Source organism: Orcinus orca, chromosome 1 (genome assembly GCF_937001465.1).
Source record: "Orcinus orca chromosome 1, mOrcOrc1.1, whole genome shotgun sequence".
In the NCBI taxonomy this organism is placed as follows: domain Eukaryota; kingdom Metazoa; phylum Chordata; class Mammalia; order Artiodactyla; family Delphinidae; genus Orcinus; species Orcinus orca.
This window is the reverse complement of record NC_064559.1, coordinates 36,622,656-36,741,324: the sequence shown is the minus strand read 5'-3', so window position 1 is coordinate 36,741,324 and position 118,669 is coordinate 36,622,656. Positions and strand designations below refer to the sequence as shown.

Below are 118,669 nucleotides of genomic sequence, written 5' to 3'. Positions count from 1 at the left end.
AGAACATGGTTTACTTGGAGAACTGTCTGTGATGGACAGTGCCAAGGGATGAGGCTGGAAAGACAGACTGCGGGAGATTGTGGAGGGTCTGCATGCCATGCAAAGGAGTCTGAACTGTATCCTGTTTAGTGGAGAGCCAGTGGAGGATTTAATTAGGGAAGTAGTGTGATCAAATTTGCATTTTATAAAGGTGACTCTGGCCAAGGTTGTGAAGAATGGAAAACTGCAGTGAGATTCAAACAAGGAAACCAGGTAGGAGACTATCAGTCAAGGATGCTTTTGTCTGCAAGTAACAGAATCCCCTCTGGCTTAAATAAAGGTTTATTTTTTTTCCACACTGAGAAATCTGGGGGTAGGTGGCTGTTGGCACTTGTCAGGGCTGAAGGCTCTAAGATTCTCTTTGCCTTTCCCTCAGTGATTGCAAGGTGGTGGCAGTCATGATGTCAGCAGTTAAAGGAGGAAGAAGGGAAAGAAAGAGTGGCAGCAGCTGTACCTGTCCCTTTTAATCAGGAAAGCAAAATCTTTCCCAGAAACTCTTCAACAGGCTTCATTTTAGGTCCATGAGACAAGCCTTCCCTAGATGAATGTGTCCCTTCCCTCAACCTCTCTATTAGAGGTTAGCCTGGGAGAAGCAGGTGGGTATGAGTATTCTGTTGGCCAATCCACAATGTCCCCAACAGTTCAAGTGAGAGTTTAAATAAGTCAGTGAAAATGGAGAGGAGAGAATCAATTCCACGTATGTTCCCAAATCTAACTAGCCGTTTAGTGACTGACTAGATATAAAGAATAAGAAAGAAGGATTCATAATGACTCCCACATTGCTGGCCTGGGTAAGTGGGTGGGTTTCAAGGAGTTGCTATAGGAATAGAACCAGGAGGAACTGGAGGTTCAGTTTTGGACATACTGAGTTTGAAATTGCTGTGGGAATTCTAAGTTGACATGATCTCTAGGTAGGTGGACTGTGGATCTGCTGCCCAGGAAGGAGACAAAATAATGGGGCCAATTGATGGGTGATCATGAGCATGGATGAGGTTGTCAAGGGAGAATGGGTAGAACAGGAAGAGCAGTGGTCATGGATGGATCTCTAGGGCACACTAACAGCTGAAGGGAGATAAAGAGAAGTTCAGGAAGAAAGATGTACCTCCAATCTCTATGTGATCACTGCTGTGTCTAGTATCCACATTAAAAAATTAACTACAGGGACTTCCCTGGTGGCACAGTGGTTAAGACTCTGTGCTCCCAATGCAGGGGACCAGGGTTTGATCCCTGGTCAGGGAACTAGATCCCACAAGCAGGCTGCAACTAAGAGTCCTCATGCCACAGCTAAGACCAGGCACAACCAAATAAATAAATTAAATTAATATTTTTTAAAAAATTAACTACAACCCAACCAACGAATAACAACAACAAAATTAAAAAACCTTCCTTAATCCCACATCCTCTACTGCAAGCTTGTCCAATAGAACTTCCTGCAATGCTAAAAACATATCTGCTCTGGTCAATAGAGTAACCACTAGCTGCATCAAGCTATCAAGCACTTCAAATGTGGTTCGTGTGACTGAGGAACTGAATCTTTTATCTCATTTTAATGAAAATGTTTAAATAGCCACATGTGAGTAGTGGCTACCATATAGTACAGCGCATTTCTAGAGCTCTGACCATCTCTCTGTTCTTCTTCTGGAAATGCTCCGTGAAACAGCCACAGTCCCTCCTTTCTCACCTCACACCCACTCCTCCACCCCCTGAAAACAAACATCTGTCTCCTCCATGTCCCTGAGACTGCACTTGTCAAGATCACCATTATACCCATTTGGCAAATCCAATGGTCCTCTCTACTCTCATTTTATTTTATCTCTTGGCAATAGTTGACAACTTCCTTCTTTTTGAAACACTTTCATTTCTGGTCTTCTGGGTTCTGTCTGCTCCTTCTCAGTTGCCTTTGCCAGTTCATTCTCTTGGGCCCCAGGACACTACCTTGCTCAGATATATCTACATGTTCAAAGAGGAAACCCTTTAAACAAATCAATTTTGTCCCAACTCTGGGATTCTGCCTTGGCTGTTTCTTCTGCTAGAATTCTCTTCCCCTCATTTTTACATAGCTAGTTCCTTCTCAGCCTTAAAATCTTGGATAAAATTTCACGTCTTCAGAGAGGGCTTTGCTGAATGCTCAGTCTAAAGATGACGCCCAACCTTTTCTTTAATAGTATCACACTTTAATTCTCTGCATAGTACTCAATGCTATCTAACATTTTCTTGTTTATTTGTTTGCTTATTTTATTTGTTTTCTCTTTCCCTCAACGAAAGTATAAACTCTGTGAAAGCAAGGACTTTGCCAATCTTGTAGAAGAATTCTTAGCACATAGTAAGCACTCAACAAATATTTGCTTAGTGAATATATGAGAGGATTTCTCTGAAACACAGTAGAGAAACAGAGAGAGAGGGGCTGAAAGGGAGAGAGAGATTGTGAAAGCTAAAAGAAAAAAGAGCTTCTAGATGGAGACATGGTCAACAGTATCAAATACCCCAGATGCATCAAATATGACAATGACAAAAACACCTCCACTGGATTTGGAAATTGAGGCACCAACAGTCTCAGCAAAGGCATTTTCAGTGGAGAGTTGAGTGTGGAAGCCCAACTTTAGAAGGTTGTCAGGTGAATGGAAATTAAAACAGTATAGATTTAAGCTTAGCTATAAAAGGAAAATGAAACTAGGGCAATTGACAGAGAGTCATCAAGGGCCAAAGAGGGTTTATTTTTAATTGTTTGCTTTAAGATGAAATAGGTTTGAGCATGATCATATGCTAGGAGGAAAGAGTCAGCAGAAGAAAAAATTAAATATACAGGAAATGTCGTCATTATAGAGCAAGGTTCTTAAAAGAAAGAGGGGACAGTATCTAGTGAATGAATTCTTGGGAAAGAGGGTCAGTACCTTCTTCAGGTAAGAGAGAAGAAGGAAAAGATGGAGAGATATAAAACAAAAAACAAAAATCTTTGTGGGTAGAGGGTGGAAAATGAAGGGAGTCCCCTCTTAATAAATTGCATTTTCCCTTTTAATTTGGAAGCAATGTCAACTGCTGAAAGCAAAGGAAGTAGGGGAAGGGTAAGGAGCTTGATAAGAGAGAAAGTATAAAATAACCATAGTGGTAGGGATGAGAAACAAAGTTCATTGGGAACAATGACAGAAAAGAACATGTGGTGATACCACAGGTCCAAACCAGGTCAGAAACTACCCAGAAAAGCATAAATATGTACAAAAAGGAAGGTGGCATTGGGTCAATCAGGTTGGAGGGGGTGCAGGCTTATCTCCATCCCTGGTCCTTTGACTGAGGCCCTTCACTCACCATTATACAGCTACTATATAAAAACATACCCATAAAGAAGATGTGGCACACATACACAATGGAATATTACTCAGCCATAAAAAGGAATGAAATTGGGTCACTTGTAGAGACGTGGATGGACCTAGAGACTGTCATACAGAGTGAAATAAGCCAGAAAGAGAAAAACAAATATCGTCTATTAACGCATATATGTGGAACCTAAGAAAATGGTACAGGTGAACCGGTTTGCAGGGCAGAAATAGAGACACAGATGGAGAGAACAAACATATGGACACCAAGGGGGGAAAGTGGCGGGGGCATGGGGGGGGTGGTGGGGGTGTGTGTGGGATGAATTGGGAGATTGGGTTGGACATATATACACTAATATGTATAAAATGGATAACTAATAAGAACCTGCTGTATAAAAAATAAAATAAAATTCAAAAAAAAATCTCCATCAGAAAACAATTGTTCTGAAAAAACAATTACCCCAAATTTCCACCCAATTAAGCTAAATTCACAGCTCTTGCAGCCATACTTACTCATCCCCAGAACCTGTGAGAACCACTCCAGCATCCTGACAGTACCTGAAGAAGCTATCAGCACCTGAAGGCTGCTTAAAAGGGACTTTAAGACTTACTCTGGAAGCACTGAGGATTGGTACTATGCAGAGGAGGGCGGAAAAGGCATGTTCTAGAAATGGTCTGCGGTAAGCAGAATGCTGACACTGCCTCCCAGTGTCATCACAGCCCCTTGACATAAGGGGGCCAGGAGAGGGCGCTGGGGAGGCATCTTTCAATTAGCACAGGAGATAGAATGGGCGGCCTGTGAAATTCTGAGGATATGTCAGAATTTTGTGTCCAATAAAGAATGTAGGGCTATTGCTGATTAGAATGCTGGTGTAGGGGCCTCCATTTGGACTGGGCTGAGATCTTTCCTTGGTGTCATTAGGGTTAAGCTCGTCTGGGGTCTACTACAGCAGAACATAGGCTGAGAGTAAATTCCTCCCTCTGAAGTTTTCATTTCTCAGTTATGGGAGTTGGGAGTGTCAGGGTGGAGAGGAGGTGATTAAATAACCCTCACCCCTTTCTGAAACAGGACTTCAAGTCTTGGAGGAATATAACTAAACTCATTTTGTACCATTTACTATAGTCAAGGTGAAACAGGAGGGAAGGGGGCAGGGCACAACCTTTAAAAGAATGACATAGCCTGAGGACATGATGTAACCTGATTAGAATGAAATAGGTGCAAGATGGCAGATGAGAAAACTCCCACTAGACCTTGAGCCTCAGTATACGCTCATTGTAACACATCAGCAAGCTAAATGACACACCCACAGGTACCATGACAGTTCTGAGACCAACCATAATGGTCAAAAAGAGGACAGTGGCCCAATTCCTAGAAATCCCCACCCCTTCCCCAAAATAGCTGGAATACTCCATTCACTCATTAGCCTATGAAATTACCCACCCCTATAAAAACTGGCAACCCCGTATCCTGGTGCCGATCTCGCCTTCTGAGATGGCCCACACTCTGTCTGTGGAGTGTGTTTCTCTCTAAATAAATCGACTTCTTACCTATCACTTTGTCTCTCACTGAATTCTTTCTGAATTCAAGCACCTGAGTTTCATTAAGTCCTGAGACCAGGTGTGTGATCTCAATTAAAAGATCATGGGTTCAAGTCCCAATCTGGGTTTTGGCTGCATTCAGGTCCCAGCGTGTGGGTTCAAGTCCAGATCAGAGTTACACAGTTTCAGGGACAGTAACTTGGTGAAGGATGGTTGGTTGATCTACATGAAATAACATACAGCTTAAGTCCAAACTGAGAGAAAGAGAGACAGACAGAGAAAGAGAGACAGTCTGCACACAGACCTTTCTAACACTGCCCTTGGAAGAGTTGTGGCTAGAATTGGTATTCAACAAACATTTAAAGAACATGATGTGTTATATTCAGGCTTCAAGCTGGAAAGAAGGAAGCCATGGATTCTGCCCTAAGAAAGCCTTCCAATGTGGGATAGGTTAGGGGGTTCCCTGGAGAAAGAGAACCAGGAGCGCCTTTCGTAACATTTTGGCCGCAGCCATTTTGTGACCTAAGCATGACAGATGCTTGCCCTTGAACAGGCCTCAGTGATTAATGATCTTAAGGGAGGGAATGCAAAAACAAGGGAGGAGCAGTCAAGAAACAGTAGTGTAGCCTTGGGTCAGGGTCCTGGTTCCTCAAGGGATATACATAATATATATCTTTGAATTCTGCAGGAACTAAGGCCCTCACCCAGGTGGAGGATGGAATGAAAACGTTGACCCTCCTGACTTCAATCAGCTAAAGCTTGGACTCTGTCAACCTTGGCCCCAATTCTTTGCTGAATTCTTCTCTGCTCAAGCTCCCTCATGAATATGCATATACACTTAACTGAAAACTTCTCCACTTTTGCTGTTTGGGGAGACACTGCTTTGGGAAATATCCCCGAAGTTCTCTTTACTTGCTGCAAGTAATAAATCCTTCCTTCCCCCAATCTTTGGCTTGGATCTCTCTATTGGCTCAACACCCACCAAGAAGTGAATCCAGGGCTTCCCTGGTGGCGCAGTGGTTGAGCGTCCGCCTGCCGATGCAGGGGACGTGGGTTCGTGCCCCGGTCCGGGAAGATCCCACATAACACGGAGCGGCTGCGCCCGTGAGCCATGGCCGCTGAGCCTGCGCGTCCGGAGCCTATGCTCCGCAACGGGAGAGGCCACAACAGTGAGAGGCCCGCATACCACAAAAAAAAAAAAAAAAAAAAAAAAAAAAAGAAGTGAATCCAGTTTTCAGGTAACAGAGACAGAGCACACGGATGAACAGTGCCACAGAAAGAAGAGGGCAGAGGAGCACAGTACAGATGAGGCGTGTCACCACTGAGGAATATGGCAGAGCTGATCAGAGGAAGCTGACTGAAAGCAAGGGACACTGAGCTCCATTTTTGAAGGATGAAGAGCTTAACCTGAAAAGCAAGGGGAAAAGGAGTCTTTAACAGGTTTGAGTTTGGAAGGGAGGAAGGAAAAGGTGTAAGAACTCCTCATCCTGAAGAAAGGCAACTGTGTGTCCACTCGGCCAGTGGAACCCTGGTCATGCCTGGACAGGAAGCCCTGAGCAAGTGCATCACATCAGCCTGACCCAGGTTTTCCTCTTGCTTGGAGCTGGGCCACTCTCTTCCTCCTGCTCCATTGCATTCAGACCCATGAACTGAAACCAGAGGCTCTGGGTGTCCTCCCACCTCTGGAAGGGTCCAGGGAGAAAGGTAACAATGAGTCAACGTTTAGCTCAGGAGACAAAAGGCCTTTTGATAGGACCCTGGCCTTGGCAGCCTCTTCCTCTGTGTGAATAAGCTTGGATTCCGTTCAGGGAACACAGGAGCAGGAAGCAACGGTTAGTGAGGGATCCCTTGTTCTTGCAGACGTGTGTGGCTGTAGCATGGGGTACAGTTTGGACTCTGGCCTGGTTATCAAGTTTCCATTGATGCCCTTGATCAGGTCCTACTAACACCCGGGAATTTTGTACCTGCTCTGACAGAGATGGGTCTGGGGCCAGGAACCATGTGGAGAGCGAACAGGACTTGCATCCACCCTGGGGGGGGTCCCAAAGCACAATGCCTGGTTCAGGACCTGCCCTCAGGTTAGAGACCATGAGCTTGTATTTCTAGAGGCACATCTCCCTCTGTGAAGTGCTAATTCCTTGGTCAACCTCAGTTATAGCAGCTAATCACCTTTCCAAGACAAAACATAGAAGAGAAAACTAAGCAGTTGTGTGGGTCTACAGGGAAATGGAGTACTGAGCCAGGGAAGGTGCATTGAGAAGTGGGGCCCAATGTTCCAGGGCGAGGTGAGGAGGCAACCACTCAGGGGCCTGGTGAGGGAGGGGCTATGGTGATGAGGGGAGCTGAAGAAGGGCTCCCGGGCCAGCCCGCCGACTATTCTAGAATCACCCTCCCTGAAACACACTTTCTAATCCTTCCACAAGCTTCAGAATGATCTTCCCTTCCTCTCTCCTCAAGTTCCCCATCCCTCCAGGAAGTTTTTCTTGGGATAAATAGAAGACCCTTTCCTGGATTGTGTCAATTTATCACAAGGAGTGCATTGTGGAAGAAGACCATTTATGCCCTTCTAACTTGGGGAGGGAAATAGAACGGTTTATAGGGCTTCAGCAGGAGGGGTCAGCTGAAGTTCAGCTAGTCTCAGGAATAGTTGACTAAGAATGGTTCTCACGGGGCTTCCCTGGTGGCGCAGTGGTTGAGAGTCCGCCTGCCGATGCAGGGGACACGGGTTCGTGCCCCGGTCCAGGAAGATCCCACATGCCGCGGAGCGGCTGGGCCCGTGAGCCATGGCCGCTGAGCCTGCGCGTCTGGAGCCTGTGCTCCGCAACGGGAGAGGCCACAACAGTGAGAGGCCCGCGTACCGCAAAAAAAAAAAAAAAAAAAAAAAAATGGTTCTCAGAAGAAGGAGGAACTGTGCTTGCAGATTAGCACCCACTGTTTGAGCCATTTGTATTTTATCAAGAGAAGTGGAGAGGAACAGTTAGAGGTTTGTAACACTGTGATTCCTAAAAAGAAATATATATTTGGTCTTTGACACCAACCTCTGTTCTTGGCTTGGAACTCCTTCCTAAAACCCTTGGATTTTCTGAGGAGAATTGTGAAGGTGTCTTTCGTTATGTCAATTACGTGACTTTTGGAATGCTCCTAGGTCACATAAAGACTCAAGCTGTCGCCTGGGGACACAATCTTGTGATCAGAGGGTTGGAACTTTCAGTCCACCCCCGAACCTCTGGGGAGGGAAGAGGGGCTGGAGGCTGAGTTTAAACACCAATGGCCAATGAATTCATCAATCAGGACTATGCAATGAAGTCTCCATAAAAACCCCAAAAAGGATGGGGTTTGGAGAGCTTCCATATTGGTGAACTCATGGAAATTAGTGGAGAGTGGTGGCCCAGAGAGAACACGGAAGCTCCGTGCTCTTTCCTCACTCCTTGCCCCATGCATCTCTTTCATCTGACTGTTCCTGAGTTGTATCCTTTCATAATAAACCAATAATCTAGTAAGTAAAATGTTTCTCTTGAGTTCTGTGAGCCATTCTAGTAAGTTAATCAGAACCCAAGAAAGGGGTTGCTGGAATTGGTACCGAGTGCAACTCGCTCTGCTCGCCGCACGACAGGCCAATAAATCGGGAGACGAGGTGTTGAGGCAAGGAGTAACGACTTTATTCGAAAAGCCGGCAGACCGACAAGATGGCGGACAAGGGTCCCCAAAAAACCATCTTATTTTGGTCTGAATGCCAGTTTCTTTTATAGAACAGAGAAGGGGAGGAGGTGAGGAAGTAATGTAAAAAGGCCATAAGTCTTGCAAATATCTCCTAGAATGGCCAGCCTCCGGGAGGGGAGGTGTTAATTTCTTCTTTTCTGCAGCAATTCACAGGTAGACTGGGTCAGGATGTTTCCCTGAACAAAGGCACTTTGGTTTAACATTCAGACAGAGGGTCAGGGTTCCGAGGCAGGCCATTATGTATGATTATAATAATAAAAGCAACAAAAAGCAAAGGTTAAACTCAAAGATAACAGATCTAACAAGGAGTCCGATTTAGCTCTTCCCTGGTACAGAAACTCAAGGAAGCGGTCATTGGAAGCTCCGATTTTACAGCTGGTGGGTCAGAAAGACCTGGACTTGTGACTGGTGTCTGAAGTGGCAACTGGGGGAAGGGGGCAGTCTTATAGGACTGAGCCTTTAACTTGTAGAATCTGATGCTATCTCCAGGTAGATAGTTTCAGAATTGAGTTGATTGTAGGAAACTCAGGTGGTGTCCGAGAATTGCTTGGTGGTGTGTAGACTCCTGCCCCCGTGTTACTGAACTCGGGTTTGGCTGCTCGCTGCTCAAAAGCTAATGCTTCTGAGAGACAAGTGCTGGTAGGAATGGCAAGGTTGCTTTATGCAAGAGATTGGCAACTTGTGTCCAAAAACCAACTCCAAAGATTCTGCTCATCCATGAAAGTTTTTAAAGGGAGACTCATTAGTGGAGGGGATCAGGGTCTTTATCATCTTCCACTGTGTGCAGACTTTCTTCCGATTGGTTGGTGGTGAGGTAACAGGGTGGCATTCCAGGAATCTTGTGCTCAGCCTGAAGTACCATCTTCCACCTGGGTGGGAGCCTTAGGTCCACAGAAGAACTCAAAGGTATTGTTGTGTATATTTCTTGAGGAGGAACCAGGACCTCGCCCCATCGCTGCACTATTGCCTCTTGATTGCTCCTTTATTTCTGCATTCCCTCCCTTCCCTTATAAGCAAGTGTTTGAATCTGCCCTTTGGAACTCAGGGTAGGTCAAAGAGGCTGAATGAAGCGTATTTCTTACAAACAATGAAATGGTGGGTGTAAGGTCGGATCTTAACAAACGGCACCGCGAAACAGAGGAAAGCTTCAAGTGAGCTTTATTAGGGAGCGCTCCCGGGCAAGGTTCACTGGGCCGAGAGAAAGGGGCCAGAGAAGTTGCACCTGGGCGAGGGTTGGGCAAGATTTTATAGGGGAAGAAGGGAAAGGGGTGTGGTGAATCTGGGAGGGCGCAGGGTATTCCTTATTTGGTGGTCTTTTCGGGTATCCTGGGGGACCGTTAGTCCCGCCCCTCGAAAGGCGGGAAGGCTGGGCCGGGTTCAAAGTCCCCAGGTCAGGTCCTGGAACTGGGTGGTCCGGAGAGTTTTGGTCTGATGCAACCTGTGAATCTGATTGTGTTCCCCTGCCTCGGGCCAGTTGGCCTTACATCGGACACAGGATTTGTACCTGGGAGGTCCCCACAGGGTCCTGCTCCGTTTCACCCATACCCCCCCATACACACACACATTGGAATTGGGTGCAGAAAAACAGGGTTAAAATCATGTGTGTTTGCTGAAGAGATCTAATCCACTCCCCCACTATTAATTAATATCTACCTGCTGATGAATTTCAAACCTTATAGCTCTTGATCCTGAGTTTCAAGCCTTCAGGAAGTCTCCATCTCACTGTCCCATAGGTGATGCAAATGCAATTGTTTCAAAGCTAATCTCATCATCCTCCATCTCCCACCCCTACCTAGGTCTCAAGAACTACCTCCTTTGATGACATTTCAGTGAATCACACCATCATACACTAAATGACTCTTAGCATCATCCTGTACTTATTCCCCTATTCATACTTTCTGCCTCCCAACACATGTGTTTTTTAAATTTTATTGAAGTACAGTTGATTTACAATTTTGTGTTTAATTTCTGCTGTACAGCAAAGTGACTCAGTTATGTGTGTATATATATATATATATATATATATATATATATATATTCTTTTTCGTATTCTTCTCCATTATGGTTTATCACAGGATATTGAATATAGTTCCCTGTGCTATACAGTAGGACCTTGTTGTTTATCTATCCTATGTATAATAGTTTGCATCTGTTAATTCCAAACAACTGTGTCTAAAATATGATACAAATGAACATAACTGTAAACGAAAACAGACTTACAGATATAGAGAACAGACTTGCGGTTGCCAGGGGGGAGCGGGGTGGGGGAGAGAAGGACTGGGAGTTTAGGATTAACAGACTCAACACATATTTAATCATTGCCAAGGCTAACATTTCTGTCTCCCAAAGAAATCACTAAATTTTCCTTTCCATTTTCTTTCTTTTTTAAATTAATTTATTTTATTTATTTTATTTTTGGCTGTGTTGGGTCTTCGTTGCTGGGTGCAGGCTTTCTCTAGTTGTGGCGAGCAGGGGCTACTCTCCGTTGCCATGTGAGGTCTTCTCATTGTGGTGGCTTCTCTTGCTGTGGAGCACAGGCTCTAGGCACACAGGCTTCAGTAGTTGTGGCACGAGGGCTCAGTAGTTGTGGCGCATGTGCTTAGATGCTCCGGGGCATGTGGGATCTTCCCGGACCAGGGCTCGAACCCATGTCCCCTGCATTGACAGGTGGATTCTTAACCACTGCGCCACCAGGGAAGCCCCTCCATTTTCTAATATCGGCAAACATTTGGATCAGGACTCTCCTATGGCATATAACTGTAACCACTTCCTAAGTTAGCTCCTTAGTGCTTTGGTCTTGCCCCTTCTAATCTATTCTTTATATTGATATCCTCAAAATTCAAATTGGATCACACTAATCATGTCCTCATTAAAATTCTTCAATGACTTCCTGTCCTGTTTAGAATAAAATACAAAAGCCTAAACATAAAAAAAAAAAAAAAATCATGTGTGTTTGGAGAAAATCACGTTTCCTGCCATTTCAGTAAACAAAGAATGTTGCCTACCGTCAAGGCATCAGCCACTGTAGCCACTCCAGTGTGTGCCCAGAGGGGAAATCAGGATGGAGATAAAACTCGATACTGACCCTGGAGAGTTAAGATGCACATCAAAGGAATAATTTCATTGAGCCCAGACTTTTGCATCTTAGAAAAGCACTAAAAACATTAACTTGAGATGTATGTTTTTTGTGATTACTAGTAATCTTTTGATGTTCAACTACATGTTTTTTGTTTGTTTTTATTGTTTTCTTTTTTTAGCAAAAACTCCTTTGTATCCTGGCTCCTCCCTTACCTCTTTGGAACCGTTCCTTAGAGCTATCTGAGAGGTTGATTCACAGGCTATAGTCCTCAGTAAGGTCCCTGAAGAAAACAAAACTCTCAACTTTTAGGTTGTGCAGTTTGTTTTCAGTCGACATGTGTGCAAGAGGGGTTGGGAGGAATAACTGCTGGGGACAAGGACATGAGAGGGCCACTGTAGAAGACTCTCAGCCTTCTAAAAGTGAAGTAGTATATGAACAAATACATGTGACAGCCCCCCGACCCGCCCACCCCCATCCCTTTATTATCAGCACCTGCCGCCTTCTTTTGCTCCAGCCATGCCTGTGCCCCACCTCCCTGGAAACAGAAGAATCAGGACTCTGCTGGGCCTGGCACTTGGGGCTGGGCTTTGGAAGAGGGGCAATAAGACCTGTGTTCTGGGGAGGGGGGAAGAAAGTAGAAGAACCGGCTGAACTAGGAGGAAGCATTCTTGTCATTCTCTTCCCAGACTGAAAAGGAAAGGGAGTAAGAGAGCAAGTGCAGTGAACTGTGGAAGGGGTAAGGAAGGACTGCAAAAGGTTGGGTACTCTCCCCTCCTGAGCCAGAAGTGGGTGCTGCTTTTTTCTCCTTGCTTCCAGCAGGATCTGAAGAAGGCAGACTGCAGACTGGCCCCATCTTGAAGGGCTCTATGTGAGGAGGGGCAAAGTAAGTTGCCCAGAGGAGGATGGAATTTGATGGGCAGTAGACAGATTGAGCTGTGGGTCGTGCATAGCCATGCCATCCCAGATGCAAGATGGGAGAGGCTGGCACTGCCTGTACTAATGCATTTTCTGTGAAAAGTAAATTTGTGAGGCATTGTGTTGGCCAACGCCTAGGTTCCCTCATCCACACATATAAAATGCATCATGTTTTAAAGTTAACCGGCAATGAAAATTGGTAAGTATTTTTTTCCTTTTTTCAGCAATGGAATCAGATAGGCTATGCCTGTCATTTATAACACAAATATGTCACAGATGGTGAATTCATTGGAGAAGGGAGATGGACTGGGGAAAATGTGAAAGGAAACTCTTAATCTGTCTCAAGATTCGGATATGAGTAATTCACTATTTCCCAACAGCAAAATGGATTTATTTGACTTCCTCTTTTGATACACAGTGAAGAGGAAAAGTAAAAGAAGGGTTGTAAGAGGATCGGAACAAGACTTGTCCAGACAGTGGTTTAAATAAAGTGGTGCTTAATAAATAGGCAATGAATTGATTGGAAGTGATGGTCAAGGAGAAATGGTTGGTGACAAACACCCAGTTCAGGGCAACAGCTCAATGAAAGTGTCCACTGGATCCTGGGTGAGGAAATGCTCCCCTTCAGGCCTTGGAGTTAACCTGCCCATCACCCCCTGACCTCTGATAACAACAACCATTTCTCCCACCAGCCTAGCATTTCTCAGTAATCCAAACACACCCACAGTGACAATTTCATTTGGATCTCATAACATGGAAGATGAGGAAGTTGAGATTTTTAATTTTATTTTACAGATGAGGAAGCTGAGGCTCAAAGAGATTAAGTGACTGATCCAAAGTCCCAAAGGGATGCTTTCATGGCCAGAACCCAGTTATCCCGACTCCCAGGCCAGGCTGACTCCCTGGCTCTAACTACATATCCTGAGACTTTGCTCTGGATTCAGCTGTTCATGTGGCTCCACATGGGACACTTCTCCCAGGACTGACCTTGTGCTGCTCCTGAACTCTTTGCTAGAATTGTTCGAGCATGCCTGCCATGGTGCTTTTAGAGCTGGGTCCCAGAGATAAACACAACCATTTTCGCTCAGAAAAGTCCCCAAAGCCACCACCCTATTGAAACCAATCAGGACCCTGTGGGGCTCCTGGGCACAGAAGCCTTTCTGTGTCCCCCATTTCTTATTTGTAGGGAATAGGCTCCAGCCTCCATGACCTTCCCTGAGTTCCAAAGGGCAGATTCAAACATTTGCTAATCAGGGAAGGGAGGGGATGCAGAGACAAGGGAGGAGCAGTCAAGAAACACTAGTGCAGCCTTGGGGCAGGGTCCTGGTTCCACCTCAAGGGATACACATAACAATATCTTTGAGCTCTTCTGCAGAACTAAAACTCCCAACAAACAGAAGATGAACTACTTGGTGAAGCATTCTTCATTCCAGAGAGGTCATAGTTTTATAACCTCAAGAACCACAAAAGCTCATCAGGAGACCACCTGGGGCCAAATTAAAGGAATGCAGGCCCTGTACACACCCCGATCCTTATCAGCAACCCTGCCTTGAACCATTGCTATAAAACTCCTCACCAAATCTCCCTGGGTTGGGACGCACAGTTTTTGAGGACACGAGCCCACTGCGTCCCCTTTTGCCTGGCAAAGCAATAAAGCTATTCTTTTCTACTTCACCCAAAACTCTGTCTCTGAGATTTTATTCAGCACCGGTGCACAGAGGCCAAGTTTTCAGCATCACTGTGACCTCCTAACTGGGCTCTCTATCAGATGCATTTTGTGATGCAGTGGAAAGGTTGCTGGACTTGGAGACAAAATACCCAAGCACTAGGTCTGGTTCCTATCTGGCTAAGTAATCCTGGGCAAGTTATTTCACCTCTTTCAACTCCAGCTTGTTTATCTGTAAAACATGGATGGTAATACACTCCATTTAGTGTTGTTGACAAGAATAACAGAGGTAGCTCTTTTGAAGGGCCTACTAGGTTCTCAGCAAGGGCTACCTCTCCCTTCTTCCTCCATCTGTCCATCCTGCCTCCTCCCCTCTGCCTTTTCTTCTTTCTTCTTTGCTACAGTTCATTTTGCACATAACTCCCAGACTGATCTTCCTGGAACTCCACTCGCATCAGGCTGCTCCCTAGATCACAAATCTCAACTGACTTCCCATTGCCAGGTCCAGTCACCTCTCCATCTGCCATGCAGGACCCTCAGCCACTGGCACCCCCTCTCCTCTTCTCCCCATGCCTCATCTCCCACTGCTCGGGAACACGCTTGGTCTGGTTGCACAATTCCCACTCATGCTGAGTTGTTCCTCTTTGCCTTTGCTTCCGCTGGCTCACCCCTCCTGGATGCCCTTCCATGCCTCTCCAGCCCTGGAGGCATCCCTCACTACTATGTGGAGCTCTTCCTTCTCTGGTTTCCAACTTCATTTCCTGTTCGTATCCGTTGCTTTGGCACCAAGAGGCACCTAGGTCTTCAGATTGTTTCCTGTGCCTGTATCATTTTCTTATCAATTTTACTGTCCCTCCAGGGCAGACCAAGGTCTTTACCACTTTGAGTTCCCACTGGACCAGCAGAGATAAGTGGGCACACGGGGTGAGATCTGGACTCACCTCTCCAGGCCTGGGTCCAAATCCCAGGCCCAGGAATTCCTAGCTGTCTGATTTAGGAAATCTGTTTTTCTCAGCTGTAAAATGAATAATTTAACTTCTACAGCAGAGGGTTGCTTTTTTCAAATGTGTTTTTCCATCAAATAAATATTCATTGAGCACCTGCTATGTGTCAGGCCTGTAGTTTTCAACATATTGAGCTCATCTAATACTCATAATCTCAATGCAGTAACCTCAGCTCCTGGAACCTCAAATCCTAGCATAAAGTTCATGGAGATGGGGGCTTCCCTGGTGGCGCAGTGGTTGAGAGTCTGCCTGCTGATGGGTTCATGCCCCGGTCCGGGAAGATCCCACATGCCGCGGAGCGGCTGGGCCCGTGAGCCATGGCTGCTGAGCCTGCACATCCGGAGCCTGTGCTCCGCAATGGGAGAGGCCACAACAGTGAGAGGCCTGCATAACCCAAAAAAAAAAAAAAAAAAAAAAGTTCATGGAGATGAAATTAAATAAGATTGTATCTGAAGTTGCATCATGCCTAACAAGTAGTAAATGCTCAGTACGTCTTTGCTGAACCTGAGTATTAGGTCCTCAATGAATTGGACACAGTTGACTCCCTCATGCAGTAGAACAGACAGGTTCCCTGTCCTCATGGAGAATTCTGTCCAGCAAAGGATGAGATAGGCATTAAATAAATAATGACAATTATCATAGGGAGTATGATAAGAGCATGTAAGGGGACCTAACCCGGGGTACCCTATTGGGTTAGACATCTCTGAAGAAGATAGCTCACATTTTAGCTTTCTTCTCCAGTGAGACGTGAGATGTCTTTTGTCAGTCTTCCTCTTGGTTTATTTTTATTTTTCTTATGATTTGTGGGTGTTTTTCCTATACTCTGGATAAAAATTCTTTTGTTACCTATGTGTGTTGCAAATATATTCCCTCAGTTTGTGGCTTTCCTTGTCTCTCATTATGGCATACTTTGATAATCTGTATCAAAGTATTCAATGTATAAAAATATATACAATGTATTAATGTATTCATATGTATCCACCTTTTCCTTTAGTTTGTGATTTGTGTCCTGTTACAAAAAAAGAAAAAACCTTCTTTTCCTTGAAGTCATGAAATTCTTCTATAATCTACTAAATTTAAGTTTTTTATATTTAAGTTCTTAATCCATCTGGAATTTATTTTCCTGTACGATGTAATTAGGGAATTAATTTCTTTTTTCATCATAGGTAAATAATCAGCAATACCCCCCTTCTCATATATCAAGCTTTCATCTATGTGTTCGACTCTTCCCGGGTCTTCTTATTTATTCGGTTCCATTGATTTATATGTCTATCCTCTGCTAATATGACACTGTTTTAATTACTCTAGTTTTATTTTTAAAAATTGTGACAGCAGAGAACATGCTGTCCCACCCCAATCACCAATCTTGGGCTTCCTCAGGAGGGCTTTGGATATTCTTGGCCCTTTGTTCTTCCAAATAGACTTTAGGGTAAGATCATCATATTCCAGGGAAAACCATGTTAAGCCTTTAATTGGAATTTCTTTAATTCTATAGGTCAAGATAGAGAAAATGTAAATATTTACAAAGTTGATTTTCCTTCCCCACAAATATATTGTCTTTCTATTTATTTAAGTCTTTAGTAATATCTTTCAAAAAGTCATATTACTTTCTATATGAAGGATTTACACATTTTTAGAGTCATTTCTAGATATTTTTGTTTTCTGCTGTTTTTATCATTGGAAATTTGGAATTATATTTTTCTGTTTATTGCTGGTATAAAATGAAGTTAGTTTTTGTATATCGGTTTTATACTTAGCAACTTTGCTGAACAGTCATTAATTTTAATAATAAAGATTATTCGTAGATTATCTGGAGTATCTCATGTGGATATTCATATCATTGGCCAAAATGAGACTTTTATTTCATCCTTTTTCATTCTTATATCTTTTCTCTTCTTTCTCTTGCCTTGAGCTAGCTAAAATAGTCACTTCAATCTTTATTTTGTTTCTGAATTTAAAAGCAATACTTTTAATTTTTCACCAATGACTTATGATGTTAATGCTGTAGTTTTAAAAAATAGTTTTCCTTGACCAGGTAAAGAAAATTACCTTCTATTTCAAATTTATTAAGAGGTTGGTTTTAATTTTTTTAGCAAGGAATGAATGTTGAATATCATCTAACATGCTTTCTAGACCTATTGAGATGATTGTCTCTTTAAATCTCTAATGGGATAAATTATATGAAGATATTTTCCTATATAACTTTGTGGAATAGACTCATTTTTTTAATGTCTGGATTATGTTTGGAGCATTTAACTTGGGTTTTTGTTTGTTTTTTCATCTGTATGAGTGAATGAATCTGATCTGTTATTTTTCTTTTTCAGACTGTCTTTGTGCAGTTTGGGGATCAGGTTCCATTTAGCCTCATAAAGTGAAGTTGGGAGTATTGCCTCTCCTTCTGTAAGAGTCTGAGTAAGTTTGGATTATCTCCCTTTGTCTCTTGGACACATGCTAGAACTCAACTTTATAATTGTTTGGGCTCCATGTTTTCTTTATGATTCAATTTTGTTAACAGTTATAAAACCATTCTAGCTTTCTATTTTATGTAAAGGCAATTGTTACCAGTTATATTTTTCTAGGAGTTTGTCCATTTCACCTAAGAATACAAGTTTATTGGCATAATTTACAACACTACCTTTAATCTTGTAGTAACCTCCTTTTTCATTCAAGATACAGTCTGTGAGTGCCTTTGCTTCCCTTATTTGAAGAATCATTCCAGAGTTTTGTTAGTTACTTTGGTTCTGTCACTATTTTAGGTTTCTATTTCATGTGTTGCTCTTGTCTTGCATTTCAGTCCCCACTTTCACTTGTTTTTCTTTGTGGTTCTTTTCCTAACATCTTTAGTTGGATACTTAATCCAGTATAATTACTTGATCTTCAGCCTCTCTCCTCTTCTAAAATAAGCAATTTAAGATTATAAATTTCCCTCACATTTCTACTTTAGTTTTGAAAGTTGGTATTTTTATTGTTTAGATTTAAGTATTTTTCTAATTCATATTATCATTTCTATTTTAACCCATCAGATATTTAAAGATCTATTTTAAATTTTCCAAACATATGGCTTTTAAAAGATAGGTATGTTTTTGTTATTGAATTTCAGCACAATTGTTTTGTGATCAGAATTAAGATCTATCTGCTGGATACTAACTCTGAAATTTGTTGAAATTTGATTTATAATTTACAATGGCAGTCAATTCATAAATTTTAAATATGTTTTTCAAAGATTGTTTTCTTTAGTTATTAAGTATAGTAGTTAATGTATGTCCATCAGACCAACCTTGTTAATTGTTTTATTCATAATAATATTTTTAGAAATGCTGAAGAAATTTACCTATCAAACCTCCTGTGTTAGTAAATGATTAACAACACACTTCAGCAAATACGGGAGTCAGCTAAGACAGGGAAAACATGGGACCCCAGAAACAGCGGCTCTTGCTTGTGAAAGCTATGACAACCTGGGACAGCTATGCCGCACGTAGGTCTTGTGAGCAAACGATACCCCCTGTGGAGCAGGACATCCAAGGGCTCCAGGAGGAAGGTGTTCAGCAAAAGGCATGATTCAAGAGGTATAACACCATCCTCGAGACTGGGGAAATTTGACCCAGGACAAACACTTGTCCACTGATATAGCAAAGCCAGAGTCCTTTAGAGTTGGGAACTGGGAATTGATCAGGGTATCCAGAGCACAATGTCAAGTAACAACAGCTTTCAGTTGCTGTTACTAGTTATGGGTTGAATTGTGCCCCTGCCCCGAGCCAATTCATATGTTGGAGTCCTAACCCCCAGTGCCTCAGAATGTAACCTTATTTGGAAATAGGGTCATTGTAGATGAGGTTGAAGCCATGCCTCACAGGGTTAACAGAAACTGGTGACTAATAGAAATCCTTGAGTTTGTCTTGCAGCTTGCTAAAACCCCTTCTCTTGTAGCTTGCCTCCAATGAGCAAGCTTGCCTTAATTATTTTGTTGCAAATTGCATACCCTCCAAGCTTCAGGTAGCCTAAACAATAAGATGTACCCCACTTGTTTACCAGGAACTTGGAGTCAGCAGTGTCTAGTTCCAGCCTGAGCCTGCTAAGACTGGCTGGGACCACCAACCCTAAAATTGGGCCATGCATAGGTGTCTGATGAATGAACTTTTGACATCAGAAGGCCAAAAACTCCACCCTTAGATTGTGCTAAGCACCTCCATTTTTAAACATACATCCCATGAAGAAGCATGTAACTCAGATATGCCTGCACAGAACACTGATTACCTCACCTTTTCCCTACCTCTCCCCACGCCTAAGACCACCCTGCTTCTTTATCCCATAAATATCTCAAGCCCCTCACCTTTGAGAAGGCAGATTTGAGATTTGTTCTCCAGTCTCCTCACTTGGCTGCTTTGCGAATAAACCCTCTCTTTGCTGCAAATCTCGGTGTCTCAGCATTTTGGCTTGTTGTGCATCGGGCAAAATGAACCTGGTTTGGTAACAAGGTCCAGTTAAGAAGAGGTCATACTGGAATAGGGTGGATTCCTAATCTAATATGACTAGTGTCCTTATAAAAACAAAAACAAAACTTTACCTGAAGAGACAGATATGCCAGGGGGTGAACATCATGTCAAGATTGGAGTTATGCTACCACAAACCAAGAAACTACTAGAAGCTAGAGAAAGGCCTGCAACAGATGCTTCCCTGGTCTACAAAACCATAGTAATCAAAACAGCATGGTATGGGCAGAAAAACAGATACATGGATCAACGGAACAGAACTGAGAGCCCAAAAATAAACCCACACATATAGGGACAATTAATTTACAACAAAAGAGCAAAGGACATACAATGGAGAAAGTATAGTCTGTTCATTAAATGGTGTTGGGAAAAATGGACAGCCACGTGCACAAAAATGAAACTAGACCACTATCTCATACTACACACAAAAGTCAACTTCAGGGCTTCCCTGGTGGTGCAGTGGTTGAGAGTCCGCATGCCAATGTGGGGAACACGGGTTCGTGCCCCGGCCTGGGAAGATCCCACATGCCGCTCTGCGTCTGGGCCCGTGAGCCATGGCCGCTGAGCCTGAGCTTCCGGAACCTGTGCTCTGCAGGGGGAGAGGCCACAGCAGTGAGAGGCCCGCGTACCGCAAAAAAAAAAAAAAAAAAGTCAACTTCAAATGGATCAAAGACTTGAATGTAAGCCCCGAAACCATAAAACTCCTAGAAGAAAACGTAGGCAGTACGTTCTTTAACATGAGTCTTGGCAGAATCTTTCTAGATATGTATCCTCAGGCAAGGGAAACAAAAGCAAAAATAAAGAAATGGGATTACATCAAACTAAAAAGCTTCTGTAGCACAAGGGAAACCATCAACAAAACAAAAAGACAACCTACCAAATGCGAGAAGATGTTCGTAAATTATATACCCAGTAAGAGGCTAATATACATAATATTAAAGAACTCATACGACTCAACAGCAATAACAAAACAAACACACAAGCAAACAAAATTATAACCAGATTAAAAAATGGGCAGAGGACTTGAATAGGCATTTTTTCAAAGAAGACATACAGCCATACAGGCACTGGAAAAGACTTCACTATCACTCATTATCAGGGAAATGCAAATCAAAACTACAATGAGATATCACCTAACCTGTTAGAATGTCTACTATCAAAAAGGTAAGAAATGACAAGTATTGGCTAGGATGTGAGGAAAAGGGAGCGTTTATACACTGTTGATGGGAATGTAAATTGGTGCAGCTACTATGGAAAACTGTATGGAGATTGCTCAAAAAAATTAAGACTAGAACTAGCCTTCTTGACCATATTTCCACATGCCATTCTCTCCTGAAACGTAATGAAAACGTTCTGTTTTTAAAACAGTTGTGACAGACTATGAAAAGTGGATACTGTACAAAAATGTGGAATGGAAGAGATCGTGGGGCAAGCGAAATGAACCACCGCCAACCACACCAAAGACCAGCCTTCATCCAAAGAAGGTGATATTGTGCATATGGTGGGATTGGAAGGGAGTCCTCTATTATGAGCTCCTTCCGGAAAACTAAATGATTAATTCCAACAAGTACTGCTCCCAGTTAGACCAGCGGAAAGCAGCACTCGATGAAAAGTATCCGGAATTAGTCAACAGAAAATGCATAATCTTCCATCAACGCAAGACCACATGTTTCTTTGATGACCAGGCAAAAACTGTTACAGCTTGGCTGGGAAGTTCTGATTCATTCGCTGTATTCACCAGACATTGCATGTTTGGATTTCCATTTATTTCGGCCTTTACAAAATTCTTTTCTTGGAAAAAATTTCAATTCCCTGGAAGACTGTAAAAGGCACCTGGAACCGTTCTTTACTCAAAAAGATAAAAAGATTTGGGAAGATGGAATTATGAAGTTGCCTGAAAAATGGCAGAAGGTAGTGGAACAAAAGGGTGAATATGTTGTTCAATAAAGTTCTTGATGAAAATGAAAAATAAAAAAAAAGAAGAGAACTAGCATATGATCCCCCTTTCCCATTTCTGGTTATTTATCCAAAGAACACAAAAACACTAATTCAAAAAGATATATGTTCATTGCAGCATTTTTTACAATAGCCAAGATATGGAAACAAACTAAATGCCCATCAGCAGATGAAAGGATAAACAGATGTGGTATATAATACCATGGAATATTACTCAGCCATAAAAAGATGAAATTTTGCCATTTGTGCAAACATAGGTGGACCTTGAGGGTATTTTACTAAGTGAAATAAGTCAGATAGAGAAAGACAAATACCATACGATTTTACTCAAATGTGGGATCTAAAAAACAAACAAACAAACAAGCAAAATAAATGAACAAATCTCACCAAACAAAAGCAAACAAGCAGATACAGAGAACAGAGTAGTGGCTACCAGAGGGGAAGGAGGAAGGGTGGTTGAAATGGGCAAAGGGGATCAACTGTATAGTGGCAGATGGAAACTGAATTTTTGGTGGTGAACATGCTGTAGGGTGTAGAGAAATAGAAATACGAGGTTGTATACATGAAGCATATAATGTTATAAACTGATGTTACCTCAATAAAAAATAAATTAAAAAAATGTATTCTGCAACATTTATTTGCCACCTACAATATGCTGGACTCTGGACTAAGCATCAGGAATTTTGGGGTGAAAAGAACACAGTCTCCCATTGTCTGATGGGAGAGTCCAGTGTGTAAAATGGTCATCACAGTGTAATATGAAAGGGATTATAAAAAGCGTGTATAACTTGAGTCTTCTTTTAAATTATTTCCATAGGATAAATTCCAACTAGTGAGATTCCTGGGTTACATTGACAAATTGCTTTCTGAGAGGTGTCACGCAGGACAAGAATATCTCAGCGGAGAATGGGGGGGACCAGGTGATATCTGAGCAATGTCACTGTACCCAGACACCATCCTGAGAAGGGGTAGAGGGACCCCTTAAAGCTGTTAGGAGTTTGGGCTTTGAATTGACTGCTTTACCTAAAAGAGGTCTGAAAATGAAAGAGGTTAAGTTACCGTTAAATCATCAGGTTTAAGTATCTTGCCAATGCCACTTCATCTTTGCTATCAACAGAAGTTAATATCCAGAATAAAATGCAATTATAAAAAAATTTTTTACTTTTATGTTTCTGAGTAATATATAAATTTCGAAACTACCACCACCAAACACACACACACACACACACACACACACACACACACACACACACACACTCACTTGAGGTCTTTTCTGGGGTTTTTGTTCCTTTATTGATTTAAAACATATCTTTTTAGGTGGGGGGCCACGCCCTGCCGTATGCAGGATCCTAGTTGCCCAGCCAGGGATCGAACCTGTACCCCCTGCAGAGGAAGAGTGGAGTCTTAACCACTGGACCACCAGGGAAGCCACCCCTAAAATGTACGTTTAAAGTCAGAACTAAACTTTAAATGTGCTTGGGGCACTTTGAATCCACAGGCAATGTAGAAAGACATAATTCTTTTTTTTTCTCCTCTATTAATAGGTGTGGTTGGCATTTCCTTATACTTTGTGTCAGAGGAACTCAAAACTTTCTTGTGTTGTTAACATTGAATGAGATGGGTGATGGCCAGCGTGGAAGGAAGCTTCTTGCTGAGAGTAAACGGAGGAGAGTGGGACAATTTGGAAAACGCTGCCAGAATTGTCTCTAGAGAATCCCAGCACGTCCTTTTGTTCCCTCACATTCCCTGTCCCCGTTTGCACCTGCTGGCCCGGCACCATGATTAAAAAAGCCCCCTTTCACTTTGAAAAGTGTCCCAATCTGAGTAACGAAGGACATGGTCACCGTAGCTATGAAGCCCTTTTGCCACAAGGTGGCAGCATCTGCCCATGGTTGAAAAAGCACCGTAGCTTGCGGGTGGTTCCAGCATCTGTGGCAAGAAACTACCCCCTTTCTTAACCGAGGAGAGGGCTGGAAATACAGCACGAGACCAACGAAATGAGCGTAGCTTAGAAAGCAAGGAGGTCATCTTGTCCACCCCCCAGACCTGACAACTATGAGAGAAGCTCATAGGATTCTCTTAGCGTGTGAAGTCAGACCTTGGTTCAAGCATTCCTGTGTGATACCCAGGGAAGGGTCCTCTCCACCAGCAGTTTCTGAGATCCTGACCTACAAAGACACTAGTCCTTGCACTGAAGGTGCACACTACTGAGATATGTTCAACTGGCCCATGAAGAAGTTTTTCCTAATGATCCTTTAATTGTTAGCTCTCTTCTTTTTTCTTCCTGTTTCTGGGCTGAATTCTTTCCTCCAAAAGGATAGGCTGAAGTCCTAACCCCCGGGACCTCTTGAAAATAAGGTCGTTGAAGATTTAATTTGTTGAAATGAGGCCGTACAGAGTAGAGTGGACCCATAATCCAATATGGCTTGTGTCCGTATAAGAAGAGAAAGAGGTATGGATTGGAGTGATGCTACCACGGGTCAGGGAATGCCTGGGGTGAAAGAGGTAATCATTTCCTAGAGCCTTCAGAGGGATCGTGGCCCTGACAGAAGACTTTGAAACTGAGCAGACATTTTTTCAGAGGAAATGTAGATGGCCAACAGGCATATGAAAAAATGCTCAACATCACTAATCAACAGGGAAACGCAAGTGAAAACCACAATGAGTTATCACCTCATACCTGTCAGAACGGCTATCATCAAAAAGAACACAAATAACAAATGTTTGGCAAGGATGTGGAAAAAAGGGAACACTTGTACACTTTGGTGGGGTTGTAAATTTGTGCAGCCACTATGGAAAACAGTACGGAGGTTTCTCAAAAAACTTAAACTAGAAGTACAATGTGACCCAGCAATTCCACCCCTGGGTATATATCTGAAAAAAACAAAAACACTAATTCAAAAAGATACATGCACCCCAATGTTCATAGCAGCACTATTTACTATTGCCAAGATATGGAAACAACCTGTGTCCATCAACCGATGAATGGATAAAGAAGATGTGGTACATATATACACAATGGAATACTACTCATCCATTAAAAAAAATGAAATAATGTCATTTGCAGCAACATGGATGGACCTAGAGCTTAGCATACTAAGTGAAGTAAGTCAGAAACAAAAAGACAAATCCCATATATCATTTATATGTGGAATCTGAAAAATACAACAAACTAGTGAATATAACAAAAAAGAAGCAGACTCACAGATATAGAGAACAAACCAGTGGTTACCAGTGCGGGGGGTAGGAGGGGTGGAGGAGTGGGAGGTACAAACTATTGGGTATAAGACAGGCTACAAGGATGTATTGCACAATGCGGGGAATATAACCAATATTTTATAATAACTATAAATGGAAAGTAACCTGTAAAAATTGTGTAATTTTTTTTAAAAGAATATAAAGATCAAAAATAAATAAATAGGGACTTCCCTGGTGGCGCAGTGGTTAAGAACCTGCCTGCCAATGCAGGGGACACAGGTTCGAGCCCTGGTCCTGGAAGATCTCACATGCCTCGGAGCAACTAAGCCCGTGCGCCACAACTACTGAGCCTGCGCTCTAGAGCCCGTGAGCCACAACTACCGAAGCCCGTGCACTTAAAGCCCATGCTCTGCAACAAGAGAGGCCACGTCAATGAGAAGCCCGTGCATCGCAATGAAGAGTAGCCCCCGCTCGCCGCAACTAGAGAAAGCCCGCGTGCAGCAATGAAAACCCAACGCAGCCAAAAATAAATTTAAAAAAAAAGAAGTCTTTGAAAGTATTTTGCATTAAGTAGAAGTGTGATTAGGTCACTTCTAAGGTCCCTCACATTTTATGATTCTATGATAATTTATGGTTCTAAGAGAATCCTTTCCTAACTTCTTAGGCTCATTGAATTCTCTCACTCTTTTGAGGTCTTATTTTTTTGAATATGTAAGTTTGTATTGATATTTGAGTTTTGATGTTTCTTCCACAATTAGGTCGTACATTTTTTGAGGACCATACCTTATATTTATGCTTTACTACCCCCTCCCTGAGGCACCCAGCAACACTGCAGATAGTCACTGGGTTCTCAATAAAAAGTGGTCAGGGAGAGTTGGACAGGGAGTTTGGGGTTAGCAGATGCAAACTATTATATATAGAATGGATAAAAAACAAGGTCCTATTTTATAGCACAGGGAACTATATTCAATATTCAATATCCTGTAATGGGAAAAAAAAAAAAAAGAGTGGTCAGGGAGGAAGGGTGGACCCAGCTCAGTCTTGCTTTTAGAGAGCAAAGCTCCCAGGCCCAAGTAGGTGCAGCTGCAGGATTCCAGCCCCTTCTCTCCTTCAAGATAAACCTCAGCTTCAAAAATTCAACAGTTAGGAAGGAAATAACCCCAGGAACTTTGAGGATCCTAGGCATTGGCTTTTGAAATGTAGAATGAGGCATCATTGCAGAAGCCATAAAAAATTAAAAGATTTTAAAAAGGGGAATGGAAGATTAAGGGTAATGATCTCTGAAGATAATCTGCCTTCTCAAATTAAGATGTTTTGTTACTGTAGAGCTTAGAAGGTGATAATGTGAACAAATAGGCTTTATTTAGAACTTACAACTCAATGAAATGTCCTATCATTGTGGAGACTGTCCCATTGTAGCAAATCCGGAAACTAAATGCATCCATCTGCTTGTTTCAATATTTGGTGAGGAAATGGCCTTGGGAGCCTCCTCTTATCAGCTTCTGCGGGATTTAGGGCAAGCTGGGCAAGTAACACAACATTCTTTCTGTAAAGGAACGCGGAACCTGCCCTTTCTGTTTCCTACACGTATACAAGCTTAAGTCCAAAGAGCATGGAGACATTTGTGGGGGAGATGGGACCCGGGAGCTTGAGAGGGGACATCTGGTGGATGACCCCTCCAAAATTTTAAGTCTCAGCTTCTTCTAAACTCTCAGAGTCTGCAGAATTGATCCACCTCTCCCTATTAAGAACTAACACCACTTTCTCTACCTCCCAAACCCCACCACCCCCTCCTTGTTTGAAGACACTACAGAGACCTCTCCCCACCATCTACTTTTCTAGTAAGTAGGCTTCTAATGAGAGGTAAGTCCCAGCATCACCCAGCTGGGATATACTGGGCCTGATAATGGAAGAAAGGGAATAGACCTCAGATGAGCTGCAAGTCCCAGCCAGCATGAACGAGCAAAAGTCAGAGGATTTCACATGGGACTGGATTCTGAAGCTGCTGAACCAAGGGGGCTGAAACATAAGAAAAGATATGGAAGAGTTTCTTGTTTGGGGAGCGCTCTCCGAGGATACAAGAGTTAACACCCTGGCAAGGACTTCAGGAAGTCCTCACTGTTCCAACGGCTCCTAGAAGCATGGAAAAATTGATGGCCCAAGCCAGATGCAGCTGAAATGCCAGAGCTGCCCCAGCAGGCAGTGGAAGAAGTGATGAAAGGGTTCAGGAAGGGATCATGCTAGAGAGGATGTTTTATAAGGCTGGAAGACTTACCAGATGACTCTGTTCCATGAGAAGGCCCGGCGAATACACCATTCACAAAAGCTAAAAGAAATGAGCTAGTGAGAAAGACACCAGCATCACCAAAAAGATCGAGAGGGGCTCTCCTCTGTAAGCCAGGCTGCTGGTAGGAGAGGTAGGTGGAGAAATTGGCTCAGTGATACCAGTGGCGTTGAGAGGCCCAGACCAAAGAGGCCAGGTGGATGCAGTTATTACGATGAGCAGTAAGTTTAGAGTGGCAGCCAAGGGGCCTGACCCCAGAGAGTTATGGACATGATTAAAAGAATATGGTGTCTTGGGCTTCCCTGGTGGCTCAGTGGTTGAGTGTCCACCTGCCAATGCAGGGGACACGGGTTCGTGCCCCGGTCCGGGAAGATCCCAGCATGCTACGGAGTGGCTGGGCCTGTAAGCCGTGGCTGCTGAGCCTGTGCGTCCGGAGCCTGTGCCCTGCAACGGGAGAGGCCACAACAGTGAGAGACCCGCGTACTGCAAAAATAATAATAATAATAATAATAATATGGTGTCTTTAGAGGCAAAATAAACACTCAACCAACAAGGGTGTTTCTTGGCTTATATCATTAGAAGAAGTCAAGGATGGATGACAAGGAGTGTAAGGGCAGCAACCCCAATAAAATGTCAGACTCAGATTCAGCCAGGTCCCGAAGAGAAAAAAAAAGGGAAAAACCTACAACACCAAACATACAGAGTCATGATTCCATAAGTCCTTCCCAAAGGGACCCACAGTTGTTTGATTGGGTAACTGGGGGAAGGGGACCCCCAAATGTTCTAAGAACTATTGGACACTGACTCTGAGCTCACATGATACCCAGAGAACCAAAGCATGATCACAGCCCCCTGTTCTAACTAGTGGGGTATATGGGTAATGACTAAAGTCCCTGCCAAGGTCTGGTTTACAGTGTGCCCACTGGGTCTGCAGGTATACCTCCAGTCCCTGAATGTGTAACTGGGGTTGACATGCTTTTTAGCTGAATCATTGGGTCTTAGGCTTGTGGGTAAGAGCTATCCTAGTAGGGAAAGCCACATGGAAGCTTGTGAAACTGGTGCCTCCGCAGCCAAGATAATAAATACAAAATATTATTGCACGGTAGGGAGGAACTGTTGACATTTGTACCACCCTTAAGGATCTAAAGGATGCAGAGTGGCAGTTCCCATAATGTCACTATTCAGTTCAATAGTTGGCCCCTTCAGAAACCTAGTGGAGCCTGGAGGATGACAATAAACTACTGCAAACTCAACCAAATATTAGCCCCAATTCCAGCCACTGTATCTGTTTATCTACCACAGCAGATTTGACCTGGCCTCTGGCACATAGTACGAAGCCTTGGTCTGGTGAATGCATTCTTTGCTATTCCCTTCAGAGGAAAGGCTTAGAGACCATTTGCACTCATACGGGTGAATAACAATATAGGTTTACAATTTTGTCCCCAAGGCTACGTTAACTCCTCTGCCCTATGTCATAATATAGTCCAAAGGGATCTGGACCATCTGGACATCCTAAAGGATGTCACATCGATCCATTATTTATTGATGGTATTATGCTAATCAGGCCAGGTGAGCAAAATGCACCTAGAATGCTGGAGGCCCCAGTAAGACACACATGCCTCAGAGGATGGGAGGAAGACCTCATGGAAGTTCCAGGGGACCACCCCATCAGCGATGTTTTTAGGGGTCCAGTGATCAGGGGCCAGCCAGGAACTCCCATCCCAAGTGAAAGACAAGATATTATATCTTGTACCTTCCACCACAGTGAAGGAAGCAGCGTATTTGACAAGCTTCTTTGGTTCTGGAGGCAGCGTACCCTCCACATAAAAATACTGCTCTAGCCCATACACCAGGCAGCATGAAATGCTTCCACCTTTGACTGGGGCCCAGATCAGGGTCCACATCCAGGACCTCGGCAGCAGGTCCAGGCTGAGATGGAAGCAGTCCTGCCACTTAATATTAGAGGTAGAGGTGTTGGGAAAAGATGTTATGTGGAGCTTATGACAAGCCCCAGTGGGAGAATCACAGCCTGGGCACATAGTCCCCTGTGGTTGTTTGGCAAGGCCATGCCACCTGCAAGGGAGAGTCATGTGTCTTTTGAAAAACAACTGCTATCGTGATACTGGGCCCTGGGAGAGACGTAACACCTGAACACAGGACCCCAGATGAATGTGCATGTGGAACTGCCCATCATGAACTGAGAGCTATTACACCTACTAAGTCATAAGGTCAAGTATGCCAGCAGCAACTCAGAATAAATGGGAAGTGGTACAGCTGGGACCAAGCACAATAAGGGCTTGAGGGCACAAGCAGGCTGCATGATCAAGTAGCCTGTCCCTCATCTCCACGACCACTGCTGCACCAGTGCCCCTCCATAAGGGGCCACACGAGAGCACACATTAAACCACATGGAAGAGGAACAAAACCCAGGCTTTGTTTATAGATGAGTTGGTTTGATATGCGGGTTCAAGTTGAAAGTAACCAGTAGTTGTGTTACAAGGAGTGGCCTTGCAAAGCAGAGAGAGCAAGAGAAAGTCCTTCCAGGAAGTAGAACTTTAGGCAGTGCACCTAGTCTGTGTTAAAGGAAAAACGGCCTGATGTTAGAATAGAGATGGAGGCCTGGATAGAGAAAGATTGAAAGATTGGTTAAAGACACACGGTTGGACAAGGGAGCTGTATGAAGTGTGAAGCTCTTTGTATCATAGGCTAATGCCCACCAGAAAGTATCCACCATGGAAGAGGCACTAAATTACCAAGCAGACAGAATGATTTGGCCATCCGGCATCAGCCAATTCCAGGCATTGGCCACCGTGGTGCTGGTACAATGGACACAAGAGAGAAGTGGGCTCCCAAGAACAGCCTGGGCTCCCACTAACCAAGGCTGAGTTTAGCACTGTTGCTAACGAGCGTCCAACCTGCCAGCAACAGAGCTGAACACCAAGTCCCCCGTGCAGCACGATTCCTCGGGGAGACCAATTGCTCCTCCATGGCAAGTTAATTATTAGGAGCCCCTTCCATCCTGCAAGGGCCAGTGATTCGTCATCACAGGATAACGTCTATTACAAATAGCATCATAAGCAAATAATCCCAACCAGTAAGAAATATATTTGTTTTAATCCCCAGACTCAAGTCACTCCAGAAAGGTTATGCTAAGAGCTGTGGAGCATGTTTTCCCACACTGATCTATACCAACGTCCTGAGATGAGTTTCAGCTAAGATCTTAGCTGTATGTATACTCCTATGATCTATGAAATAATATCCTGGGATTCTTTACTCTGTGCTTTTACCAGCAGGAACTTAACCATCTCAGTGCTCTCCTGGCTGCCTCCAGAACAAACGTCTTCTGTGTTTGGAAGGTGTGAATGTTGCTGGACCGTAATCTTTGCTGTCAGCCAAATGATGGTTGGAGCTGTAAAAGCCTGCTAATGGCATCATAAAACAATTATTTGTTCTATACAATTACTTTCGTCTGTTATCATTTGGAGGAGTGACATGTTGCATAGTTCACCTTCCTCTATGAGTTTCTTTTTTAAAAAAATTATTGATTTTTGGCTACGTTGGTTCTTCGTTGCTGTGCGCAGGCTTTCTCCAGTTGTGGCGAGCAGGGGCTACTCTTCGTTGCAGTGCGCAGGCTTCTCATTGAGGTGGCTTCTCTCGTGGAGCGTGGGCTCTAGGTGTGCGGGCTTCAGTAGTTGTGGCACGTGGGCTCAGTAGTTGTAGCTCACAGGCTTAGTTGCTCCACGGCATGTGGGATCTTCCTGGGCCAGGACTAGAACCCGTGTCCTCTTCATTGGCAGGCAGATTCTTAACCACTGCACCACCAGGGAAGTCCCTCTATGAGTTTCTGAGGAAGTGATAAAGAACTTGTAGTAATCCAAGTGTTTTAAAACAATGTTTTCTTCAGCCTTCAGTATTCTGACCAGAGCTTGGCTGAGGGAGGGGGAGGAAGGATGTGTCTCTCCCGTAAATAACAAGGATAGAAAAAAGCTTACGTGTGTGGGTAGAGGAAGCAGAAAAATTTGCAGTGATGTGTAAGGAGGAATGTAAGTCTTGACCACCAGCGACATGGAAGCATAAAACATCTCTATACATTGCTCTTATTCATTAGAAAACATGTTTTGGAGAGGAAAGAGATCAATACAGATTGTTTCAGCACAAATGACTTTTCTTGCATTGGTTAGCATTCTGTTTGCTGATTTTCCCTCTGCTGTGTCTACTGAACAAATAAAATCCTTTGCTACAACTGGGATTAGAGGTTGGAGGTGGGGGGTCAGGGAGTGGACAAAGCTCTTCCCAGATGTGACATTTGGTCTAAGTATTATTTTGCCTTTTTCTGGAGTCTGGGCCCTGTAATCAGAAGGTCACAGTGTCATAAACCTGTGTAAAGAGGCCACCGGTGGCTTTGTGCTGGGCAAGAGAATTCAGTTATGTTCCCAAGAGAAGTAGCCAGTACCGTTTTTACCCCCATAAATCTTCAGAGAGGGGACCAGCTTGGCTCTGGACCAGTGCTCTGAAAACTGGCCCATGCTTTCCAAACTAACTGGACTTTATAACTTAACGTCTTTACTAATCAAATAGTCTTTAAGACACTTGCTCCCTGTTGCTGTAAGCTAAGCTATTAATCCTATCAGATAATATTTATTGAGAATTTACTGAAGGTTGTGCCCTTTGAGTTACATGGATTATCTCACTTAATTCGCGTACGAACTTTATAAGGTAGGTGCTATTATTCTCCTGTGTTACAGATTAGGAAAATGAGGTTTAAAGAAGATAAGTAATCTGACCCACATCACTTTCCCAGCAAAAAGTACAACTGGGATATTAATTTGGAGGGAGCCTGACTCCAAGTCTGTGTGATCAACCATGAGGCTATACTGCTCTCTGGGGAGCTGGGAGGGGAGAATCTAGCCAGCCATCAACCCTCTCTACCACCTGCACAGAGATCGTTCAAACCTGGGGATAAGCCTCTGAAGGCAGGACCACCATGTACAGTTCTTCAGGTTGTACACTGCTCCAGCGTGCCACGCCTAAGGGGATGCCATCCACACTGTAGTGTGTTCAAACTTACATGGGAGGCCCTAGGTGTTTGTGAAGATCTGGAGCTCACGACCAAGTCCTGGGACAGCAGTACACATGGCTGTGCACAAGGACACTGGCATGCACAGATGCGTGAGACAGTCTCGTCCCAGCCATATTCCAGGCATCCCATGGTGGTGTTTCTTTTCCTCTCCTATTGCTTTCAGTGGCTCAATTCCTACCCTTACCCTGCCTGCAAACCTGGAACGGGGAAAGCATAGGTAATACATACTGCCCCAATGGCTATCCAAGTTATGCAACAATACACCAACTAAATTTATTTTTCTGAAGGAAGAAGTGCCACTTCTAATTGGCTCAAGGATGCTACATACTCTATCGGGGTCCTGGTGAGGGTCTTTAACTGTAGCCCGCAGCACATGTATCCTCTGGAACCCCTTCCTTGTTGAGTGCTTGGGGTATGTCTGCCATTTTTTTTGTTTGTTTTTATATAAATTTATTTATTTTATTCTATTTTTGGCTGTGTTGGGTCTTTGTTGCTGCACGCGGGCTTTCTCTAGTTGCAGCAAGTGGGGGCTACCCTTCATTGCGGCGTGTAGACTTATTGCAGTAACTTCTCTTGTTGCGGAGCACTGGGCTCTAGGCACGTGGGCTTCAGTAGCCGTGGCACACGGGCTCAGTCGTTGTGGCGCATGGGCTCAGTTGCCCCGTGGCATGTGTGCTCTTCCCGGACCAGGGCTTGAACCCATGTCCCCTGCATTGGCAGGCGGACTCTTAACCACTGCACCACCAGGGAAGCCCCTATGCCTTCCGTTTTGATGTCAGTTTAAAACCAACAGAGGCAGGCAAATTATATCTTCTACAAGGAAAAAATCCCATCCATGAAATATCTTCCAAAGGGAAATATTGGGATTTTTTTTCTTTAAATAATGGATTTTTAATGAATTATTTTTAAATAAAATTCTATCATTTTTTTCTCGTATAATTGCTTTACAATGGTGTGTTAGTTTCTGTTTTACAACAAAATGAATCAGCTATGCATATACATATGTTCCCATATCTCTTCCCTCTTGCATCTCCCTCCCTCCCACCCTCCCTATCCCACCCCTCCAGGCGGTCACAAAGCACCGAGCTGATCTCTCTGTGCTATGCGGCTGCTTTATTGGGATATTTTTGAAGTGTGCCATCCATCTGGATAAGTCACACTTGTCAGTGTTCTTTCTCCATGGAGATCATCTCATTTACTCTATTGTGCTTTGTCCAGGGCATGAGCTGGTAACTACCAGGCATGCAGTTGAACTGGAGTCAGGGACCCAAACTGCCTCCCCATGGAAATTGAAGGGGCCCAGCCAGCTAGGAGGAACCAGATGCCAGCCAGAAAGCAGGGGAATTCCTCTCCTGAATTTTCTCTTCTGCCATATATTGTTGCATCACTTACCCGGGAGAGGTCTGAATGGGCTGGCTGATCTGGGGCATCCTAAAAAGTCTGGGACCCTGGACTGGAGGCGAAATGAGAGGTAGAAGGATGTGGGTCAGTGTGTTTCCCTTGAAGCCACTGTCATCACCCCTGGAAAAGTTCTGCAGGGATAAGTGACAGTAAGAACAACAAGGGACCTGGACTGGCTCCCTCTTTATACGAAATAAAAGCCAAGATCCAGCGTGAAGTGACTTGATGGGAGTGTGGAGAGGTGAGTGGCAGGGCTATACCTCATCCCTCCATCTTCCAGTGCTAACTCCAGCTGCCTTCCGTCACATCAGACAGCCAACTCAGCCTCAAGGTTTAAAGAAAAGAAACTAGAAGGCGTCCAATCACCAGCATATCAAAAACAGAAGAAGTCCAAGTAGATTTTATTTCTGGACAGAGATGGATGGAGAATCCCCAGCTAAGCCCGGAGAACAAAAGGTGTGGTGAGGCTTTCCCCCGAGAGGTTGGGGGCTTGTCTCCGGATGTGGGTGGTGAGTTGCAGCAGTGGCCATCTCAGAGCAGCCTGGCCTCGCTCCCAGGGGCCAGGGAAGGATTCTGGAGTTCAGGCCAGCATCTCCCTCCTACCTCCCTGCTCTTCTGCTAACCCCCATTCTCCCTCCCACCAGAGTGCATGACTCCTTACAGCCCCCTGAGGGATTTAGAACCAACTAATATTAAGAAGGAGAAGGAAGCATATGGAGCTCTTGCAGTCAAAGCTCTTGTGTTGCAGTGGAGACGAAAGAGGCATTGCTCAAGGTCATTGCCATGGGCAATGTGGAACCTCCTGAATCCTTGTTCTGTGCTCTTCCCTCTACATCTGCCTCCTTCCTTTCTTGTCTGCTGCCACGGGGATGCGGGCATAGGAGAGAAGTGGGGCTCAGGGGGCCAGTAGGGATTTGGGGAGTTATACACCAGCCTGTGCTGAAGATGGGATAGATCCCTTCTCAGCAGGACTGAGGGACAAGAGAATTCCCCAATGTTCCCTTGTCCCCTAAAATGCTGTGCACTATCACAGAGGCCTGTGGCCCCAAGCTACTGAGCTGGGGCTCCCTGTCTCCTGGAGAGAGGTTTTCTGAAGGTTATCGGCAGGTGGATAACTTGGAGACTTTCCGTTGAATGTTATCCTTGCAGCCTCTAGTCAAGGCCAGTAACTCCTTGGAGGCATTTTATCTCACACCTTGTGCTTCCTCATTGCCCCTCAGAGGCGGCTTTTGCTCCTGAAGCCGAGAGATAGCTGCACCCACTGGAGTACACTTCAGAGAACCCCAGCAGGACAGTGCAGACTTTGGCCCCAGCGTGTGCTATGTCAGCACTTAGCACTTTTGAAAAACTCACCTGGGGGAACCTGGGCACCAGCCTCAGAATTAGCCTGGACCTGGTGAATATTAATCAAACAAAAGATTAGCTGCAGGCACACCTGGGAAAGCCTCCAGGTGCAGGCAGGAAACCAGCAGCTCTGGAGGGCAGGGAGGGCCTGAGGCTGCCATGATGGTGCCCAAGACCCGGGAGATTCTAAGGGGAGGGCACAGGAAGCAGAAGGAACCTGTGGACTTTTCCAGATCTGGCCACGGGGGCCCTACCTGGATAGAGCAGGCAGAGGCTTTAGTGGAGATGGCTAGGCTGAGCCACACTGAGTCGACAGCTTGCATTACAGGGCCAACAATGGACTCTATCTCCTTCTCTCCTCTCTCCTCTCTCCTCTCTCCTTTCTTTCAACTCTCACCTTACCTTTCCTTTCCCCTTCTCCTACTTCCTCTGCTTTCCCCCTCTCCTCCTCACCTTGTTCCCTTTTCTCCCCCTTTAGCCCACAGCCCAGACTGGCCAGTGGCCTTGTGTGGCTTTGTCTAGTTATACAGGGGGGGAGGGGACCAGACCATTGACTGTCAAGAGCCTGTTCTTAACATTCGCGAGACATGTATGAGCATTGGAAGGAGAAAACTATGGCTAACTTAATTTTGCTTTCTTTAGAAAAAAAAGTCCACAGGTCCCAGGAACTGCAGACAGTAGATAGATTCAAAGAAGAGATTTTTAGTCACTCAAAAAGCGTCCATGAAAACCCTGTGGGAACTACAAGTGAAGTATAATGTACCGTCCCTGCCTTTTTAATCAGCAAGCAACAGAAGGCCGTTGAGTAGTGGTCAGCATGGTGTCTGGCAAAAGTGTGGAAGGTTCTTGTTCACAGTAGCTGTGCCTTGGGCACCTACACCGGGCTAGATCCTGTTTCAGAGCCTGGAGGCTCAAAGTCCTCCCCTCAAGGAGCTCCCCAGGCCAGTGAGAGAGACCAGAGCAGAGGAAAATCAGTGTGGACTGGGGGCCAGGGAGGGCTTTCTAGAAATTGTGGAGAAGAAACAGAATAGGACCCTTGGGCAGAAAACTACTTGGCCTGAGAGTTAATTTACTCCTATTATTGACTGGGGGCACACTACCAGTGAGATAGAAAGCTTCCCTTGAAGGAAGCAATTCTCCTTCTGCAAAAGAGAAGGGGAAGCGAGCGACTGAGTACCAGGCCTGCTGGTGACTCTTCTAACACAGTCTCATGTAACTGGTACAACAGCCCCATACAGATTCTCATTCCCCCTGGAGAGGAAGCTGATCCCCAAGACTGAGTAACCTTTCCAGGATCCCACAATTCCAGCTAAGTTTTAAACTTCTAGCTTGGGGTCTTTCCACTACGCAATGCTGCCCCAAATCCAGAGCTCCGTGCTGGCAGGTGGGTGCCGGGGCTGGAATCCCCCAGAGGGAGTTTTTTAGGCTTGGTGGCAGTGACCCAGGCCAAATGTGCGTGTTTAGGGCCGTAAGGATGGAGCTGTGCTTCTCTCAGAGGGCAGGTACATCCTGCTCTTAGGTGGAGCTGATCCAGCCCCAGCACTGAGCAAACCAAGATCCCAGAGTGAGAAGGTGCTTGCCCAGGTCCCAGGGCTGCTCGCCCAGCTTCTCACTCGCCTCCTCTCAGGCCTCTTCATCTACAGTGTTGTTTTTTGCAGGTCAGCAACCAGAGGGCAAGATGGAAAATGCCCGTCCTCCTCATACTGTGCCTGCTGCAGGGTGAGTCCCAGACAGCCCAGCTTCAGAGCTTGTACACCCAGACCCAAGCCTTCCAGGCTGCAGACATGCCTGACAGGCACCTCAGCAGCATTCAGCACCCGCACCGTAGTTTGGACATCCGCATGGCTTTGGATCGAGGGCGTGGTCAGATCCGGGTCAGAGTGAATGAGGGAGGTGAGAGCTCACATGAGGGGGCATATGTCTGACTTGACGATTGCTGGAATATCCACAGTTTTGATCTGTCTCTACTCTCTTCCATTCAAGTTGATGACTGAAAGTTGGCTGCATTTGCAAGATATGGGTTCCAGGGTGTGCAAAAGCCAGAGGTAGCACCGTTCTATTTCCACTCATTCTAAAAACGCTCGAGTGGCAGACCCAGTACTAGGGACATAAAAACCCCGACCTACTCCAAAGAGTGCAGAGTCTACAAAGAAACCAGATGGGTAAATATTACATCTACGCATTTACTTATTTAGTCAACACATACTTATGGAGGGCCTACCAGGTGCCAGGCACTAGGGACACATGGATGAAAGACAGAATTCTTGCTCTGTATGTCCTGACAGGCTGGTGTGCTGATCAGGCTCAGAGGACCGATCATCCTGTCTCCATGCTGTGGTATCTGGTTTTATTTTGATGGTAATGGAGAGCCATTGAGGAATGTAGTGAGTATGTGCTTAGAGTGTCTGGTACCCAAGTAGATGCTTAACAAATAATTGTCGAAAGAATAAATGAATAAATAAACGCTATGATAATACAAAAAAGGGATTAACAATTGTGTTTGTCTTACAAACAAATCAGAATTTTAATGAATCAAAGGTAGCTTATCTCTGGGCGAGAGCCCTCTGTGATATAATCACACCACCTCTTTAATTTCATCTGCCAATGCCCCCTTTAAAATTTTTCAGTAGGAGCAAGCTTCCCCGGCCCCCAGATGAAAACTCAGGCAGGCCCATGATTTTTCTCCGAACAGTGCAGGCCTCCCTCGCCCATCCCTGCCTGAAGCTGTACAGTGGACAGCTGCTGGGAGATGACGGGTGAATGAGAGCAGGGGCACCACCTCCACCGAAGGGACCCCTGGCAGGCGCCACGTTGATCCTAAAATGCCAGCCCTTTCTTTAATTCTCACAGGCAACCGGTACTAAATTCCAAAAACCTTTATTATATAGAACCAAGAGCTACTAGTCATCCACCGATTAAGTTCTTAAGGGTAAGTGAAACTTGGTATTTATAAAAGAAAAAAATGTTTATTGCAAAAGTTGATTAAGGATTCCTAATCAGCTCTCAACTGCAAAGTCAGAACAGCCCATCCCACTGATTAATGGGGCTCCTTAATCCTTTTGCCTGCACCGCATGTAGATCACATGCAGATTCCTGAAATATGAGGTGTGAACACTTTATCAGAGCACCATCACTGTCATCCTGAGGTGGTCCTTGTTTGTAATTACGAAGATTCTTACTTTTTTGTTGTTTGTTTTTTGTGGGGGGCAGTACGTGGGCCTGTCACTGTTGTGGCCTCTCCCGTTGCGGAGCACAGGCTCTGGACGCGCAGGCTCAGCAGCCATGGCTCATGGGCCTAGCCACTCCACTGCATGCGCGATCTTCCCGGACTGGGGCACAAACCCGTGTCCCCTGAATCGGCAGGCGGACTCTCAACCACTATGCCACCAGGGAAGCCCAGATTCTTGCTTTTTAATGATGAGTTGCCATTTAACTTTATCAATACTGGCATAGTTGTGGTGTGTCGCTTAATTAAACCTACAATGAGTATTGATTTATCCCTAACATTTATGGCCTTGACTCTTCTTATAATGAGACCTCAAGACATATGCAACAGGCAAGGTCAGTTTTATGGGCATGTGCCCTGTGTAGTCACACAGGACCCCATTCAGAAGGTGCTTGGTTTAATGCTCTACTGTTGCCATAGTGAAATCCTTAGTAACTTTTGAATAAGGGATCCTCCATTTTTATTTTGCACTGGACCCTGCAAATTATGTAGCCAGTCCTGGCAACAGGATGAAACTTTCTTGGATTCAGAGGTGCTGAAGACATAGAACAAATTGATAGATGCCAGGCACCCACATCCTAAAGCAACATGTAGAACCACCTGGGCAGGACTATGGAGAGAGATGGCAAGGCTAGTTGTTCCAGAAATAGCCCACCGTGTAGTCTCCTGGAGAATCATCAGAGGTAGAAGAGAAGAGCTTTTTGGAGAGAGACAGCGTGCTATGCTCTCCACCACCTGCCCCTGGGGGACAAGGCAGATCACCTCCTCCTCACTTGAAGCCAAGTAAGAGAAGGAACTTCTAGGACGCCACTCAGCAAGCTTGCTGTATGTCCCAGATTTCCCCTGACAGCAAGACAAAGTGTGTTTCCTGGGGCCCAATGTGATGTAGGTCCCACAGAAAGGAGCTGCCCCAGTGCCTCTACCAAGAGGTCTACCCAGAAGGGATTGTAACCACGAGAGGGGCACATGGCCAGAAGTCCTAGGCTTGGTCGTGGAGGAGTCATAAAAGCCCAGCAGGAGGAGAGGCAGTTCTTACCAAGAGGGAACTGCAGCCAGAGGCCACAGACAAGCGATCTGGGAGGCAAAAGGGAAGGACCCAGCTCTGGACGTCTGCCATGCCCGGAGGGCGCCACCAGCAGATCACGACTTTCCATTCACCTCTCATCTCTCCCCTCCACACCCAATCCCAGAGGGGCCCCAGAGCAGTTCTGAGTAGGGGAAGGGGTCGAGCAAAGCAAGAGACCCCGACCTGTCCCCCTCCCCCACATCAGGCCTCCAAGTGTAGCTGGGAAATTGGAAAAGGCTTCAGTTGGATAAGAGGCTGGAGTTGCAGCAGTCACTGGGCTGGACATCTTCTTATCCAAGCGAGACTATGAAAGCTACTATACTTGAAATTATGTCTGAGATTTCATCAAGGAGGAGGGACATCCCAGAGCTCGTATGAAGAGGCAGTGAGAGAAAGAGTAAACTTTGTTTCTGCTTGCATTGGATCAAATTTAAATCAGTAAAAGGACCATAGACTGTGCTTCAACTGTGATTCACGCCTACCGCCAAAGCAGACGTATTCAAAATTCTGCTGTGCTTTGACAGTGACACTTGGTTATTTCCATTCCTAGAGAAGGGAGCAGTATGTACGTTTTTGAAAACGATGGTCTGGGGAGTTATCCACCCAGCAGAGCAGGATTCCTGTGCTTCCAGCACCCTCTCCTTTCAGCAGAAGTCACACTCATCTTTTTTTACTATTTAACATCCCTCTTTTAAAAAAAAATTTATTGAAGTATAGTTGATTTTCAATGTTGTGTTAATTTCTGCTGTACAGCAAAGTGATTCAGTTATGCATATATATATATAGATTCTTTTTCATATTCTTTTCCATTACGGTTTATCACAGGATATTGAATATAGTTCCCTGTGCTATACAGTAGGACCTTGTTGTTTTAACATCTCTCTTTTACATTCTCTGCAAATCAACCACAGCCCTTCTGTCAGCTCTTGCCTTGGCCTTCTTACAGGTGCTTAGATGGTAGCTTCTTAAACATTTGCATTTTTTTAAAAACATCTGCACTAGAGCACAGTGGCATGAATCCAGGCTTTGGACGGACATGTGCAAGAACACCTGCACGTGATAAGCTCAACAGTGGTTAGCTAAATAGTGGTAAGATTATTGTTGCCTTTTCATCTCTCCATGGGGCCTTGGACACAACTCCATTTCATACCTTGGAGCTACTCCTGACCTAGTGGCTAAGCTCTGACATTTCTATATTGATTCTTTCTAGCTTCACTTTCACGGAAGCATTTTCTGACCTGTTCCCTAATTCTGGCAGAGTTTGGAGCTCATAGCTCCCCAAACAGTGACAAATTCAGCACTCTTGCTCCGGACTTTTTTTTTCTCTGCCTGCAGCTGCAAATGCGTTGAGGGGCCCGAGGCTGGTGTCTGGGGAGCCTGGGGGAGCTGTCACCATCCGGTGCCATTACCCACCCTTGCCCATCAACAGCCACCAGAGGAAGTACTGGTGCCGCCTAAGACCCCTGACGTGGGTCTGCCACACCATCGTGTCCACCAACCACTACACTCACCTTCGCTACCGTGGCCGTGTGGCCCTAACAGACTTCCCACAAAGAGGCTTGTTTGTGGTGAGGCTGTCCCAGCTGTCCCCGGAGGATGTGGGGCACTACCGCTGTGGCATTGGAAACGCAAACAACATGCTATTCTTCAGCATGAACCTGACCATCTCTGCAGGTAAGGGCTGATGGCTGGCAGGTCAAGTTTGGTGACATGAATGTTAGGAAGGGCAAGGGGCAACAGAAGACCCAGAGGTCCAAGAGGGCTTTAAACACAAGGGGAGTGATGATGAAAAGCTGGGGTCAGGCAAGGACTTTAAGACATAGACTTCTATTTCAGATGGAGACCACCTTCAGAGGGAAGGTAGATACTAGTGAAAACGTCCCAACTGAATCCCCGTAATCTATCTCACCCAATTCCCCCTGAGAGTTGTGGCACATATATTTGAAGAGAGCTCGGTGAAGCTGGTGAATTGGAGGACACGGCTTCTTAGGGTCATGATGTCTTTTTGTTCAGACATGCAGAGCACATAAGACAGGCAAAGCAGAAGAATGGAGACTGAGCTCTTCCTAAGGCTGAGCCTCTCAGCAGACATCCAACAGCTACCAGGCCAGCGCCGTGCGTGGCTCGTTCTGGAGAGTTGATCTAGAGTCAGGTACCCAGAGTCCAAGGAAGGGCATCCAGGCTATGAAAGGCAGGTCTACCAGAGAGATGGCACAGGCAGGCAGGAGTCCAGAGAGTGGACTTGTTTGAATAGATGTTGCTATCTAACCATCTGCTGACATTGGCTGCTCTGCTGTGACTGGAGTTTTCTTTTTTTCTTATTTGAAAAGCAGTACGTGAAGGGATGTGGGCCCTGGGAAACGGGATAGCATGGTGTCCTGGGGCAGCTGGATAGAGAATTTGTGGGCGTAAAAGGAGATAGGGACATAAAATGTCAATATTGGCAACAGTCTAGAGAACACATCTGGTTTTCCCAATTTTTTATTTTATCCAACATATTGGCCAAAGACTGCATTGCTTAGTGAGGTTGCATTCCATGGAGCAAACATGTCAAGCCTGGTGTCCTTTGCAGCCTGGTGTCCTGTAGGGAGCCCGGATAGCCTTCTCATTTGGTCTCCTTCTGCTGTTCACACAGGTCTTTCCAGAGCTGTCCCCACAGCCACTGTGGCTGCTGGCGAGCTCATCACGGGATCCTTTGTGACAGTATCGCCAGCGGCCAACAGACGGACACCAGGAACTATGCAGACTATAGAGAGACAAGGGACGGGATGGGACAGAGTTGCTCTGACTCTAGGAACCAGCAAAACCACAGCTTCAGCTAAGGGAAGAGAAACCCCAGGAGCAACTGGGGTAGTAGCTCCAGGGACAGGCAGCCAGCTAGAGGGTTCCATTTGGGCAACCATCCCCACTCCGCAGAGTCCAGCTTCAGCCATCAGTGGTGTGTCCAATACAACAGAAGGTGATCGAGTGTGGAGCACCAGAAGTTTGGAAGCAAACAGGACTAGGGCCAGCGAAAGAGAGAGGGAAACAACTACTGGGACTGATAGGCAAAGAGAGGAAACAGAGAGGGTCAGAACAGTCCCAGACACAGCTGAGAAGGTCATGGCGACCATTAGGCCATCAACCCTGGTCTCAGATAAGTGGATGTGGGAAACCCACCAAGAAGAAATGTCGGTTTCTAAGCCACAAGCCCTGGGCTCTGTTGAAGGAACACCCCCAGTTGCAGTTGTGTGGACCTTGGAGCCAACCAGCATAGAGATGGCATCTGCGGAAGGAAGCAGTGAAGGAGACCTAGACACCCCTGCTGGAGACAGTGGTCCCCAAGTGACATCGAGCCAGGCCCTGGCAGCAAGGCCCTTCAGGCCCCTGGGCAAGGACTCCCAAGTGAAGAGGTAAACCCCCAGGCTGCCCTCTCCGTTGGGACTCCACATCTGCTCCATCCCTTTGCACGCTCCTCAGTGAGCTAACTTCTGTGACCCCCTCTGTCTGCTCACTCCTCTCCCTTTGTAACCTCAGGACAGTAAAGCATAAGGGACATGAAAGTCAGAATCCTCCCTCATTCAAGGGTCCTTGCTGGGAGACATTATCTGAGCATCTTCATGTGATTTTCAAGCAAAAATATAAGCACTAAAATAATGGAATATTTAGGTGGGACTGTTGGGACTTTTTTTTTTTTAAAGATGAGGAAACAAGCTCCGACGAGGTCGGGGTATGACTCACTGAAGCTACAAAGACAGATTGTGGCAAAGCCAAATGCCAAGCGTAGATGCCCTGACCCTCACTCACTTCTCTTGCCCACTGTTGCACATTGGTGGAGGAGGGAAAGGATCAGGGCTTGGGATCTGGAAGGCAGGGGACCTAGTCTTAGGTCGGCAACTAACCCTCCATGGGAATTCGGGCAGCCAGCTTGCCTTGGCCTCAGCTTCTCATCTGTAAAATGAGAGGCAAGGGCCAAAGGGTCTTCAGTCTCCTACCCAGCTCCAACTTCCATCCCCTCCCCTGCTGCTTCCACTCCAGTGTTTCTCTGGAAGAGAAAAACATCTCTCGGATGCTGACTCCAGTCTCTTCGTTGCTGTGTCCGCTTATGCTGACGGTTCTTGTTCTGCTGCAAAGGAAGCTCCGGAGAAAGAGGAGGTGTAAGTGGAGTTTAAGTCACCCCAAGGCCGGGGAGGGGAGCGCCTGTTCCCATCTGACACCCTCAGGACTGGGTCGGGGTCAGAGTTGGTACCAGGACCTCTGGATGTAGAAGTGCTAAATTCTAGTCTGAGCCACTTAACCAAGCTTGGCCTTGGTTCCTTTATCAATCAAATGGGAAAGTAGTCTATGTATTTATGTCTCAGTGGCATCCCAGAGCTTAAGGAGAAGCTCTTCAGAAGATGGCAAGACAGCTGGTAGTCATATGAACCACGTGAACAATCCTGACAGCAGGTCGGAGTACAGGGCCCAAATGTGGAACCAGACTGCATTTGCACCCTCTGCACGGCCCAGCTGGAAGTCTCTTAAAACACCAGGCCCAGGTTTAAACATTCCTAAAGGGACTGCTCCACGGCGTTTAGATCTGGCGAAGAAAGGGTGAGATGCTCTGGGAGCAAGTCAAAGGGGCTAAGATTCTCAGACCCAGCTCCCCAGAGGCCTGGCCCAATCCCTGCCGATCTAAGGGCTCAGTTGCAAATCCTCTGTGTCAGGAAGTCCTTGAGGATTGCGATGGGTGAGGGTGGTTCTCAAGGAATCAAATTCAGTGCCCAGGTGCTCACAGTGTGCTCTGTGTCTGTGCAGCTCAGGAGACAGAAAGGTCATCAGGGGTCACCTTGATTCAGATGACACAGTTCCCGGAGCTGAGCCTCCAGCCAGACCAGCTTCCCCAGGTGGAAAGGAAGGTGCTCCAAGATGACTCTCCTCCTCTCCGTGCCAGCCTGAGCATCCCGGAGAGGGACCCTGGACCCCAAGGAATGGAGGGATAAGCCGCTCAGACACCATGGAAAAAAGAACCAGGACCGAATACCGGCCTCTTCTCTTCCTTCCTCCGCCTGTATGAAGGGAAGCTTGGGGAGCTGGGACTCCATCTGGGGAAGCAAAGGCTGACCATCACTGGACCAAGGAAGGTCCAGCATTTTTCATGGCCAAAGGTGACACTATGACTCAAAGAAGGCTGCAAGAAAGGATCTATTAGTTACTGGAGGAGGTCAGTGGACCTGGAAAAAGTGGAATTTCCATTCCTGGAGGTTTGAAAATATGAGAGGCTTCCAATCAGAGTGGAGAATTAACAAAATTTCAACCATCACTCCTAGCCCTTGGGAGGTGCCCCCTTTTTCTGACATCTCTTAACACTCAGCCTGCTGCACACATTAAACTATAACCTTTTCAAGTACATTCTAAGCTCTTAGGGCAGTAATTGTGTTTTCTCCATCTCACTATGTCCCCAAAGAACTTCAGCTCAGTAGGGCCCACAATAAATATTTGTGACTGAATGGCTGACTGGAGGGGCATGGGCTCCATGACCTCTGGGGACACTGCCAACACAGATGTTCTGAATCCCCCTTCATCTGGGAGTCCCCTAGATGATCCCATAGGTCCTTACACAGGGACCAACAGGAAGAACCCTCATTCCTAATTCATCCCTGCCCATTTGGCCCCATACTTATTATGCTGTAGACCTTTTGACCCAGTCGAGATTTTCTGGGATTTTCCTAAGTTCATGAAGGAAGAGGGTATTTTTCAGTAGATTCTCATCTTCTTCATAAAGCTTCTCTTATTCAACTGCTTGTAAATCCTTGATATCAAGGACTGATGATGAAGCTGGAAAGTGGTTATGGTCAGAGGGACAGAGAGGAGAGAAGGTGGCCGAGAGGAATTTTATGTGGATTCTGCTTTACAATCACTTTATTTCATGCCTGTTGGGGGACTTTTGCTCCACTCTTGGGCCCACTGTCTTTTCAGGAATTACATCTGCTCTTTTATTTTGCCAGATCTGTCAGCAAGCTGTCTGAACTTCATGTTTGGACAGAGCAGCCCTTGAGCAGTGGAAGAGAAGGGAAAGAAAGGCGCCAGTGTCAAGTCAAGAATTGTCAGGTAGACATTCCCAGAAGGCTCGGCCCTCTCTCCTAAGCTGTCAGCAGCACCAGAAGTCCTTCCTTCCTTACTACCTCCTCATAGCTGGAGCTGAACCCAGACACTGTCCAGAGAAAATCAATACGATGCCATTTGCATGGTTTGGGAGAGAAAGACTCACTGCTTTGGATAAGCAGGGAAGTTGCCTGCACCTAACCAAATGGAATCACCGAATTTCAGAGCTAATAGATCCTCAGAGATTAACCAGTCTAAAATCCATTGCCCAGGGTGAGACAACTGAGACCCCATGGGGGGAAGTAACTTGTTGAAAGTCACTCAGTTAACCCAGTTAGGAATAACAGAGTGAGGACTAGAAAAGGGAACTCACGACCTTGACCTGGTGGCTTCCCCACTTCACCTTTGCTAAACAATGTATCAGAGCAAAGCTCATCCTCAAAAATCCATGACACCACAGCCCTAGCTCCAGACCATTTTCGTGCACATGATCTCAGGGACCTGCCTGAAACACCTGTAAAAGAGATAGGAGAGCCACTGTTATCCCATCCAACCAATGAGGAAGCAGGCCCTGAAGGGTATGTAATTCAACCATGGTCCCTCAGCTCATTAGAGGCAGGGACAGGAGAGAACCCAGGCTGTATAGGATCATTCCACCTGATAGAGTCTTCCAGAGGCGTCCACAGAGTGCTAGCTTCTGAGGACTGTTAAGAGGCATGCTGAGAAAAAGGTTTGGTAGACCAAAGAAGTTTGGGAAATGTGGGTTAACCAAAAAACAGGTTTTGTGCAGGATTTTTAGAAGACTTTAGCTCACTAAGGTGCATTGTGAATAGCTCTGGGGGGTGGGGACATTATGTGTGTTTCCCCGGGTTTTGGACTATTGTGTTTTGGTGAAGCAACCTCACAGGACTGGGTTCCTCAAATCACTTCTTGTTTGGGGAAGCTTGATGCACTAAACCAGGGGTCAGCAAACCTTTTTGGGAAAGGGCCGGGTAGTAAATACTTAGACTTTGCAGGCCGTACAGCCTCTGTCACAACTACCCAGTTCTGCCCTGGCAGCACAGAAGCAGCCAGAGACAATCTCTAAGTGAATGACTTTGGCTGTGTTTCAACAAAACTCTTTACAGAAGCAGGCTGGATCTGGGTCTGGCTCGAGAGCCATAATTTGCCAATCCCTGCATGAGGCCATAAAACCAACTGAGACTCTCCTCTTCCCACTCTGATATGAAGAATCACTCCTTCTCAACAGCTGCCCTGGACCACCCCTTTCCTCACCCCCTCCTCCTTCTGAGCTCTTGTAATCCTTCTGTCTGGGATTCAGCCTTGGGACATTCTGCCTGACCCCCTGCCTGGGGGAAGGAGGGGACCAGTCAGCAAGGGTGTTGGCCAAGGGGCTGGAGTCAGGGTCAGCTTCCAGAAGTAGGAAAGACTGCCAAATCAGAGTTCCAGGGAAAGCTGAGGTCCGCAAGCAGGAGGAGCCAGTAAAATTTCAAATGGATGGAGCAGAGCCAAGATCAAAGTCTTTGGAGCTGAGCAGAGATAAGATCTGAGGGAAATCTTGGCCAGGAAGGAAGTGGGGCAGCCCCGAGGGCTTACAGCTCTCCTTTATGGGCTAAAGGATGCCTGCAGTGGGGCAGGAGCCCTTAAGGGGCCAGAGGCAAAGCAGGCTAAGCAGGCCACATCCACTGCTGGGTATTGTCAGTGCTTTGGTTTTTTAATCTCATATCCCCAGCTAGCATGATACCCACACCTCTGGGATGAGGGGCAGGGAGACACTCCATCTCTGAAGCTGGAATCAGGGAAGTGTCCATGGAGATTTCTAATCCAAGATACAGGGCAGGGAAGCACTGACTTTCCTAGGATCAAGCATGTTCTCCGGGTTAGGGCTCAACCCTCCCGTTCTCACCTCGCTACCTATTAATGCTGCTACTGTTCGTTAAGTATCTCTACGCAGCTGGCACGCCTCTAGGTGACTTCACATTCCATATTCACTTGATGCAACATTTCTGTAAGGTAGGCAGGATAATCCCCATTTTACAGATGAGAAGACTGAAACCGGAGACAGGAAGTAGCTACACACCTGGGCGCTGAACGCACAGCAGCTACAGCCTAGATCCTTGATCATGGCGCTGCACCTCCATACTTGGACTTATGGCCTGCATATCTGGTCAGGCCTTCCCTGTTTAAGGTTCTAGAGAATTCCTTGTTTTCCTCTTTTAGGCCTGGGTGTAAAAATTTCATAACCATTTCCAATAATTTGTTCTCTTCAATCACTGAGCTGACTTACTCCTGTCCTGGCTAAGTGAAGTGGAAAAGTTCAGGGAGCTGGAACTAAGAGCTAAAAATTCACTCACCAGCCCCGAGGTCCTTATTGGCATTTGTACAAATTGAGCTCAGATCTTAATCGCCTGCAGCAGTGTTCATCTGTCACAGGTAACTCAGGGCAAACGCTTAACTCCACAGACGACTTCTCATACTCTCCACTAAGACTTTGGGGACTTCTTCCTCTTCTCCAGGAGCCAGTGGGGTCTGGGAAATACAGAATCAGTTAAATAACAGCTCCAGTCAGATATAAAGAGGAAAGTACTTCCACAGAAAGACTTATACTTCACTTCAGTCAAGTAGACATGGATTATGTGATTATTTTCCATTGGTGTAGATAATCCAGGGCTAACAGCTTGACAAACGTTCAATGGAGAATGGAGATTCTACACGAAAGGAAACACACTCTCTGTGGGTGGCCTTGCATGCAGGGTCCAGGGCCACCAAGCCCTCCATTTTTCTTGAAATGACACAGCTTGGCTTGCAGGCACTGGCCCTCCCAGGCCAACCTGCTCCCTTCACTATCAGCAAGGGGATGAGCTGTCACCCCATGGCCTGCTCTCCAGGGGGTCAGCTGAAACCCAGACAAGCAGCAGAGAGGTGCCAACTGCAGGAAAGGACCCTATGCCATACTCCTAGAGGCTCGTAGAAATCACGAGCACTGAGGCACTGGGTCAGGAGGCCACCATTTGCCTCCTGGTCCCGTTTTGTCGAAGATATATGTTCCCTGATTAGCATTTGGCATCTTCTGTGTTCTGCCTCTTCCAACCTCTGGCCGAGTTCCTAACCTTAGCCTGTTTGCTGCCTTGATCTAGATCTACCAGTGTTGCTCTGAGTGTAGAGGGTCAATCAACAAGGACCACTTCTTCTCCTAATGTTACAGAGTCCTGCCTCCCCAGCCCTGAGTATCTTAGACAAGAGGAAGAGAGCCAGGATGACCATGACCAAAGGCGTTTTCCAAGTTGTCCCATAATTTGAAGATGTTGCACCTCACTTCAGACACGAATTCAGAAAAAGGGCATCAGGGAGTTCACTTCTTTAGAGCCTGGCATGGGAAGGACAGACTGGTTAGGAAATGCAACTTGTCTAAATTTTTCATTTTGCCAGCACTCTCCTCCACCCGTGTAACAAAGAAAACTGAAAATTAATGACAGTATACGTCACCGGAAAGAAGCAGATTGTACACCACTATACGGGTGGGACTGTTGAGGCTTGGATGGCACAGGCTGCAGGGGATCACAGGCGATGTTTTTCCGATGGCTGCCTGCTAGGCAAACCTTGGGCTAAAGGCCAGGCTCAGACCAGGAACAAGGAAACAACAAGGCTTCAGGAGGACACCAGTAGCTTATGAGAGGGGCTGGGCCCTGTCACCTGACACTCTGTTGACTTTGGATGTCTACTCTGAAAATCTTCCTTCTTCCGCCCCTTCCTGGCCAAGGGATGGTGGTAGTAGAGGGCAAGAGAGTGGTTTGGTAACCTCAGAAGTGGTTTGTTAATTTGTTCCTGCCTTTCAGAACCAGAGAATAAAAGCTCTTTGGGGTCCCGGGACTGGCTTAGGAGAAATAGAGGGAGCCTTGGGACCAAGGCCAACTTTCCATTTCCAGACTCTTTCATGTTCTGCTTCATCACTCCTAGCCTCCTCGGGACAAGACATAGGCTCAGGGGGCACCCACCACAGTCTCTGCCTTCACTCCCCCACCAGCCACAATGATAGAGTACAGACAATCCTCCTCACCACCACCCCGGAAGGCCTAGAAGAAATGTTGTTTTCACTCCCTGATTGGGAGTCAACAGAGCTAGGAAAACAGATGAGGGATTGGACATCTGGACAGTGACATAGGGAGGCAGGTAGTCAGGGAGAAGGAGGTGACTCAGTGAGTTCATGTAGAAAAAAGAAAAGATTTGAGGCTCAGGTGCACACACTTGGCCAGTAAGTCACCCTCTCCAACACATCCGGTAACCTGAACCTCTAATCTGGTCGCAGCCCTCTCCCCTTCTTTCACACTCCCCACGTGTCCACCACCCAGCTTGCCATTCTGACTTTTCCCTCATTGAGCTTGCTCTTGTCATGGACACAATGCTGCCAGGTCATAGATGCTATGCTCCAAGCTCCTTAAGAAGGGCCCTGGGGAGCCCCTATGAAATCACCCAGTAGCCAGGCAAACATAGAGCATTTATAATGAAGTTTCCTTCTACCTACTTCCTAATGGGGAGATTCACCAGGGAGCCTCTGAACATAAGTCTGTGCTTAGAAACTCCCCCAAAAGCTTGCCCGAGCAAGCCCAGCCAACTGGACGGTTCTAGTCTGGGATTCCAGGCAGTGACCACACTAGGGACCACGTTGCCAGACGGCAGCGCTCAGCTGACCAAAAGGGCAGTCGTCCCCATCCCATGCCCTCTCCCAAGCCTCAAAGGTGAAATTAGAACAGGAAGAACCAATGCTGTGCTCTTGCCAGTAGATGACAGCTGGGGCCAGGAAATGCTAGATCATTATTTGCTGATGGCGAGGGCAGCATACTTGGCATAAACAACCCCAAACAGTCAACATCCTTAAAACAAAAAAAAGGGGGGGATGGGGCTTGCTATTTAGCTTTGGTAGATCCACTGTCACAATTCTATTTTCCAGTGATTGATACTAAAATACTATATATTATTGGCTTACCAAGGAACGCTAAATTTCAGGGCTGGCTGACCTGGGATTAAACATTGACTCCAGACAAGGGTTAAACATTGACTTGCTAAAAATCCGCACATGGGAGCAGAGAGCAGGCAGTAAACGGCAGTTATAGGCATTTCATCCGTCCCATCTTATCCCACTTGTCCAGCTACATTCATGGAGACCATCCACAGTGAGCAATGCCAGAAGGGCAGTGGAGTTCTGGGGGAGGACTGGATGGTGTTGACCTCCCCTTCTCTGTTGGTGGCTGGGTCAGCCCCGGGTCTGGGAGCAACACGCTAGTGGTGCCAATCTGAAGGGCTGGACCTGCGGAGGCGTGTGGACCTGGCCCCCTCCCGTCTTCCCTGGATCAGTTCAGGATGCAAATGGGAGCCCTTTGCTGACTGGGGAAACACAATTCAGAAGATTCATCTGGGGGAGTAAAGGCTTTGGGAAGTGGAGGAAAGTGCCCAATGCTGGGAGACCTTGGTTCTCAACCCATCCACGCCATCAACTCACCATGCAAACCTGGGCAAGTCATTCCACTTCCCCACCCTTGGTTCCTCATGGGTCAGTGGGGCTCTGTTCCAAAAGCCTATGCTGTCCCTTTCATTTGAAGCTGGACAATAAACACCTTTTAGATGCCAGCCACTGTCCATATTACAGTTAATCTTCATACCATAATTATGGGGTAAGTGTAATTAGCCCCATTTTATAAATGAGAATACCAAGGTCCAGAGACATTAAAAAACTTGTCAAGGGTCCCCCCGCTAGTAGGTGGCAGGGCTCCTACATAAACCCAGGGCGTTCTGGGTCTGGAGCTTGGGAGCTTTCCACAAGGCTACACTGCCTGGCTGGTGTCGCTCTTTGGCAGTGGTGTGTTGGGGTGATGACTCCTCAGTTAAACCATAAGCCCTTGGGGAACAGGGATGCATACCCCTGCATGTCTCAAATCTCCCTGGACCTCGAACTTTTTGTGGGTGTAATTTTGTGGCAAACTGATCTAACTGGTCAGGGGCATAGTAGATGCTTGTGGTAGGCTGAAACACGACCTCCCAAAGACATGTGCACCTCCTGATCTCTAGAATCTGTAAATGTTATCTTATTTGAGAAAAGGGTCTTTGCAGATGTAATTCAATTCAGGATCTTGAGATGAGGAGATCATCCTGGATTATCCGGGTGGACCCCAAATGCCATTACAAGTGTCCTTATAAGAGAGGCAGAGAAACATTTGAGATACACTTTCAAAAGACAACGTGAGCACAAGGACAGAGATCGGAGTGATGCGGCTACAAGCCAAAGAACGCCAAGGAATGCCAGCAGCCACCAGGAGCCAGAAGAAGCAAGGATCAGGTTCTTCCCCAGAGCTTCCGGAGGAAGCACATCACCCATGCCTTGATTTCAGACTTTTGGCCTCTAGAACCAAGAGATAATACATTTCAGCTGTTCTAAGCCACACAGGTTGTAGTAATTTGTTACAGCAGCCACAGGACTCTAATGGGGTGCTCGATCAAAACACAGAATCCTAGAACCGGAAAAGCCTTGGAGACCATTTGGTCCAGCGCCCCCATTCAACAGATGAAACGACTGCAGCCCTAAAGGAGGAAGTGATTTGGCAAAGGTCGCTCAGCAAGTTAGAGGCAGAGCCAGAGCCACGATATAGGCGTTCTGTCCCCAGACCAGGGCTCTGGACTTCCCCACACTGACTCATGCTGAGTCCCAGAGTCGTGAAAGCCAAATGAGAAGCCGTTCTCATTATTATATTCTTCTCATATGATTATTTTAAGAGGGAGGGGGAGCTTTTAAGCAGATGAAGTGATGGCAGTTTTGGAGGTATACTTCCTGTTGCTATCATCACTGTTGAGTTGGGTAGTTGGACCCTCTTGGCCAGTATCTCCTCTCTCAGGACTGGGATGCAGGGGCTATGTCTTAGGGCCAGTGGGTTCCAGGTGGCGAAACCACAGAGAAAGAGGGGAAGCTGGGGGACTCTAATCACACCACTAGCATGTGGCTGAGCCCAAAATAGGACGCAGGGTCTTGACTTTGTGGCTCTTCCCTGGGTTCTACTTCTCATTTTCTTCTTTCCCTAAGCTGGATCACTAATCCAGGCGGGTCTTGGATATGTAGGGCGGGGCGGGGGTGAGTGGGGGAACGGTGTGCTAAGATAGTCTTGGGGACTCCTGGGAATACAGCAGGACATGATCGAGGAACCCTCCCACCATCACAGACTACAGGAATAGGAGTGGAGATCTGAGGCCCCCAAGGCAGCATGAGAAGCAACTGTTTCATGGATGTGCTTCCCTCCCTCCCCACAGGCTTACACTCATCAAGGTTCTGTCTTCGTGCTCGGTGGACCTCTCTTAACACCAACTCCAGCCCAGACAACACAAGGTATCCCTGCTTTGGAGGAGATCGGTTAATGAGACTAAGAAAACAAAACCTACAAATATCTTGACAATTGAGCTCCAAAGGAGAGAGAGAGAAGGAAAACCTTTGAAAGGAGCAGAACCAGGATGTTCCCCTAACTGTCCCCAAACCATCTCCATCTCCCCTCACATCCTCCCACTTCACATTGACCCTGGAACTGGGAGGAAGAACAATTGCTGAAGGGGAAGAAAGATGGCTTAGCTATCGATATGTCTTTGTGCTTTCCCGCCCACCACCATCGGGCTTAGATCAGGGCTGCAGTCGGGAGAGGAGATTGGCAATGGCGGAGAGGTCCAGAAGGGTTTGGAGATACCAGAGCCAAGGGGGCCTGTGCCTTGCTTGTCCTGTATGCAACTTTGGTGGTTAGCACCTTGCCAATGTCCTTTGCAGCCTCAGTTACATGGGGACAATTGAGCACGGAAGGCTACAAGGAGTGTTGGGGAGAACGTGCCTCTGGGGCACACGATCTCCCGGAGGCATCAGAAAGATGCAGGTGAGCCACATTTCCCTGTATACACAAGAAGGGCGAGGAAGGGCCGAGTGGGCCCGGAGGTCCTACCCGAAGGAGCCCAGACGAAGGGACAAGTAGAACACAGAGTGGACAACAGACCTCTCAGGATGGGCCAGTGTAAAGGCCACCCACCAGCAGGGCACACTACACCTCAGTGGATGGGACTATTTCCTTCCGGTGCATGAGGCCAACATAGAACCATGACAAAGCAAGGCCAGTGTGATGGGGCCCTCCTTCCCACTGCCTCGACAGTTACACTGGCACAAGCCATCCCCTCACCCAGGCCCACTTCCCCAGGGTTCACATCATCACCAGAGGAGAGAGGGGAGACAAAAAGGAAAGAAAATCCAGAATGAGACTGAGTTTTCAATCGGGAGTCAAGTGACTGAGATATCGTTGAATTGGACCAACTTTGCCCAGAAATGACTAGGTAACTTTTTTCTTACATCAGTCAGATTGTGGGTTTAGGGTCTAAAATTAAGCTCCATAGTAGAGAACCTGGTTTCTTTTCTCGCCATCCAAACCTGTGATCGCGAGTTGATAGCCTGCTGTGACTGAATGGTTAGCTAAAATAAGACCTGGGCTCTGACTGCCTTGTGTTTTTCCGGGACTCTATTTCCCCTTTCCTCCTTCCCCTTTTTGGGATTCAGTCCGTAGGATGCTGTAGGGAGAGCCTGGGCCAGACCTGCGCAGGTATGATGGGGCAGGATTCTGTTGGGGGAGCATGGTGAGGGGTGGAGGACGCACATGTGTGTTGGGGAGTGGGGTTCACTTGTGTGACTCAGGTCGTTTGGGGAACTCCTGGGAGTCCTAACTGGGTCAGGTCAGAGAGAGCACCAAGGACTAACTGAGTCAGGGAAGGAGGTTTCTACCCCAGCTCTGCCTGTCAGCGCCCTCTTTGCCGAGGCGCCAAGCCCAGGTTCCAACAAGACTCCAAGGTCTGCCATTCCCGGGGGAGCTCAGAGGCAGGCAGAATCTCCAATTCCTCTAGTGAGTGAGGAGGGAAGAGCACGGTCCCCGGGGTCCTGGGAGCTCTGGAGCTGGCAAAAGGGGCTCTGCAGGAGATGCGTAACAAGTGGACTTAATCCAGGCTGAATAGCCCAGGGAGTGGGGGACATGTTGCCAGGTGAGTGGAGATATGAGTCCAAGGATGTGAGGCTATTCCTGCCACCTATACCCCTTCCGATGCATATCGATTCCACGCCGTGCCCTGGGCTAGGTGTTTCACATCTAATATCTGGTTATATCCTCAACCTGTAGGTTTGGTATTACTCTCCCTATTTTCCAGCTGAAAAGAAATATGAAGGTGACTTGCCTAGAATCTTGCAGCTAGAAAGCAACAGAACGGGCTCTTCATGCTTGATACCCTATCTCACATCCTGCAGCTGTAAAGATGTAGGATATTCCCAAGGAACAGAGTCTCCCAAGGTCAAGGAGAAGCAAGTGGTGCCAGCCAGGAACGCCAAAAGGAAAGGAAAGCAAGGGATCTGGGGGAGTCACGTGCCACTGGCCAGCCGCCATGCCCATGGGAGAGTGTCCCTTTAAGAGCCCAGGTGTGGGTCAAGCACCACACACGGTTTCAGTTTTGGCAGCAGCATCCAGTGTCCTGCCAGAGGCTTCTAGAAAGGCAAGGGTTGCGGACTGGTCAGCAGGCTGTGCCCAAGAAGCTGACAGGATAGAAGGAAGTGGTTAACAGTAAGTGTGGCTGCCCTGGGATCCCCGAAGGGATGCCATCTGGGAAGGGCCCGGGATGGTGTCTCAGGCAGTGCTCTCTGCGTGCATGACTCCCAGCTTACAGAGAGTGGGGTGAGGAGAGCGTGGTCGCTGCTTGTGTGCTCGAGCCTGTTGCGGGGGAGTAGGCAGGCGCATCTCGGAGAGCTGAGTAAGGACGCATGGGTGGAAGCTCAGCAGGTGGGAAGAAGGGATGTCTTGGGTCAGCACATGTGGTTCTGCTCTAAGTTTGGTCTCCGAGTTCCCTACTAACTCCTTTATAACTTAACTGTGACCTTAGGTAAGTCACCTAATCGCTCTCTCAGTCTCGGTTTCCTAATGTGTAAAATGGGGATACAAATAAGGCCAATCACTTAGGGTGGATGTGAGATTCAAATGAGAAAACGTGTGGAATTGCTTTGAAAACTCTAGAGCGAAATAACAGTTGTTTGGTGTTTTTCAGTTCGGTTCAGTTATTCCAGGACTATTGAGCAGCAGAAAGACCTGGATAGAATAAGGCATATGCAGTGCTTGGCGCGAGGCAGGTACTCTACTAGTCCTTGAAGCTTTCCACCTCCACCTTTCTGGTGAGGGCACAGGCAGCCCCTTATTCCCGGCTTCGAAGAGCCTCTGAGATCCTTTCCAATTTCAACCCAGCTTTGCTCTCGCAGATTCCTGCCACTTTGAGGTGTAGTGTGTATCACTGTAACATCCTGCACCTGCTAAAGTGGGAAAAATGAGGTCCTTCCTAGGAAAGTGAGTGAGGCGGGCAGAGACCCCTCCCAGGCATAGGCAGCATTCCCCAGTCCTGATGACCTGGCTCTGCAGCCCGGAGGCCTCAGACATAGGCTTTCCCCTGGCCCAGCCCGACAGCATCCCCAGGCCAGCCAGGGGACCCTCTGGCACAAGCACAGATGCTGCGCAAGCTCCGTCTCTCACCACCCCCACTTCCCTTTTTGCAACTGCCCCAGGCCACCTAAGCTGCTGGCGCTGTTTTGCACCACAGCCTTCGCCATCACTCTCCCCCTTCACTAGGGGAATTACAGGTCCCTGAACACCTGGAGACGAGATATGCCAATTCATGGGTTAGGGAAGAAGGCAAGTCTCTGGTCTGCCCAGAGCCAGCTCTGAAACTCTCCATCCATCTCTCTCCCTGGCCTTGGGTGTGGTGATGTAGCGGAAAGAGCAATGAACCAGGAGCCAGGAGAGCAGCTAGCTGTCTCTTAGCCTGTCTCTTAGCACCTCTAGACGCTGTGGCTTTATTTTACAAATAGTGTGATAGCAGCAGCTTCCAAGTAGTAAACACACTTACCCTTGGCTTTCACAGCTTCATTCCCTTCCCACCTGAAACAAACCTGGGAGGTAGGCAGGGTAGGTATCACAATCCCATTTTACAGTTGAAGAAACTAAGACTGTGAGTTAATGTGAGTGGTGTAAGTTCACCCGGCAAGTACAAATGACAACATTTTGGGGCAGTCATTTTGATATGGTCATGGGGACATTCTGACATCACCTAAAAAACACAATACCCAGCTTTATAAACAATAACATTATTCAGGCATGTGCTCAGCAGAGATCCCCTCATCTACGTCTTGCCCCTCTTTGGGTGGGCTGAAGCTGGGAGACCAAAGTCCCTGGCATTGACACAGTGTGATGGAGTAGAAAGAAGCTTTGAAGGCAACGTGTCTGGTTTTAGGAAACGAATGTAGCATGCTGTACACGTGGTAAGTGCTAAATAAATAGCAGTCAGTATTATTTTTTCAGGAAGAAATTTCTCTGTTGGCACCTACCTCCGGGTTCAAATAGAGTCTCTTCACAGGAACTACCTTTCCTGTGAAAAGCAGAGAGGCGAGAACTGGACTAACTTCTCCTCTGAGATTGGATTTCCTGCTCCCTCCCCTCCTGACTGCTTCCTCTCAACTCTAAGACCCTCTGCAGTACAGCACAGTGACTAAAATCTTGTACTCTTGACCCAGAATGCCTGTATTTGAATCCCATCCCAGCACTTACCTACTGTATAACTTTGGACAAATGTCTTACTTCTCTGGGCCACAACTGTCTCATCTGTGAAATGCATTTGCCCATTTTATCCTACCTTCTAGGGTGGTTGTGAAGATTAAGTGAGTTAACACATGTAAAGCACTTGAAAATGACTCAGTACGTGCTAGCTATAATTATGATCCCTCACTTCTAACCTAGTTCTCTTTCAGGCCATGCTGGTCTAATCTGAGCAGCTCCCCCCAGTCTTCAAAGGACGCTCAGCAAATAGACTTCTGTTCTCTCACTCTAAGACAGGAAAAAGAGAAGACTGTGTTGATTTTAGAGAGGATATGGGCAAGGAACTATTTTTTTTTTAAGCCCAGCGCCCTGCTTAGAACTTTACATATGTTGCTTCATTTAATCCTTACAGCGACTCACTCTACTAGGTACAGTTGTCTCCAGTTTACAGATGAGGACTTGGGGCTCAATGAGTTTAAATAGCCTGCCCCCAATCACACAAGCCCCAAATAAGAGAGACGAGAGCCAGGCTGAGGAGTCCGTGTTCTGTGCTATTCTCCAAGTGCACAGCAACCGTAAAAGTTAAGTGCACAGACCCTCACCCTCCTGTGCTAAGGAGTAATTGCAACCTCTTACGGTGGAAGAGCACTTTACACTCTTCAGAGTGCTTCCATATATATTAACCTGTTATTCCACTCCATAGTCCCCCATCCCACAGTAGCCCTTCAACTAGAAGAGTCAGGGACCATGATGCCCATTTTACAGATGGGCAAGTTGAGCCAGCATATTTTGCCCAAGTGGTAGAGCTCTTCTGGTAGCCTGTGACAGAGCAGGACTCTGGACCTCTGGGTTCTCTTCCATCCTCCATGCTCCTCTTCATGCTACTTTCCCTTGAGTGCCCAGAACCAAGAAGCTATTGGGCAAAGTGAGAGAAATCAGCCCTAACTTTGCCCTTCTCAGAGAGGGAATGAGATTGTAACCATTCCCAATCTAATCAGTCTTTGCTGAGCAGCTGGTCTTCGCCAGGCACTCTCTGGAGAGCAAGGCCTTCTGGAGGTGGAGAGATTGATTTCAGTTGACTCTTAACTTCCAGGAGCTTGCCATCTGGTAGAGTAGTGAGGTAAACACTTACACATCAGGGTAGAATGGGATGGAGTCAATAACAGGGGTTCTCAGTCTTTGTGGAAAGGCCATCTGAAAATCCACAAGTCTTATTCCCAGAGCTTCATGGAGCTTGTATCCCAAATGCTTAATTTCTGCTGAAGTCTTGCATTCCGACTTTTGACAGGAATGGAACCAGAAAGTCTTGGGTCTTTCTAGCTCATATATCTTTTGGACCCTGTGGCTGCTCTCTCTCCATCTCCCTGCCCACTGGAGTTCCGATTCCTTTTCCCCAACACTGCCTTTCCTTGGAGACTCTCCTACAATCCAGGGCTTACATAAACTTCATAACCTCTCCTATGCTCCTGCCTGCCACTACAAGTCTGAGGCCCTTCCAGACTACACAGACTGCCCTCCCTCCCCTAGCGATGCTGTGGTTTCCAGGCTCACTCTAGTCTGTGCTCGGCCTCTGCACCCATGGGAGAGGAGAGTGATAGTCCCACACGGACCCAGTCAGTGCCTCTCCTGGCCATTCAGTCCAGGCCAAGGAAAGCTCCTTCCCCAGCCAGACCAGCCACTCGCTGCTCCTCTGAGCCCCAAGCTTCCTGTTCCCCCAAGTTCACACTCACAGGAAGTCAGAAACTGCCCACTTGGCTTCAAGTCCCCATAGTGCCTGCTTCTGTTCCCTGTAAAGCCCCGGAGGCTGTGAGAGCTTCAGCTGACCCTCTGCTGTGTGCCAAACAGGTGAAGAACCCAGAGTTGCTGAGGGCCTGTGCTCGCCAGCAGCCAAGCCAGGACCTGGTCCAGGAGAGCCTCCTCCCTCTGAAAAAGGAGAAAACCCTAAGATTAGATGGACAGAGATTTGACTCCAAGCCATGAGAGCTGAAGACCAACCACTCTAACTTCAGGGGAGCTATAGCTAGATTAATTCTACGAGGAGATAGACTCTATTATTCAGCAGGGCTAACACCCTGCCCCAACCCACAATGGTGTAGACATACGTTATGAATATATCAGGGTCGGTAACTTGGTAAAATGAGAATGATTTAGAATATCCCAGCCTGACTAGTGAAAATACGGCTCCTTTTTTTTTTTTTCTTGGCGGTACGCGGGCCTCTCACTGTTGTGGCCTCTCCCGTTGTGGAGCACAGGCTCCGGACACGCAGGCACAGCGGCCATGGCTCACGGGCCCAGCCGCTCCGCGGCATGTGGGATCTTCCCGGACCGGGGCACGAACCCGTGTCCCCTGCATCGGCAGGCGGACTCTCAACCACTGCGCCACCAGGGAAGCCCATGGCTCCTTTTTAAGAGCCAGAAAATGTGCCTTCACACATGCTATACTAGCCCATGTAGATCCCAAAAGAACGGGTCCCTCTGAGCATCCAAGTAGTGATAATAGGGTAGCGATTCGACCCCACTCTGCTGTGGAGTCTTGGGGCCAAGAATCTCTTAACCCTTAGATTTCCCATCTGCACATGAAGATATTATTTATCCCTTGGCTGGCTGAGATGATGGATGAAGTCATATAAGAAAAGAAGATAGCAAAGCATCTGGTGCATACTAGATGTTATGCTCTTTCTTTCCTTCCTAAAGCAAATCCTTTGACTCCAGCCCCAGCTACCATGGAACTGGGGCCTCCCTGAGACCTGAATCTCCCAGGTTTGGGAGAAAGTCTGGTTTTGAGAGGAAGGGATTTCAAATGATTCGCAAAGCCCAGGGTCCTTTCAGCTGCGAACAGAGAAATTGTGTTTCAAGTTTAGCTTTGAGCAAAGATTTCCTGCTCTTGAGAGCATGGGGACGCGGGAAGAGTCCAGTATCCCTGGGGATTGGACTGTGTGTTTCCTCACCAAGGTCAACTTCTACCAGATTTGCCCTCCCCCTGCGCATGCCTGGTGATCTCATCCCTGGTGTGAGGTTATGCAAAGGGTAATGGGTACGTGTGCGCATCCTCCCCCGATGTGGACCTTCACAGCCATCCAAGCATGTCACAGATGAGAGAAGCCTGGGCTGGCAGTCGGGACCCCCACTTTGGAAAATCTGGCATCTGACTCTATGTAACCCAAGGCAAATTGCTTTTACCAATCCAGAGGAGGGGTTGCATCCCCCAGCTCAGCCTATGGGAAGACCGACCCCAGTCTCACAGAAATATTAGGAAGCTTGCTGATGTCAGGTGAGAACAGCGACCAGAACCAGAGAGCTGCTACTGGCTTGGGCTCCTCAAAGCACATGGCTTTGTGTCCGCCCACTGGCCACTGCATCCAAGGCCAGCGCAAATGGCGGGTGGTAGAGTCCTTGGGACTCTGCAGCGAGTCCATCCCAAGTGCTCCAGAGGAGAGAGACTTCCCAGGCCTCTGACCCCTGCCCCCACCTGGGAGTCAATCCCATGGCCACCACGGTGCCCACTCAGGTGGTCCTGCAGCCAGCGTTGCCTGACCACATCCAGGCTGGGAGGGACGTTGGCATTTGGCTAAGGCCCCACCCCAGAAGTTAATCATTGGCCTGGTATGAAAAGTCCAGGGCAGTTAACCAGAATCAAGAGAGCCTCAAGCTGCCACCCGACACCCATATCTGCCCCCACCCGCTCCTCCTACTCTTCTGAAGAACCCGAGAAACAGAATACCTTTATCTCCACAAGGAAATGAAAAGGTGCCTTGCTGGGAAATTCCCTCATGGAAAAGAAATAACCGAGATAAACAGCTCTATTTCCTTTGGCTCAAGCTAGCGAAGGGCGTCTCTGAGAGTAGGAACAGGGCCAAGGCAGTAAAGGAGCCTGGGAGATGCGTCTCCACGCTCCCCGCTGCTTAGAGCTTCCTTCTCTTTACGGGTGCTGGTTACTGCCCAGCACTTGTGAACACAGTTTTCTCCTTTCACACTCTCTTCGTCAAGTCCATTCCAAAGTTGAAATCCTGTCACAGTCCGTGGGAAAGTGGGGACTCCCCTCTTCGCCTCTCTCCTCCTTTAGGCTGCAGTCTGGGTCCAGAGGACAGCTGTGGTCAGGCTGGGCCCTGGGGCCCTCAACCCTCCCCAGCCCTGGGCTATGTCCACAGATGTTACAAGGTCCACACGTGCTGCACCCTCTGAGTGGCCTTACTTTGGATTCTCCATCTTCGTCGGACCCACCTCAGCAACCAGGATAACAGAGGCCATCACACCTACATTATGAACCCCAACCCCATAACTGAGCGTCTGGGAAATCGTGGGCAGATCACTCAGCATCTCAAGATCTTGATTTTCTTATCTATGAAATGGTTGTAATTATATCTGTTCTGTCTTATTTAAAGGGAACTTATAGAGCTCCAGTGAAATAGTGTAAATGGCAATGCTTTGATAAGCAGAGGGGGCTCTATGAATAACAGGAATAAGCATGAGGGATAAGCATCCCACTCTCTTTGAGGTGCAATACAGTGCAGTAAGAGAGGCTCAGGGCTTAGATCCTGGGGGTCAGACAAAGCAGGATTCAGGTCTTGCCCACCTCCTCCACTCCCACCCTACCTATCCCCACACTTAATCCTCGTGTGAACGCGAGGAAAGCACTTAACCTTTAAGCTTTCATTTCCTCCTGTGTAAAGTGTGGATAAGAATACCCGTCTCCTCAGCAACAACAACAACAACAAAAATAGAATACCCACCTCCTTGGGGCGATATCAAGTTTAAATGAGATAATACAGGTACATTATTTAACACAGTGCCTGGAACATGGTACAAAGACCATTCATGGTGGTTACGACCATCATCATCACTTTCATCCTTGCTAGGCTGCCTCTATGCATCTCTACTTACTCATATGACACGCCATAAAATATGCCAGCCCCCCTCCACCTTCCAGGGGTGTAGGGAGGGCGGCTGGAACAGAGGGATGGAGCCATTTCTTGGTAGTAACCAATTATCCGGTGAGCTGTTCCTGAGCTGTAACGGATCTTGCCCAGGACCGTGACCCCCGGACAGGGATAGAGAGGAAATGACCCATGTGCGTGTCCCTACCCCAAAGGAACTTTGCAGCTTAGTTGAGAAGATGAAAATCTACTTATACCTATTAAGGAACAAAGAAGCATTGTGGATAATGGGACTTTGAACTGTAATGGGAAAGGCGGAGCCATTCATTCTTCCACAGGTTTTATGTCGGTTACTGGAGATACAAAATCGAACAGGTGTTGCAGGAACTCGGTCAGCTAGTCTTGGAAGACAAAGGCACTCCATCACCTCATGCTATTGTCTTTCAGCAACCACTCAAGAAGGCGGCCTGGGTGGCACAGCCCCACGGGATCCTCCAGCGATGTCGCGCCTCTTCTTCGCCTGCCTGCTGGCTGTCTTCCCAGGTGCGTCGGCCAGGTCCCAGCCCACCCCCATCCCAGACCCAGTTCCCTGGGGGCTCTGAAATCAGGCCTGTCCCCAAGGATGTCCTTTGCAAAGCCTGGACTCCCTTGAGGAGTAACCGCACAGACGATGCAGAGAGGCCACATCTGAAAATGGATTGGTGAGCCAGCGCTGGGGATGGGGAACAGAAATGGCGCTCCCACATTTGAAGGTCAGGGGTCTGGTGAAGGATCTTCACTGGGAATAAAGAAAATAAGACCTTGACCTTGAACGAAGCATCACTATGAGTTGCTTTGTTTGGGGGTTTTGGGGAAATGACTTATCCTTGTGGCTCTTAATATTTTAATCTGGAAAAAAAAAAAAAGAAAGTAATCTGTAAAGCGTTTTCAGAAATATAAGGAAATAACAGATAACAAAGGAAATAACGTAGCACCCCACGAGGGTGGTTTAAAAAATATATATATATATACACACACACAAGGGATATCACTAAATAAGTTTGTGATTCCGTTTTCCTTAGAATGGTTATCATTAATGAATTACGATTAAAATTTAAGAATTGTTCAATAGTTTGGCAATTTAGCAATTGCCTAGCTGTAGCACATGGTAATTAATCCACAGAAGGCACATGTCTTGGGAGGAAACGTTCATGTCCTCGGCGTGGGCTGTCTGGATCCTCTCAGCGGGCTTTACCCTCCTGCAGCCTCGGAAAGCCTCTGTCTCTGTCCCCACAGTGGTCTCCATGAAGAGTCCCATATTCGGTCCTCAGGAGGTGAGCAGTGTGGAAGGCAGCTCAGTGTCTATCAAGTGCTACTACCCGGCCACCTCCGTCAACCGGCATACCCGTAAGTACTGGTGCCGGCAGGGAGCCAGGGGCCGCTGCACTACCCTCATCTCCTCAGAGGGCTACGTCTCCAAGGACTATGAGGGCAGAGCCAACCTCACCAACTTCCCAGAGAGCGGCACATTTGTGATGAACATCGGCCATCTCACTCGGAATGACTCGGGGCTCTACAAGTGTGGTCTGGGCATTAGCAGCCGAGGCCTATCCTTTGATGTGAGCCTGGAAGTCAGTCAAGGTAAGGATCCAGGTGCCTTAGACTTCTGGGGAAAAGTGAGAGGGAATCATCCCAAGAGCAACAGGAAGGCCTGAGGAAGGATCTCCTGAGAGGGCATGGGGAAGGCTATGGGTCCATCTGGAGGAAAGGACTTTGCATAATAGAACATGGAAACGAGACAGACGGGACCTACTTGGTGGTGGGGTGCGGGGGCACTTTTCTAGGTCTTCAGGGCCTGAAACATTTCAGGTTTTACTAAGGCTCTAACTTAGAAGAGCATGAGGAGGACAGCTTCTCTCATTAGATTTGTTGCAGGAGGGACAAGAGGCCCATGAGCAGGGAGAGATTCATAGGGTTCCTTAAATTCTTGCTATTAGAGCACCCTTCAGATCAAGACCTTGGGTCACCAGAAGGCTTCTTTTAAAATATATTTTCTAACCTGAGATCCATTAGTCCATCAAAACTCTCAGCGTAAATAAAATGATCAGTTCTTGCCCAAAGTCCACAAGACTGGATGTAATAAGTGATACAGGTGTAAGTATCAAGACAGAATAGAGGAGGGAGAGATGAGTGCCAGCTTGGGAAGCCTTCATAGAGGAGGCAGCAGTAAAGTTGGGCCTTGGTAGATATTCCGACAGTGTCCCTCTGGAAAAGAGGGCACTCCAGGTGACAGGCACACCCAGCCCTCAAGGGGAACATTGAGTAGTCCTATGTTGCAAGAAAGCAAAATCACAACTTACCCCCCACCCCTCATTCTGCAGCTCCTGGGCAGATAAATGGCGTCCACGTCTACACAGCAGAACTGGGCAGAAAAGTGACCATCAACTGCCCTTTCAAGGCTGTGAATTCTGAGAAGAAGAAATCTATGTGCAAGAAGACAGGCCAGAGCTGCGTGCTAGTCACCGACTCTACTGGGTATGTGAGCCCCAGCTACAGCCACAGAGTACATCTCAATATTCAGGGTACCAACGAATTAGCGTTCAGCGTTGACATCAACCACATCCAGCTCAACGATGCTGGGATGTACGTCTGCCAGGCTGGGGATGATGCCAACGCCGACAAGAGCAATGCTGACCTCCAAGTGCTGAAGCCCAAGCGTGAGCTGATTTATGGAGACCTGAGGGGCTCAGTGACCTTTGACTGTGCCCTGGGCCCCGAGAAGGCAAATGTGGCCCAATTTCTGTGCCAGGTAAAAAATGCGGAAGCTTGCAGTGTGATCTTCAACACGCTGGGGAAGAAGGCTCAGGACTTTGAGGGCAGGATCCTGTTCACTCTCAAGGATGATGGCTTCAGAGTGCTTGTCACCAGCCTGAGGAAAGAGGATGCGGGGCTCTACCTGTGCGGAGCCAACCCTGATGGTGAGCCTCAGGAAGGCTGGCCCACCCAGGCCTGGCAACTCTTCGTCAATGAAGGTGAGACCTGAGAGTGGGGAGAGGGAAGAGGTGGGCAGTCTGGCAGGGGAGAGCCTCACTCGCTCCCTGTGAGTCTATTTAATCTCCGTCAGTCAGCTGACAATAGCTGCTCACTGACGAGCCCTGGATCAGATGTTCTGTGGGCAGCTGTACACGAGAGCTATACGACATAGCCTTTGCCTTGTGTGATCTCCTAACTCTTCTTCTCTGTTATCAAAGGCCTCTGATGGCCGTCCCTGATCAATAGGAATGAGGGGAGTGAAGCTCCTGATTGAGACCCGACCTGTAGATTGCCTGGGTTTCAGGGAGCCATGGTGAGGACATAACACGGAGGCTACCTGACCCTCGAGCACTATGGCATCTCATCATTCACACTCAGATGGAAGAAGTCTTGACTTACGTTGGTCGCAAAGCTTTCCCAGGAAGGCAATGCCCCAGCTTCTAAAATCTCCCCTCCAACATCTCTTAGGGTTATTTGTTATTAAGCAGGTTAAATCTCTGCTTCTTCTCACCCTGGAGCACTCCACACAGAGTTACCCTCATGAGACACAGTGAACCAGTACTTGAAGTTCATGGTCACTGCCCTTGTGACTTTCCTGTAAGGGGCTCACATTCCCTGTACATCATTTCTCCATCTAGCTCGGTCCTCACCACATCCCTCAGCATCTTCAGTCATCTGGGGTTCTCATGGAACCTCAACTTTAGCTTCTTGGAGAGAAGCCATGCTTCTTCTCTTGGACATGGCCCTCAGTCGGGGTGCTCAACAATTAAACTTATCTGTGCTACATAGTGTATATTTTAAATCATACTGTTCTAATACATTTTGTTAATTTGGAGAAAAAACATCTGGCCATTTTGTGGGACAAGCTAATAAACAGACAAAAACTTACCTAGGGGGAGATTTTGTAAGAAGCCTAAGGAGAAAGGCTAATAGTCTCTCTTTACACCCCTTCCATTCTCTGCTCAGAATAAGGTGGGGAAGGAATCAAGGTCGCCAGACCAGTGGGGAAGTCTCCTGGAGGCTGGGTGAAGGCTCCAGTGCTGGGCTCTGTGACATTAGGAAAATCTTTTTCACTTTCTCAGGAGGGTGAGGTGATTGGTCTAAATGTCACTCTCCACCCTGGCTGAGCCCACGGGGAAGAGGCTGCTCAGACTACATTTCTTCTTCCTTCCCATCCCTGTCTGTGCTTCTAGAGACCATGATTCCCCCAAGTCAGCCTGTGGTGAAAGGAGTGGTGGGAGGCTCCGTGGCCGTGTCCTGTGCCTACAACCCGAAGGACACAGACAGCCTGAAGTACTGGTGTCGCTGGGAAGACACTCAGGGTGGCCATTGCCCACAGCTGGTACAGAGCAAGGGGCTGGTCAAGGAGCAGTACAAGGGCAGGCTCGCACTGTACGAGGAGCCAGGCAATGGCACCTACACCGTCATCCTCAACCAGCTCACCACCCAGGACGCCGGCTTCTACTGGTGTGTGACAAGCGGCGATACTCGCTGGATGTCCACGGTGGAGCTCAAGGTTGTGGAAGGTAATTGCTGCACTGGGGCAAGATGGAAGGCAGGCAGCCCCAGGTACCCCTCCAGTCAGCAGCAGCAACACCCCTCAACCACTCTGCCTCCCACCTTCCCCCACCTCCATGCTGATGGAGAGAGCCCATCTGCTCATACCTGTATCAAGCACCCATCCCCGTCCCGTTCACACCTGTAACAAACCCTTTCCTGCCCCACATTCTTCAAACTACCACACCTCCAGCGATCAAGAGTATCGGCTTCTTTTACAGTATATACGGCGTCAGCTGAGTAGAGTATGGCTGTCTTGAGTCTAGGAGAGCAGATAACAACGAGGAAAGCAAATTGAAGTCATTAGCAAGGTCTATGGTCTGTGATAGACTAGAGTGACTCACGGTGGTCACCAATAATCTATTATAGACACATAATTACAAGTGCTTTTGTGTTCAGTATAGTGTGTTTATTTACCATGCTGTCCAAAGAGGAAATGGGCTGTGGACAAAGCACCCCCCTAGTCCCCCCGTCACTTTTCTGCAGCATCACCAGCGCCGACTTCTGTGCCTATTTCTCCCTCCCTGCTCCAGGAGAACCAAGCCTCAAGGTACCCAAGAATGTCAAGGCTTCGCTGGGAGAGACCCTCAAGATCTCCTGCCACTTCCCCTGCAAATTCTACTCCTATGAGAAGTACTGGTGTAAGTGGAGCAACAAAGGCTGCAGGACCCTGCCCAGCCAGGACGAAGGCCCCAGCCAGGCCTTTGTGAACTGCGACCAGAAGAGCCAGGTCGTGTCCCTGAACCTGACCTCCGTCACCAGCGAGGACGAAGGCTGGTACTGGTGCGGAGTGAAGGAGGGCCACAAATACGGAGAGACCGTGGCTGTCTATGTGGCGGTGGAGAAGAGGGTGAAGGGTGAGTCTCCGAGGGCCATGCCCACGTACCCTGGGACCCCACAGAAAGCTGCCTAAGAGCATCTCCATCAGGGGTGGCCCCTAGGGTTGGCTATAAGAGGCGGGGGTGGGGAGGGGGGTAGATTATGCCCCCACCTGGTCTAATTTAGCCTTCCAGAAAGGGCATCCCAATAAATATACAAACTAATTAAAAATAGTGGATTTGCCATTTAACCTCAGTTTCAAGACAAGTCCCATAGTTGCTCCTTCAGGCCACTTTGAAGCCCTTTCTATACAGAGAGATCTTCTATATGTAGAAATGTCAAAGTCACTGTTATATGCGTCATACTCTGCCAAAGTCTGCTCAAAAGAGGGCCAGATAACCTTCATGTACAAGGTCTGATAAAGAAAATCGGGGCAATATCTTCTAATAAGTTTGCATTTCAAGCCCCTTTTTTTTTTTTTTTTTTTTTTTTGCGGTAAGCGGGCCTCTCACTTGTGGCCTCTCCCGTTGCGGAGCACAGGCTCCGGACGCGCAGGCCCAGCGGCCATGGCTCACGGGCCCAGCCGCTCCGCGGCATGCGGGATCCTCCCGGACCGGGGCACGAACCCGCGTCCCCTGCATCGGCAGGCAGACGCCCAACCACTGCGCCACCAGGGAAGCCCTCAAGCCCCTTTTTAAAATATCACATGAAATGTTTTATCCCTAATGAAGGTATTTTTAGTCCCTCCAGAAATCCGATTATGTCAGCATCCAGTTGGTCAGGCTCACTGAGGGAGCCCTAACCAAGCTATCACCAGGGGGCAGCACTATGGCGCCCAGCCCTGTAGTCAAGAGGCCCTGGGCAGGGTTTCAAAGCTGTGAAAAATCTCCCTGTCCACAAATGATGGGTCAGCCCTTATGCATACCTGGATCTAATGACACGGAACCCTGCAAATGGAAGTGAATTTGCTATGAATGAGACCGAGGTCATCTGTGACAAGCTACTGAAGACCACCAGTTCTGTTTCTAGTGTCCTTCGAGACCCTATCCTAACAGTCTTGAAATCTCACCCTGACCCTGGGGTTCCTAATGAAGTCCCACTCCTCAGACTCCCTAAACTCAAGGACAGACGGGGGGACTAGGGGGGTGCTTTGTCCACAGCCCCCTCTGCTCTCTCCAGGGTCCCAGGATACCAGTCGAGTGAATGCTGCTCCTGGTGAGGAGGCGATAGAGCCGAGGGCCAGGGAGACTGAGAACAAAGTCATTCAGGGTCCCAGCCTTTTTGCAGAGGAAAGAGCAGTGAAGGATGTTGGAGGTCCAGCTGGTGGGAGCGGAGCACCTGCAGATCCCGGCAGGTGAGGAGGGATTTGGGGATTCCCACCCGGAGAACATTCTGGAGACCGAGGACCTGAGGTTGGTCCACCAGGCCCAAGGAGGAGAGCCTGTCCACTTCTTGACAGCGGAGGCAGCCCTCACTGCCTCGGTCTGTGCTCTCTGCCCTTCTCCCGCGACCAGTGCAGTGTTCACCATTCAGTTCAATTTCCCAGTCCGGGGATGCAGGCAAGGCCCGGTCCTCAGCTTTGTCCTGTCTAGGAGGGCTTCTTAGAAGAACAGAGCTCGGGCGGCTGTATCAGGAGGACACAGTGGATTAACCAGGAAGGAAGAACTGGCTGGAGACAACCGGCCAGCACCTCCTGGGATCCCCAGTGTCCCTTGCAGGGACTAACTAAATTAATGCTCCCTCCAGCTCTGCAGGACAAGGTGGGAGCTCCAAAGCGCTGTTCACCCTGGTGCCCCTGGCCCTGGTGCTGGCTGCAGGGGCCGTAGCGATTGCAGTGGTCAGAGCCCGACACAGGAAGAATGTCGGTGAGTCCCGGGGTGCTCCCTGCCCCCCACCTCCAACACTGAGCCTCAGTCCTGGCTCAGAGGCGCTGAGGGGAGTTGCCATGATTTGTTCCCTTTTATCAGCTCAAAGGAAGGGTCCAGGAAAGTGAGGTGGGGAATAATAAACCCATACATGCTCAAAACTTACAGTAAGTGCTGTGGTCCAAATGCCGTCATCTCTGCTGGAAGTCCATCTTCAATTGCTGCGGGTCTAAGTTCAGAGGCATAGCTGCTGGGGAGAGGAGGGCAGGGTGCTGGGAAACCTGGGCTTCCAGCCTGGTGTGAGGACCAGTCAGCTGTGTGACTCGGGGTGTCCCAGTTTCATACCTCTGGTTTCCTCACGGCTCAAGACAGGGATAAGAATAAACATCTCTGAGGACAAAACAAGGTCCTGGGCATTGCAAGTTTGCAGAGTGATGAAGAGAGGTCAGCGACTGTTGAGTCTAGATTGTCTGTGAAAAGGGACTGGGGAGGAGACTCGGGTCACTTCTAATCTGCCTTGGGTCCTAGTCAGAGATGAGCAGCAAAGAACTTGCCCCCCTTCAGCTCTCCTGTGGGGCTCCCTCGGGGACGCCCCGGTCCCCATCTCTACACCAACTCCTCTTTGCCCCCTGACAGACCGGATTTCAATCAGAAGCTACAGGACGGACATTAGCATGTCAGACTTTGAGAACTCCAGGGATTTTGGAGCCCATGACAACATGGGAGCCTCTCCAGACACTCAGGAGACAACTCTCAGAGGAAAAGACGGTACATCCCTCACTCAAGGGAATGCCCAGTCCCTGGGGAACAAGAATTAGCCCTGACTCCGCATCTGGGACGGGAATAGGAGGCCGGGGAGGGCTGACCCACCCACCCCTGCTCTTCACACAGAGTTCGCCACCACTACCGAGGATGCCGTGGAGAAGGAAGAACCCAAGAAGGCGAAAAGGGTGAGAGCAAGGAGGGAGAAGGAGGCCTCATGTGGGTGACGAGGAAATGCAGCATGAGGGACTGCAGTTAGACATCAGGAAAAACCACCTCAGAGTGGGGCTGGTGCCAGAGTAGGGAAGGGGGTGTAAACAGTATTTGGAAAGTGCATCTTTCTGGTTGTGGTGTTGACCTGGCTGAGGCCCAGGCAGGAGGTAAGCTGCGTTTATAGGCTGTAAACTGGCAGGAGGGAGGGAGACGGCAGTGGGGGGGAGGGGGCAGGGGGAGTGGTTGGCAGGGGATGAGGAAGGCAAATGCATTAAAGATTCAGCCACAGGGTGGGCAGGTCAAATGTCAAACGCTGGCCATGGGACCCATAGACTCAGGTCACCACCCTCGCTTGAGGGTTTGCGGGGACCAGCATTTTCCCTGGGCCCGGAAGACATTTGCTCGTGGGAGGTACTGTCAGTCACTAGAGGCCCCTTCCCACCCCAACCAAGTGCCATGTTACTTGAAATCCTGCCTGCCTTTGGGTCACATGTTACCCTCTCCTCGTACTTCCCTGATCCCAAGGCACTAACGCTTGTTATCATATCTACTTTCCCTGGCGGCAGCAGAGATCCCAGCACTGGGAACAATTAGGGGAATGAGTCAGTCCTGGAGACAGCCTTCCCCTCCAGCCTGGTGTTGTGTCTCTGAACTGGTAGAGAAAGAAAAATGTAAACCTTGTAGCTGACGCCAACCTAGGCCACCTTGGCCGTGACCGGGCGCAGGGCTTCCGGGGACGGGCCCAGGCAACAGAGATGGTTCCACTCCATGTGTTGGAAGGAGGTAGTGAGACAGAGGGAGATATTTTTAGAAGCTGCAACTTTCCATTTCTCAAAATTAGTCCCTCTTGGTGAGCACGGTGGCTGGAATGAGAACAGTGGGTGAACACAGTCTTGGGTTGTTTAGGCCAAGATTATGAATTTAGGATACTTAGTGCATCCCCCCCCTCCGACCCCCACTCTCTGAGCCAACGCCCCAAACACTGACCCCTCTCCTGTTGCCCCCTAGTCATCCAAGGAGGAAGCCGACATGGCCTTCACCACCTACCTGCTCCAGACCAACAACATGGCCGCTGCCACCCAGAACGGCCCCAGAGAAGCCTAGACAGAGCCCTGGTTGCACCCATCCCTCTGCACGTGGCAATCACGTTCTGAATCACGTTGATCCTCAGGGCCCTCAGCTCCGGGCCTCCACTCCCTGCACTCACACCCCACCTAGGCTTTTCCTACCTGTCCTCAGAGGGTATGTTGGTCCCTTCTCGGTGGCATCCAAGCCTGGCTTACTTGTTCCTGTTGGGGGTGAGGTGACGTGAGGCATTCCCACCTACAGTTTATTCCTAATGAAAGAACTAAGGTGTGGAAGGAGAATTAAGATCTAAGGGGACCTCTCAGAAAGAAAAGGGACCACAGTGGGTGGAAAGACAATTTCAGAAAGCCATTCAGGGCTTCTCTGCACCCTTGTTTTGGGATGTCAGTGGGATTCTCCCTTCCACTCCATCCCCGAGTCTCCCAATCCCCCACTCCCTTCCATCTTCTCTTCTTCTTTCCCTCATTAAAAATACGCATTTGGATACTCACTAGATTCCATGTGCTCTGCTAGACACCGAGACACGTAGGCCACAAACCCGGCTAGCAACCTTTCTAAAAACATCACTGAATCCCTGGAAGCCACAGCATCTCTGTGTATTTACACACACTAAAATCCTCATCAGGTATTCTCACCTCTGCCTATATTGGGAGAAACCATAAAAGGTCTGGAGTCCTGAGGCCTTGGGGATTATGTAACATGGGCATACATACAAGGAATCAAAAACACATTCTTACCATTTTCCAGGTGAGAAAATTGAGGTCCTAAGAGGTGAAGAATTTTGTCCAAGGGCAAAAAATGAGATACACTAGTGTCAAAGCTAGATTTTGCATCTCCTGTCTCCATACAAGAGCCTCTGCTCTCCTGATGGAGACAGAATTCTACAGGAAGGAGGAAGAGGAGGAGAAAAATGTAAATAGCGACTTTCGCAAGCCCCACCTCAGGGAAGACACCCCTTTCCCTTTTGGTCACTCACAGAGACCTAATCGTGTAAGAGAATGGTCAAACATTCATAACCCCTGTATTTGAAGAGTTCTGAGTGAAAGGGGAGAAAAGAGGGGGTTTGATGGTGCCAGGGAGGGGCTGATCTCCAAAGAGCTAAGGTTTTAAGGTCTTTTTCCCTCTAAGCTCTGCACTTCAACTTGCACCTACAAGCTGGGACTTGCTAACAAATCAAAAATGTGAATTAATTAATAATTAAAGACAGTGATTGCCACCAAGGAGGCTCAGACTGCATTTGTCCCCCATACCACTTGTTTCCCAGGCAACCCTTTCAGAGCAGTTTGCTGTAGTCCCACTTTTAGACACCCCAGGACATGTATCTAAACCAGAGTTCCCCCACCTTCAATGCTGGGCTGAGGGAGGCTAGGGGACAGTTTGCAAGTGGGACCAAGATTCTCTTCAATAAGAGAACACTTTGGGGTCTACACCAGTGGTCAAGATGCCAAAGCTCTGTAATGAAAGACTATGATGGAATAAACTGAAAGCAGATATAACCAGTGCTCCTCTTAGGCATTAAAAAAAATCTTGGTACAGAATCCATGGAACACCTGCCCTTAAATCTCATACCTCCCTGGGGTATCCTCCAAGATCAAGAGGCTAGTAATCAAAACTCAAGTAACCAAATGAATAGACTCCTTCCATAGACTAGAGGCTAATTAGATGATGAGTTAGGTTTTAGAATAGTTGACCCAAAGCCTCTTGGGGGACAGTGATTAGGTAAAGGACCCCCTCGTCTCCTAAGGCCATTCCTAGGTTCTGCTAAACCTTGCCATATCTTATAAGCTTCCGTGCCATCCCTAGACTCTTCTTCAGGGTGTCAGTGTGTAGAGAGTTCTCTCTTGGAGAGAGTTCTTCCTGGCCGTCTAGCCCACCTGATGTGGGATAGAACCTATGTTTCTATCCGGGCCTTGAACATAATGCTTTCCATGCTATGTGCTTCCCCAGTCTGGATCGCAAAGCATTGCAGGAGAACCAAAACTACAAGGTATGTTAGAACCCATCACTGTTTTACCCTCAGGAAGCTGCTCCCTGACCCACCAAAGAGTCATGCCTGGGGCAGAAGAATTAAGATACAGCTTCTGTGTTAATGCAACAACCTACAAGCCAGTCCTGAACTTAGGCAGTCTATCCCAGTCCCTAGAATCAAAGGCCAAGAAATGTCACTAAAGCTGCAATCTTGTATTATTCTTAACTGACATTGTCAATAGGTGATAGCAAGTTTAGTAATATGACCTGCCCCAAATCCACCTGCTCTGCATGCAGCACGTTGGACAGAAAAACCTTCCTATGAATAAGGAAGCTGGTCTATAGCCTAAATGGGATCTCTAATAAGTTAAAAAGTCACCAGTTTGCGGGAGTATATTAATTTCCTAGGGCTACTCTAGGAAGTACCACAAACTGGGTGGTTTAAAATGACTGTAATTTATTTTTTCACCATTCAGGAGTTTAGAAGTCTGAAATCAAGGTGTCAGCAGGGTCGGTTCATGTCAGCAGGGAATATCTGTTCATGTCTCTCTCCTGGCTTCTTGTAGTTGCCAGCAATCCTTGGCTTGTAGACGCATCACATGCATCAACAAGGATGCATCACATCCTGGGCTTGCCTCCATCATCGCATGGCCTTCTCCCTGTGTGTTGCCCTGTGTCTTCACATGCTTTCTTATAAGGACACCAGTCATTGGGTGGAGGATCCACTCTAATCCAGTTTGACCCCATCTTAATGAATTACATCTGCAAAGTTACTGTTTTTAAACGAGGTCATGTTCTGAGGTTCCAGGTGGACATGAATTTTGGAGGGACACTATTCAGCCCAATATAGGGGAGTAACAATCAACTGTGAGGTTGATAATGATACATCAAATAACAAGGTTTAGTGTCCAGCAACCACGCAGAGAACTATTTCAATATTTCTGATGGCAAGAAAACCTTCCTCAAGTTCTTGAATTATCTTGATTTTTTTCTTTTTAAAAATCCATTATGTAACAATGATTACACATTACTAAGACCCAGTAGTGGTTGAGAATCTGTTTATAGCAGTTGATTTTTGTTTGCAAAGCTAAATATGTATATATATATATATATATATATATATATATATATATATATATATATATAATTTGTCCAAGACTTTCCCAAGACTCAGGACGGGTCATCTCTCCTAAAAACAGCAGACAGCAGAGAGGACCTGACTATGATATGGTCTGTGAAGCTTGTCCCCAAGGCAGAGAAACAAGTAGGGCTCCCCATCCCCAAGCTTCTCTGAAGTAACTCTACGATGGAGCCTGTACAATAAAAATTATGAGATCATCTCAGAAAGACTACACATCTAGACAGGGGCACACCGAGAGAGAAGATATAAAACTAAGATCAGCGGTCCCCAGCTGGACAGGAAGCTGAAGCAGGAAGGGAAGGAAGATAGTAGAGCTGTAAAATTCAAGGAGTTCTAGAAGCTTGTAAACCTCTCCTAAGGCTGATAAAGAAATGGGTGGCCAATCCACCCTCACTAGAGCCAAAAGTCTTTGTTTAAGTGTATGAAGCTGAATATTCTAAAATCTAGGTCTTTGCGGACAAATCACATTAAAATTCATCCAAAATTTCCACATATTTGGGTTCTAACCTTAGAACACCAACAGGAACATGACCATATTCAGGAAAGAAATTTTACCCAAACTCCACCATTTCTTGTAGCAGAAAGTCACGAGTCTGTTTACCGTAAAGGTTAACCTTCCCAAAGGCCCATTCCTGGGGAGCAGCTCCCTCTGGGGCGGGCAAGCCTGTGGTCGAAGTTCTCAGAAAGAGGAAACTGCAAGATGCCTGAGCCAGGTGCCTGTACCTGGGCGGGCTCCCCAGTGAGTGCAGGGGGCAGGGGACTCTCACGGTCTGTCTTTGGGGAGAGCAGTGCTGGTTCATAGTGAGGGCCACCCAAGGATCTCAGCCCTCTGTCTGGAAAGGTCAGGAGATGGCTCTTCAGAGCCTGGCCAAGGGGAAAGTCAAAGCAGGGTGATGCGATAACCAAGCAGAGCCGTAGGACAACGTCCCCCTTGATGACAAGGGCTAGTCTCCTCGGCGCTCACACTATATTCCAGCCCTAGGTAATGCCTGCCTTCTGCAGCCCTCACAAGAACTTTATGAGAAATGTTCTCACCCCATCTGTAACAGAGGTGGGATAATAAAACATCAGCTGTTAAGGAGAGTGGATGAATTTACCTGAAGGACTTTACCTGAAGGAATTTACCTGAAGTTCCTGATCTATCTGGTGTTATTTATTCCCTCCACCCGCCGGTCACTGGGCTCTGAATATTTTCCATTGGGTTATCCCTTCTGGCCAAGCCTTGGCACGACATGAGGCCACGGAGTCCCCTGCCTGTCGGGGCGCTGCAGCTCCTCAGAGCTTCTCCTGTGAGTGGGGGCACCAGAGCCTTCCAGCAGCCCTGTCGGTCAGAAAGAAGAAATAGTATAGATGGGCAAAAAAAAGCGAGGGAGAAGAGAGTGAGGATGGCTAACTTTTCCCACTTGGCAATTTAGCCAGGGATCAGCCTTCCCCTGGGGCCACACCCCCAAGACCCGGGGGCAACATCTGAAAGTAGAGACTAGACGCCCAGGTCTGCGAGCTTTAGTCCCTCGGACTCCAAACATTCACTTCCTCCCTGACCATCCTCAGATCCCTAATATTCGCTCTTAAGAGCCCAATGTGATGTTGTTAAGAGTTTTATTTGGGCCACACATGATGTGAAACTCCCTCCTACACGCTCTTATCCCACACATCCCTGCACTACCTGGCAGACGCAGCCACAGCTCAGCCGACCCCTCGTCTTCATAGACACATTCACACACACAGCACGTTCACAGTCACAGCCACGCACCCACACGCTCACAAGCACACACCACACACACACACTCACAACCACACATACATTCACACATCACACACACACACCATTACTCCACACACGCGCTCACACGCTAACATTACACATAACACACTCCCACACCGCTCCTCCCACTGTCACACACTCACACATTCTGGTCACATACCACTCATGCTCACATATCACACACCTCACACTGTCACACCCACAGTCACACACACATTGCATTCATTCATTTATTCTGTCTCCCTCCAAGGCATCCCAGGCCTCGGGCCTGGCAATGCCAGAGCCCAGCTGTGCACCAGCTGCAGGGCTGGGAAGAGGCCTGAGTATAGGGAAGGGTGGAGGCTGACGGAAGACCCCCTAGAGTCACCCACTTGAACCAGAGCCTGCAGGCTGCTCTTGACACCTCGACGGGGGCGGGGAAGAAATCACAGCTGCAGCTGCTCTGGGCTGGTGGGGACCCAGCGCCCCGCCACCCACACTTCCTCTGCACCTGCTCCGAGCCTCACGCCCCACTTCCACTGCGGATGTTGTCTTCTGTGTTTCGGAGAGCGTGTGACAGACCTGTGTTGTGGGGGCAGGTGGGGCCTCCTGGAAAGGTATGGGGACAGCCAGAGTCCCCTGTGGGCACAGGAGGCTGCAGCGCCTGGAGGTGGGGCCCTGGGAACCAACCTGTGGACAGGGATGAATCATCCAGGGATGAATGCTGAATCCTCCCATCAGTAGCATCTTCCACGCCTCCGCATGAGGGGCTCTAGAGACACCTGCATGACCATGGCTTCTTCGGGGCCTCAGGCACACTGTGGGAGGAAGGCAGGGCAGGCACCATCCCATTTTATCCGTGGGAGAACTGAGGCCCACGCTAGAAAGTGCCAAGCCAGCAAGAGAATCCAGGGTTCTGACTGGAGCCCAATGATGGGCTCTCAGTGTCCCGGCCACTGGCCCTCACCCTCGACCGTCAGGGTCCTGAAGGGTAGCTCTGCCAGGCTGCTGTGACTCTAGGCAGAGTTGCCGTGTGACCTGTCACACCCTTTCCGGGCATTGCCCTTGTGGTCACTGGACTGTGCCTGGGCCGCCGTGAGAGGGCAGCACCTTAGGGAAAGAGTCGGGGAAGATGAGGGGTGGCTGATCTGAGGGGGGATGAGCTGCAGTTAAGACCCCAGGAATGATGTTCTGTGGGAGAGAATGCCAGTGATCATCTAGTCCCACCTTCATTTCCTAGATAGAGAAATGCAGGCTCAGAGAAAGGTAGTGAATTGCTCAAAATCCACAGCTGGTATTTCCACATAGTAGGTCTCCCAAAGCATTTGTCAAATGAGTTCAAGGGCTACAACCAGCACCTTCTGACTTCAAGCCCAAGCTTCTGTCCATACAGCTGTCCTCAGATGCAGAAAATTGGTAAGGAGGCTCTTTTATCCTGAAGACAGGCACAAGGGGAATGACTGTGGCGCACATAAAGCATGGGAGGACCCCCCAAGGCAGAGAAATAGCAGAACTGGTAGTTTCTAATAGTCTTCAGAAGCTGCCTCGAGGCACTTTGAACCCTGGTGACCCATTCTCACTGAACACAACATGTTTTCTCAGTTCCTGACTTCCTCTTTGGTTTGCTGGTATATTCTTTTTCATCTAAAACTAGTAAGCAAATAAAATAAGTTGTCATTTCCTCATTTTCAAGCCATACTCCTTCTGGGCACCAGAAGTCTCTTTCAAGCATCAAACAGTGAAGGGCTCCTGGGTGAGCAGTGGGTCTCTGTCCCCCTCTCCAGGGGCTCTTGGATGGGACCTTGGTCTGGAAGGAGCCATGGACCTCTGGCTTTGGTCACTTTACTTCCTGCCAGGTAAGTGTTGTGGGGAAACACACGAGACGTTGTATGAGGGCTTAATTGGCCACAGGTAGGGGAGTTGCTGTGCATCTCCAGCTCTGAAGTTTCTGGATGGATTTAGTTGTAAACCGGTACCTAGGGCAGGACCTGGATGGAGGCCCTCCCCACTCCCAGTTAGTGCGCCTCCCTCTACTCCAGACACACCTCCTGCTTGCTCAGGAGTTGACTTGTAAGGGCTGAAGTTGCCACCTCTCCAGACATATCGCCTGTTAATATGGAATCTCAAAGCAAGTACCTCCTAAGTTCTTTCTTCTTACTTCTACATTCTCTTTCTTTGGATCTCTTTAACGCCTGAATTTTCAAAGTTCCAATGTAAATGAAGTCTCCCTAACCCATTTGGTAGCCCTAATCCATTTCCTGAGCTCCATATCTCAATTTACAGCTGTCTCCTGGGCACTCCCACTTCCATATCCCATCAAGATCAGAAATGCAGCAGGCCTAACACCTAACCTCAAATTCCTCACTGGTCACCACCCAAATCAGCTACTCTCTCTGTCTTAACTATCCCTGATATCAGCTGTAAAATGCCAAAATAGCTTTTTACCACCTCTTCCTATTTATCCCCAACCAGACTTTGACCTAATCAATGGCCAATTCACGTAGTTTCTAGATTCACATTTACAAGGATGAGAAGCCATGGCAGCCCCTACTAGAGACATAACAGAGGGAATGGAAAGGAAGACCACAGGATCACCTCTTAACTATCTCTCCCACTTCCTCCAACCTGATCAGCCTGTAGCTCCAGATCAACCTTCCTTCATCTTGACTGTGATCATAGGATCATCCTTTCCAACAACCTTCCATGGCTCCCACTGCCTACTGAATCGAACTCCTTAAATACAAACTCCTCTCTTGGCCTCCTTTTTTTTTTGTGGTACGTGGGCCTCTCACTGCTGTGGTCTCTCCCGTTGCGGAGCACAGGCTCCAGATGCGCAGGCTCAGCGGCCATGGCTCACGGGCCCAGCCGCTCCGCGGCATGTGGGACCCTCCTGCACCGGGGCACGAACCCGTGTCCCCTGCATCGGCAGGTGGACTCTCAACCACTGCGCCACCAGGGAAGCCCTTGGCCTCCCCTTTTATACTCTGAGCTTATCATACTCCCCTGTACTTTCCTAACCTCCAGCCAATGGGACGCCTCTTTGAACATGTGCTAGACTTTCCTGACACCATGCCCTTGCTCATGCCATTCCTGCTGCCGGGAATAGCCTTCCACTCACCTCCACCATTTATGGGTCCTTCAAATCCCATCTCAACCTCCATGTTCCACAGGGCCCTCTTCTGAACCCCAATAGCTGACCCCGTTCTACCTTGTATTGTAGCTCAGGGTGTGTCCACTTTATTTTATTGATTCAATGGTAAGCTTCTTGGGGGTCAAAGTTGTTTTTTATTCATACTTGCTTTCTTTGTAATGGCTGGAGTTCGGAAGAAAGTCAAATCTTTGAATCAAATATTGGAAATCCCTAAAAACCCAAGGGAATGAAGTTTTAATGAAACAGACTCTGTGAGAGGTGGTAGGACATAGGTGATCACAGTGGATGGTTAACTAAACTTAGACCTGAGGGGGAAGAGGGATTGGGTAGACGTGGAAAATGTCTAGGAGTGAAGGGTACCTAAATTGTACCCCTGCAGTCTGTCCTGAGCAATGCGACCCTTCTAGCCAGAGGTGTCCTTGCTCTGGGCCTGGTCCTTCTCCACTTGTGCCCATCTCCACAGGGTGAGGCGTTCAAGGCCCCAAAGGATGTGCCTACTCCAAGCCCACACCCACACCCCCTCTTCTAGACCTCAAATTCCCTGTCCAAATGTCTCTGGAACCACCTTCAATGACTGTGTGAGATTCTATCCTGGGTCTTCTGTCCTAGGGTGACCCCTTGGCCTATAAAAGGGTGGCTACAGGTGGCTGTTTGGGAAGGAGATGGATGGAGCTTGTACACGTAAGCTGGGTGATCCCCCATGTATATACCAGGACCATTGTGGAGTGGGCAGGAGCCAGGGATGAGAACAGAAAGGAGAGAGGCCAGAGGATAGAGGCAGGAAACTTGGAGCCATTTTTCCCTGCACAGCCATGTATTAGAGTGGACATCCAAGGAGTGTGTAAATTTGTCAAGATAGGGGGATCATTTATTCAACAGCTTTTTAGCCTGATAATTAACTTTAAAATATTTAGACGGATGATATTTGGGTCTTATTTGTATTCCTGCCCCAGGTCCTGCAAATGTGGGGGTGGTCCTGGTCCCAGAGCCCAGTGCATGAGGCACAGGCTATAGGCCACATCGCCTGGGGCCCTAAGTGGAGTTCCGTAATAAAGCAAGGCAGTAGCATAGGGTATACACTTTCAAACTTTTTTTACCCTGACCCATAATAATAATAATACATACACTTGATGCTGTGGCCCAGTACACATACGCATACCTAAAATTTATTCTTGATTCTTTAATATGGGGATGACTCTGGGGCTTCAGCACTTGGACAGATGTTGGTGCTATTTTTGGAGATGGGAACAGCTGGTGACGGAACAGGCTTTGGAAGAAAAATCAAGAGGGTTTTGTTTGTTTGTTCTTGCCATTTAAGTCTGGAAAATATCTTATATGTTTGAGTGAAGTGCAAGAGCAGGTGTCAAAAAGGCAAGTCTGGAGCCCAGAGGTAAAGACAAGACTGGAGATCCATATTATGGTGAGATCTATATAGAGCTGGTATTAAAAGCCATGGAAGTAAATGAGCTAGTGTGGGGGGAAGCAAGGAGGACAGAGAAGAGAACAGGCCAGGCGTCAGGCCCAATGCTGATAGAGAAGGGGAAGGAAGGAAGGAAGGAGGAGGAGAACTAAAGTGAACAGATAAGGAGAGATAAGTCAGGAGATTGCAAAGGAACAGTCATTGAGAGTGTAATGTCGGGGAAGCCAGGAGAGGAAAGCATTTCAAGGCAGGAAGGCTCAATTCCACCAAATGCTGCCAGGAGAGCAAGAGAAAAAAGGATAAAGAAGTGACCATCCAACATGGCAACAAGGAAAGTTTTGGTGACCTTGACCGGAGCAGTTTCAGCGGAATACTGGAGCCATAATTCTGACAGATATAGGTGGAAGAGGAATCGGGAGATGGAGGAGTGGATTCAGTGATTTTGAGAAAGTGAACAGAAGAGGGGTGGCAGCTGAAGGGGAGGGGAGAAGTCGACCAAGGGTTTTTCCAGTATGGGCCATATCAGGGCGTGTGTGTAAGCCATGCAATGCTGGAGGAGAAGAACCAGTGAGACAGACAGAGAAAGGGGGTGATTGCAGAAGACATGCTCTAAAGAAGGTGATGGCATGGATTCAGGATAAAGGTGAAAGGACTGGCTTTTGAGAGGAGGGGGACACTCCATCCACAGCGACAGGGCAGAGGGCAGACAGCGGGCCCAGACACACACAGGTTAGTGTGGGCAGAAGTGGGAAGGAGCATAGGATGCTTCCCATCCTTTTAAAAAAATCCACGCTCCATTGGATAAACATAAAACTCTCAGGTCAGCTCCCTTCTTCCAGAGATTCTGCTGTGGCTTGAGTTGATAGGGTCCTCATCGATTTTCCCACCTAGAAAATCACTGCTACACGGAATCCAAAGTCTGTTCCCAGAGCACTGCCACCAGCCAAGGCCTTGGGGGCCTTTACCTTATTTTGCATTATGAAAAAAAGATTTTTTCCATGTTCCAAATTGGATATTTATATCCAACTGTATGTTGAGAGTGACTTTTTGAGCTACATATATCCCTTTCCCCTACCATCACCACTGAAAATCAAATCACCAACTTAAAGATTAATGACACTTAGTTAGCAGCCTCTCTAAAATGTCAATATTAAACAGCTTGGTTCCTTTAGATACCTTCTCCCACCCCTTTCTTTTTTCCCCTGAATCATTTGGAAATGTAGTTAAGGGGTCCAGAATTGCAAAAATTCAAGGGCATCTAAGAATGCAGATCCACAGGCCCCATTCTAAGCAGATATGATCACATTGCTTAAGGGCAGGACCAGGTTATCTGTATCCTAGCAAGTTCCCCCAAAGGAGTCTTATGCACACTGTGCCTAAGTTCTAAACCTGGAGGTTATATCTATCTTTTTTTCTACTTGGGAAATCTGCTTTTGGTTAGAAGCTACTATGAACTCCAAGGAGAATGGGATCTGGTCATTTTCATCTCACCCATTAGTGCTTCCTTGGGACCAGAGTTCAGTGTACCCAGCAGCTTTCCTTGTGCTTCATCCATCCAAAGTTTGCACGATAAGGATGTCTTAGTCAGCTCCAGCTGCTCTAACAAAATACCATAGGCTGCATAGTTTAAATAACAGACATTTATTTCTCACAGTTCAGGAAACTAGAAGTCCTAGATCAAGGTGCTGGCAGACATGATTCTCTGTGAGGGCCCTCTTCCTGGTTTGCAGCCATCTCCCTGTGTGCTCACATGGTCTCTTCTTGTGCACATGGAGAGAACAAGGACACTAATCCCATTATGAGGGCTGCATCCTCATGACCTCATCTAACCCTACTTACCTTCCAAAGGCCCCACCTCGTAATACCATCACTTTGGGGGTTGGAGTTTCAACATATGAATTTTGGGGAGATACAAACATACAGTCCATAACAGAGGACCTGGGCAAGCCAGGGGGTTACCAGCAGCTCATCGCTGAGCAGAGAGAGGCCACTGGAGGCATCTGCACGGTGATGACCCCTCTCTGCTCTGTCTTGCGCCTGCCCATTTTACAGCATCTCACCCTTGAGAAAGCAGCAGGCATGCCCTTTTCTGGCTGGGTTGGTCCAAAAATGTTTGCATGCTCATTCTCAGGTGCTGGGCTTTACACACAGGTATGGTCCTTCTGGACATACAGGGGATTCACCTATCCCCTTGGTTGGGTGTTTGTCCTTTGATGGGTCACCCTTCCACTGGCACGTTCCAGTCACAGGGCTACCTCACACATCTGTTTCCAGGGGATTTAAAGCAGTGTTGGGTTATTCATGAAGGGTTTCCATGTCAGGTCATACGTGTCTGGTGGGCCCCTCTTCTCCCCACCACACTTAGCAGCTACACTTTCAGATCTTAACATACTCCTGTAAATGTCCCCAGCTAGCCCCTATCTAGCCTCCTCTACCCCCATCTCATGTTCCCATGGTTGTTTCTGTTGTCCATGTTCTTCCCTCTCCCCAGAACATCCTCCTCGACTCTCTCTGCTCATCTAGGAGGCTCCAGCCCCACTTCTTTCCTTGACTCCTTGGAGCTATTCTTTTTTTTTTTTTTTTAAGAGAGAATCTTTTTTTTTTTAATTTACTTTTGGCTGCATTGTGTCTTCATTGCTGTGCGTGGGCTTTCTCTAGTTGCGGTGAGTTGGGAGTTACTCTTTGTTGCAGTGCACAGGCTTCTCACTGTGGTGGCTTCTCTTGTTGCGGAGCACGCATTCTAGGTGTATGGGCTTCAGTAGTTGTGGCACACAGTCTCAGTAGTTGTGGTGTACGGGCTTAGTTGCTTGCAGCATGTGGGGTCCTCCCTGATCAGGGCTCGAACCAGTGTCCCCTGCATTGGCAGGTGGATTCTTAACCACTGTACTACCAGGGAAGTCCTAGAGCTATTCTTAATGTTTGCTCTATGGATGAGTTTCAGGAAGTTTGTGAACATCCCTCCCCGCCTCATGAACGTGCCATGTTCTCTCTCCTGTCCCAGCCTTTTTGGGGGTGGTTCTCACTGTCTAGAAGGGTCTCTCCTCCACCCTAGTCCACAGCCCCCTCCCCCCCACACACATTTCATCCTCTGAATTGTCTTCCCAGAAATATACAGACACTTACTGGGACCCACTTAGCTGACAATTAATCATACTTGGACTTACTTTCTTCTCCAGCTTAGACCTGCCTTCTCTCAGCCAAAGCATAAGCTTTTTGATGTCAGGGACTCAGAAACCACACCTTTTATTCCACCCTGCTCCACACCACCCCCAATGCACATACAATGTGCACACACACTCAAATATACCCTTGTTTCCTTCTGTGTTCCCTTCCTCAGTGAAGACAACACCATCATTCTCTGAGTTGCCGTCCACACCCAGTCCTTCAGGTCACAACTTACACATCACGTCTTCCAGAAAGCCTTCCTCAAATTATATCATCCTCTGCAGAAGACTGGATCAGGCGCCCCTGCTTGGTGCTTCCAAGGGGCTCTGTGTATCTACGCCATGGGATTTACTATACTCTGTTGTCACATAGTGGCCGTCCATTTGTATCATTCAATAAATGATTTGTTCTGTGAGGGAGGGATGCCAGGCACCTTATCACATGAAAGGCATTCAACTGATACTTGTTGAATGATTGAATAAAAAAACTGGAGGTGAATGGTTGTTTTGGTTGGTTGGATGGATCTGAGCAAAACAAAACTAGACAGAAAACCTGTTGGAGCAAATTGTACCATGCCTCCCGACACCACCCTGAAGTCACTCAGGGATCATGGGCTGGTTGGGGGGATCACTGTGGCACATTCTCTCCCCCTGGAGTGGGGTAGTGGCTTTGACTGTATTTTCAGGGGTTTGATGTCTGGGTCCATATGGGTTCAGGTTTGGTAACAAGGCTGAGGATTACATTAAGTCTTGGGCTGGGGAGAGACTCAGCCTTGGGCATAGGGCTAGGGATGGACATAGAGCTGGACCAAGAATATAAATAGGGTTGGGGATGGGAAGAGGCTGAGGATGCAGCCAGGGCTAGAGATCATGAGAGGGCTGAGGCTCAGGGCTGGCTGAGGCTTGGGCTGCTAATGGGGATGGAGTTGGAAGTAGGGATGAGTGTGAGGCTGGGCTGGCGCCTGGGTTGGAAACAGGGCTGGAGTTGGGGATGTGGCTGGGGATGGGGCTTCCTCTACATTAACTCCCTCTCCCTGCAGTAGCTGGAGCCCTGAGGGTCGTTCCAGAAGTAAAGGTGGAGGGAATGCTGGGAGGATCCGTTGTTATCGAGTGCCCGCTTCCTGAAATGCATGTGAGGATATATCTGTGCCGGACAATTGTTGAGTCTGGAGGATGCGCCACCGTGGTGTCCAACAGGAACTTCGTCAAGAAGGAATTCAAGAATCGAGTCACACTGGAGCTGTGTCCAGACAGGAATCTGTTCCTGGTGGAGATGACAGAGCTGGTCGAGAGTGACAGCGGGGTCTATGCCTGTGGGGCAGGCATGGACACAGACCGGGGCAAGACCCAGCAGGTCACCCTGTCTGTTCACAGTGGTAGGTGCCCCACACCATGGAGGCTCTGGCCACCCAGAAAACGTTTCCACTCAGGAAGGCTGGGACAACAATGGGACTGCAGCCGTCCCCACACTCTTACACTATTCCCATATTAGCAAGTCCAGTAGGAATTGGGATCTGTAGAGTCGAAACCTCATAGAGTCAATGAACTTCACGGTCCACCAAATTTTCTATCCAAACTGTATGAAAGGGACAGGATAGGTGCTCTCCTTGTGTGGTATTTTACTCATCCTACCCAGGGCACGAGGCGAGTGTGGGGTGAGATTGAGGAGGGGCTCTGAGACTGAAGGAAATTGGAAGCAAAAGGACATAATTATTACCATAATTGTCCCATGAGAGATATCAGGGATAAATATAAAGGAAAGACAATCATTTTTCACAGTTGATGGCCAAATTTGTTACTTTATGATCTGATCCTTTCTTTATTTCTCCCGAATCCTTCCTTTTTTCTTTTCTCCACTGACTTCCTCAGACATACACAGCACTAATTCAACAACCTAGATTCCCAGTGGTCTCCGATGGTTTTGCAGGGAATGCCGACGGGGTTAGTGTGAAAGAGGATTTTTGTCAGGGAAGCCCCCAGCCTGGTTATTTTTCTTCTCCCTGCCCTCATCCCCTCACTGCCATCTGCCCTAGCTGAGTCAGCCTCAGCTCATAGCAGCAGTCCCTTCCCAGGCCTCAGTCTCGTCCTAGAGACCACCAATGGACTCCTCTTGCCTCCGGTAGATTACGGGCCTTTCTGGGAAGAAGAGCCAATGCCTGAGCCTCCAGCATGGTTTAACAGATTTCTCCAAATGCGTATGCCTCTTTGGTTCCAGATGCCTGAACATGCCAGTTCTTTGGAATTCATATCCAAAGGTCAGTTCCCCAAAGGTAGGGTAGGGGAGGTGGGGGAGATTCTATGGCATTGTGAAAATGGAGGAGGGGGTATATGTTCAGCTCGTAGGATGGTTGGCAGAGCAGAGCTGCGTCTCAGATGTGTATTTCCCTGCCTTAGGAGGGGGTACCTCCCTGAGATCTGCATTCCAAGTGTTTCAAGCCCATCCTTCAGCACGTACACTTGGCACTAGTTGCAGAAATGACCCATCACCACCAGGTGGCACCACATGTAATGAAGTTTGTGCTCCATTCACAAAATCTAGCTCTTTTATGAATGACTGCGGGAAACCAAGACTGGGCAGACGTTTCCCAGCCAGAGGTCCTCCTGCTTCCTGCTCCCCATAGGGCTGTCTTCCATTTGCTGGCATACTGATTTAACAGCTCTATTTTACAATAACAAGATCAATCACGATTATATTAATGATACTTTTACATTTCTATACCATTTTCCTGTCTTAAATGCATTTTGACATGCAATAGTTACATCACATCCTCACATCTGCCCTGTGAGGTAGATACATTAATTGAATATTGTTACACTAAAAGACCGCTGGCCATTGAGAGAGGGATCGTGTAACTGAGCTCATTGTATACTCAAGGTTGTGACTGACAGGTGTGGGATGGGGGAGAATAGACAAGCGCATAGATACAACACAAGGCAGAGTGGGAATTGAACTACAAACAAGGTTTTGTCCATGCTTAGAGGAGCGCAAGCTCTTCTGCCTGGGAAGTCACGGAAGACTTCCTGTAGGAAATGGAGTTTGAAGCAAATATAGACAGAACGTACTAGATGCAGATGGCATGCTCAGGAGGCATTTCAGGTGACAAGGACTGTGAGAACAAAGGTAGTCTAGGTAAAAGGGAAGCATGTGTTCTGGAAAGAAATGGTTGGCCCAAGGCTGTTGGAGACTAGAGTTTCTTCCTGCTGTCTTCTGTAGTAACCACACCAGCTCAAAGGACTGAGGCCCCTCCAGCACACCATGCCTCCCCCACCACCTCAATCACCCACCGCCCTCGAGTTTACAGGGCATCTTCAGTAGCAACTGCCCAGCCCACCACCCTCCTGCCATCTGCCACAGCCTCAAAAACCTCAGCACAGGAGGAACTGCTCAGGCTCCAGACGGCCAGCTACAACCACCAAACCAGGCTTCACAGGCAGAGGTAAGAGGCCTGCACCGTCCAGGGTGAGAATTCTGTTAACAAAGGGACAAACTTGTGAGCTACCTCCAAAAAAGTTGGCCACTTGCGTGCTGCCTTAACCCCCTCCCTTCCTGACCTCTCCCTTCTCTCTCCCCCTCCTTCCCTCCTCAGTTCACTCAACCAGGGCCCAGGCCCCGTGTCTGGGATGGAAGACCAAGGCTTCTACATCCTGACCCCCACCATCCTGGGTCTCATCCTGCTGGCACTTCTGGGGCTGGTGGCGAAGAGGGTCATTCAAAGGAGGAAAGGTGAGGGCGCCAGGCTAAGTTTCGGAGAGCCGAGCTTCCCCAAATCCCAGCGCATTCAGATCCCTCTGACCTCCCGGGGACACTCAGGCGCTTTAGATGAGCAGCCTGGGGTGTGGGGAACATGGCACGGGGCTCAATGGTCTGGAAATGGGGGCGGGGAGGAGCGCGGCCTGGGCCCTTTGGTCTTCAGTAAGCACCCACACGTCAGACATTGCCAAACACCAGGCAAACAGCCTTTAGTTTTCTAAGACTGGGAGGGGGTGCCCATGGGCCTCTGACGCCCTCTTCCTCTCTCCTTCCCTGTGGCTTTACCGAGAAGCTCTCTCCAGACGGGTCCGCCGACTGGCCGTGAGGATGCGCGCCCTGGAGGCCTCACAGCGGCCTCTGTCACAGCGGCCACGTGTGTCACAGCGGCCACGCGTGTCGCAGCGGCCACGCACCCAAAACAACGTCTACAGCGCCTGCCCTCGGCGCCCTCGGGGGGTGGACGCTGCTGGTGAGCAGGCGGGCAGGTGGGGGAGAGCGGGACAGGTCGCGGGGAGAGGGAGGCGGGCTGGGGGAGAGCGGGACTGGCCGGGCGTGCGAGCTGGAGCAGCCAGACACTGCGCGGCGCGGAGGTTGAGCCAGAAAAACCCGCCTTCAGAACAGCCGCGTGCAGCGCAGCCGGCTCCTCCTCCCCAGGGTTTCCGGCAGAGCTGCGGGTGGGGCTGGATCCTCGGCCCCGCCCTCATGTCGGCCCTCCCGGTTCCTATTAGGTGAAGGGGCGGCACCTCTCCCATGCCCCGGAGCATTGGCGCCCCCAGCCCCGCCGCAGGTAAGCTCCGCCCCGCCCCCTGATTGGCAGTTGCGGCCCTAATGGGCGGCCCCAGACCTGGGCTTGGACCCGAGCGCAGTCGGTGGAGCTTCGGCTTAGCTGGAGGGCGGGGGCTTTCGCAGCGGCTCCCCGGGCCCTGAGTCTGGGAACTGGTATCAGTTTCCTCCTTTGATGGTGTCAGTAGGCGACTACGCAACAATTGTGGTAGACTTAGTTACACGGCTTTTAGCCAAGCATTTCTCATGGGATAAATGGGAGCTTAGTAGAGGATGATAGATGATACCTCTACAATACGTGAAGGGCTTTCATGTGGAAAAGATTCGATTTCTAGGAGATCTTAAGGGGGTGGAAGTTACCCAGTTTCACCTTAATATGAGGAAGTACTTTCTAGTAAGCCCTCGAAGATGAGAGGAGGTTGTTTACCCATCACTGAAGGCAGTTAAGCCTGGCCTAGAGACGTAGATAAGATTCAACACTTTGGATGAAGAAGATTCCTCTTGAAATCTAGGTTTGGACATAGGGAACTCATCTTTCTTTCTTTCTTTCTTTTTCTTCTCATCTTTCTATTGATGGCCATTTGGCAGATGTGTGAAAAACCTTTAAACTATTCATTCGTGTTTGTTTTCCCAAATTTTCCATTTTATTCTCTAAAGCAGCCTACCATAGCAGAAACATTATTACTTCAGGAACCAGTAAAAACTAAGTGTGGCAAGTGTCCCTGATTTAATTAGGGGGTAGGCTAAGCTAATGCAGTAAACCCTAAACCACGGCCCACAACACGGAAGCCTATTTTCCTCTCAAGCAAAGGCAGGTAGCCAGGAGGAGGTGGCCTGAGCCATGGGGTCATCCAGGGACTCAAATGCCTTCTGCCTGTTGCTGCACCACCCCCTGGAGTCTTGCCGCTTCCATCCTTCCGTGGTCAGTGCTCAATCACCAGCACCATGTCTGCATCCCAGCGCATGGGAGGAAGAAAGAGAAAGTCGCTTTTTTAAGACCATGACCCTGAAATTTCACACATCACTTCTCCCTGCATCCCACTGGGCACAGTTTAGTCACGTGGTCACACCTGCCTTCAAGGGAGGCTGAATAATGTATCCCCGGCTCGGTAACCGTGCCTTGCTACAAGGGGAGAGTGACGCCTGGCAACAAGCAACAGCTCTGCCCCCATCATGCCCAGCTTCTTGAGCTTGCCCTCAGCCCTGCTGGAGAAGGTTCACAGTAGCTTAGGTAGGTCCAGCGGTGCCCATCTATTCTACACTTACCTCAGCCCCTTTCTCTGGAACTGCTCTGTGACCACACATGCCCTCACCTGGCCCAGTACCTTGCTCAAATTTTACCCTTCCTCCCTGCTTGAAACTCACATTCCCACTATCAGGGATAAAAATCTTGATGGAGCAAGTTGACAACAAGGTGCCTATGATTAATGACTGAGTATTTTAAGCCTTCACAGGGAGTGACTTTTTAAAATTTTTTAAGCCAAATAAATCTCAAATGATGAACTGTAACAGGCAGTGGGAGATATATTTTTGAAGCAAGCTGCTGCTCATTCCCTCTCTGGTAAAGTACAGAAAGTAACAGCTCCTTTCAGTGAGCACTTACTCAATGCCTACTATGTTCAGGGGGCTGAACTTCTGGTTCTCAGCGCTTGTGTCAAAAATGTGTGACTTTCCCTACTGCAGCCTTCCTGGGTGGATGTTACAATAGTTGTGCCGTGTTAGAGTCATGGCATAGCCCTGCCCTCCGAGAACTGATCCGTCCTGGAGGCAGATGGTCCTGAACTTTCTTTCTGGGGAAGCGGAGCTCCACATGGCCTGCCACCTTCCTCTGCTTCACCAGCCGGCTCCTTCCTGGAATGCACTGTCATGTCACGTCACAAGCTCTCCATGGAATAAAAGCCCTATGGAGGTACAGAGGATGACTCATGCTACTTCTGATAACTCCCTGAGAAGATGCATATTTATTCCACAAGTCACATCATCTAATCCCAGAGGGGAAACTCCTCCAGCAGCTGGTTCTCCTTCAGACCCGTGCTTAGTCACATGATTTTAGTCTGAGCCCCGTTTAAGGCATTTCCTGTCACATTAGACCTAAATGTTTTCCAGTTATTTGGGGTTGAGACGCCACCCTGAAAATCCCCAGGGCTGAGCCACCTGATGGAGCTCAACCACCTCTGTGTTTTGCCTTCTACAAGACAGCAACCACATGCATGCTTCCCCCCCACCCCACCCCATTGCCTGCTGTCGATGCTACAATCACCCTACCCAGATCCAGTGATGCTTCTCCGGTTGTTCCCAGGTGTCGGAAACTCCCTGGCTCCATGCCCCATCTGTGAAGATCAGCTGTGAATATGTGAGCTTCTACCACCAGCCTGCTGCCAAGATGGAGGACACGCATTCCGATGACTACGTCAATATTCCCTGCCTGACTCAGCTCTCCAGCTGTCCCCCTGGGCCCAGACCTTGGTGCCAATGAGTCTTGTCTCTATGCTGGTTTCCAACACCCGCTCCATCCGTTTTCAGAACCCTCATTACTCCCACGTCCCACCTCGAGTCTCATCCCTGTCTGTTTGCCCTGAGCAGTGCTCAGTCTCCCCTCCCCCAGCTCTTCCTTTTGCAGCCCACTGTGGTTTTCAGGTGGGCTCCGGGAATGCAGAGCATTTGTCCTGATGCCACGTGCTTCCTTTCCAAGCCATGCAACAGGCTGTGGGATTTGCAGAGTGTCTTTGATCACACGGTCTTTGCTGCCCTGGATCTAGACCACATGGCCTTGGACTGGAGCCTAGGCATAGCTGTTGCTTTGAAAGCCCTTCTCGGTCTTGGGTTTCCCACCAGTAGAAGGTGCCTGAACTTCTTTGTGAGGACGTGCTTCAGCCCTGAGCTAGTAAGGGACCTTGTTATGAAACAGCCCTTACAACCTCTTTGCCCAGATCTTAGGGCCGGCATTTACCAGTGATCTTCTGTTTGTCTGGAGTCCTATGAGGGCAATTTCTTTTGATGTGATGAAGGGTTGTAAATTTTCAGAGCCATGCTTGTTAGTGCTAGTGATATATGTGGATGCCCTCTTTACTCTAAGTCTTCCTCCCTTGATGCACCTAAGTACCCTGACTCCAGCATTCGCCCTCTTTCAGAAATAGAATAGTTTTTGTCATCTATTTATCCTTCTTCCATGCACTGAAATGTGTGCACTTATCTTAGCCTTGGTCTATTTGAGCTATCCAAAGGCATTACATCTCTCTGCTTTCAGAAATGCACCTCCTCTCTTTGCCAGTCCAGGTGGCTTATAGCCAGGTGGGGGAGAACAAGGATATGGGATTCCTGGAAGGCCAGTTGTTCTGCAAGAGAACTCACGTCATGGAAGAAGAGACATCCCACCTCCTACGTACATTCATCCTCTTGAGTGTTCTGAACCAGGGCAGAGTTAGGCAGACATTATATGTTTGGATTGCAATCAACTACAAAGTTCAGTCAAAGCTTGAGACTAGAGAATGTCCCGTCTTGCTTTTAGGAAGAAGGCCTTTCCCAGACACACAACTCAGCTTCTCTGGGCACTGGTCCAGTGATAGAAAGGAAAGGTTCCCGAGGTGCCTGCTTTTTATGAGCAGGGACTGTCATCACAGATGGGATAACACATAACCCTAACCCTAACCTAACCCTAAATTATATTCGCACCACCATCGTACCTGTCATCCAGGTATGATGACACCATCCACGAGGTCAGCTTGACACTGGCACCCTCCCAAGTGGCAGATAAGGGACGAGTGAGTAGGATAAGAAAGAGAGTACGCAAGGGGCAGGGATGGTGGGAGTGAGGTGGGGAGTGTGGGCAAGAAATGCAGTGTTTAGGGAGAGTCTGCTTTGTTCTGGGCACCCCCCTGCATTATATCTTTTATCATTTATATTTCAAACCAGTGCCTTCCCCCTCATCCCAGTGCTCTGCGTACGACCCCTGCAGGTGTCACGACAATGTGATTTCCATGCCCTAAAGTTCAACTTCACATCCCAACATCCCTCATTGTTCCTCAACAATTCAAAGACAGGTTAAAAAAAATCCAATTAAGCATTTACTGAGCACCCATCCTCTACCCCACGTGGTGGCAAAGATTGTGGAGGATCAGAGAGAAGCGTGGGGCACTGTCCTTGCTGCCTTCACAGAACTTTCATTCTGACAAATAAATAAGGCATCGGTTAAAACACTGATAGGAATTAAATAGCGTTGTAATAAATATAGGAATCTGCTTTGTAGGTTATTCGCAGCACCCGAGGGAACCTTCCACGACTGTTGTTGGTGTCCCTTAAAGAATGAAGTCTTTGAGGATAAGCCTGTGCCAAGGATGGGGCCCATTGTCAAGGATGTGAAGCACCCAGAGAACATCATGGGGACGAACGCTTGTTTGAAATGACACAGAGAACGAGGTCCTGGCCTAGGCCTTCAGACCTGGTAGAAGTTCTCCATCCAGGTCAAGAGAATGTCCACTTCTCCAAAGGCTTTGGTCACAGCTGCTTCTCTGTCCAACTAAAGAGAAAGGAGAGTCGAAGATCTGTCATGTTAGCCACAAGAATAGGTTTCCTTCCGACACCTGAACCCGGTCTGACTCCAAATCATGAGCTGAGTCCCCTTTGGGATGGCCTCTGACAAAGTCACCTACCCATCAATTATTCCCCGTCTATGAGTGTTGTCTGCTTCGGAGGTGAGGACAGATGGGTTGGTGAGTGGCAACGGATAAGGAGTAAGGGAAAAGCATCTGGAGTCCCTGACACTAAGAATCAGAATCCCAGCGCAGGGTGGATTCTGTCCATCCCCTGAGCCCACTGTGCAGATGAGGAAATGAGGCCCGAGTGGTCCCTTTCCCTTGTATATTATTGCTCTTCACCACTTTTTTATAAACTGGGGTATCTGTTCCTCAAAAAATGATCAAAATTGTATTTGCTTTGCGGGGGAGCTGGGTATGAAATTCGGATTTTCTTTGTTGTCTTAATTTAGGAAAAGGCAACATAATTCCCGTAATTCTTTTTCACAGACTAGACCCTTTGAACATCATGGAAAACACGCAATGTGTGTTGTGCTCGGGGGTTCTCCCTTCCTTCCCCCTCACTTCTGACTCCAATTGCCCACCTCAAGTACCCATAAAACTCTCACTTGGGAATGTCCTTGTAGTGAAATCGTCTTGTAGGGAAATATAATAGCACTTTAACTTGAAAACTGGCAGAAAAATAGGCTGCCATTTGTGGTATTTATGCAGAGGATATGGCAACTGACGCAGCGACAGCTGTGCTAAGTCAGGTGGCTTTGGGGCCAGCCAGGTGGAGTCAGCTGCCCTGGATTCTGCACTCGGTCCCTGAGGAACAATCGTGTGACACTTCAGGCTAGTCTACTTCCAGCGGGGCAGCTCTCCATTCCTGGCTTTGATTACCTGTTTAAATGCTCGCTGGAACAGTAGAAACCGCCTGTGTGCGCTCTCACTGATGGAAAACATCTCCTTTTCCTGCTGGATAACAGAAAAAAAGTGTGCCAAGTGTCGGGTAGGAGCAGAGGCCAGCTGCCTCCCACTGCTTCCTAATGACGCCAGAGGGGTGCCCGAGGCCTAAGAGGACAACTCCAAATCCCGCGTCCCCAAGGTGGCCAATGCTGACCTCCCACCATGCAGCAGGGACTGTGTCCTTTAATTCTCACAGTAGTCTTGCCACGTAGGGGTGATTATCAGCATTTTATAGATAAGAAAACCAAAGCTCAGAGAGGTGGACCACCTTGCAAATGGACACCCAGTTTGTTAGAAGCAGGCCTTGATTTGAGCCCAGAACTGCTGGTGCCCAGAGCTTGTGCTCTTTTCCATGACACCTGCAGCTCCCTGTCGTGGAATAAAAGCCAGGGCCAAATAAGGGAAGATGAGTCTTCTGAAAACATAGCATTTCCTGTGGGCCTCAGTCCCAGCTTTGTTCTACTCACACTGGGTTGCAGTTTGGACACGATGACAATAAAGTTGTTGGCCAGAGTAGAGAATGACTTCAGGATCCCGAATTCAACTGCCTTATCGCGGTAGTTTTTGAAGACAGTGTTCAAGTAGAACTCCAGCAGGGCATGGATGAGGTAGCAGCTTTCAGCCTCCTGGGGAGGGGCGGGGTCACTGCAGAGCCAAGGCCTCTGCCCACCCCAGCCCTGGATGAACCACTCACGTGCCATGCAAGGCAAGATAAGCACAGTAGAGGCAGCGATCCTAGGAGATGCTGATAAATGTTAGATCTTAAGGAGCCTCCAGCCCCTTTGTTTGACAGGAGGAACCGCAGACCCAGAAAGGGGGGGACTCACCCAGGGTCCCATGGCCAGTCAGTAGCAGACACAGCCTAGCCCCCAGGACTCCTGACTCCCATCTGGTTAGTATTCTTTCTTCTATACCACATGGCCTCTCTAATAGCTCTGGGCGGTGATGGACCTTGAAAAGCACCAGATCTTGATTGGTTGAGAGTTGGCAGGGAAAAGGCTTGGAAGGAGAAGAAAGGAGGAGAAAAGAAAACTAAGTATCCCTGAGCACAGGGATTGCACACTGGCCCTCTGAAGTGCCACAGAGGGAAGCTCAGCGTCTCTCAGGGATCAGGGCTCAGTCGCCTCTGCTCACTGCCTAGATGGGTGATAAGTAACAGGTGAGAAAAAAGCAGGGGCAGGGAAGTGGCCTAAGCACATGCTCACTGGGCCGACAAAAGAGAGAGAAATCTAGACTGATGGCAACTCTGGCTAAATGGAGACAGAGGTTTACAAGCTGCAATCCCCGCCCCTCTCCTCATGCCACATGTTCACACGCCCCAGATACTGAGATGACAACCCCAGATATTACTTCTCTGGCTCACTACCAAGCCCTGCCCTGGGCAGGCTCAGCCCAGGGCAGAAGTGAAGTCCTCTGTCAGCCTCCCCTAGACAGTCCCTCAGCGTCACCCATAGAAGACCAGCCACCCAGAGGAGGCACCATCCTTCCCCAGCATCTGATTACCGAGACATTCTGCAGAACCTCCTTCCGCAGCAGCTGGACGCTCGTGATATTATCCTGAGCTTGCTTTGGGGAAAGAAAGAACAGATGTCTCCAGGTTGGGGGTCAGCATAGAAACCGACCTTGCAAATACACGCTGTTTCCCCAAACCCCTATCCAGTCTGTGAGATCTCAGAGGCCAGAGGGAGGACCCAGGAAAGGCCATGCTGAGCTGGCCCCTGGGGTAGGGGTACAAGGTTCCAGGCCCAGAAAATCACCAATCTTGGCCCCCAGGGGCAGATGGAATCCCAGGAGCTCTTAGAGCTTTGATGAGGGACCTGTTTGATCCCTTTGGTCACTTGAGGCAGGAAGAAATAAGCCCATGTGGTTTAAGATCCACTAGGAATGGGATGTTACCCCCATATTCTGGGGCGGGGTGGGGGGCTGCCCCTTGGAGCTTCCCCTGCAGCCCACCCCTCATCCCAGTTCTTGAATCTTGAGCCAAAGAATGCTTGAGAGGAAGGAGTTTTAGAGCTCCTTTGTCCCACCTCCTCATTGTGCAAATAAGGAAACTGATGGGGGCGAAGGTAGGGGTTGCTGTACGGCTTGGTTTCAAGGTCAAGATCATACATAGGTGCCCTGTCTCCTCCCCTCTTCCCTAGCTGCCTCATCAACTCCTTCTTTCTGCCTCGCATGTGGATTGGCCTTTAAGTACTATGTGTCACAAGCTCTATTAACCATTCTTTCCTAGCTCAGCATTAAACATTTTTCGACCTTTACTCAAGGCCTAAGCAGGTGGGAACAGGATAGTAGGAGCTGGCAAAGCAGTAGGTGAAAACTCCGGTGGGTCTCGAAGGATTTCCCATGACTTCCCATTGGTGGAGTCTCATGTGACCCTGGGACATAGATGAAGCTCAAATGAATCAGGCTCCCTTCTTTCTTCCTCGTGGGCTGTGTTTCTTTTCCTACAGACTGGCCACATCTTTCTGAGCCTCCGTTTCCCCAAGGGCAAGAGGAAATGCAGACTCGTGATACGTCTGATTTCACTGAGTTCCTAGATAGGGAAATTATGATCATGCTGCAAAAGGAATCACTCCCACGGCTGGCTTCAGAGCAGCGCTTCACTCACCACAATGTCCTTCATGGCCTGGAAGGCTTCCCACAGCTCCTGAAGAACTACCCCTTCTACTTGGCAGGGCCCAAATTGGAATTCTTGGCCCTGGACCCCTGGCCCCTGGCTCCAGAGAAGCAGGATCAGACTCAGGCAGGGAAGGGCAGCCATGCGCACAGGAGAGCCCATCTGCAGCAGAGGAAGGACCGGGGCGATCCTGCTGGAAGAAAGGGAGGCATCCCTCTGAGGCAGGCCCTCCGCCCCAGGAGGGGTACACCCCAGAGTAATGCTCCTTGGCTCTGCCTCGGCCAGCCTCGGGGACACACAGATGGGAAACTTGAAACTAGAGTGGCTTCCTGGTGTTAGAATAATTCAAACATGTGGCCTTGCTGAGGTGCCCTGGGGTGGGGCAAAGTTCTTTCTGCCACTCGATCTCATACCCATTGGTCTGGCTTTCCCACTATCTGCGCCCCCCCCAATCCATGTCACATACACACACCCTGCACCTCCTTCCTTGCTCTGTTACAGTCAACTCTAGCCAACAACCTGCTAGTCAGAATTTGACCAAAAAGAGTGAAGAAATGAGGAGTGCCATTTCTTCACTCTTTTACAATGTGCCGAAGAACTCATATAGGGAGCCCAAGCTCAGCAGGATAGAGAGCTTAACTAGGCGTTTGCCTGTCTGAGTTTTGCCCTTAAGTTACCGGGCACACGTGGACAGGTCTTTCTCCCCTCCCCCAGGAGAAGGCCACCTCCGACTCATGAGGAGCCGTGGGTTTAATCCTGACCCACAGGGAGGGACTAGTTGATTGATAGGTTACGGTCACATACTCACTATGCCACCTCAACTGACGGACTGGCTCTCGACTCTAAGAATTAAATTTTCAGGTAACTGAACAAGAGGAGGAATCAGATTTCCAGAGGAATCACCTATAAAACCTTCCACTGAAAGACTCTGTGAAGAGCCCCAAGCCAGAGGAAGGGAACCCCATTGTCTGTCTATCATAATCGTATGCAGAGATTTCTTCTCCCTAATTTCTTTGTCCTTTGCTTTTCTTCCTTCCTTCTTTCCTCAGAACTCAGTCCCTCCCTCCCTTTCTTACTCCTGGCCCTGGTCTCACACCTGAGGACACTCAGTCTTCCACCCCTAAACTGGGCAGGAAGCGGGGAGAAGGCCTGTCTCTGGAGTGCCTGCCAACACATGGGCCAGAGAAGTGGGCCCAGAACCAGCACCCATTGTCCTGTCATGCAGCTCTGTCCTTCAGCCTCTCACTCAGAGTCTTTCCATACCCTTCTTTCAAATTCCACAGGATCTGCAGCCTGTCTTGCAAATTCATCTCTAGGCCTCATAATCCTCCTGGCCTTCCTCTCCTCCAGCCTAAATTCTTCTAGGTGTTAAACCCGAGAAAGCAGCTCAGCCTCACGGTATATCTCACCCTTACATAAACACTGGAAAAGTTGACTTCTGCCATCCCCCAGCCCCCATTCCCAGTAGGGCAGCGGTCAGTGTAAGGCTTCAAAGCCAAGTACTCAAGACTCTCCCATCACTCACCTCAGGTCCTAGAAGTGATGCTTGAGGGTTTGCTGTTTAGAGGTGGCTGGTTCCTGCTGTAGAGGAAGAGGATTGGGCAGGCACCCCTACCATTCAGCGATCAGGGTGCAACTGTGAATGGAAGGCTCCTGTTCCAGCTATGGAAGCAGCTTCAAAAGTAAAGGTGCACAGGCAAGCCAGGCTTTGTGGAGCTTCCTATATATGGGGGCTGCGGGGGAGGGGCAGAGGAAGAAGAGGGAGGTGGAGAAAGGGAAATTGGTCATGCTGTCCTACAGAATTGCTTCACTGCCTAGTCACCCTTCACTCTGAGACAATGGGGCAATGGAGAAAGCAGCCTCTGAGGTGAGGTGATACCTGGGTCTGAGTTCTAGCTCTGCCACTGTCGGTGTGCCAGAGGCAGGGTGTCTAGCTACCTCAAGCCTCAGTTTCTGCATCCATAAAATTAAAACAAGCAAACAAACAAAAACCCATCCCGCCACCCTCAGAGGGCAGGCGTAAGGAGTAAATGCAAAAGTGCCACAGAGGTGCTTTGTAACCCCTATACACAGATAAACCAATTATTACTGTACAGAGTACACTAGTCTCCTTACTGCTAAAATCACTCAATAATTAAGCTCTATTTAATGATGCAACCGTAACCCAGAGGCCAAGGATGGCCAAGATATGCTTCTCCTTTAATCGGTCAGGGACAAGAATTTTAGGAGTGTTTCCTGACATACAGCCACCCAGGTGTCTAATCACTCAACCAAAATGTGCCCCTTCTCAGGTTCAAGTAGAATAAGGAAGCGGCTGTGCATGGCCAGGTCTGGAAGGATGGGAGCCCTGGTGTGCTAGTGGTCTAGCCTCAGCGGTGCTGCCCTGCCTGGGGTTACCCAGGGGATGCGTCAGTGCAGCATCAGGAACACCAGTGCTATCAAGAGACCCGGCCTCGGGCTTCCCTAGTGGCGCAGTGGTTGAGAGTCCGCCTGCCGATGCAGGGGACGCGGGTTCGTGCCCCGGTCCGGGAAGATCCCACATGCCGCGGAGCAGCTGGGCCCGTGAGCCATGGCCGCTGAGCCTGCGCGTCCGGAGCCTGTGCTCCGCAATGGGAGAGGCCACAACAGTGAGAGGCCCGCGTGCAGCAAAAAAAAAAAAAGAAAGACCTGGCCATGTGTCCAACTAGCAAGGCACTCTGCCTTCAGTTCTCTGGTTGTAGAATGAGGGGCAGACTGGAGCAGTGTTCCCAAAGCATGTTCCACAGAATCTAGTCCTGAAGGATGCTTGTCTGCAAGACTCTCCATGAAACTAGGGATTTCACTGTCAGTAAATTAGAGAAGGCTGGCATGTGCTAGCGCCTCTTGGAAACCTCTAGTACCCTGTAGAGGCAGGGGGCCAGGCGTGGGTTTAACTTTCTTTAACCCAGCCTGACCCTAGGAAACACAGTTTAAGAAATATTGGACGCTGAATGAGGAATTGGCAAACTACCGGCCAAGAATAAGCTAAGAATGGCTTAGCCCGGTGACAGAAGGATAGTTTTTATATTTTTTAATGATTGAAAACAAATCAAAAGAAGAACATGTTTTGTGACACATTAACGTGTGTGAATTAAAATTTCAGTGTCCATAAATAAATTTTTATTGGGACACAGCCAAGCCCATTTGTTTACATGTGGTCTAGGGTTGCTTTCGTGCTACAGTGACGAGGATGAGTAGGTCTGAGGCCATATGACCCACAAAGTTGAAAATATTTACTCTCTGGCCCTTTGCAGAGAGAGGTTGCCAAGCCCTGCTCTGAATTACCTTCTTTCACAAACATTCTAAGAGTTTCCTTAAACCTGGGTCCAGGCAAAGCCATGGGAGTAGAAATGTGATGTGAGGGGCAGGATAACTTGCTCCGGCTCCGGGGAGGAGGAAGAACAGGGGACCCTGGGAGGAACAGCCCTTCCAACCTCTCCAGGTGGCCGACCCTTAATCTCTCTGGCACCAGCACCCCTTCCCTCCATCACACTCACAGTGTTGTTTGTTTTCTTTAGTAAATCAAATACATGATGCAATCCCCAGCCAGCAGGCTGCCCAGCTGCCACTGCTGCTACAGGTACCACGCGTGAGTCCTTTGCTCCTGGAAGACCTGAGTCTCGTCCTCTAGTCCTAGGCAGGGGCCCACATCACCCACCCTTTTTCCCTTCAGGGTCTAGTTCATTACTAAAAATCCCTAACTATGATGGGAAGAAGATGCCAAGAGGCATTTATGAGACAAAGTAAGAGTATTGTGGTAATAGATGACAGGGAGGCAGGAGAGGGCTGGAGAGACTAGACAGGTGAGCTGAGAGGAAAAGTGAGCCCCTAGAGCAGCCGCAATCCTAGACAACTGTCTACCGATCGGCAGGAGGGTGGGAGGGATGAGCTGTTAGCAGAGCAGGTTAGGACGGAAGCATGAGGTCATGCTTCAGAATACCCACCTGGGGTCATGAGCTGCTCATACTGTCTAAGGAAGGAGTAATATAATACGGACGTTCCAGGCAAACACGTGTCTGCCTCTCAGGCTTGGCTGAGCTTATCGTAGCAAGACTCCCCAGGGAAGGGAGAGCATGGGGAGAACCCAAAGACCTTGGTCCCACGACATCTGAGATCACTGGTTATGAGTTCGCGTTTTGCATGCATGCAGACCTGGGCCCCAAACATGATGAGCCCCTAGGAGCTCTCTGAGTCTTCTCTTCCTCATCTGTAAAACCGAGTCCTCATAGGGCCACAAGGACCCAATGACGTAGAGCCTTGCTACTCAAAATGTAGTCTGTGCTCCAGCAAAACAGCAAGATCTGCAAGCTCATTAGAAATGCAAAATCTCAGACCCTTCCCCTAAAGCTACTGAACCAGAAGGTGCACTTTAAAAACTCTCGAGATGATGCTTATGTATATTAATATTTGAGAAGCATTTACATAAAACACACGAAGGACCATCCGGTATCTTCCACATGGTAAATGCTTAACAAACGGGGGCTTCAAGTGAAGGAGAAGGAACTAGAGCAGTGATTCTCAGTGGAGCAATTTTGCCCCCAGGGGACATTTGACAATGTCTGGAGACATTTTACAGTGCACAGGACCGTGCACAGGACAGCCCTCACCACAGAGAATTATGTGATTCCCAAAGCCAACAGAGCTGAGGCTAAAAAATCCTGGACTAGAGGAGAGTAGTGGCTGTGGGGAAAGAACTGACGTAGGCGTAGAGAAGGATTAGAAGGGTACCCTTCTTGGGGGACGGGGGAAGCAGTGGACTGATGAAATGATCAGGAGAGGGGACAAATCAAGATGGCAACTTGGAAGGCAGTGACTAAAGGCTCCTGGGTGGGAGCAGATGGGCGAGGCCTGGCTCCCTGGCTTACCACCATTCCCCCCACGCCCCTTTCCCAGAGAAGCTCGATGTCTCAGACTTTGAGAGGCTGGAGAAAGGGGGGCTGATCCCTTAGTCCAGATCCATGTTTTTTCATCCAAACTCCATCCTGGACCAGACTAAGACCAGGGGCTCTTCTAATCTCTCTGGAAACTTGGAGACTTTTCTTCACAATAATATTGGGCAGGAGAAAATGTCCTCTGAGGATAAACTTTGATTTACAAGGCCACTTTCTTCCCTGAATACACTTTATTGGATTGAGGAGGTCTATTCTGTTACTCTCAGGCCACGTCTGTCACATATGTATGTGTATATGTATGTATACATTTCACGTATGTCATATCCTGTCTGCAGTCTGAATTTTACCTTTGAGAAGTAACTCTGTTCCCACCCCACATCCTCTGCAAATTCTCCTAAACCTATATATAGAGAAAAGGACTGAACCAGGATGGAGAAGGTTCCCTTCTCCACTCCTGGGTGAGGCAGTGAAGAGCTCACTCCTAAACCTGAATACCCCCTCCTTCTCCGATTAATGGAAATGCCCTGCGGGAGAGAAGTGATGAGAATGTGAATCAGTATTTCCTGAGTGCCAAGACCTAAAAGAAAGTTACATCACCATTTTTCTTCCCTGATTTAATCTTCACTCTAAAATGGATTGGTATCTCCTTATTTGGCTGGGAAACTCACACACTGATAGATGTAGGATTTCTGGGCTTTTGTTCGTCCTTTTCCCTGTTTCAGCTGCCGTCATTCCAGGAGCAGAGATGAGGGCTGGGTGTCCACTGGTTGGCCCCCTTAGACTGGCACTCTGCCGTTCCACCTTGTCCTCTGTCACTAGTGTAATAAATGATTTATTATTACAGGCATTTCAAAGGATGAGAGTGAAAACAAACATAGATCATTCTTACATCTGTACAGCATGCTCAGATGAACAAAGTACCCCCAAGTGAAATTTCTCGTTTGATATTCACTGTCACAAGTATGTTATGAGAAAGAGGATAGATATTATTAACTGTCCTTTGCAGATTAGAAAGCTAAGTGTCAGAAAAGTCAAATAATCTTCCCTAGGTCACATAAATAAATGACAGAATCGGAACTAGAGTGTAGGTCTTCTGGCTCTCAGTCCAGTATTCTTTCCTCTGTTCCACCGTTCGTCAACTTCTCAATCTTGCGTGTATTCACACATTTAATGAACAAACATTTCCTCAGCACCTACTGAGTGTCAGAAAAGTCTATACAAAAGATGAATGACTATGATAACAATTTATAAAATGTCCAGAAAAGACACAGCTATAGAGACAGAAAATATAGTACTGGTTGCCTAGGGCTTGGAGTTGGGGACTGGGTGGATAGAAGGAATTGAGGGTGACTGCTAATGAGTATAAGGTTTCTTTGGGGGGTAAGGAAAAATGTTCTAAAATTAGATTATAGTGATGCACTCTGTGAATATACTAAAACCCACTGAATTGTACACTTTAAACAGTGAACTCTGTGGTATGCAAATTATATCTCAATAAAGCTGTTAAAAAATGAATTAAGACCCAATACCTGTGCTCTAATGAGTCAGTAGAGTGGATACACTTGCAAACAGATCAATTGCAACACAAGTCACGGGAATGTGTTAACACCACTAACAGAAGGATGGAACCAATGGAAACATACATGTGAGGCAGAATCTCGGTGAGGTGTGTATTGGATGGTGCTGGAAGGGGTTGAGAAGCTTTCTAGTGGAGGTGACATTTGACCTAAGGCTTGAAGCCTGAGTAGGAGTTTGCCAGCAAAAACAAAGGGAGGGCACCTGCTGGAGACCACTGTGACCTCCACTAATTCTATGGCCACACAGCTGCTGTAGGGGACCAAGGAGAAGAAGGTTCTGGAAGTTGCTGGAAGAAGGAGGATAACTGTTCTTTTGCTTGAAAGTTAAGGGAAATCAATGGACAACAGCAATTTAAATACAGTTGCAGGGTATGTAAGGTAACCTAGTGTTACTGAGCCTTGGGAGCTACAGACAGGAATGGAGAAGTGGGGTGAAGGACTTGGGTCTCGGCTTTCTAAGCAAAGACTTTGGCCAGTCACAAGAAAGAGTAGCACAAGAGACATGCAGTTCTGAAAGCTGCAACTGCCTCCCAGGAGTCAGGCTCTTGTACCCTCCCACAGCCTGCAGAGCATCAACTTTTGGGTCCCAAGGGCAAGAGTATTTTAAATAAATACACGGCAGTGCACAGGGTTGGGGAAAATGATAGCGACAGAGTCTCCTGAGTAGATCCAGGTGATGAATCATGGTCCATGTCCCCTGTGCCACTCTGTGTCTCACATATTCAAGGTTGCTTTTTTTATTTTTAAGGTTGCTTTTTCTAACAGATTTTTTTTGAAAGGAAGAAAGGAAAGGAAGAAAAGAAAAAAATAAAGAAAAGAAAGAAAGAAAGAAAAAGAAAAAGAAAGAAAGAGAAAGAGAGAAAGAGAGAGAGAGAGAGAGAGGGAGGGAGGGAGGGAGGGAGGGAGAAAAGGAGGAAGAGAGGGCAAAGGCTTCAGTGGGAATGTGATGTATCCCATCCCAAGTCATTCAACAGCATCAATGCTCCCGAAATAGCGCCTCTGCCTACCTGCTAGCCAAATTCATTCTCTAGACCTACAAGGACATTTTTAGAGTCCTAGACAGCAGCAGTCGCTCTACTCCTGTGCTCTTTTCTGATGGCACCGTTGTCATCGCTCCCTGTGCCCTGGTTGTCTTGTCCACCAGGCCATGAACTCCCTAGGCACCAGCTCTGAGTTTTCTCCATCTCAGAATGGCCCTCAGAACCTGGCACATGGCAGGTGCTCAGTGAGCATTTGTTGAATAAGTGCATTTCATATGACTGATCCCCAAATCTAATTATGTACAGGCCCCAATAGCCTCCTGGGCTGTTTATAAACAGGTCTTTGCCAAGTGTTGACCAGTTTGCTCAGGCAACAACCATTGGGTTGGGAGACACGGCCTTGAATCCCATGGCCTTATTAAACACCTGGACCAGCTTTGCGTGTGTCCATAGTATGAGAGTAAAAACTCATGAAATTATGCTATAACCATCCATCTGATTGTAGAATCCCAGGGAAACAGAGTCTGTGATTAGGCCAGCACAAGAGAGAGTCCTGGGTCTGTGAATAAGAAAGTCTTATCCTATCCTAGAGCTTCCATACTGCTGCCTTCATGCTTTCTCTGAGCCACCCACACCATTCTGCCAAAGGGAGAGATGTCCCTATTTCATCTGTCTTATAGACTCTCTCCCAGTCTCATCCCTCTTTACAACAGAATGCACACTACTCCAGAAGATCCTTCTAAATGCACAACTCTGATCATATTACTCCTGAACCCCTAAAATTATCTTTGGTTTCAGGTAAGGAAAGCTCCCCCCAGCCCATTGCTCTTTTTTCCATTTCTGTATCCGTCAGTGCCTAGCACAGAGGCGTCAACATTTTAGCTTGTTTTTTAATCAATTCTTTTTTTTTTTTTTTTTTTTTGGCGGTACACGGGCCTCTCACTGTTGCTGCCTCTCCCGTTGCGGAGCACAGACTCCGGACGCGCAGGCTCAGCGGCCATGGCTCACGGGCCCAGCTGCTCCGCGGCATGTGGGATCCACCCGGACCGGGACACGAAACCGTGTCCCCTGCATCGGCAGGCGGACTCTCAACCACTATTCCACCAGGGAAGCCCAAATTCTTAATTTCAAAACCAGGTAAATGGAATGCATTTAAGGGAGAGGATAAAATAAATTTATTTTTACTTTGATGTGATCTTCAACTGGTTATTTCTATGGGTAAGAGTCCATGTAATAGGATGCTATTCAACAACTAAATATAATTTGTCTTTACATTCTTCAAAAAAACCTTTTATAACATTTTAGGCTTAAAAACCAGGTTACAGAATGACATATGCAGTATGGTCCCGTTTTTGTAAACAGTACAATGGGCATATGTACATGTTGAAAATGATCTAGAAATATAAATACCAAGATGTTAACAGGAATTTTTGAGCGGTGAGATCATGAGTGTTTTCCTTTTCTAGAGCTTATCTGTATTTTCCAAGTTTCTACAAGTTTAATACAAGGGTAAGATTTTTTAAAAGTTACTTAAAATTTAAATAAATCATTAGTCTCACCATTGCCCACAGAAAATTATTGAAATTCCTGTTGTGGAAGTACACATTCTCTGAGACCTGGCCTACTCACACCTCTGCCCATGATGCTCCCAGCCAAACTGGGCTGCTCACCTCCAGCTCCTGCCTCTGCGCTGCTGTTCACAGAATCTGGGACACCCTTACCACGTGCCAAACACTAACCACCATCTGTTGCCTCAACATAGAAAGATGAAGTGATATGTTGTTGACTGTCAAAAATAGATTGCACGTATATATGTGTTCACATGCATGCATATACACATGTATAATATGTGTGTGTATACACACACACACATATATCCTGCTAATGATACTTATTTTGAAGGAGTAAGATTACAGGCTGGATAGATTTTCTTTTCATCTTCAGACTATTTTGTATAACTGGTGTAAAAAGAATGCAACAAACACCATTTGAGAGTGAAAGAGACATTTGCATTAAAATTTTACCTGTTTTTAAAGGTTTCTTCCTTGAAGCTCTTGTAAAAGCTTCAAGGAATTTTTATCACCCTTGAACACCACAGGGATTTGAATTTCTTTTGTGGCACTGAAGCTCATCTTTCCCCTTCCCTTGTCCCTCTCCCTCTCTGCCTCTGTCTCCCCCTCCACCCCCTTTCCCCTGGTCTAGGACCTTGGGAGGGCAAAGGAACAGATATGATCTTCTCTTTTCCTCACATCGCTCAGCACAGCAGAATAGGTTATTAAAGAAATAAACAAATAGTAAGATGCTCGATATGAAAAGTATTCAGAATGATTCAGAGTCTGCATTTTGGTGGGTCATCTCATCACATGAATAAAGAAGTGAAATCTCTGGAAGTATTCTAGGTGGGATATCCACTGAGAAGTATGGTAGACGTTGCAGTTACCCCTCACATTTACAGTTTCCTTCTTCTTAGGAGACAGGAAAATTGCACTTCCCTGCCCCATGGAAGCTCAGCATGGCCACGGGACTATTTTGACCAGTGAAACATAAGTGGAAGAATCAGGTGTCCTTTCAGGTGGAAGCATTTAAAACCCAGTGCACAGTTCTCCATGCTCTCTCCTATCCTGCCTGTGTTGGGATGGCAGCATTAAGGGATGGAAGTGTTTCCTTCGCCTGTGTCCCTGAGTACCCATGATGAGCAGATTGCCCATGCTAACACATATCAGACATGTAATATAAGTGAGAAATAATTTTTGTCGTAATAAGCCACTGAGAAAGGTTAAGGTATTGTCTGTTACTGCAGTATAACATAGCCTAACCTAATACAGAAGGAATGTTAGAGGAGAGAGGGATTTAAACACTTTTCAAGTCCCTTTCAACCCTCAGAAAATGAATGTAGACTCTGCTGTAGACAAAACTGTTATTCCACATGCTATTTAGACAACTCATTATAAGTCACAGAGTCTCAAAATTCTTCTTTGATGCAAAGTACTGCTTTCTCCTTGAATACAATGAAAACTATGCATTCGGCAGGATGAGGTCAGGTTACGGCATGATGCTGACCACTTTGGGATCCAGGAATTGGCTGCTCAGTCACTCAGGAGTCACATAAAGGGGAAACAGCTCTGGAATGAAGCATGGATGGAAGTCTGAAATCCTTGTATGCAAGAGAGAGCCCTGTGCTCTTGGCAGGAGTGATGGAGAGGACCCTTCTACTCACAGGTGCCAGTAAAAAGTTTGGGACAAGCCAACAGACACACACACACACACTCACACACACCACACACACACTCACTTACTACATGGGTTTTAAAACTTTCAAAGCAAGGCAGGCTAAGGCCCAGCAGGTCTGAACATGTCCCAGAATGTGAGAAAGTAGAGATTGTGTCCCTGAAAACGCTTACATATGGTACCGGAAATGAGAAATGATTTGGGTTCTTAACCCAAAATAGATTTTTTTGGTTCCTCATCTTCAGCCCTAGCCCACAGGTAAATGATCAAATCCAGGGAATTATCAAAAGTCAAAGAGCTGGTGAAGAGTAGAAGCTGCTTCCAGCAATAATAGCGAGTGGGGCTCTCTCCACTCAGACTCTGACTTTAACTTCCAAAACGTATCCTCTTGGAAAATGTTATTACTCATGAAAATGAAGAGAGGGTGTTTCCCTCTGTGGACTAGTTCCTGCCTTGAAGTCACCACCTCTCTTCCCAGGCCAGAGACATGGCCCCACCAGAAAGCTGATCTAATTGATCTTATTGCTTGATCCTGGTTGAGTGAATTCTGCTTTCCCACAATAAGATGAGAATAAAAATAACCTGGAATAACAGAATCTGAAAGTCCACATTTCATTAACCTGGGATGAAAAGTTAGAAATTAAAAATCTCAAAGTGCTGTGGTCCCCAGTGCTGATATAAAGCTAGCAGGCTCTTGCAGGGCTCCACTCTCTAGAGTGTTTTGAGAATTCCCAGAGGGGTGTTTCTCACAGCTTTGTCCAGGAACCATCCATGCCATCAGAGCTGGCTGAGCCAACGATGGCAAGCTCCAAGGGCTGCCCCAGGGACGGTGAGAATGGGACTCTCCTCACCAGGTTCTCAGCGCCAATTTGCACCAGCCAAAAAATGTTGCAAGGTCATATTCACCCCTAATAGGGTGTTTGGGCCCAAAGTATTACAGAGTTCAGTGAAGCAACTTTTCCAGTTTACACTCAGAGACTTTCTTGGTCCCAGGATGCCCACATACCTCCAGAGTGATGGGTTTGGGCAGCTTCTGGTGGCATGGGACTGGAATTCATCATTTCTTAGCAGTGTGTGGGGGAATGGTTAGGGGTAGGTCTCCGCACTAGTCCAGTAAGCCAGCCAGCCTGTTGTGTAGTACGTTACTAAATACTTCCACAATTTGATATTCACAAAAACCCTGTGAAAGAGAGCATACATCATTATCTCCATTTTAACAATGAGGAAGCCAAGGCAAAGAGGAAAACTTCACTAAACAGTGATTTGCCTAAGCTCGTAGAGCTAGAAAATGGGACTACCTAGACTTGACCCCAGGTCTCTGACTCCAAGCCTGGGTGTATGGGAGGCAGTACAGTGCACCGGAAAGCATGCAGCCGTGGAGCCACACTTTGTGTGTGGACCCCTGGCTCTGAGACTTAGAGCTGTGTGACCATAGGTAAGTCACTTGATTCCTCTATGCTTCAGTTTCCTCATTTGTAAAGTGAGAATAACACTACCCACCTCAGAGGTATTTGTGAGGATTAAATGAGAAAATACATGCAGGGTACATAGAAGACAGGCTGACACATTAGGAAGCATGAAAAAGAGTTAGCTATTCTTAGAATACTATTAATAGTATTTTTATATATTACCATGGCACATTTAATGCCTTTTATTAATGAAAAGAGCTTGATACAGCTACAAAAAAACACTTAGCCTCTAACTATATGAGCTTCTGTTTAGGAAAAAATTTTAAAGTGTCATAATAGTATTCCATATGGAAACAGTAGAATATGTCAGAATATACTATGGCCCATTCCAGTTTTAATCAATCTGTTTAGAGAACTTGTGAAGTTGCTTTGAAATGATAAATAGAAGGGTGGGAGAAATAGATGAAGGGGATTATGAGGTACAAACTTCCAGTTATAAAATAAGTAAGTCATGGGGATGTAATGTACAGAATAGGGGATATAATCAACAATATTGTAATAATATTGTATGGTGACAGAAGGTAACTAGGCTTATTGTGGCCATCATTTCATGATATATATAAATATTGAATCCCTGAGTTGTACACCTAAATCTAATATAATAGTGTATGTCAATTATACGTCAATAAAAAAGGAAAAAAATTTAGAAAACTTAACAAAAATAATAGTCCAGCCCCAAGAGAAGTCACATGAGACTATATGAAAACGTCAAGACCAGAATTCATTGAGTGGGCTCTTTTTTGATTAACAATTGTAATGAAAGCAAATGAGAACTAAATCGTTTCCTAAGAAGCCAAATCATTTTGTCCTAAAATCATTATACCTTAACTATTTCTACTTTCCTCTAAAGTTTGTTGATCTGAAATGTCTTTATTTCATCTTCATTTTTATTTTTTATAAATTTATTTATTTATTTTGTTTTTGGCTGTGTTGGGTCTTCGTTGCTGCGCACAGGCTTTCTCTAGTTGCGGCAAGAGGGGGCTATACTCTTCGTTGCAGTGCACGGGCTTCTCATTGCAGTGTCTTCTCTTGTTGCGGAGCATGGGCTCTAGGCGCACGGGCTTCAGTAGTTGTGGCACACAGACTCAGTAGTTGTGGTGCACGGCCTTAGTTGCTCTGCGACACGTGGGATCTTCCCGGACCAGGGCTTGAACCTGTGTCCCCTGCATTGGCAGGCGGATTCTTAACCATTGCGCCACCAGGGAAGCCCTTCATTTTTAAAATAATAGCTTTATTGAAATAGAATTCACCCTTTTATAATTCACTGAAAAGTGTACAATTCAGTGGGTTTTGGTATATTCACAGAATTGTGCAATCAGCACCATTATCTAATTTCAGAACATTTTCATTACCCTGGAAAGAAATCTCATAACCATTAGGATCACACCACACTCTCTCTCCCCTTAGTCCCTGGAAAAAACTGGTTTTCTTTCTGTCCCTATGGTTTTGCCTATTCTAAACGTTCCCCGACATTGTATTTGAAAAGTTATAAAGATAATTTCAAGGTTAGGATATTATCGTCCTCTGAGGTGGATTTATATTTGCTTCTGGAAGGAGGGTAGGGGATTGGTAATTCCACGTTAGTTTAATCCAATCACAGAATGAGATAATTCGAAGCTGATTTTCTGTCCCTGTTAGGGGATCACCATGGGTGACCATGACACCTAGTGGGTAGCACTTTGGGATCTCAACGGGAAGCTTGACAGGGAGGTTACTAGGACCCCTCATCAGCAGGCTAAAGCACCTATTGCTGTTACCCTGATCCTGTAAATTTGTGGCAAATTGGGCACATCTTCTGTTTCCCAACCTTTCATCAACTTTTCTGAATTTGGATGACCTTCCTCAGGGAAAAGCAGTACCCAGGGCTGGGCTCACTTCTCTGGATTTCCCTCTCCCAAATCTTGGCCCTGGAATTATATCTGTTTTGTTATCTCTTCAAAACCTTCAAACAGTATTTTTTTCATGTTTCCTGATTTTTCCAGCTGTTCTTGAATTCTTCTCAGTGAGAAGACTCATCTAAAAGCCAGCAGCTGTTTCTTCTTTCAGGCAAAACAGACAAAAAGGAAAATTCTTCCACATATTCCCCAGCTCCCCAACAGCTCAGAAAAACCAATGTCTTCTGCCACCGACAGGAAAGACACACCTGCTGGGTACATCTGTGAGGATGGAATGAGATAACACAGACAAAGTGCTTAGTGAGTTTTGTAATAACTATGTTTCCCCCTTTGTTCCAGCCTCGATATATCTCAGAGCCAAATCTTGATCCTTCTAGCAAGTTATGATTCAGAACCTTATGACATGTCCTTTGTGGAACAATCTTAGCTCAACTTCATTGTATTATCTGTGTTCCAAGTGTTTCATCTATTTTCCTTAAATCCTACAGTATTGCATGTATCTTTTAAGCCACCCTCGATCACTTTGATAGGAGGTGGAACATACATAAATAAGTTAAATAAAGGTATTTTGAACTGCCATATGCTATACGTGTGAGAATATTGATATTAGCACAGGACAGAACCACTTCCCTGGGGTAGCAGGACTTCAGGTCCTTTGTCTTTTTATGCCACTCACTAACATCCTTGCTCATCCTTCATGGTCTAATTCAAGGATCCCTCCTTCAGAAAGCCTTCCCTCATCTCCCCACATAGAGGTCTTTCCTTAATTACATTGAGTCTTATATTGCTGGCAGTGACTTGTCCTACCAACCTCACTCTCTTTATATGCCTCTAACCTCCACAAAGCCTAGAAAGAGAAATTACCTCAAATTGAATTATTTTTAAAGAACTTTACTGATATACAAGTGTCATGCGATAAACTGCACATTTAAAATGTACAATATGACAAGTTTTGGCATATGTGTACAACTGGAAACCATCACCATCATCAAGATAATGAACATATTCATCACAGTTTAACCCTTCATTTGTTGGTAGACATTTAGGTTGTTTTAAATTTGGGGCTATTAAAAATAAACCTTCCATGAACATTTATATACAAGTCTTTTCATGAACATATGCTTTCTCTTCTCTTGGATAAATACCTAGGAATGGAATGACTGGGTCATATGGCAGCTGTTTCTTCAACTTTTTCAAAAACTGCCGAACTATTTTCAAAGTGGTTGTATCATTGTATATTCCCAACAGCCCATATGAGTTTCATTTCCTCCACACCTTCCCCTAGCATACGATATGGTCAGTCTTTTTTTTTTTTTTTTTTTTTGCGGTACGCGGGCGTCTCACTGTTGTGGTCTCTCCCGTTGCGGAGCACAGGCTCTAGACCCACAGGCTCAGCGGCCATGGCTCACGGGCCCAGCCGCTCCGCGGCATGTGGGATCTTCCAGGACCGGGACATGAACCTGTGTCCCCTGCATCGGCAGGCGGACTCTCAACCACTGCGCCACCAGGGAAGCCCGGTCAGTCTTTTTAATTTTAGCCATTCTAACAGGTATAGTGTGGTATCTCACTGTGGGTTTTTTGTTTGTTTGTTTGTTTTGAATTTTATTTTATTTATTTTTTTATACAGCACGTTCTTATGAGTTATCCATTTTTATACATATTAGTGTATATATGTCAATCCCAATCTCCCAAATCATCACACCACCACCCCTCCACCCTGCCGCTTTCCCCCCTTGGTGTCCATATGTTTGTTCTGTACATCTGTGTCTCAATTTCTACCCTGCAAAACAATTCATCTGTACCATTTTTCTAGGTTCCACATATATGAGTTAATATATGATATTTGTTTTTCTCACTTACTTCACTCTGTATTACAGTCTGTAGGTCCATCCACATCTCTATAAATGACCCAATTTTGTTCCTTTTTATGGCTAATACTCCATTGTATATATATACCACATCTCCTTTATCCATTCATCTGTCAATGGGCAAAGAGGTTGATTCTATGACCTGGCTATTGTAAATAGTGCTGCAATGAATATTGGGGTGCATGTGTCTTTTTGAATTATGGTTTTCTCTGGGTATATGCCCAGTAGTATGATTGCTGGATCATATAGTAATTCTATTTTTAGTTTTTTAAGGAACCTCCATACTGTTCTCCATAGTGGCTGTATCAATTTACATTCCCACCAACAGTGCAAGAGGGTTCCCTTTTCTCCACATCCTCTCCAGCATTTGTTGTTTGTAGATTTTCTGATGACGCTCATTCTAACTGGTGTGATGTGATACCTCATTGTAGTTTTGATTTGCTTTTCTCTAATAATTAGTGATGTTGAGCAACTTTTCATGTGCCTCTTGGCCATCTGTATGTCTTCTTTGGAGAAATGTCTATTTAGGTCTTCTGCCCATTTTTGGATTGGGTTGTTTGTTTTTTAATATTGAGCTGCACGAGCTGTTTATATATATTGGAAATTAATCCTTTGTCCATTGATTTGTTTGCAAATATTTTCTCCCGTTCTGAGGGTTTTCTTTTCGTCTTGTTTGTAGTTTCCTTTGCTTTGCAAAAGCTTTTAAGTTTCATTAGGTCCCATTAGTTTATTTTTGTTTTTATTTCCATGACTCTAGGAGGTGGATCAAAAAAGATCTTGCTGTGATTTATGTCAAAGAGTTTTCTTCCTATGTTTTCCTCTAAGAGTTTTATAGTGTCTGGTCTTACATTTAGGTCTCTAATTCATTTTGAGTTTATTTTTGTGTATGGTGTTAGGGAGTGTTCTAATTTCATTCTTTTACATGTAGATGTCCAGTTTTCTCAGCACCACTTTTTGAAGAAACTGTCTTTTCTCCATTGTATATCCTTGCCTCCTTTCTCATGGATTAGTTGACCATAGGTACGTGGGTTTATCTCTGGGCTTTCTATCTTGTTTCATTGATATATATTTCTGCTTTTGTACCAGTACCATATTGTCTTGATTACTGTAGCTTTGTAGTATAGTCTGAAGTCAGGGAGTCTGATTCCTCCAGCTCCATTTTTTTCCCTCAAGACTGCTTTGGCTATTTGGGGTCTTTTGTGTCTCCATACAAATTTTAAGACTTTTTGTTCTAGTTCTGTAAAAAATACCATTGGTAATTTGATAGTGATTGCATTGAATATGTAGATTGCTTTGGGCAGTATAGTCATTTTCACAATATTGATTCTTCCAATCCAAGAACATGGTATATCTCTCCATCTGTTGGTATCATCTTTAATTTCTTTCATCAGTGTCTTATAGTTTTCTGCATACAGGTCTTTTGTCACCCTAGGTAGATTTATTCCTCTGTATTTTATTCTCTTTGTTGCATTGGTAAATGGGAGCGTTTCCTTAATTTCTCTCTCAGAATTTTCATCATTAGTGTATAGGAATGCAAGAGATTTCTGTGCATTAATTTTGTATCCTGCAACTTTACCAAATTCATTCATTAGCTCCAGTAGTTTTCTGGTGGCATCTTTAGGGTTCTCTATGTAGAGTATCATGTCATCTGCAAACAGTGACAGTTTTACTTCTTCTTTTCCAATTTGTATTCCTTTTATTTCTTTTTCTTCTCTGATTGCCATGGCTAGGACTTCCAAAACTATGTTGAATAATAGTGGTGAGACTGGACATCCTTGTCTCATTCCTGATCTTAGAGGAAATGCTTTCAGTTTTTCACCATTGAGAATGATGTTTGCTGTGAGTTTGTCATATATGGCCTTTATTATGTTGAGGTAGGTTCCATCTATGCCCACTTTCTGGAGAGTTCTTATCATAAATGGGTGTTGAATTTTGTCAAAAGCTTTTTCTGCATCTATTGAGATGATCATATGGTTTTTATTTTTCAACTTGCTAATATGGTGTATCACATTGATTGATTTGCATACATTGTAGAATCCTTGCATCCCTGGGATAAATCCCACTTGATCATGGTGTATGATCCTTTTAATGTGTTGTTGGATTCTGTTTGCTAGTATTTTGTTGAGGATTCTTGCATCTATATTTATCAGTGATATTGGTCTGTAATTTTCTTTTTTTGTAGTATCTTTGTCTGGTTTTGGTATCAGGGTGATGGTGGCCTCATAGAATGAGTTTGCGAGTATGCCTCTCTCTGCAATTTTTTGGAAGAGTTTGAGAAGGATGGGTGTTACCTCTTCTCTGAATGTTTGATAGAATTCACCTGTGAAGCCATCTGGTCCTGCACTTTTTGTTTGTTAAACATTTCTTGCATCGTGTCGACCTTTGCCTCCCTTGTTTTTCCGAGGTCCTGGATCATCTTCACTATCATTATTCTGAATTCTTTTTCTGGAAGGTTGCCTATCTCCACTTCATTAATTTGTTTTTCTGGGTTTTTACCTTGTTTCTTCATCAGGTACATAGCCCTCTGCCTTTTCATCTTGTCTATCTTTCTGTGAATGTGGTTTTTGTTTCACAGGCTGCAGGATTGTAGTTCTTCTTGCTTCTGCTGTCTGCCCTCTGGGGATTGAGGCTATCTAAGAGGCTTATGCAAGCTTTCTGATGGGAGGGACTGGTGGTGGATAGTGCTGGCTGTTGCTCTGGTGGGCAGAGCTCAGTAAAACTTTATTCCACTTGTCTGCTAATGGCTGGGGCTGGGTTCCCTCCCTGTTGGTTGTTTGGCCTGAGGCGACCCAACACTGGAGCCTCCAAGGTCTCTTTGATGAGGCTAATGGCAGACACTGGGAGGGCTCACACCAAGGAGTACTTCCCAGAACTTCTGCTGCCTGTGTCCTTGTCCTCACTGTGAGACATAGCCACCCCCTGCCTCTGCAAGAGACCCTCCAACACTAGCAGGTAGGTCTGGTTCAGTCTCCTGTGGGGTCACCGCTCCTTCCCCTAGGTCCCGACGCACACACTACTTTGTGTGTGCCCTCCAAGTGTGCAGTGTCTGTTTCCCCAAGTCCTGTCAAAGTCCTACAATCAAACCCCGCTAGCCTTCAAAGTCTGATTCTCTAGGAATTCCTCCTCCTGTTGCCAGATGCCCAGGTTGGGAAGCCTGACGTGGGGCTCAGAACCTTCACTCCAGTGGGTGGACTTCTGTGGTGTTAGTGTTCTCCACTAACACCTGGGTGTCACCCACGCAGCAGTTATGGGATTCGATTTTATTGTGATGGCACCCCTCCTACCATCTCATTGCAGCTTCTCCTTTGTCTTTGGGTGCGGAGTATCTTTTTTGGTGAGTTCCAGTGTCTTCCTGTCGATGACTGTTCAGCAGTTAGTTGTGATTCCGGTGCTCTTGCAAGAGAGAATGAGAGCACGTCCTTCTACTCTGCCATCTTCAACTCTCTCTCACTGTGGTTTTAATTTGCATATACTTAATGACAAACAATATTGAGCATCTTTTCATGTGTTTCTCTTATTTTTGCATATATTTATCTTCCTTGGTGTCCGTTCAAATCTCTTGCCCAATTTTTAATTGGGTTGTTTTCTTATATTTGAGTTTTGAGTATTCTTTATATTTTCTGGACCCACATCCCTTATTATATATAGGGATTTGCAAATATTTACTCCCAGACTATGGGTTGTCTTTTCATTTTCTTAGGTGTCTTTTTAAGCGCAGAAGTGTTTAACTTTAGTGAAGTCCGATTTATCAATTCGGTTTTTTATGGATTCTCCTTTTGGTGTTGTATCTAAGACATCTTTGGCTAACTCAAAGTCAGAAGGATTTTTTCCTCAGATTTTCTTTGAGAAATTTTATAGTTATAGATTTTACATTTAGATTGATGGTCCATTTTGAGTTAACATGTATATATGAAGTAAAGTATAGATCCAAGTTTATTTTTGTCTATACAATATCCAATTATTTTAGCACCATTTCTTGAAAGATTATTCTATCTCTACTAAATTACCTCTGTACGATTGTAGAAAATCAATTGCCCCTAGTTGTGTGGGTCTTTTTCTGGACTTTCCATTCTGTTCTATTGATCTATTTGTTTTTACACCAATACCACACTGCCTTCATTGCCATTGCTTTATATAAGTCTTGAAATCTAATAATATTAATCCTCCAACTTTGTTCTTTTTCAAAGTTATTTTGGCTATTTTAGGTCTGCTGCTTTTTAATATGAATTTTAAAGTGGATTTGTCCATTTCTACCTTAAAAAAAAGGCTACTGAAATTTATATTGTGATTGCATTGAACTTATAGATCAATTTGGGGGAAATTGACATAATAATATTGAGACCTATGAATATAGTACATCATTCCATTATTAAATAATCTTCCATTTCTCCCAGCAATGGTTTACAGTTTTCAGTGTAGAGCTGTTTTACATTTCTTGTTCTTGATTTATCTCCAAGGATTTCAAACTTTTTGATGTTATTTTAAATAGTATTTTTTTAAATTTCAAGTTCCAATTGTGTGTTGATGGTGCATGGAAATACAATTGATCTTTGTATATTGATCTTATATCCTGCTACCAAACGAAACTTTCTTATTAGTTCTACTAGCTTTTCGTAAATCCATTGGATATTTCTCCCTGGATAGGCATGTCATCTATGAATAAAGACTGTTGTACTTCTTCATTTCCAATCTGGGCGATTTTTACTTCTTCTTTAACTGAATTGAGATTTAGTGATCTTGGAAGTACAGGGACCTGAGTTTTAATGCCAACTCTGCCATAACTCACTGTGTAACCTTGGACAACTCACTTTCCCTCTCTGAACCTCAGTTACCCTGTAAAGTGATCTGTAAATTCTTGCCCACCTCTAATGTTCAGTGAGACAAAGAATGTACTCTGAAAGGTATTAGCACTCTGGTTTTAATCCACAGCTTCCTGCCTCCTTCCTGCCTCAGAGGGTAGGTCTCTGAGTCCTACCCTCTTCCCGTTAAGTGACTGATTCATTGTGCTCCTGACAGTTGGGTTGAACGGGAGAGTGTTCAACCTGCCAACCTTCCAGTGAATTAGGGGTGCGGCCCTATTAGTTCATTCTTTCACCAACTGTTGTTCTGCTGCCTCCTGTTGGCAAGGCCCAGTCTGCAGGGTGTGTTATCTATTTTCTAGCAAAAGCCAAAGCCATTAATTCATGAAAAAATTAACTAAGAACCACACACGTAGAGAAGCCAATTTCATTTAGATTTTTTTTGTTTTTAATTTTTAAAAATGCATTCCATTCTCCTGCTTTTGAATTCAGTCCTTATCAATAAAGTAATTTTTCCTGAGATAGGGTAGGCTAAAAAGCTGAAAAGACACAGTCCTGTCCTGTAGGAACTTAAGAGTCCAGCAGGGGAATGGTCCGTTTGCTCTCCATCTGTATGGAAGAAGAACGGGCAGACAAAATTATACTGGACCATGTTGGAGAAGGTCTGAATCCTTGAAAACAGGGAATTGGGTCAATCCCAAGGCACGGTGGAAGTGAGAGATACAGCAGACTTTTTTTACCCTTTTTAGTCACCCTGCAACTGGATCTCATTCCTAAGTTTAGGGGATGCTCTTCCTTCCGAGCCCACCTCCCATCAGAGGGAAGGCTTGTCCAGTCTCCCTGGCATCTAGGGCATCACCTAGGTCTTTCCAATCAAATAAGCTCGCCTAAAATTCTAAATCCAAAACTGATGTTACAGGAACCATGCAAACCCCACTGGTAATTAAGGCAGCAGTAGCTACATCTGATCTCCTGAAACAGCGATAGCACATCCAGTTTCTAGAATTCAGAATCATCTGTCCCAACTCTTTCATTCTACAAATGCAGTGTGGAGTAAATGAAGACCAACCAAATGAGAACAGGCAAAGGCTATTTTTTCAGAGCTTGTTATAGAAAGGGAGTCAGCCACCATCACATGTTTTGGCAGAGACTCAAAGGCCTGCAGAAGTGGGAAAGCTTTACAGGAGAAAACAAAGAAGCCATCAGGTATGCCTTGCTTGGAGGCTGCTGGTGTGGGGAAGCCATCAGTAGGCTAACTAGAAGCAGAGCATCCTATACGATCGGTTAGGGGTGCATTATTTGGTCTGGTTCATGCTAGGTTGGAAGTGGGGACAAAAATTAGGGAAGCTGTCGGTTTTTAATCAATTCCTGACCATTTGGATCCAGTGGCTACAGGAGTTATTGTTCGGCTTCATGAGCTGGTTGCTAGAGACTGTGGTCTGATTTCATACAAGTCTGACTTACAGATAGCAGACTGGCTTCCTGGGCTGTTTACTGCAGATAATGGATTGGTTTCCTGGGCTGGTTGCTG

At 47.0% G+C, this 118,669-nt stretch overlaps 4 protein-coding genes and 1 long non-coding RNA gene across 9 annotated transcripts; 3 read left to right on the top strand and 2 right to left on the bottom strand.

The window, feature by feature from the left end:
* The first annotated feature begins 29,933 nt into the window (after positions 1-29,933).
* Positions 29,934-44,279, top strand: FCAMR (Fc alpha and mu receptor). The gene is made up of 7 exons (XM_049706701.1): positions 29,934-30,020; positions 36,685-36,945; positions 37,877-37,883; positions 40,654-40,992; positions 41,954-42,710; positions 43,336-43,454; positions 44,095-44,279. The coding sequence occupies exons 1-7, from the start codon at positions 29,934-29,936 to the stop codon at positions 44,277-44,279; spliced, it is 1,755 nt and encodes a 584-aa protein (XP_049562658.1).
* Positions 44,280-54,896: 10,617 nt separating this feature from the next.
* PIGR (polymeric immunoglobulin receptor) lies at positions 54,897-71,266 on the top strand. Its single transcript, XM_004282419.3, has 11 exons — positions 54,897-54,992; positions 62,327-62,422; positions 63,155-63,499; positions 64,240-64,890; positions 66,085-66,417; positions 66,982-67,305; positions 68,447-68,621; positions 69,014-69,132; positions 69,769-69,900; positions 70,024-70,082; positions 71,116-71,266. Exons 2-11 carry the CDS (start codon positions 62,380-62,382, stop codon positions 71,209-71,211), a joined length of 2,277 nt encoding a protein of 758 aa, XP_004282467.1. The 5' UTR covers positions 54,897-54,992; positions 62,327-62,379; the 3' UTR covers positions 71,212-71,266.
* LOC117197681 (uncharacterized) lies at positions 61,802-67,191 on the bottom strand. The gene is made up of 4 exons (XR_007478925.1): positions 66,591-67,191; positions 65,781-65,938; positions 64,219-64,897; positions 61,802-62,767 (listed from the first exon to the last, which is right to left on the bottom strand). It is a non-coding gene; the product is annotated as an uncharacterized LOC117197681 (long non-coding RNA).
* A 6,415-nt stretch (positions 71,267-77,681) lies between the features above and the next one.
* FCMR (Fc mu receptor) lies at positions 77,682-91,470 on the top strand. 3 transcript variants are annotated; one of them, XM_049713312.1, is made up of 9 exons: positions 77,682-77,699; positions 77,831-77,902; positions 84,822-85,157; positions 85,905-86,036; positions 86,996-87,218; positions 87,369-87,505; positions 87,825-88,001; positions 88,261-88,319; positions 90,615-91,470. In XM_049713312.1, the coding sequence occupies exons 2-9, from the start codon at positions 77,866-77,868 to the stop codon at positions 90,789-90,791; spliced, it is 1,278 nt and encodes a 425-aa protein (XP_049569269.1). In that variant the 5' UTR covers positions 77,682-77,699; positions 77,831-77,865; the 3' UTR covers positions 90,792-91,470. The 3 variants fall into 3 exon arrangements, with proteins under 3 accessions (XP_049569269.1, XP_004282549.1, XP_049569273.1); XM_004282501.4 differs by lacking the exon at positions 77,682-77,699 and having other exon boundaries at positions 77,750-77,902; XM_049713316.1 differs by lacking the exons at positions 77,682-77,699; positions 77,831-77,902 and having other exon boundaries at positions 84,953-85,157; positions 85,997-86,036.
* An 896-nt stretch (positions 91,471-92,366) lies between these two features.
* IL24 (interleukin 24) lies at positions 92,367-98,067 on the bottom strand. Of its 3 annotated transcripts, none has more exons than XM_012537712.3 (6): positions 97,938-98,067; positions 96,404-96,602; positions 95,299-95,361; positions 94,263-94,421; positions 93,730-93,804; positions 92,367-92,831 (listed from the first exon to the last, which is right to left on the bottom strand). In XM_012537712.3, the coding sequence occupies exons 2-6, from the start codon at positions 96,572-96,574 to the stop codon at positions 92,748-92,750; spliced, it is 552 nt and encodes a 183-aa protein (XP_012393166.2). In that variant the 5' UTR covers positions 96,575-96,602; positions 97,938-98,067; the 3' UTR covers positions 92,367-92,747. The 3 variants fall into 3 exon arrangements, with proteins under 3 accessions (XP_012393166.2, XP_033266395.1, XP_033266396.1); XM_033410504.2 differs by having other exon boundaries at positions 93,730-93,801; XM_033410505.2 differs by lacking the exon at positions 95,299-95,361.
* Between the last annotated feature and the right edge of the window lie 20,602 nt (positions 98,068-118,669).

What these genes read in the sequence shown, in the direction of transcription:
- FCAMR (XM_049706701.1), top strand. Translation starts at nt 29,934, where the DNA reads ATGGAAGAGGCACTAAATTACCAAGCAGACAGAATGATTTGGCCATCC. An exon ending in GAACCTGACCATCTCTGCAG is followed by an intron (nt 40,993 to 41,953) that starts GTAAGGGCTGAT and finishes CTGTTCACACAG; the next exon opens with GTCTTTCCAGAGCTGTCCCC. An exon ending in GCTCCGGAGAAAGAGGAGGT is followed by an intron (nt 43,455 to 44,094) that starts GTAAGTGGAGTT and finishes GTGTCTGTGCAG; the next exon opens with CTCAGGAGACAGAAAGGTCA.
- PIGR (XM_004282419.3), top strand. Translation starts at nt 62,380, where the DNA reads ATGTCGCGCCTCTTCTTCGCCTGCCTGCTGGCTGTCTTCCCAG. An exon ending in CCGACACAGGAAGAATGTCG is followed by an intron (nt 69,133 to 69,768) that starts GTGAGTCCCGGG and finishes GCCCCCTGACAG; the next exon opens with ACCGGATTTCAATCAGAAGC. An exon ending in AACCCAAGAAGGCGAAAAGG is followed by an intron (nt 70,083 to 71,115) that starts GTGAGAGCAAGG and finishes GTTGCCCCCTAG; the next exon opens with TCATCCAAGGAGGAAGCCGA.
- IL24 (XM_012537712.3), bottom strand. Translation starts at nt 96,574, where the DNA reads ATGGGCTCTCCTGTGCGCATGGCTGCCCTTCCCTGCCTGAGTCTGATC. An exon ending in TGTCCAAACTGCAACCCAGT is followed by an intron (nt 93,805 to 94,262) that starts GTGAGTAGAACA and finishes TCTGTTATCCAG; the next exon opens with CAGGAAAAGGAGATGTTTTC. An exon ending in TCCAGCGAGCATTTAAACAG is followed by an intron (nt 92,832 to 93,729) that starts GTAATCAAAGCC and finishes CTTTCTCTTTAG; the next exon opens with TTGGACAGAGAAGCAGCTGT.
- FCMR (XM_049713312.1), top strand. Translation starts at nt 77,866, where the DNA reads ATGGACCTCTGGCTTTGGTCACTTTACTTCCTGCCAG. An exon ending in CACCCTGTCTGTTCACAGTG is followed by an intron (nt 85,158 to 85,904) that starts GTAGGTGCCCCA and finishes TGCCTCCGGTAG; the next exon opens with ATTACGGGCCTTTCTGGGAA. An exon ending in GGTCATTCAAAGGAGGAAAG is followed by an intron (nt 87,506 to 87,824) that starts GTGAGGGCGCCA and finishes TTTACCGAGAAG; the next exon opens with CTCTCTCCAGACGGGTCCGC.